Genomic DNA, 144179 nt, shown 5'->3' with positions numbered 1-144179 from the left:
CTATAGCACTGTGTGAAAAGAGGAAGATGTATTTGCAGTAAGCAAACACAGACCCTGTCTGATGCTGCCTGGGACATGGTCAGCATCCACCTTCCTCTTTGTTAACTGCTGAGACAAGGTAACAGGATCAGGCCAGACAAGAGCAAGAAATGTGTGAAATATTGCTTTTTCCATTTACACTCAATATACCTGCTAATTCAAACAGGGAATTACTTGAGAAATTTGATGAAGACCATGAGAAGTAAGATTGCTTGGAAACAAAGCCTGGAGGAAGGTTTATGCAAGGTAAAGTCAGGAGAGTGAGTGAGTGAGTCCCAGAGCAAAAGATGTTACAGCAAGTAAGTCAGGGGTCTTTTGTCTGAAGGAATACAAAATTTCAGGAAGAAAAGGAGAAAAATGGTAGTAGTATTCTTATGAAAAAAAGGTAATAAAGTTTAAGAGAAAACTGGTTCTTGCAACACAGCAAAAGAAATGATGAGTGACTACTGGAAATTTCAAAAAAGGTGATAAAACACAGGGAATGAGGAAAGCCAGTTATTAAAGAGTGATAATTGATGGCTCAGAGCTGAAAGGTAATATCTGACAGTGTTAATCAGTGATGCTTCAAATAAAAGATATGGAGAAAAAGGAGCTTAAAATTCAGGCTTATCCAGAAACAAAAAAAAGAAAAAAAGTGGATGGGCATAGTGGTGAAGGAGGGGTAGACAGCAGCAAGGCAAATAACAATAGACTCCAAACATAGTCATGCAAAATATCTACAAAGCTGTAAAAGAAATTACCAGGAAAAGTAAATGAAAAGTGTGAAGTTGCAAAGAAGCCAAAGGCTCACTGAAGGATAAAAGATAGCTTGGCCTAAATTCAAGGGAGAAGGGGAAAGAAGGTTTATGGTAAAACCAGATACAGTACAAAGGAAAAAAATGGAAAAATAAGGGGCTGAAAAATAAGATGTTAAAACTATGGACTCGAAAAAGCCATTTCTGTGAAAAATCAGCTCCTCATCTTCTGTACAAGGCTCTTGACGCTCTCAACAATCCATGTATCAAGAGCTGTTGAGGACTGGTGTCACTGCAAGTGCATAGTGGGTAGTTAGTGTGGTCTGGATATTGTTTCACCCTGGCTCCAAATTCTGGCTGAATTTCTCTATTATTTTCAGGTATGTGCATCGGAGCCACATTCTCTGAAGTTCTGAAAAACAGAATTTTCTATCCAATATTGGTAGTGGCACTAACAAATATTCTGAGAAAAAATAACCCTCTTGCATCTGTGCTATTACCTACCTACACTATGCTTTGCTGTTGCTATTAGCAGCAATACCAACAATATTTAAGGTGACAATGCAGTAAAGTAATTAATATAAACCAGAGAATTTGCTGTTTTTCCTACTAGTTTTCTTCTAAGTTTTAAGTTTTTCTTCTCGAGTTTCCCCTCTCTTAACTTGCGTCAAGCTCCGACCTCATATAAGCAGTTTCAGAAGTCATGACAAGTCTTTTATTCTTCTGTTCTTAAACAAGAAGGGACAGGAGTCCTCACCACTTTCAGTGGAATAGACATATAACAGATAGTTAAAAATAGAATAGTGGAAAACCTTTTAAAGGTTCTTTTTGGAAAAAAAACTGTAGATTTTGATAGGACAGTGTGGAGCCATTTTGCTTTGGACAAACATTTAGTATTTTATATTTTAATATAATTTCTAAGTATAAACTTTATTATTTTAGCAACATTCTATGTTAAAAATGCCAAAACAGATAAAGCAACATGTCATTATAAAATTTAATGTTATTCTATGGATCAAAATTTTGTATTTTTATTGCAATTAACATGTTTTCAAATTTTAGTGTTTCTACTAAATGGAAAAGCTACTTCTGTGACCATACAGAGTTGAGAACCTTTGTACTAGACAGAGTTGAGAACCTTTGTACTAGACAAATACCTTTTAGCAGCTGTATGTTAGATGGGAAGATGTCTTTCCTCAGAACATTATGCCTGAGTAATATGTCTGTTGCTTCTTCTTGACAGTTCTGCAGAATATCTGCTTTACCCTCTGAAACATACAGCAACTGATGTTTTGCATTTTTCATCTTGTTGAAAAAGATGGAGAACTTGTAAACTTGCTCAAGAGTATGGAGCTGTCCTGAACACACAAAGTGAGTATTTGTTTTGTAAAACAAAACTTAGAGCAAACAACTCAGATAGTTCTGCCCAATATTGCCAATTTCAAATACTTTTTTGTTCCTATGCATTAAGGGTGCAGACTACATCCAGTTGCAGACTCTGCATCATTCAGAGCTGTTTTGCTTGTTCATCTCTGCTTCACAGGTGGATGCTCTGGGATAAGAATTCCACAGGGGTTTTTTATTTCTTTGAGGTTTGGTTTGGTTTGGTTTGGTTTGGTTTGGTTTAGCTTAGTTTGGTTTGGGTTTTTTAGGGAGAAAGAAACATCTGCATAAAGCTTTAATTGTCAAGAAAGAATAAAAAATAAATGAACTTCTAAAGCTTCTAAACCAAAACCTCTAAACTGAAATATACCCCCAACCCCAACTGAAAAATACAGCTAAAGAAATCAAGTCAATACTTAACTTTCCTGAGAATATGCAGTCCTCTATGATTCCTAGAAAACTAATAAGTTGGAGAGTGTTTGTTAATAAAATTTTTACCACTGAGGTACAAACATAAACATTGCCCAAAACTTTCCCATATGGAAAAACTGAAGTGTGAACAATTGTCCTAGTAGGGGAGTATATAATTAAGTTACTACTGTTAGAAATATTGGGACGGGAAAATAAATTGAAGTTTAATACTTTATTTCTGTATGTGCGGTTTTGAAGTGGGTGTGTAAGCCAATTGCTTTTGCAAGAACAGAGTGAAGCCGAGGGCCCTTGTCATGAGCTGAACAGTCTAACTGGTCCCTGCCTAATTTTCTTCTCCTGTCCTTGTTTATTGCTAGCCAGTTCTATTCTGTAGTCACTCCCAATGGGCCCACAGGCCACTGGTGGTGCATAAGGCATAGTTTGGTAATTAATTATGTAAGCAAGTGGCCTGCATGCTGTTGTTTTATCTCTAATAGAGGGACAGCATGCAGTTTCAGAGGGCTTTCAGCATTCTGCAGGGAGGCAAGGAATAGCAACAAAACGAAGAGCTAACTTTTTACTCTCCCTTTCCCATCTCCCAACACTATCTTCCACAGGGACCAGCACATCATACACAAACATTCTTCTACCAAAAAAACACTTATTGTACACCTTAACATTTCTGCAGCACATGGGCAAATGATACCATTTAGGGAATGATTCAGTATCTAAAATACCTTGTGCACTTCTCACAGGACTGAATTTTATTAGGACAAAGATAACTTTTATAAAACACAAAAGACTGCATAGGCCAACAAAGGACTTTTACAGCATCCTAACTTTGTGTGTTACATTAAGTCACTGTTCACCGTACACTTCCATCCTCTTCTGCTGCATTGGCTTCATATGTTTCAACCTTTATGAAGACAATGTTGAGGACATGATTATTATAATTCAGCAGTGTACTGTGATATATCTGTCTGCAGTCACTTTTAAACAGCAGCTCTGGGAAGTATGAACTGCCCCATCCATTTCAGTAGCTATGACTGAATTTAGAATATCGCTATTTTAACTACCAGTGTTGTTAACTGTTCCACTGCTGACTACTTCAAATCCTTTCTCCAGTCTCCTCACCAAGTGAAAAAAATACAACCACCTTCATCAGGCTGTCAAATCTTTTGAGTTGTATTAATACAAAGGCAGGTGTGTGTTCAAAATGTGCTTTCTGCAAATGCTTACTGGAAAGAGGTTATCCTTTCAAAAAGGAATAAAAACTATACAAATAAATTCTGCATCAAAATAATTGGATAATTCAAGAAGGCACTGACCTACTTTCAACTTCAAATGAAGTAAAAGGGCAAATTTAATTAATTATAGTATAATAATTTATATTATTTTTATTGTCACCAAGGAACCTAAACGATATTGCAGTCTGGTTTTGTTACCTGCTCGCACATACAAAAACTAAAGCAACAGATCTCCAAAGAGCTTTGTTCTACTAGAAACACGAATAACATGACAAAGTGACATTTTCTATTCTGTCAGAGTCTGGTATTGAAAAAGGAAATTAGGTTATTGCTAAATGTGATTTTTGTGAATGGAAGATAAAAGGTGTGTGGGAGAGAATGAAATACCTTTTGCTGCTGTGGGATAAAGCACATTTGATTGGTTTGGTTCTGCTGCATGAACAAAACTGGTACAGTACCTGAAGCTTTTTATGAAGATGGGATAAATGTTCCTAGAAGAGTTAACGCCCCTGCCCCGTGGAAAAAAAAAAAAAAAAAAAAAAATTCTGTCTCTTCCATGTCAGCACACTATTGCTCCTTTTCATTGCACCACACAAAGTAGCCAGTGATCACTGAATCTCCCATATGAGATTCATTTGTAGTAACCATTCAGTGTAACAAATAGCTTTAGCTACAGATATGGGTTTTGTTTTCCTTTTTCTTTCTTTCAAAAACATTATCAATCTATTTCATATGACTTTCATTTATTGCCCAAAAATGAAATTTGAATCAGATGTTTACATAACAATATATTTTTCATAGCCAGTCAAATAATTTTCACATATTTTCTTAAAAAATTGAACATGTATGTAAGTATAAATACAAAAGTAATTTAAAGAAAAGTACAAAAACCCCTTTCTATAAGCCAGTGTTACTTTCCAAAGTATTGGTGAGTTTCAAAATTATGTACTTATGTGTGTATAAGTTTAAGTTTACTCACTGAAAGTATTAATAATAATGGAATCGGATGGAATTGTCAAAAGAAAGCTAGAAGTATCTACACTGAGAGATTTTCTTATCTGGACCACTTTTTCCAGAGTCTGAAGGTACTGTTTCAATATTCTCATTTTCTTTCTTTCTGAATGTCATGTGTGCCTACTCTTTTCTTTTTTTTTCTTTTTTTTTTTTTGGCGTGCTCAGTTCCGGTTCTCACAGTCCTTCCTGTAAAAAGCATGCAAGAATCAAGAACCAATTTCGACTAAATTTTACTGCCAGAAGAGTCACAATATTGCAATATTCAAGCCTGTCATGGCAATTAAATTACATTTCTTTAAGCCGTTCCTTTTTCCTGTTCTTTCCCTCTTTTACTGTTTTCACTCCTCCTCCATTATTCAATCTTATCACTCTTTTAACTTTGCGCTTTTTTTGTGCCTTTGTCCCTTCTCTAATAGTTATGCTTGAGTCTATTAAAATCTGTCATCCATACCTAAGTTTCATCTTTGTATTCTTCTTCCAACCTATCATGGTTTTTTAATCTTTTTACACCAATTAAAAAGTCATTAAAGTGTTTGAGATATGAGTCAAATCTGAAGTGACTCCCAAGGTTTTAATTACCCATGGTCAGATGCAAGACACATATACTAGATCAAAGAAAATAGCACCACAGTTGCACCATGCTGTTGGATCCCTTTTTGCAGATACTCTACTTGTCTACAATAGTTTCTGTTGCCATCATCATCGTATCCACAGTCTCTGACTTAATGCTTAAAGACTTATGTCTCGTCCCACTCGATGGGTTTCGAGATGGGTGAATCTTTTGATTCCCTGGGGATTTGTGTACTGACAAAGGCCGATCTCTGCTTGGCAGAGCCACAGGCTGTTAGAGTCAAGACAATGACTCAGAGGAACAGTCAGACTAGCAACTTTATTAACTAGTGAACTAGACAAACGGACAAACTTAACGAACTAGCAAGCTCAGCGAACGAACAGAGGCAATTTGGCAATGGAGCTATTTTCCAGGCAACCTGTCACAATTCATCCAAAACTCATATACCTATATATATATATATATATATATAGTGGAAGAGTAGAGGAAAAGAAGTGAGAAAAGGAAAAGAGAAGAGAGGAGGATAAAGAAAAAGAAAGGTATCACCACCCTTGGATCCCATGATGACGATGACAGACGTGGCAAACCTCCAGTGATGGGTGCACGCTGTTCCCTGGGGAAGGTGTCTCTTTATACTCTAATCCCTGCCTCAGGTCATGCCCCTGGAGGACTTATGTTGTTCTGGTCCTCAAAAGTTCGCAGGTGCTGGGGCGGGGGGGTGGTTGCGAGGAGTTTCATTCCAAGTTTCATTCCAAGTTTTGGGTGGTTGCAGGCCCATTCTTTAGATAAAACTCTGTGACCTCTGGCCATAGATGGTAACCGCATCCCCTGACGTGCTCTTCTCATCCCGTGCTAGCTGACTTGCTGCACCTTATCTCGCTACAATGTGTGAGACAGTACCTCTTTCAGTGTCTCACAAGACAATACCTCTTTTAGTCTCTCCTCTGAAGAGCTCTCCCCATCCCATGCTAGTCGACTTGCCGTCGCTGTGCAAATCGCGCCTCATCTCTCCACGTTTGAGACATTAGCTCTTTCAGTCTCTCACAACTTAGTGGTACAATGACCATTCTAAGAAAGAAAGCATATAACATTGGCCACTGCATAGGATAAAACACACTGTTCTTATAATCTATTCTGTCATTGCTTGAGAAATAAGAATGAAAAGTTCCTAAAAACTATTTGTTTATCATAGTTTGACATATATATGTCAAACAGATTGCCATTTTTTCTGACTCCTCTGCCCCTGTCTACAAAGGCAAAAACTGTTCACATATTCAATCTACTTCTCAGAGCACTGTCTCATGAACACAGGAATCTTCTCATTGCTCCTAGACTTCAAACTTGAATTTCTCTGTTAAGTCTGTGTATTGTTGTCTCACTCTTATTCATTTTATTATACCCTTTTTCAATTTGTACTTCCCTTTATGGTCTTCCAGAACAATTTTTGCTTTTGTGTAGCCCATGTTTATGATGACATAGTGCAAGTTACTTTAAATGGGCTTTCTTCAGATTTGCACCTGAATGCAGAAGTTAGCTGCAGAATGATGACCATTTCTTTCTTTACAGACAAAGTACCAATTTTTTTGTAGACCAATTTTTCAAGACCTTTGGTCTTGTCCACCTTATTTGTTAGATGCTGCCATATTACCCAGAATAGAGACCTTTAAGAGAGGGGACTGTTTTTCCAAGTTATTAAACACTAGAGACCTCTCTTGTTGGATGTCATGTGAAGTTGTAGTATTTAAAAAAACCCCACATGGTCAAATTCCTGATATATCTGTCTGAGGAAATGACAGTTTATGGTGAGTTCCTCCTTTTGCAATGTATATTTTGCATACAACTTTCTATCAGTTTATCTAAATAAAAAGCTGTTGTCAATGTAGTACCTGAGATTTGGCTAAAGATTTCACTGGTTTGCAGAAACATTAGATACCTGTAAAGCTTTCTCTGAAAACAAGAAAACTGCTATAAGAGACATATGTGCGGATGATACAACTCATTATAGAAACAGGGTTTCATACATGGAGACGTCAATTAAATGCAGAATGATCCATTATTATTATTAAAAAGAACAAGGGAGAAAGAAGGAGCTGCCTCTGTCTTTTGATTTTGTACTATAACTGTCTGAAGTGCTATTTTTACAGCCCTTCCACTAAGTAGTGCTTACAGAAGTGTTTATAGAAAACAATTAACTAGATGACCACACTTTAGCAGGTTTGAGGGTGGGACTGTTAAAGAGATACAATGTAAGTTACTAGAAATTGGACAGGTAACTTTCAGTGAAAACTGGTACTGGATTTCCTTAGGTGTTTTTGAAAGCCACATCTTAATTTACAACCATGCACCAATTATTTTATTTGCTTTACTGGGTTTCTCATCCAAAGGGTTTTTATCCTTTGTCTTGCTTCTTAGCTCTGTTTCTGTCATGTTTTCATTAGCAGTTATTATCACTACCTGTAATTCACATGGTATTATTTCCATCCTCTAACAGGATAAATGATGCCATGCAGGGAAGGAAGAGGATGTGATGAAGCATTATGAAGAAAGAATAGTTACATTAAGTATATGTTGCCCACTTCACAGATACGCTTCCTTCCTGACAAAATTTGGAAAAAAAAAAAAAACCACACAAAAATTCTGGACAATTTTAGCTAGAATTTACTGCTACAATAACCATTATTGAATGCATTATTGAATGCCATTATTGAATAACCAACCATTGAATGCTGCAGTCCACCATCAAAATTTAATTACATTTGTTTGATCTTCCAAATTACCTGTATTTGGTGCATAATAATCCCTATTCCATGATAAATAACACAGAAAAAAAAAATAGGACTGGTAATGAAAAATGCATACACCAGACCATGAAATATCTTCTTAAGCTTTCTTGTAAAAGAGATTGCATAAGATTTCCTTTAGCTGCATCAGCTCATAAAAAGAATCAATTAAACTGTAATATCTATAATTCCAATTCCCTCATTAACACTATGAAAAGATATTTATAATACTTCAAATTTAGTAAAGCTGTAGGATATATATATTGACTTAGCATTAAATAATAGCTTTTGCATCAGCATGGAGTTTTTTGTCCTACACCAGGGCAATGCTCATGAACACTCAGTTTATGAATGTAGAAATGGCAAAAAATAATTATTGGATTCAGATGGGGTTTTCTGTGTGTCTTATTATATACTTACAAAAATTATATACATACTTACAAAAATTCACTTACTTCTACTGACTGAGGGAGGCAGAGCTGGGAGAGTCCCTTGGATCCAGAAGGGTGTATTGGGCATGGTAGGACTAGGAGTAGCATTCTGGAAGTTGTAGGATTTCAGAGCATCTTTTTGGTCACTTCTCCTGATGGTGAGTTGTGCTTAACTACACATCACGACGACATACCAGCAGAAAGAAGAGAACTTAAGAGATATATTGATCTTACATTCATTTTTACTTTGTCTTTCAGTAAATCTAAATCACATTAGTTTACCAAAAAAAAAAATCATTACGGATACTGTAGCAATAAAATACAAATCGGGAAGCTCTTCAGCTTTTAAAAACAGATTGAGCATGTAGACTTTTCTGTGAGGCCTGCCACACAGACAATATTTTTCTTCAAAATGACACCATATGATTACCTTTGTTATGAGAAGAAAAAACTGAAGAACACAGAGCTCTTGAGGCAGACTGATTCTTACTTCTCAACTAGGGCTATTAAAAAGTGAAGATGCTAAAGTAAAGAACTGAAGAATGCAGGAAGTGATGTGTAAATGAAGCAAGCACTTAACTTAGGTCTGCTGCACAGAGGTGATTACATCAGCTGTGAGATTTTGGGGGTATAAAGAATGCAGAAAAACAAAACAAAACAAAACAAACCCCAAAAACTGTAATCCCTGGAAGAAATACTGGTGTCTTGCATCACCATTAACTTGCTTGCTTTGCAGCTCTGTGTTTTTCAATGTTATCATCTCAATCATCATCCACAAAGCAGATGAATGTCTTCTCTTTACAGTATTTTCTGTCTTTTCTTCTTCCTTTGGAAAGACTGACATTGCAACACCTTCAAAAATTAAGGACATATTAAACTTTCTGTGTTCTTTTGCTGTAATTCAGATGAACATCTATTCCTTTGAAGTAATTTCCTAAATTATAACTTCAAGACAACTGCTAGATCTCTCACACACATACATTTACACATTAAAGCTGCCCAAATAGAGTTTGATTTCTTTTCAAAGGATTATAACATATTACAAAGCGATCTGGAACACAAATTGTTAAGTCTGACTGATAACACTAGGGCTGCTGAAGAAGGAATTTCAGAATCATCTTGCCAGTAACAGTATTGTGTAAATATGTCTTGTATTTCTGGTCATGCCATCATTCAAGATGAGCATTCTGGCTCTCATGGATTGATCAGCTGTTCTAGGAACCAGGTACGAGTTTGTTACTTGTATTGATTTACTCACTTCACAGTAAAATCCTATGATGCTATGCAACTGTTTCAGGTAATCTGGGAAAATCACTGATGAATTCAGACCATGTAATTATTGACTTAGTCATCACATTTGCCATGGATTTCTGTGTTCAGGTGATTCATTTCTATTAAAATGATGACCTAATAAAGTTATGATCACAATAATCTCTATGAGTTTGCATTTGAATGCACATGTGCTATTGGAAACTGAACTTAGGATCATGGTGGAAAAATCAACTCTGTATTGCAATGACCATGAGGCCATCAACCCCAATATTTAGCTTCATAAGATGGAAAAAAATTCACAGTCTGCTTAATTCTAAAAAAAATACCCTGCAAAAAATTGCTATTACTTTATTCATCTATAATCCTATTAAATTCTGCAGGAGTATTACAAAAGTTGTAGGTCAAAAGACAAAAAGAAATGGGGCCACCAGTAAAAAAGGCAAAGACATATCCTTTCCTTTTCTGAAATAACTTAGAGGAAGAACTGAGGAGATTCTTTCAAGCCTGGCTATGTTATTTCTCAATAATGGCATGATCTGCCACACGCCATGGAGATCAAAGATCCCTACTTTTGTCCCAGATGAATGACAATGTCCATAGGACATGGAATGTACAGCCAACATCCACCACCAAGCAGCAGAGACCACAAAGCCACAGAGACTTTTAAACACATTAGTAAACACTTGACCAACAATGAATTCACATCTGCTTGTTTTTTGAAACATGGTTTTGGTCTGAAAGCAAAATGAAATTCCTTTCTGACAGTTCAGGCATTCAAGAGCTTCGCTGAAACACATTTGTAGGAATAATTTAATCAATGTGCACAGTATTTCCTTTTGTGTTATTCATCCAGAGCTAATAATGAAAGATATGACGTGAACCTTGCATTTTGCAGAAGCATATGTGCAGGATGACTTCTATTTCTGAGTGCCAACAGATATCCACCTGCACCAATCTTATATCTGAGCAGATATGAGGAGTGGAGAATGAAGAATATCAGTGAGGGATTGCTGTCCCAAAAATTTTCCCTCATGATAAGGTAGGTGAATTTTCATTAGAAACAGAAATATTAAATATGAGGAAATTAAAATTAGTTCATTCTTTCTATGTTAGCATAAGCATCATACTGATTATTTTCTTTATTAACGTAATTGGGTTTAATAAAAAAATCTTGCATCCTTGAAACATAGCCTGTAATCAGATTTGAATATACATTGAAATAATTACATGCTTGGTATACCGTAAATAATTATGAATCCTGACCTTAACAATGCTACAAGTTAAGGATTCTGCTTGATGTTGCTACTAGTAACCAGTTAAATGCATCTATGCTGTAGCAAATTAACGTTTGCTGCATACTGGGACCTTGATTAGATATAGTTTCTCTTAGTCTGTCTTGATGGAGTTGTTCTACCTTGTACAGATAATTAAAACATTCATTAGAGCAAGAACTGAACCTTGGACACCCAGACATTAGGTGATGTCTGCCTGCTAGCCCCCAAGACAGTCCCTATTTTTGCTCTTCGATCCAATGAGTAAACAGTTGTCTCTGAAGCCAAACAGATAGAGAAATTTACTGCCAAAGAAACTGTAATCTTGTGATTTTGAATATTCATTGTCTAAGTGAGATACATTGGGTGGAGGGAATTGAATATATGATTTCCATATCTAAGGTAACTTTTCTTCTGTTAAGAGAATCTGATCAGAGATATTTCACATTTTCCTGTACGTTGACCAGAATTCTATTACAATACCAGGAATCTTTTGCTGATGAAAGCTATGTCAAAATTGTCAGAACCAGTGAGGTGAACACTGGTCTGGACACATATGGATTTCTCAGCATTTTTTTTTTGTCTCTGCTTCTTCATTTACTGTTGAACAACAAAAAAAGTTAAAGAATACAACTGAAAAGGTCCAGAAGGACACAAGCCTTGCAGAAACAATAAGAGAGAAGAACCATCCTCATTTGTGAAAACATCTTTCTTCATTAGTATCACAAATTCAGATTCAACCAGACTAGATACTCACTAACCAAAGAGTGAACAGTTCTGGGTACCTTGCAAAACACCTTTTAGATAGACTGGAGCGTCTGCTGCTTATGAAGAATGTCAACATGAAAAGAAAGTAAAATGTCACCTTAGAAATCTGACCCCAACCTGCATAAATTCATATTCATGAAAAGTAGTCCATGTTTCAGATCACTGATTTAAGCTAACAGCAGGACTAAGGGCACATTACAGGAGCAAATGTTTGCAGACTAAAGCTCCATAATATCTGCATCACTGCAACCTATTTGGCAACATTCAAAAAAATCCTGAGCCTTACCACAAGCCCCAGATTTCTACTAGATAATGTAGAATGTTTGTGCCTCAGATGCTGGAATTATATGTTTTTGAAGCAAAAGATATATCCTTCTTAAATCAATGTGAAATTCCTAATGAGAGAATGTGCATAATATGGTAAACACTGTATGACTCTGATTTTCAAAGTTTTTTTTGGGAGGAAGGGCAGTTTGGTGGAGACATTGAGTATATACTTGTTAAAAGCACACAGAAAGAAACAAGGACTTTTGTGGAAAACAAGGCAGGATCTCTGACTAAGCAAAAACCTCAGTTTTGCAACAGATTGTTGTTTATTACATGATATATAGCATCTTGAAAGCTACACAGATATGTTGCATATTTTTTATTTTATATGACACTCATTTGTTCAGAACAATTAGTTCTGTATATTCTAAACACTAGATACTAACAGAGCAAGACATCTAATTCATTTTTAAAGACAAAAAAACTGTTTATGTACTTACAATGGACCCAGGAGCTCTAAATTGCACCCTTTATGAATACTAAGTCACACTATAAAAAGCAAAGGAAAAAGAAAACCTCTCAATTGAGCACAGTCTTTTGCTACCAGATTTCTACTGAAAAATCCAGTTATTCTTTACTGTCTAAATTTCTGAAATGCTTTCCCTTCCAAAGGAGATAGATACAACCATTTAGACATCATAACTCAAGTGTTTAATAGCATTTGAAGATGGAAGGATCAAACTGAAGATGACCTGCCTATCCACTTCCAGATAGATTCTGCTGAAGATACATGCCCTAAAGTAAATGAAAGAAACCATTTAGTACACCCTCAAAATAACCTAGAATTTCTCAAATGACATAGTTTTGAACAGCTAGTTTCCTTCTACACAAAGTGGGACGTATCTAAATAACCTTGATATTAAAGAGATCAATGCTTAGATGAAACCAATAAATTTCTTTTCCCAACTGTTAATTCATTTTCACAGCTAACCCTAGTTCAGCAGTCAAAACCCGAGCCATCTAAAACAATTAGTGAGTTGAAGAAATGCAAGTGTGTAGAATATTCAGTGGATAGCCTTCATTTCTGACAGCTTCATTTGGAAAAAGGCCCGCAGTAAAAGCACAGATCTGAGCATGTCAATACTCAAGAATTTAATGAAAAATCTGCTTGAAGCTATTTTTTGGGGGGTTTCACACATTTTGTTTCTTTATCTTGTATTTAAAGCACTGAGGTGCTTAAGGGAGACACTTCATTCCTCATCTCTTCCCTCTCTTTCTTTCATCATTTTTAAGAACATCCCAGAACAAAGAGTTCTCTTTCCTCCCTCCTCTTCTTGTTAAATTCTGATTATTGTTGTTGAAGTTACATCTGTAGGCAATCAACATGCAAGTATTTGGGTTGTTTGGTTTTTGTTTTGTTGGCGTTTTTTTAAGCAGTTCACATTAGTATTCTTTATCTCATTGCTTGGAGCCTCCTAAGGACAAACATACTATAAAATGTTCTCATAAATCAAATTTAAGTGCACTACAGAGGTATTAGTGATAGCAAAAATGTCATGCTTTGGCAGTGGGTTAGTGGAGAATGACCTATTTTCATATTAAAGTGATAAAATCTGTATGATAAAACACATAAAAATTGTAACATTTTTACTGCAAAGGGAGTTACAAATGTAACTCCCTTTACCCAGGGAGATTTAGATCAAACTTATATCACGAATTCATTCTGAATAATCTGGAAAAGCACTGTATTCCTGAAGAAACAGGTAAAAAGCAAACACATTTACTTCTTCTCCTTTAGGACCTGGATATTAAATTCAAATGAGATTGAAAGAATTCTGATATAATAAAAGTAATAGGTCATATACAAAAGAGATTCCTTTTTTTTTCCCTTCCCTTTTTTTTTTCATTTCTTGCTTTGTCATGGAAAAGTACACAGAGAAAAAGACTACCATTCAAAACAGGTAGTCTTAAAAGTTTACCAATAATTAAGCATGCTAATAATGGTCAGCCATCCTCAACTCCAATAGCAGTGATTTCCCTGTTAATTTAGATGGGACACTTAAAATTTTAAGTTGTCATAACACACAAGAGTGAAAATAAAATCACAACCTTAAAATAATCTCAAAGATTAACTTCTTTATAATGCACTGTGGTGTTCATCCCTATCCAATTATATGGATCTTTTGGCTACCAAAATGACAGCTGCTACACTGTTGACCCCATGAGGCTTTGGAAAGTAACAATACTCTGGAGAGGAGATAATTGAAGGGCACACTTACGCTCATTTTTCAAATCCATAGTAAATTACAGTATGCACACACAAAGACAAGAAAATATGTCTCAAATAGCTCTCAGACATCAAATTAATTACAAATGGTGGTTTATAGCTAATAGAGTGAAAACTGTAACTAAAAAAATGAAAACTCACAATTGCACTGTATCGTGGTCAGGATTCTTTCTCTAATACTGCTCGTTGCAGATACTTATTATATCATGAAAATTTTATTCCTTTCAAACAAACATATTTTTTACAGTTTCTGAGATAAATAGCTGGAGCATGATTCATTTCAATCCATGTCCACCTATGTAAATCAAAGATTAAGCCTAATTTATGCATCTTCTACAATTAATTTTGAATTTTTGATTAGTTTTTTACTTGATAAAGCATTAAATAGGTGTATTAGGCATTAAATATGTGTATATATGTATATATGATACAGATGTACACTTCTATGCATGTGGATGTGTATGCACATATATTTACAGACTGCATTTTATGTGTATGTCTGTGTACACAAAAGTGTAGACACTTTTGTATTCTTAAATTTTGCAGCTAGAGTGTTCATTTGAGGCTTCTAGAGGGAAACTGGTTGATAAATAAAGATATAAACATTTCTGAAAGAGGTATTGTGCAATATTTCTTCCTTACAGAATTAAGCTGATACAACATTACTGTTATGGACACTTGTTAGACAGTGACAGCTTTCAAAACTATCTTCAAATAAAATAATAAAACAGAAGGATTTTCTTCCTTCTCAGTAATCTGCAGGTCACTGATGAACATTTAGACTTAAAAAAGCATATGAAAAAAGGGGTTCTACAGTTTCTGTGTTTTACCTACTGCACTGTCTGGTTCTGCTTCACAGTGATTTCACACTTCTACTTACAAGGTAAATATGCATAGAATATTTTTTGATAGGCTTTTCGTAATGTCCTCTATACCAGATAAACAAGGCTAAACAAACAATACTTTATTCTGGTTTTTTTTGTCAATAAGAACCTTGAAAGTTGCTGTCAGAAATTGCATTACAGCAAAGAAGCATATGAACATGGATTTTGTTAATATCAAACAAATTTAAGCTCTCCATTCCTAGTTCTGTCTATGAAAAGCAATCTCAAGATCAATTCAAACATCAACTAGACTGTGTCACAGGAAAACCTAGTGCTGTGCTCTTATACAGTGGGTTTGATCAAAGCTTTTTCTCCTGTTGTTAATAGTAAACATTCCTTCTCTCATTTCTCAAAAGCAAGAGGCTCTGCAGTTTTTTGCACAGCTGAACCTGTCTCACACTGTTTGCTGTAAAGGTGTCAAAGGAATGTATGCATCAAAATATGGCTGAAAACACAGTGACCTTGATTCAAAACAACCTATTGGATCGAGTTATCTTGATTCTGCCAACCAACAGGCTGGACTTTAATTTTCAAAATACCACAAGGAAAGTTTATGATAAAGTTAGAATGGTTTTATATTTGTGGAGTGCAAACAATAAACCTTTAAGACGATCACCACTGAAATAAATAGCTATTCACTTTGGTGAGATGCGAATAACAAAGGTACAAAATCTTGTCAGATTGCACAGGGGAGTGCTTCATTGCTACTACAAAATTCTGTTTTTATTGTAAAGCATAGGCTAGCACTGGATTTGTCTGCCCCATCTTTCTCAGCTAAGACACTGAACATATCCTTTTCAAGCCATTTTTGAAACTTTCAATTCATCAAGACAATTTTTCAGAATTTTGTATGATGCCAGTGAAATGTTCAAAAAGTACTTATAAATAATAGGTGAATGTATGTATTAAAATGCATGGAGAAAAATTTAAATAAGGATTATCTGGATTAGTTTCTTAATAGTCATAAAAAACCATGGTTTTTTCACTTAAAATTACTTATTTCTAAAAAGAAGATTGTATCCTTAATTTCTATCATTTGATGGTGACATATGAACTTTCTGAATGAGGGTGGTAGTTTTTGGTGTATGGGAGAAACAAATTAGTGTAGATGAGGGTAGATACTTGCAGCCTAAAGGGGTAGAGGAGTTGTGCTTAACTGACCCCATGTGCACACACTGTCCCCAGGGGGCAAAAGGCAGAAAACTATCCTGAACAGAACTTACACAACAATAAACTTAATTCTCTCCCTGCTTGGCCATCTAGGGTGACATGTTGTTTATATAAAGCCAATGTATTCCAATGAGACAAGAAGTAGAGCTGGAGATAGCTAACCATAAGTACCTCAATGGAGATGGTAAAATAGTACAAGGAAGACTGTGTGACCGAAGCAAAAGCTAAAGTATTTCTTTAAAGCTAAAGAGTAAAGCTAAAAAGCATAAAAGCATTTAACAGCAATTTTACCAATATTTATTTGATATTTCCATCCACTGTTCCGTTGTGTCATTTTTAAAATCTCAAGATATTCTATCAAACACAGCTCCACCAAACAAACACCTTTTATATCTATCTTGTTGAGACCACCTGTCTCTCTGTCCCCTGCTAGCATTGGATCCAATAAACTCTGAGGTATCAGAGTTCGGTTGTTCCCCTGCTCTCCTCTCCCAGCCTCTCCATCAGAGACTGTGAGAAAACCTAAAGGTCCTGAGTCCAAATCAGGAGAGAATGATTTCATTAAGAAATGAAAAATAAAAGTTTCAGATCTGGATAGAAAATTCTCGATAGTTATTTTTCTACCAAGATGTATAATTACTGCTACAATGTAATATAATTGAGATGGCAAAGAGTACATTCTCAGTTTTATGGGTTAGCTCCTTATTCAGAGTTTCATGCACAAAACATCAGGTTCACTAGTGCTGTTTGGTTATCCTAATGAAGGTCACCAATTAAAGAAGCACTAAACTAAAATATCCATTTATTTACCACCAAAGTTAAATTATGCCGCAAGAAATCTGTGTTTTGCTATGCATACAGCAATATTCTTGAAAATCATTCATCTTAAAATGCCAGTGTAGCTCTTTGTATTAACAGCACAATAAATTATAATTCATTAGCCTGATTTGGGTTTTGTTATTAACCTGAATAAGGTTAACAGTGGGCCTTTGGAAGAAAAACACACACTTGCTCTGATAGTCTTTGAAGACTGCAATGTAAATTCTACCTGATCTTATATCTTTATATTATTTTCTAGAATAGTACTGTGTTCCTTTGCATTTGTTTTTCTTGTCACATATTATAAAAACTCAAGGAAGTTATACATCACACAAAACATTTTATTTCTTGATGAATGAAAATGTTAATTGCATTAACTCCATAGATAGTTGCTTAATTGATTTTTTATTTAAATACAGTAATATTGATATTGTTTTACTGACAACCTGTCCCTGCCACCTACACCTACAATACAGGCTGAATGCAATAAAGCACCTCAAAAAGCATGTGGTAGCTCAGTGTGGAGATGTGAAAAGCCTACATTTACAACAGAAAGGCTAGTTTCTTCTTCACTAACTGAAAACTTCATCATTCCAGAAAGCTCTACAAAATTATTGGGGCTTTCCATAGTCTTTACAAGAATGTACCAGTCTAATGAATACTTCAGGGTGTGGGGAGATGGACAAATAAAAGCATTACATAGTAATACAAAATCAGCTTTTGAGCAAGGACAGCCAAGAAGTAAAATACTGTAGTGAAAATATTAAAGTATTTTACATGAGAACATTAACAAGAGAAATATTCTTGCCCAAATTTTTTTGAGGAAGAGAGGAGAAAGAAGTATTCTGACCAGGTAACACAATCTGAACACAAGAAGATGAATACTTTTCATACCCATGCATTTATGCATTCATAAAATTTCCACAAGAGAATGCTGGATTTATTTTCAATATGTTAGCTTCCAGCCAAAAGAAAAACTTTTTTTTCCTCATTAACCCTTCCATTCTGTTATATAAAGTGTGATTAATTTAAGGATGTTTTTTTCCCCACAAGGAATGCTGCCTGTTAACATCACATTTTTCATAGCTAAGAGAAATCTTTCCTAAAATAATGTGGCTTCCACTAACTCCAAAAATCTGTGTTGATTTGGATTTGGATTAGTTTGGAGTAAAGATTTCATAGCTCAGCACCTGCTACCAATAATGTTCTGGTTCTAATTAAAAGGGCAGTGAAATGTCACATTTCGTTTTGTCTCAGAAAATGTGGCAGGCTCTGAGATAGCTCTTCATCTGGTTCCTGACAAGCTGAACCTCTAGACCCGTGACACTGAGGTGGCACAAGGCAGAACAAGGAGCCAGAAAAGTTATCACAGCATTCATATCTACCCTTCTCTCTTTGTAAGTTCAAGCTATATTTGTGCATTGATCCAAATAGTTTTTCTGCTAACAAGGCTGTAACCAACTGCCAAAGTCTGGCATGAAGGTGGCAAGAATCACAATCACAAAGGTCAAATACAAGAAGGAAAAAAAAAACTTTCTCCTCATTAGGCCAAGAATGTAAAAAAAAAAAAATCTGGATCACATTGGAACACGTCTGGATACTTCAGTAACCAGAAACGATGTGGGAAGACTGAAAAAAGCACAAGACCTTTACAGAGACTTTTATTTCCAATAGAAGAGATGAATGCTGCTGCTGGTGTCTCAAAGAACCATCAATGTTCCTACAGCTACCAATAATCTTACCCTCTCCATTCACAGGTATTTACTAAAAGAAATTTTGCAGAAGTCAATGGAGTCGTTAAAGTGTACAACCACTCAGAGAGACAGAGTGAGGGAAAACAATGCCTCATATTCTGAAAGAAATTCTATACTTCTACATTTCAGCATGCTGTTACACATGTTTAAACATAAAATAGCTACATAATGGCTTAGGAATAATATTGAGCAAAGAAAAGGGTTTACAGTAAACAGCATTAGATACATTCAAGATTCCAGCTGTGTTCTACAATCAGAATGTGATAACCAGTTTGGGCTTTTTTTAAGTGCCAAATCCAGACTAAGTACCACTATACCATATTTATACTTAGTGAAAAGAGATTATAAAAATATAAAACCAGATGTAGGTATGCAGGTATACCCTTGCAAAATCTAGGACCTTCTTCTAGACACTTTTCTTTGGGTTTTTACATCATTCCTCAAGTACTGCTTACATCAGGTGATGCAGCGTTAGTGCGAGAGCCCGCTTTTACAGAGCTTTGTTAAGCAAAGCAGGTTATTTGATTTTGATCACTTTTTGTCTTCCAAGTAAGTTTATTTTTTTCAGTGGAGATATTTTCTTCCTTTTTCAAGTAATGAAGCATTTTCATGTCCTATTCAGAAAAATATCTGAACACTAATGTTCACTGTACACTGGGTACACGATTTTTCATAAGAAATCAACTTCTCTCCTTCAAATTGCCTGTGGAAAATGAACATATTTCTATTCATGTATATATCAAAAGTCCCCAAATTATGAATTTTCATGTTTTTAAAAATGTTGTGTTATGTGTCATTTGTCTTGGTTTTGTGAAGTAATGTTATGTTTGTAATTTGATTTGAAAAAAACCCCCACCTTTTCTACAGTTTTAAAAAATATAAAAATCACATAACACCTGCAGAATCAACAAATAATTTAAGACACACTGTATAAAATGTAATGGCTTGCATAGGCAAGCATCCTCTATTAAAGTCTCTGACACAGTATTCTATACTACCAAAACTAGTGAATATTTTTCTTTAAAAAAAATCAAATGGAAAATTTGGGATACGGAGACAAAATAAAACTACTGATTAATAAAATAAAAGATATTAACATTCTTTTGGTTGTAGGTCTTAATGTCATCTTAATGAGGGTACTTATGCAGATGCTTTTTTTTTAATATGACAATGTCATTTGCAAAGAGTAGAATTACATAGAAAAGATACAACTCCAATCCTTACTAATCCTCAGTTTCACACATTTGCTTTCTTTTGTATATATTTAATAGCAGCTGAACAGTTGTACAGTGTAAAATGACTCAAATGTTTGAGGTTTCTATCTTACCCTTTTGTCGATTCTTCCTTTTAGCTAAACCTTCCCTTTCACTTCATTACATGATTTAACAAGGGACTCAGGAAGATAAAAATTCCTTTCCTTGCCTAATATTTACATGCTTCAGCTATATATAGACTTTGTTACTTTTAATCTTCTTGCCAAGGTATGCACCTTGAAATCCTGACTCTCTCCAGCCTGTCCCCAACCCATCTTTGTTCATCTTCTCTGAAGTCCCTCGAGTCAATCGTTTTCTGACAATAAGGAACCCAGAAATGAACTATAAAGCGATGAATCAAGTAATATAGTATTTCACCTGTTTCCAGATTTATATTATGCTTTTTGTGCTGTGTGCAGCCAACATTTGCATATTTGGGGAAGCTTCATCTCACTGCAAACTGATGATTAAACTGCTATTTGCCTTCATTTTGTGTCACTCAACAATGCTTAATTTCTGCTGCATAAATGTATATTTCAGATTATTTTCACTAATTTCATTCTTTGTCTTAAGACATATAAGTAATGTTTTCCCCAAGATTACCCCATTTTCCCCCCAGTATTTCTGTTCTAACAAGAAGACATGGTAAATCTATGGAATTCAGTAGAAGTGCTCCTTTTGACATTAATCTACCTTTCCATGTGTTACTTCTCTTTCTCCTTTGATGTTTTACAACTGAAAGGAGTTGAGAATGTTCCCCACTAGCACTGAATATTGCAATATTAAAGATATATGGGTTTTGCAAGATAGGGAACTATGGGAAAAAAAAGAGCCTGAAGGATTCAAAGACTTCTGCAACTAGAGGGTAGGTGTAAGCCACAGGCCATTTCTAGGCTTCATTCCCTTTTATCTCCACAGTTTCCTAAACTTTATCTCTTTTGAGAGATACAAACTGAAGAAATTCCACAATCTCCTTATCTTTCTGAGGGTTTTTTTTCCCTTTTCACATAGTGCTATGCCCCTTAATAAATTCATTTTTATCAATTTTATAGTCACGGGAACTATCTTATGCGGAATTGAAAGAAGGATGTGACATTGATGTGTTTATTTGTAAAACTGTGTCTCTTGTGGAAGCAGCTCAGCAGGGCAAAGAAAATGCTTCATTCTTGCCAGCAAAAAATGTCCCTTTTGCAACAAATATGATGCAGCTCTTTCCCAATACTTTTCCCATTTACGTCTTCTGCAATGAGCTTTCCTTTTTCAGACGATCCATACTGTCACTTTCTCAGTCAACAAATAGGAAAATACAGACCTACAGTAGGTCTGGTGACTGTAGAAGATGTTACTCCTTCTTTGGCCAAATAGTCCCACACACAGGGGACTGCACACAGATGATTATGCATAGTCCTGACATGCCAGCTATTTCAAGAAAATGAAATACATATACACAAGGGTTATATCAAAATCATAACCACCAGCTACCCCCTACCCTGATTCTGACTGGGGCATGAGTTGCTTTGCGTGATTGATCTTCACAGGTAGAGCAAAAGGAATTTCTCTATTTCAACCTGTTTTCTCTCTTGTGACATGTAAATTCCTAGCAGTTCTTCGGAATTCTTTTGAATTTTGGTGGGTAATGTCATCGAAACAGCTTTTGTCCTCAGGAGAGAATACAAGGTATTTTGACATACAGAAGAAGGAACTGATGTGATAAAACAAAAAATTGACCAGTTCATGGTGTTGGGGATATTTTTTTAGTATGTTGAGTTCACTGACATGTTTATGTCCAAAAGCATTGCATGTGGTCTCTACAGAAAGGTGCTATTGCAGAATTCATGAGCTTTACAAAATATAAGCAATTCATTATACTGTATAGTAACTGACATTGGCAAAATAGTAAGTCCTGCTGAGTTTACAAATTCTGAATAACCCAGGTTAAGTTGAGATATTCAGCCAGGAGCCAAACAATGGGTAGGAACTATGGTGTTTAAGGATGGAGCTTCAGAACTGGCAAAACATGATTTAAGACTAGAGCCATACACTTCTTATTCCTCTTTTGAACTATACCTAATGACCAAGAAAATACCATTCAGTCACATTACTATGGGAATTTCAGGGGAGTTTCTCCTAATCTGTTTTAAGAAAATGGAAGAACAGAGGGTAACATAGGAAGGAGAAGTCTTGCTGCAAATTCTGTAATTCTAGCCATAAACTTGGATGTGTCTTGGGAATTCTAGAGAACGGAGTACAAAGAGTGAGAAAAAGATAGACTACTGTTAAATTTAATTTAGGGGTCACATTTTGAAATTGTTTACTTGTAAAATTTTTGTTGCAATCTGTATCTAAAAGCTTGATCAGGCTGCTTTGCTTTACTGTTAAGCTTCAGTAGTGTTAGGAGCAAGGTGAGTCTGGATGATAGAGCTATCTGTCTTCACAAAGGCACCAAACTTGAATAGATATGCAAAAGTCCCTGTAGAGAATCTGACTCAGATAATTTTAGGCCACTCAGGCTGGAATGTATTATTCACTGAGCTACAATAAGTTAGTCATGGGTTTGGTATTTCAAAATGTTACGGGAAGAAAGTCCCTTTGACAGAGACAAATCAGTTTTTCCAACAAATAGCAGATACCTGAGATGCACCTAATTTCCCTTCCTACCAGACTCTGAGCTAACTTCACAATTTCCCTCATAAGCATTCTTAAATAGGACTACTGCTCTTTTAGGGCCCATCTAGTTAGACTACTGTCGTAATTAATTTTACTATGATTCTAAATATAGTGTGTATATATATGCATACATAAATCTCATACATACATTGACTTAAATATCACATTTGTGTGTGAACATTAACATCACATTAATAACTCTAGAGTAGAATGCAGTATAATGTAAAAGTATTTGCCCCTTGCATGTTGCATGGCATGAGTCTGTATTAAATGTCTGCAGAGCAGAATGAATGAGAAGAGTAAAATATTAGCTATTAGCTATAATGGACCTCCAAACAATTTAATATTTTATTAGCCATTTCAGGGTTCCTTTATGTTTCCTTATTCCAAATATGATGACTGTTGAACTCTTGAAAAGAGAAAGAGTAAAATACAAACCAGTTATCAGTGCTGCTTGATCAGTAAAATTCTTAGTCAGAAGGATACTATTAAAACACTATGTCCATGAAGATGCATATTTTAGTTCTTCACTGCTGTATCTTCAATAAATTGAGTGAAATTTCATGAAAGGAGACTTTGATCCCTGACATTTTTCTGTTTGCTGAGCCACATACCTCTATCTTACAGCTGCATTATTAAAATCAGGAGGTTTTTTGAAAAAAATACCCATGTTTTCAGCATAGGATGAGCTGACATTTGCATGTACAAGCACAACAAGGAACAGAGCAGGCAGAATGCTTTCATTCTTCAAAAATAAATAAATAAATGTGTTAGGGAAAAAAACAATTCATTTTTTTCAAAGGAGAAGAATATCTTCCATATCACATTCATCCCATTTAAAAAGCTAAAAGAGTGAAGAACTTTAGCTTTCACTTGAGTCATCTTCTTAAAAGTTCTTCTAGTTAATATAAATAGCTTCAGGATGATTCCAAACTGTTTTTTCCAGAATTTTCCACAAATCCAAACAGACTGCCTAGGCTTGTCATGGGTACAAACTACAGATATAGACATGGGCCAGGCACAGCTCAGGCAAAATTAAAATGTTTTCTGGGGATTGTTTTGCATCATCACCACGAAACAAATCACAGCAATTGAAGGTACGACTTTCACACCTACCCTGATGCTATGCCTCCAAAATGTAGCTGAATTGCTACATAATTTGGGGAACAAAGATCTTGTATCTCTTTCCCGCATTTATCTGAATCTCTGAATTTTTTATGTGTATTACATATCTTCAACTTTGGTATTTCACAATGCTCTACAATCTTGTGATGCCTCTGGCTCATTGTTAAATCCATCTTCAACAACTTTTTTTCCAAAATTCAATCAACTCTGAACTTACCTAACACCTGAATCGATCAGTGAAGTACAGCAAATGATGTGGGTCAGGCAGCACTTTTTTCCTTTACTACATTCACTACCACAGCTTTATTATATTGTTAAAAAACTACAGCTATTTTAAAATCAGTATTCATGTCATTTTAATACAAGATGAAGGAGCAGTTTAAACTTACCCAGTTATTATATTTTATGCCAGCAAGAAAATAAAGACTAATAATTTAAAGCAAATTTTAAAAATAAGTCATTATATTAAAAAAAAAAGAAGAAAATCAGCAAAATTAGATTAAATCCATTAACCAGAAGAACCAGAACTGATAGCTGTGAAATCTCTCTAGAAACATCTACTGATAGAAAATCCAAATCTTCTGCTGTGTTAGGTCAGTGGGACCTGTAGCACAGCATCGGTCTCTCAGGAGATGCTATCTAGGGAGAGCGCACTGATGCATCAGTTCCACTCACACTCACAAGAATAGGAAAGGTAAAGCAGCATATCCCTGCCTATTTCCCCTATTTGTGAGTTCACAGGGCAAGAGTTTGCCTAAGTCTTTTGTGAACATGCTGATACTTTCTGCCTCAACAGCCTCTTCTGACAAGTTTCAAGAAGTTATTTTTCATTGCATAAAAAAGCATTTTCTTTTATCTGTTTTAATCAGATATCCTACTAACTGTCCCCTAGGTCCAGTACTGTGAGGTTTGGTGGATAAACAGTTCTGTGTCTACCTTAATCTTCATGGTCTGTAAATTTTGATCAAATCTCAGCCCTGCTGACCACCTTCTCTCCAAACTGAAGAGTACCAGACATTTCAGTTGTTCCTCTTAGACAACAGTTCCATATCAGCTATTTTCAGATTTGTCAGCCATGTCTTAATCCAATTCACATCTGACTTAACTGGTGCTCCTTTCTAAAAACAGGACATCATCCAGCACTGATCTTAAAGCTTTATAAAAAAGCCAAATATGTTACATATATCCAATTATAAACCACATCCATATTTACATATGCAATAACTGGAAATTTTATTGGAATTTATCTCCTTTGACAAGAACTGCCTTCCAAAAAGTATTGGTTGGTAATACTTCTCTTTCCTTTATTTCTTCACTGGTCTAATTCCCTACCCACTTTTCCATTTTCCAGGATCTCAAGATGTGTAAAAGTTGTGAGTAGTTCCTGTCTGCTTGGTATTTAAGCTACTTGGGGTTTTTTTATATATATAATCTAAATCCCTTGGATACAATCAGAATGGCAGAAAGAGAAGAGAGTAATTCATACATCTTGATGGGCAGTAGGGGAGAGTGACTTTTTTTTTCTTTCTTAATTTATTGTTTATAAACTTATCGAAGCGCAGGGAACATGTTAACCTGGGAAGCCCAGTAGCAGTCCTGAGATGTGGCAGAAGTGAACCTTCGTCTGGGCCAGAGTACAGCCAGGATGCTTACCCACCCTCAGGCACCCCGGTTATCTCTGGGGGGAAGCCTCGAAGTACCCCTGAGGTAGGGAGCCCCAGCACACTCAGGCAAACCTCTGCATGCGATAAGTGGGCTGTGGGACACATGGGGGAGAGCACCCTGCCTTCAGGCACATAGTGGCTAATGAAACACCAATGCCAGCTGTATGCTCACGTTTCTCTGGCTACATTGATAATGAGTTGGTTAAAAGCATCCTGCCATGCACCTCAGGAATCAAGCTTCAAAACTTGTTTTCTAACACCACTCGCAAACTTGCTAGTAGCCTAAATGATCCCTGAGAGTGCCTACAGGGGAACTGAATCAGTCAGTCAAGTGAATCAGTGAGGAATGAGGTGAAGTTTTTGTCTATTTTGCTATTTCCTCTGTGTCTGCGCTTTGAACTACCAGCAACATTAAGTATAACTTCTCTTTGAATTTTGCGTGGCACAATCTGTATTGCTTCTCTTGCTCCATAGCACAACAGAAGCCTTTAATTATAGAAGTGCAATTATTACATAGGTGTTTTTTCCTCTTTAATAATTGTCTAAGGTTACAATTCAAAATGGAGTAAAGATATCGTTTTATTATAAAATTATAAAAAATAGACTCAAGATGCAAAAATTGGAAAGGTGGACTTGGAACACAATAAAAGCAAAGGCAGTGATTTTAATTTTATTGTGCTATTAAGATAGAAGTCACATAAACCTGAATTTTGAATAGCTATAAAAGTGGGTAGAAAAAGGGGAGGCTAATTAATTAATTAATTAATAATTATTATTAATAAATAATTATTAATTAATTATTGCTAATATATTTTTTAATTAAAATTATGTTTGATCAAATACATCTTAAGTACTAGAGAAGTGCCTGACTGATTGCATGTATTCAAAAATAAAGCTTAAAAATACTGTAATGACACAAATACACAGTACACTTCAGTATTAAGAAAGAGAGCTCTCATGAATCAAGAACAAGTTTATATCCACAGCACATCAAAAAGGATAGCTTGCACTCAGCTTTTGTTTTTATTTTCTCCACTAATAAATACTTTTTAAGAAGTAAATTACTTCATATTTAATTACTAATGAAAATTTTTTTCCATGGATGAACCTTCTGCCACACCAGTAGCTTCTATCACACACCTGTAATAGACCCTTTGAATGAACCTATTTAAATACAGACCTCACCTTTTGTGTTTATCTCAGTCACTTAAAGTGCCTTCTCCTACCAAATGCTAATGTTTGCTGTTTCGACAAAGAAATGCAGTACACAAGTGCTACTCAAAAGATGAATGGAGCATGCTGAGTTTTCTGGACCTTCCATATAAATGGAGCTAAAAGGATCAAAGACCTCAAGCAGAAGAGAATTTTCTGTGAGTAGGTACTTTTGGGAGAAGATCAGAGCAGAACAGAAAGCTCAGTCAGTGTTTTGCATCTATTCTGAGAAGGTTTTTAAACATAGAAGCATGTATCAGATCCCCTAAAAGACTGAAAAGCACAATATAGCAGCTATATGAAACACAAGGACAAATAGGAAACTAAAGAGTCAGCTATAACTACAATCTGTGAAATGCATAGATTATTGTACATAATTAGATTTACCTTTAGCAGAGAAAATAAAAAAACAATGGACAGAAGAAAAGCATGAAGTTAAAATGTAAATGTTATTTTATTCTTAAAGTGTGCCATCTGTCTTCATCTTCATTTCATAAATACACTCTTATGGGGTTGCAGCTAGTGCAAGATGACAGTGGAACAAGGACAAACTCCCTTTTCATAGGGACCCAAAATCAAATGTGCCATAGTCATGCTAGCTGCAGCTGCCGTGTGAGCAAGGGGAGCTCACTTAGGAGCGAAAGAGATTCTGAAAGCAACACAAATACCAAAATGTCACACTATGGCTCTGAATTTAACCATAAACAGACCTATCTTAGTCTGTAGCAAACAGTGCAACTAAAATTCATTCTCAGTAACTCAGTTTTCCACTTGTAGCACTTATTAATGCTTCATACAATGTGTAGAGAGGTTTAATTTGCTTAATCTGATTGAATTCCAGAAAAATACTCATGTGGACACACAGCTGAAGAATCAACTGGCTTGGAGGAAAAACATATGTTTCAGTATTTATAAGTGATATTTAATCTGTCCTGGTTTAGTCTTAAAGATACACTAAGGATTGGCCAACCCTTGCAAAATTTCCGTGCAACTAGTCAATATATATTTTTGAAAAGGTCATGTTGTGTTTATCTAAGTATCACATATGTGAATGTACTTATATGTGTATATATATATATTTATTTATTTATAGTATGTGCTTGAATACCAATTTAGTGGAACCCATTTTGTGATTTCAATAGAATTTTAATTCATATTTATATTATTTAGAACCAAATCTAATCCCACAGGTTTTGTGGTACAGATTTATTAACCTAGACTTCAGCGTCCAACACTACTTATCAGGGGGTCAAATGGAAAAGCATCTACTGAGGAAATAGTGTAATTCAGTGTGCAAGATCACATTTTTAACATAGTTTACTTGGGAAATAGGTGGGTACAGGTAGAAAAGATAGCTCTAGACATTTTTCCCCAGTACATGCAGGAAATTCCTATTGACATTGACAAAGAGGAGAATTTAATCTACTATGTACAGAACAATGCATTAAGAAGTCATCCCTGTAAATGAAATCACACATGGCTATTTAGCTGTGACAGTTTAGAGAAAGAATATGTTCTATTTCAGCATCTCTGGAGAGGGGAAGCACATGTCCTATCTCAGCAAGCTGATCTGAACACAGACAGTGTGACAACATTAGCAGCAGAAGTCTTTGTATTCCCTTCCAAACTATCATCTCCAGAATAAATTATTAAAAGGCTTAGCTGTTCTGTGAACACTGTGAAAAAAGAAGGCAAGGTTCTTTTTTCACTTCTGACTGACTCTGGAATTTTTAGTAACTTTAAACATGTTTAAAGACTGCAACATTTCTACAGCTATTCTTACTGTATCAGTACGGTTCTAGCAGAGCCCCATCTTGCTGCTCAGTAATGGCACTCAAGATAAAATTAGACTCTTCCACTTCATTTCTGTAAGCTTTGCTGAGTTCACAGAAAGTTGCTTTGTTAAATAAAATTTAAATTACTTAGCACTGATACTTTTTTTCCTACACTATTTGTTTAGTGAAGTAGAACCCACCTACAACACCAGATATAGGACAAACATAGCAATCGCTCAACTGTGCAGTGAGCTGGTAGATGTAATCAAAATTAGCACCCAGAGAAAGTCAGTGAGACAAAATACAGGCAAATAAAAATTTGGAATTTGCTTAGAATTAGGAGCATAAGCTCTTTGCAAAGAATGTAAAAGATTTTTACTATAATATGAATATTCAGATTTTATATTTAACTTGAATGACAGCACAGTCCAGAGCACGGTAATTCACAGCTCAATGCAGGAGTACTGATTTAGGATTGATTTAAAGGTAAGAATGTGAGCTAGCAAACAACAATGCTATTTTTTCAAGAGGAAGCTCTGTCTTGGAAGAGCTACTGCAAGAGGATAAGAGAGGATGAACATTATTACATGATCTGTTCTCCCTATTCCCCATTAGATGATGTTTTGAAAGTAGTTAAGAATCTAGCAAGGTTAATTTAATAAGATGCAGAAGATTTTGTCAACATATCTTCAAAAAGGTGATTCATAAAAAAACAGTGTAAAGCCAGTTATGTGCAAATAACCCAAAAAATTGAAGAAGGAGAAGTAGGACAGAAAATAATGTAATTTTGCTGCAGAACCACATGTTGACCAATGGCTGAACAAGAGTAGGGCTCTCTGGTTAGCTCAAAGGCTATCTGGATTTTTGTGTGGTTTTTATCCCTCCTCCAGGTGGGAAGATGGAAAGAGAATATGGGGAAGAGAAGGAAGAGTTAGCAATTAAATTACATCTAAGATGATAAAAGGGCTATAAGGCATGCCATCATAGGCACAGGACAGCATGGGTAAAGAGCTGGAAACAAGACTGTGTATGCAACAGGGTATTGTGGTGGCGAACAACAACCAGCAGAGCTCTCTGGCATACCATGAGGTGTGAGGAATCTGCCTGAAATCCAAGATTTGTATGAGTACATGCCTTGAGTGCCTGTGAACAGGGGCCTCATTTACAGTGAGCACAATGCATGTCTTGTACAACTTTGAAAAGAATAGATATCTGCCAATATGAGAAATAAGATTCATCATTTCACATGTTCACTAATGCAAAGTACTTCTGGTGGAAAATTATTTTTTTCATTTTGAGTAGTGTACAAATGATTAGCACATTTGAAAAATGTAAACAGTTTTTTAACTCCTTTACTAGTAACTAAAAATGTTCGGCCTGCAGGACTGGCTTCAATGGAAATTTCCTTAAAAAGAACAGAAGATCGTTTATACTCAGAACATTTATACTTGCACTAAGTTAGTACAAAGTATATAGAGCATACGGAGCATATGAGCATTTATACTTGCTTTTAATTGCTCTGTTCAGTAGCTGTACCAGTTCAAAACTTTTTTATGAATCCCACCTGTTAGAATTAAGAATAAAACAAAAAATCAGTAAAAAATGGATATAAATGCATCATCAACTTGACTGCTTGGCAAGGAGACCTGTCTCCCCTCAGTTCATCTCATTGTGTGCCTTTCCTATTGATTTAGGAAATCTTACTGAAAGCCTCTCTGGAATACCCACAAGACATCTACTCATTCCTGAGGTTTGACTTTCTGTGACAGCTGCCTCCTTCTGTTTTAAAGGAATGATGGTGAAACAGCTCACTGGTTGGGAAGCAAACAATATGGAGAAACTGGGTCTGATTTGTGAAAAAAAAAAATAATTAAAAAAAAATTTTAAAAATTAAGACTAAGTACAATCATTCCTGCTTTTCAGAATGAAATGGTTTTGACTTTCATTCAAGCTCGATGGAAAGACAGAGGGTAAGGATGTTCATAAGCCCAAATAAATACCTATAGCATTTCTCCTTCTGGCTGAGATTTCTTATTTTAGGTGTTTGGAAGGGCTCAAACAACAGCTGATCTGGCCAGACATATACAGTAATGGAAGCAAGAATAGATACAGAAATATTTTCTCTGCAAAACATTTATTTACATGTTTTACTATGAGCATCTTTACAAATCAGAACTTTAAAATTTATCAGAACAGACAAATACTTCAATGAAATAAAAATTCTTTATCCTAGCAGTTTTTATTAGTAAGAACTGATTTACTGAACAGATTATTATCTGTTGGATTATATGATAAAGGCCCATCTCAACACCCACAGAGGAGCTCAGAGGCACCACAGCAGATGGGGGCACCTCAGTCAAGGGAAGGAGCTCCTGCCCCAGCCCTCCTAGGGTAGGAGACGCACTGTGAGATGTGGTGTGTATATGTTCATTTGTGTATAAGTGTATATACATACTTGCGTATATGCATATGTGTACCGCATAGGTGTGCCTACACCGACACAGAACACCTGGGAACACATCTCATCCTCACTGCTGACTGGACCTGGGGGATGGAGCTGTGGCAGCCTCGCTTCTTTTGGGTTGCAGGATTCAGCAACTCCCTAACTATATCATTGTGTGGTTCAGCTTGTTTAAGTTACTTAGTTAGTGAATTACTGATATGTTATATAGTTCTAAATCTAAAACTTGAAAGACTTTGATAGTATTAATTCATGCAAAACTCTAGTGTGACTATTCTTGAACGAAGCAAAGATTATAAGCGTATAAGCAAATGATGACACATGGCATGAAGAGAATATGTAGTGCACATATGGTTCCTTTCAATAATTTCTTAGCAAATGTTGTTAAATCATACAAGATATTTACAGGTGAAAAGTAAAATATTTGTTATTTTAAGTGTTAGGTTTTCATCTTCTCTCATCAAAAGTTTCATCTTAAGATGTTACTTATTTAGATAGGGATAAAAAGTAGAAGAAATAACTAGTGCCACCAAAGCTTGATAAAGTATTTACAAGTGCTAAACAGCATAAAAGAGAAAAAAGAAGAAACTTTTTCACTTTGAAGCTGAGACATGACTTACAAACCCATTATACACAATAATAGAAATCCCTTTGAAAATTAAGTGGTCAGTGCCCATTAACATAGAAGTTCAAAGGGAATTAACATAGTTTGGAACATCCACAGCCTCTGCCTAGACATTTATGATGTTGCATGAAATATGGATATCTACACAGATGGTAAAGACATCCTAAAATACTTTTATTCGTAAAAAAAGGAGAACTGATACACAGGACACACTCTCTCTCCTGTCCTGTGGAGTTCTCTCACCTTTCTCTTCAGTTTAAGAAGGGATGCTGCAGTAGATGAAATGCTAACCGAATCTATCATGGAAATTTTTATTTCTCCCAGTCATTTGTAGACACACCTGGCTGTAGATGACATGCATCCAAAAATATGATTAAATTTTATTATGTAACTACTATATTTTTTATTAGAAAAACAGAAAGATTTTGTAAGGAAAAATTGTAGTTGGCATTGTGATTTTAGAGGATACAGAAAATGAAATTATACTTGCACCTGCCTGGAAGCAAAGCAGACGCCTTCACTATTACACTCCTCAAGTTTCTGTGTATGAAAGATAATGCAATGAGTTTTATGATACCTTAATGACAGTTGATGCTTTTCAGTTTGGTACAGAATTAGAATCTGATTATATCTCAGTTTCACTGAAACAAATCCTATTTTGGCAATGCAGAAACTTTGACAGAATAAGCTGTTGGGCAAAGTCATTTAAAATTGAAAAAAACCCACCACCTCACAGAGAGAGAAATTAATACACAGTGGAAAATATCATTATTGGAGTTCTGTCTTCATGCTTCACCTTGTCTAGGCAGAACATAAAGCTATATAGTCTACAGAAGGACATAAAAAATACAGTAATTTGAAAACAGATCAATCAGAGCTTTTGATACTAATTTTTAAAATTCTCTTTGAAGTAGATGGCCTGGGTAAATTTTTTTTTTTGATGAAAGCCTTACATAGTCAATAGGAAAATAAAAAAAAGCTGCACAAGGAAAAAAAGTTAACGAGAAACTAAGCAGAATAATTTAGTATTTGTTTTTTCTTCGAGTCCTGAACATCAAACTATCGTTGAAAGTAAATTACAGAATAAAAATTAAGCTTCTATTGAGGCTTTTAAGTAGTTAAAAAAGTGGTTTGTTCACCAAATGAGGGATAAAATTCTAACCTGGCCTACTTATGCAACACATTCTTTTAATACTGATGAGTAGGTAGGGTATATTCATCTACAAAACTATACATGATTCTGAAATATAGGAAAATTTATCTGAACAGATCTTATATTTGTTTGGACTCCTTGGGATTGCAAGTGATATTTTGCTGGTAGATGAAGGATACTGTAGTTCATGGTAAGTCAGTAACAATTCCAATAGTGCTGTTCTGTGTTGGTAATTCCAGGAGACAAAGAACAAATTAAAAAGAAAAAAAAAAAAAGCTATCTCCCTAACTACTATGCTTTTCAACAGAGAGATCAGGAGCCTAAGAGTATTCCTGATCATTACGAGGGTTATTGAAAAAAATAATACTATTATTTTTTAATATTATTAACTATTAACTATTATTAAAAAATAATACTATTTAATACTGAAAAAAAAATACTATATTCTGCCTATTGTTCTAGTGTCAGACGTCTATCCTAACACACTACAGTCAGATGAGTATTAACTCTTCCAATTTTGGGAGGAATTGGGCTGGAGGAAGGATGCACAGAACCTTACAAATCATAAGGCTTAAAAATGAAGAAGCTTCATTTTTACCAGAACTGTGAACTCTGTTTATAGCTCTCTGTTGCTTTTGAAATTTCCCTAGAAATTCTCCATTCTTTTCATGCATTCTGAATCAGATTACAATACCTTCTTGTTATATTCAACCATTTCTCTGAATATAACCAGTATGACATTAAAAAGGCTTTGAAGATCAGATGAAGTCTCAGTTCTGGCATATATTTGGTATGATAGTCCTAACTTAAGTTCGCTTAAGTTTCCTTTTTTTATTTTGCAAGCTTGGGTGAGGAGGTAATTTCTGTTCCTGAGGTTCCTAGCTCATTGTTATCATTAGAACATGAACTAGAATTGGATTAATATAAAACAGTGATTCAGAAATTTAAAGAACAATTGAAATAATAATAGATTTATAAAGGCTCAATAAAGCTTTATAGCACAGAAATAAAGAATAAGATTTCAACTGGAAGTACCTTAAAATTTCAAGAACAACCAAGGTTTTATTTAAATGAGATCACTCCTACTCCTCTTTCCTACATAGCAAGAAATTCAACAACTGCTATCAGAGGTATTTCTGAATTCTTCTTAATAATAGCGGAGCAAGGCTTTTGGGGTTGAATGGCAAAATATCCAAGGACCTGACAGAACAGAATGGTTCAGTTGTTCTTTCACTCTGCTTTCTGTCAACACAGAGTCTCATTCAAATAATTTATTTGAAAAGTCATGGAGTATGCTCATTTTCCTTGCTAAGTGGAACAGCTATATTTACTTCCATCAGCACACCAAAGCAGAGTACAAATGATCATTCCCTTACATGTGCCTTGCCTCCCAATGAGCTCTCAAAAGTATAATTGAATGGGTCCAGGCTATGCCATTTCTTAATTTGCCAGCGAGCATATATTGTCCCTTATAGTACAGATCACAGAATAATGCATCCTGACTATAGTTTGTTGTCATCCATGTGAAGTAAAGGAAAAAAAAAAATAAATCAGACAGAATCTCAAGAAAAATAATTCAGGTGTCAAGCATGAAGAATAGTGACCTCTTGCTGGTGGAGGGGAAGGAACACTTACTTATGGCCGTACAGTTTTGTGTCTTTCTTCATTCTGTTAAATGGCACAACTCCCTTTAGCAGTAAAGGATTACTCTGTGTGACAGAACACAGGGAGTTAGCAGAGACTATGTATTACTCTACATACTAGCATCCAATAAGCCCATTCCTAGCAAAGCACTTACCTGTTTCTTAAAAGATAAATAAGAACATAAAATAAATTTTAAAACGCCCTTCGTAATGACAACATGTTTTGCAAGAGAATGTGCAGAATCTAGAATCCACAGTGTTGCCTTCTGTGATGGTGTGCTTCCCTCCCTCCACCCCCCGCACCCCTGACCTTTATCTCCCATAGCCCTGCTCAGGCAACAACCACCAGTGATAGTTGTAATGGATGCATCTGGTCATGATGGCTGCATCCCACTCAAAGTGGATTCAGGAGACAGATAACAACACAATAGCCAAAGTCTATTGTGCAATGCGCCCACCTAACCATAGTGAAGGAACCAAAATCTGTGGTCGGTATGCAAATATGACTATGGGTCAACCATCTTACCCCCATAAATAGTGAGCAGCCCAAGAGCCCTTTGAGCTCTCCTGTATGGCAGTGGGCTGCACGCCAGGATCTCCTCTTGAGTAGGGACGCATCTCAAGTTTACTCCTTGAGGTTGAGAGATTCCTTGCCTCAACAAATCCTTGGTAAGCAACTAATAACATGCTAAACTTTGAAATCTTAGCTAAGTGATATAAATAATTGTTTGTGCATATATAATCCTTTAGACATAAACCACTGACCAAATCTGGGACTAGGACTGGATCTAGCCACACCTAGACTCCTCTCTGAGATGGAGTTTAGAAAGCAAGGGGGTCCTTTCTGAACCTCATGACTCAACAGGAGGGTCTCCCTGACCGTTTTGTCTTGTTCTCTATGCAGTAAATAATCAAGTATACCTCGCCATCGAATCTTGTTAAACCACTGTTACATTTGCTGTTGAACCTTGTTAACTCACTGTTTTATATCAATAAAGTATATTTTTGCTTCTCTCTTATGAGTGAAGTGCATCACTCCATCCGCAACACCCTCCCCTGCTTTCTATATCCAGTCCAACAGAAATACCCGAAAATGCATCTTGGTTTGAATTTTATGGTATGAAATGTTAAGAGATCCTGTTGTTTTTTATACTGAATACAGAATATTATTCTGCTATTGTAACAACTGGTTTTAGAATGGTTGTCTGGTCAGTAGGATAGAATGATCAAGTACTTATGATAAAGATTTATTATCCTAATTCTCGTTGCTTGTATTTTTCCCTTACTTCCCACAAGCTTTTTCTTCAACAGCTTCAAGTTAATCCTTTTTTTCTTCGGTGACCTTTTCCAGGAAATTGTACCTCCAAATAAAGAGGGATTTTTTTAATATTCGTAGTACTCAAGCATTAACATCATATGGTGATGACAAAAATTACCAGTTATGAAAAATGGGGTGCTTAGAAATACCCGTTGTCAAAATACCTAAATCTGGGCACCCCCATGTGAATACATAAGATTGCATGCATTTTTACATTTTGTGAGTAAAACACAACTCTTGCGTTGATCTCCTTGCATTGATCATTAGAGAGATACATTTCAGTGGACAGGACATTTAAGTGAGTAAAAAGAATTACAGACCTGCTTGGAGGACTAAAGAACTATCTCACAAGAGACTGAGCAGATTCTAGGATACACCTTCCTCCTGTAACTGTAAAATAAAATTTACATTTCACAAAGGGATTTAGGTTGTTCTGCATTTTTTATTCACCAATAAAATGAGGTTCTGCTAGAGCCTCTAAAATCTAATTGAACCTACTTTGACGTATACAATAAGAACAAATTAGGGTATCAGTGCTCCAGTAGAAACCACAAAAACTAAAGGCACAGTCAGCTTTTTTATGTCATTTCTCATCAAGTTATACTCCCTTGCACCATAAAACCATCTATTTAATGAACCTGTATTTTTCTGTTTTATTACAATTTTCTATTAGTAGGAAATTACTGCTTTGACCCTACTTCTTCCAATCCTTGTTGAACTTTTGACTCTTATCAAATTTTTATTGATTTTACTTGCAAGTTTCATCAGTCAAATAGTTTGTAAATACATAGTCAGTTGAAAAAATGCAGGATACATACACAAAGCCAACAGCACTCTTTGAAAATTAGCCCATAAGACATATAATTTCAATTTGCTCTCTAAAAATTTTAATTGGCATACATGATAAGAAAGCATTTATTTCTGATGCTCTAATGTTATATCATCAGAACGCTATGGGCTTTAGGGCTAAGAACTAAATGAACATTCACATTAGTATTGTGACTAAGACCTATTTTGTCATTTACAGTAAACTCAGGGATTATTTGTGAGCAAGCATGCACTCTATATTACTCAATATGTACATATACTATTTTATAAACTGACAAAACTACCAGTAATCTAACCAGGATTAGGATAGGGCTATGTAATTCCTCCTTGCTGTAGACAGGAGCCTGAGCTACCATGGGTGGCTTTTCAGTGATTTCATGTGGACTCAGTTCTGTGGGCACAAAAATGTCTGCAGGGACAAGTAAGCTGTAACAAACAAAAAGGGTAAAAATTACAGTTTCAGTTGAGAAAGGATAGATAGGAATGAATGGCTGTGGAGTAGTGGAAGAAATTAGCAAAACAGCACCTTACATGAAGAGGAAAACCTCTTTTTCCTTTGCTCTTTGTCTGCTTGCATACCACCTCCTAATGGTCTAGTAGGCAAGGCAGCCTTCCCATCTGTCAATCCCACAACACCTCCTGAACACCCCCCTTGCTTTGTCTGCTTTTTTGCACATTTTTTACTTCATATTTTCCTTTTCTTAAACTTCTCTCTCACAGTATGACAGTGGCTGCTTTTAAATCACCCTTGACATTTGTGCTTGTCCCTTCAGTTTCTGTCCGTTAACATCTTCTTTACTCTAATTCAGCATTTTGTCTGTGGGCACATTACAGTGGAGGATTTAGCAATATCTTCTTGAAATAAGTCCAGACTGCCTTCACGTCTTTCTGCAAAAACCTTTAAGCTCTTCAACACCACCTACTCAGCCTGCCATGGGGTTTAGAGCTGGGCAGGCTGAAACTATCAGCCTGTGGCTGGTGCCGTTGGTTTCAAGGAAACAAACAATATTAAAGAAAATTGGTTGTCCTATATGGGTAGAATGTATTTTTTCTGTCAGTCTGAAAAAAAGACTGTGTAGCAGGGACCACGCAGAGGCTCCTCTCCTGTTTGCCATTTCTTCTAGGGAAGGGGAAAGAAGCTTATGTCGTCATTTGTTATCCATTTTCCTAAAGAAACAGGATTGCATGGCCATCCCTCATGCCTAACTTTGGAAAGCTGCTGAATTTGGCAAAGGAGCAGGCTCCTGGGGGTCGCCACTTCAGGAAAGTCATGGTGGGACCCACAGCGGTGCTCCAGCAGGAAGGAAGGTGTGGTACAGGGGCAAGCAGCCACACACCTGTGGGGCAGGCAGCTCCTGCTCTAGTTTAAACTCTCCTACTAAGAAAAAGTTGCATATCAATTTTATTCCTCTTTTGCAGGGGTTGGTGAAGTATATTATTAGTAGAAGCAGATATGTTACTTACATAAGCAGACAGAAAGGTGAAAATACAATTAAATTGTCACATCTTCTTAACCATATAAGCACCTCCTTGGTTACTCTGGTCTATATTTTATCTTGTCTTAATGAGAAAGAGGTTGGAAAGCAGGAGATAACTCTGAATGTCTTCTATAACAGGAGAGGAAAATAATCAACAAAGCAGGATGCTAGTTGGAACAGTGACTGCAGACAACAGGACACCTCCACTTAGGGTTATAGTGCAAAAAGCAGTACAGCCTACAGTTTTAACCTTAACTTGATAATTACATGTACCCTTGTACACTTACAGGTTCATTTGGTAAATGAAGACTTCAAACTCATTTGAGGTGTTTCAGTCAGACTCATAACACAAAAAACCCCTCCTTTTCCCCCTCTCTCTCCTCTTTTTTTTTTTTTTTAAGTCCTCTGAACAAGAATTTTGGATGAAATTGTACCAAAACATTAAAATAGGTTTTATTTCACTCAAAAGGAGAAAGGTAATTCAAATGTCCAGAATAAGCGAAAAAAACACAAATACAGATCTTTAGTCCCTCTTAATCTGCAGTTAAACTGATGTAGCAGATATATTGCTTTACACAAGTAAAAGTATTTGGATAAAAATTTTCAGGGTAGCTGGTAACTGGGTAACTGTTCCTGACATCCCAATGTATGTTCTTGCTTCATGGTATGAGAAAAAAGATTATCAGAAAGATGGAAGTGCTTCTGTATGAAAAAATCGTCAGCGAATTAGGATTTTTCAGTTTAGAAAGTCATTTAACAGACAAAAACAAAGGTTGATAAAAATTAAAACTGAGTGGAAAGGACAAGGATGGTATGTTTATTCACTCTTTCTCACAGTGGAAGAAGAAAGAACCCCAAACCATTACAAGACAACAAACATCGACCAAACCCACAGAAATTTTCCTCTCCTTCCAACCCCATAATCTGCAGACACAATGGAAGATTTTGCTGCAGGTGTTATAGGGACAAGAAATGTAAACAAATTCAGAAAGTAATTAGACAAATTCTTGGAGAACAGATCTCCTGAGGGCTATTATAGATAACAATCCAGATACAGCCTCCGGGTCAGAAAGTCCCAAAACTCATTGTTGCTGGGAAAAGTATGATATACTTCCCTCCTCATTCACTAACTGCTATCAGTAGGGATGGGGTACAGACTAAATTGTATTTTCTTTGATCCAGTATGTTAACACTTGCGCACTTTTCAGAGATGCTAACCACCTCTTGGCTTCACTTGTTTCTACGAAAAAAAAAAAAGTGTACTGCCTTTTGGAAAAAGCACATGTCCAAACCCATAGAAATTCTCAGGTTTTGTTTGTTTCATTTATAAAGTGAGAAAGAATTATTTATTCTATCAGTACTGACAGAATGAAAGCAATCACCACATGTTATTCTGTTTGCTTTCTTGGATTTTTTTTTTTAATTATTAAAGGTTTCCAGCATGTATACTTGAGAACAGATATTTATAGACATGCAGTCAAAATAATCAGGCACACTGAGAATTTTGGAAATGTTGCTGGGGGAGGCTTAAAAACAAACAAACACTATTTCAGAAAACAGTTAATTACTGAAATAAAAGCTTGATGAACCAGAAAACTGTATTCGCCAACCACACTAATGAAGAAGAAATACTCATATTTGACTGATAGTGCAACATTAAAATTGCACAAAACTGAAGTGAGCTTAGGTTACTGAAATTCACCAGCTCCTTTGGTTATCAAACATAATATATAATTTTTCATTCGTTACATTCACTAGGGGAAAACAAACACTTGTGTGCAATAACAGCAGAACAGGTTTACCTGAAAAAAACCTTCCCTTTCTCCTCAGGAAGTTATCTTACTTTGATCTATTATACTCAAGCTGAGGTGGGTTCACCTTGGCTGCTGCCAGGTGCCCACCAAACTGCTCTATCGCTCCCACTCCTCAGCAAGACAAGGGTAGACAATAAGATGAAAAGTCTTGTGGGTTGAGACAAGGACAAGGAAGATCACTCACTAATTTCCGTCATGGGCAAAACAGACTCAACCTGGGGAAAATTGGCTTAATTTATTGCAAATTAAAAAAATAGACTAGGATAGTGACAAACAAAGACATAGATGGGGGATGACCTAGGTCACCATGGTCTTCTCCAGGGGCTGCAGGGGAATCTCTGCTCCAGCACCTGGAGCACATCCTTCCCTTCCTTCTTCTCTCACCTTGGTGTCCACAGGGCTGTTTCTCTCACATTTTCCCACTCCTCTCTCCCACAGCTGCTGTGCAGCATTTTTTACACTTTCTTAAACATGTTTTTGCAGAGGCACCACCAGCATGGCTGATGAGCTACCTTTGTCTGAGCAGTAGGTCTGTGTTGGAGCTGACTGAAAACGTCTGGAACTGGCTGTGCCTGGCGTGGGCAGCCCCTGGCCTCTCCTCACAGAGGCTATCCCTGCAGCCCCCCATTGCCAGCACCTGGGCACCCGGACCCAATACACAAACTGAGCTAGATGCTGTGTTTGCTTTCACGTACTTGAATATGAGAATGCAGCTCTATTATAAATACACATCATACCCATTGCTTAATTAACAACATATTTACAGTAATTGTGTTTCTTTAATTCCTTAATTGTATATCTCTTTGCCCTGAAGGACAACCACAATAAAATATTTCAGTGTCTCAAATGCATTATTGATCAGAAACATGGTTTGACAAATACAGCTGCATTCTGAAAGACTACAATTAATTCGAATACTGGAGAAGCTGTTCCATCCAGTTTGTATCCGGGATTAGTGAAAAAACGTGGAAGTTTACTGGAGGATGTTGTCAAGGAACAGCAAGAGGCTGCCCCAGTGCTGCTCCCAGAGGGCTGCTCAAGGAAGGAGGACAAGCCAGGAGCTGTGGGGGCCCACAGCACATGCAGGGGTGCAGCCCCACAGACCCCAACACATGGCTGGCATGGAAATGGTGACAGGTCCCATCAACAACACCATGGTCATCAGAAAAGGCAGTGTAATGAGTCAGGCCAGGGTCCACTCAGATGACTGTTCAGGAACATCAGGGGACAGGGCTGGGGGCTCAATGTACACAAGCAGAGAGCATGTGTCCCCATGGGGCTGCTCAGGACTATGCAGGGCTGTGGGTACATGCAGGACCCTAACAGATGAAAGCAATGCATTATATGGCTTTGTTCTTTATTTTTCTTATTGCTTTAGTGATTTCTTTTCTTGGGAGGTGTAGTTTAAGTATATGATTGTATTTTCTCAGCTTTGGTCTAGTGGAAATATAGCGCAGATGAATTTGAAGAGGTAAAGAGATGTAGTGGAGATACAGTCTCATCCTTCTTTTTTTCCCCTCTCCATTTGTACTCAGTTTTTATAGTTTGGCTGAAATGAACAAACATATAACTGTAGCAAGTCACACCGGGAACAGTTCAAGGACACTCCTATCTCATCTTGGCACCCGAAGAATGAAGATGTAGAAGTTATGAGAAGTGTGTACTCACATGCTGAGTGTATTGGACTCTGGATTTCAGTATCGGTTATGTTACTGGTCTTTGCATCATACTTGGCAAGCTATTTTGCTCCTATGTTTTATGCTAGTTTTAAGTGTTGACTCTTTATACAGTCTTGGGCATATTCTACACATAGATCTGCCAATCGGGGTATGAACAGTACTTCCACTCCTCATTTTAAGGGTAAAAACTACAACACATCTTTGTTAGACACACTTTTCATTATCTGAAACTGGCTAATTTGTTATGAAAGATGAACAGGAAAAGAAGGGAAGACATACAGATGGATTATTACCTCTCTTTTAACACGTTAAGAATAACAAGGCATGTAATGAGATTATATAGTTAGCATCATATTTTCATATTTTCTTGAGAGAGTACAAGCTTAAGGAATACAAGAACTTCAGTTTTGAGGTGCATGAAATGATCTCTGTGTGGGTGCTTATATGTGTGTGCTTCTATGAGCACGTGTGTATAGAGCAAGATGATTTTTTCCTTGTTTGTTGTGTATTTTCCTTCTGAAAACAGGTGATCCCTTATTTCTGGAGAAAGAACAGTAAAGTTTTCTGCACTTTTGGTAAAGCCTTCTTTTAGGTTTCCAGGCACCTAGCTTTTAAATAAGGTGATTTGTGGTATGCTAAATCATTTCTGGATGTCTGCTTGAGAATGTTGCATGTTTGCCACATGTCTTTCTTCTCAAATTAGAAGGTTATCCTCAATTCTGCTACAGTGTGACTGGGGATTACAGTTTAAAGGTTCAGCATTGATAACAGTCTCTCTGTTTTCCCAATTTATACACTGAAGAGTTAAAAATGTTTTTGGTCAAACAACTGAACCATTTAAACAACACAAAGCCCATCATGTTAATAACACATCATAAAAGTTACGAAAGAAATTTCCTATAGTCCACCTTGGGTAAAACCTACTTTTTCCCAAGTTCTTTTGCTCAAAATAAGTTCACAACCAAGGACATTTTGCCTCACAATAAAATGTTTTGCATATATATACATAGAATCATAGAATAGTATCATGGAATGGTTTGAGTTGGAAGGGACCTTCAAAGACCATTTAGTCCAACCCCCCTGCCATGGGCCGGGATGTCTTTCACTAGATCAGGTTGCTTAGAGCACCATCCAACCTGACCTTGAACACTTCCAAAGATGGAGATCCACAGCTTCTCTGGGCAACCTGTTCCAGTGTCTCACCCACATCGTAAAAATTTCTTCCTTATGTCAAATCTAAAGCTACACTCTTTCAGACTAAAACCATTGCCCCTTTTTCTGTCACTACAGGCCCTGGTAAAAAGTCTTCATCTTTCTCGTAAGACCTCTTATAAGAAAGTCCACAATAAGGTCTCCGTGGAGCCTTCTCTTCTCCAAGCTGAACAACCCCAACTCTCTCAGCCTTTCTTCATAGGACAGATGAATGTTAGCATTCAAAAACACAACAAAAAAAGGGAACTATGAGGAGATACAGAACACTAGCTCCTCTTTTTTTAGATTGAATTGACTAACATGGGTGTACATACCACTGACCCAGATAGGTATGTTTTTTTGATAAAGGCTGACAAAAAATAGACGATCATAGGACAAGCAAAACTAAAATACAAAGTTCCATGTGTTCTTTTGTAGTAAAGTTTCTCCACTAGAATGCATATGCACTAATGCTTATGTTCAACAGTTTTAATGAAACCCTGGTAAAATGGTTATCTAGCCATAATCTCAATTCAATAAAAAAAAAAGATTAACTTTTTCTTCTTGGGAAAAATGTCAAATAGAATGTGCTACTAGGATAAGTATGGGAAAGAGCAAAAAAGGCCAATTTTTGTTTTGTTTATTTTTGTTTTGTTTTGCTTTGTTTTGTTTTGTGTTGTTTTTTGTTTTGTTTTGTTTTGTTTTGTTTTTAAAAAGCTAACCCACCTTTGGGATGGGGTTTCTGTTTTTTCAAGTCTGTTTTCAGAATATCACATTCTGTTAGATGTCCCACAAATTAAACTGGCTTAGCATGGCCTTTGGATGTCAGTTAATATTTTCACATCATGGATAAAGAGGTTTAATTCATGGTTATTTGTGCTTAAGGAGCTTAAAAAAGAACTGATAGTAGAAATTTAATTCCTCTTCCACACCATTCACAGATAACATGCAGCCTAAGTCCTGTAAGAAAAACTGTCCTAGTGACCACAAGAACATCTTGCTAAACATGAGCGATAGCTCACCTGCATCCTGGACTGCATCCTGAGGGGAGACAACTTAAGTCCAGCCTTACTTTACAAAACTATGTAATGTCATGCAGCACCTGTGCTTCACACCAGGAGATGCTGGAGACGTGCAAGTCAACATCATTTTGGAATTTAGAACAAAGATTTAACCCCCCAAAATGCTGAAAGTGGCAGAAAGCTTTTTCAAATTACTGAAAGTTCTTGTGGAGGCAGACAAACAAATAATAAATGAGATCCCAGGTGTTTCCCATCCATCTAGAGGTTTTATATATTCCGGTAGTCCAAGGCTCAAATCCTTGCAAGTGCAGGTTCATCAGAAACTTGTGACTTAGGTTTGCAGACTGACCAATGTTAAGTTAGAATTGCAGTTGCCATCTAAACATCAGATACCTTGATTTCAGGCTTTGTAGCTGCCCCATGAAGTGTTTTATATCATTATCCATTAATTTATTTTAAAGAAGGTGCTTGACCTCAGCTTCTCACAGAAAGCCTGACAGTATGCTCAGCACAACAGATTTTAGTAGGCATCATTATTGGCTGCTTTTCTTGTCACACAGCCTCGTAAGAGGTTTCAAGTGGGAAGTTTGCCACAAATGTGGTGGGGGTGTTACTGCTCATCTCTTTTATAAGAGGTAAATAAAATAAGTTTTTAAAGTATAATGACGACATAAAGACAGAGATATGGAAAAGAAAATAGAAGGAAAAGTTGGGAAGAAAGCAAGAACTAGGCTGCAAATTCACAAGACCAGCAGGTGAACAGGTGTTCCCTGCAGCACCCAAGGGACTGCAGTGTCACACAGCCATATACACCTCTTAACTGCCCCAGGCAGACTCCAGGACTGCAGCTGACTACCTGAGAGCTAACTCATGTGCTTTGTTCAACCTTGCAATCTGCGTAGCAGATGAAACAGCTATAAGAGGTTTAATCTCCACTTCCAGCTCAGAAGAAAAAGTTAGTGCGTTTGCTGATAATACAGCCATCTGACCATGCCTGGCATTCATCAGACTCACAGAAGATGGTTTTCTACATCGTTGCAGCAGAAGAGACTTGGGAAATCAACTGCAACACACTGATGGTGTATCACACTGATGGACAAAGCAGAAATACATTAGCAGTTGACAGACCATTTGGAAAAAATGCAAGAAGTATTACTGGTATTGCTCTATTTTAGGCAATTCAATGTATAGATAGTAAATTGTCATTGGGCTACTTGAAGGAAAGCAATGAAAATGAACATTTAATTTGCTTATTGACAAAACTTATTTATCATATACCTGGGAGAGTGGAAAAGAAAATTACCTAGGATCCGGATAAATTTGCAATGAAGTAAAGTGGAAAGGCTGTGTGTGCGCCTAAATTCCACAGGAATTTCTGTCAGTATTAGTGGTATCTTTACTCTGGTATACTTGTGAAGCTGTTATGCTAAGAACACTAGTACAATTAGTATTTATTGCTATATATCATCCTGAAACCATAATACAAAATAAAAGCTTAAGCAGAACTATCCATTAAAACTCTTAAGAAATTCTCATTAAACAGCAGTGAGAGAAGATGATTCTTTAAAGTCATTGTTAATGTGTCAGAAAGATGTTTGTGTTTTTCTTAATGGTTTAGTAATCTCTAATAGGGATTGGGAATACCCTTCATTCTTTCCTTTTACATGATCCACCACACAGACATTAACTTTCAACCACACTATTTTTCCTCTTACTGGATGAAGGTTTAATAGGTAAATAAAGTTTTTTCTCTTATATAAGCTTTGGTGACAGTCTCCAAACCAACTGTAAATGTTGATATGATCCTTTTTAAAAAATCAAATCAAATTACTGGTAAGAATATTAAAGAATTGTATCTCTGCAGATATTAAAAGGAGTCCTGTAGCCACTTTCTTAAATGGGTAAGATGGGGGGGGGGAAAGGTGAAATAAATGCTTTGAAGAAAAAGGTTTAAAAATTTAATGGATAACAACAAGCAGTAAAACTGTAGATCAAAGCAAGGTCAGCTATGTGCATTGTTGAAAAGGCTCAGATTTATGATGCTCTACTGAGGTAAATTGACTGAATAGTGTGATGAATAAAGTCTGCTATACCTAGATTCACACAAATTTGAAGGTCTTAGAAACTACACTTTTAATTTAAATCAGTTTTGTGATCTCTGAGGTCTCGCACTATGGAATTACTATTTTGTAAATTTCTTTGAGAGAGTATTCCACTAGTCTGTTCTGATTTAAGCTCATGAAATCAAGGAGTTGTAGCGTAAGGTAGAGCTTAAGTTAGGAGCTTTTAAATGAAGGCTTAACCAACCTTTTAAGGATTTGGTTTGAGCTATGAAACTCAAACAAACTCCAAAAGCAAAATTAAGTCTGGGTATGTTACCTTCAGGAATGTCTTAATGTACATACTACATGTCAACTGGTGGCTACCAGAAAGGTGTTTAAACGCCAGAAACCAAGACTGGGTGCCCAGGAATAATTTTGAGCAGAAAGGATTTTAAAAGATTCATTTTGCAATCAGTAGCTACCACTTATTTCTGCTATTCATTGCAAACTGAATTTGCGGATTCGGCTTTGTGAGTAGGTTGCGGTTGCATTTGCATTTGGGAAGGTTACTAAGTGGACAGGAGGAAGGAACTGAACTTTCAGTCATGAAACCCCCAATGCTACACAACCTGAAATTTGAATAGGCGCATTTGTTTTTCTTCCTGTGCTTTTACTATTTTTCTAACAAGGACTAATCTGACAGAGGTCAGTGTGTTCTGTGACCTTTGTTTAGCTTTTGTCTAGTGAACTGGACTGGAAATACACTAAAGAGGGTAAGTGACAGATGCGGATAGGGTGGTTATGAAGAAAAGAGGTTGAGGAAAAAACAATTTGGTTATCATAGTTTCTTTTTATGTAAGTAAATGAAAAAATAATATGCCTAGGTAGTGTGAGTAACTTAAAACCTTGACTAGAAATACTTGTCACTTGAGTTCTCCTGCTTACTCCAGATTGGAAAAGTGATTATGTTATGTATGTTCTCACTGAAAGAATTCCATGGATTTTCACAGACTTTTTTCCATCTGTGCTTCTGTTAGCTTTTATCTGCTTTAATCTCCTTCAGAAGTCTGTTCTGACTGCCTCATTTCCAGCACTGTGCTGTATTTTGTGCCTAGCAATTTTGTCTGCCTACTTTTGCTAAGTTTTTTTTTTAAAGGAGTTGATTTTTATGGTTTTAATTAATTTGACAGGCTACATTTTCTTTTTGGTTTTGGTTTTGGTTTTGTTTAAGGTATCTTTAGATATCTGCATGTTAGGTCACTTTGTATTAATAGACATGATTTTGAAAGACCAAAACGATAGTAGCTTCTGCTTCTTTATGTGTACAATATTGCTTTAGGAATTAATCGAAAAATCACTGAACTCCATTAAGTCAAATGACTAAATACAGTGCAAGTACAAGATGAAAAATAATCTAAAGTTAGCACAAGTGAACATGACTTTCAATAAAGCCTGAGAAAATTCTCCATTGGCAGGAATAACTTGATTGTATAATACATGCATGGCAGGGTAACATCATTTACTTCAAGGTTCCACTTTCAACAGAGATTGAAGTTAGAGCACAGCAGGAAATCTGTGCTCTTCCAAAAAGCAGGAATAAATAGAGCTTTCTGCATTTTTCCCTCCAGACACAGTTTTGATTCCTGTGATCAAATAGCAAATTCAGTTTAAATTTGTGGAGCTGTCAGCTGGTTAAATATGGCCTGTAACATGTTGGTACTTAAAGAAATATCTTCTCATTTTGCTTTTTTTTTCTCCCTACATATTATAGAATCGTAGAATAGAATTATTTACATTGGAAAAGATCCTTAAGATCATCAAGTCCAATTTTTAACCTAGCACCGCCAAGACCACCACTACACCATGTCCCTAAGTGCCTCATCCAAACATCTTGCAAACGTCACCATTTCCATGATGTCCATTTGTGGTGGCTCTGAAAGTGCTGTCCTAAGAACTAGCCATGACAAGTTTTGTAGTAATTATCTGTAGACTACTTATTCAGCTTCTTAAGATGGATCATTCTTGATAAAAGAAGGAACTATCTCCATAGAATTATGTGGCTATGTAAATAAAATGAAGCTTAAGAGGAAGTCCTAGTACAGTCACAGAATCACAGAATCAGAAAATCACAGAATCACAGAATCGTCTAGGTTGGAAAAGACCTTTAAGATCATCGAGTCCAACCGTTAACCTAACTCTACCAAGACCAACACTACACCATGTCCCTAAGCACCTCATCCAAACATCTTTTAAATGCTTCCAGGCATGGCAACTCAACCACTTCCCTGGGCAGCCTGGTCCAATGCTTGATAACCCTTTCAGTGAAGTAAAATTTCCTAATATCCAGTCTAAACCTCCCCTGGTGCAACTTGAGGCCATTTCCACTCATCCTATTGCTTGTTCCATGGGAGAAGAGACTGACCCCCACCTCTCTACAACCTCCTTTCAGGTACTTGTAGAGAGCAAGGTCTCCCCTCAGCCTCCTTTTCTCCAGACTAAACAACCCCAGTTCCCTCAGCCGCTCCTCATCAGACTTGTTCGCCGGACCCTTCACCAGCTTTGTTGCCCTTCTCTGGACACGCTCCAGCACCTCAATGTCTCTCTTGTAGTGAGGCACCCAAAACTGAACACAGTATTCAAGGTGTGGCCTCACCAGTGCCAAGTACAGGGGGACGATCACTGCCCTATTCCTGCTGGCCACACTACTTTTGATACAAGCCAGGATGCCATTGGCTTTCTTGGCCACCTGGGCACACTGCTGGCTCATATTCAGCCGGCTGTCAACCAACACTCCCAGGTCCTTTTCCACCAGGCAGCTTTCCAGCCACTCTTCCCCAAGGCTGCAGTGTTGCAAGGGGTTGTGACCCAAGTGCAGGACCTTGCACTTAAGCTTGTTGAATCTCATACAGTTGGCCTTGGCCCATCGATCCAACCTGTCCAGATCTCTCTGTTGAGCCTTCCTTCCCTCAAGCAGATCAACACTTCCACCCAACTTGGTGTCATCTGCAAACTTACTGAGGATGCACTCAGTCCCCTCATCCAGATCAATCATAAAGATGTTAAACAGAACTGGCCCCATATGATTAAGCTCTAATATGGTAGCAGCAAAAAATTGAATAATCCTTAACTAACTAGTAGTTGAAGAATCCAAAGTCATATGCTGGACCACAGTGAAGAACTTGAGCTCATCGCCAATGGGATGTTTGACAGGACACTAAATTAGAATTGTTGTATATTTTCCCATAATAACATTAACTATTGTTGGTTTAGAAATACAGATTCTGAAGAATAATGTTCATATATTTGACAATGATCTGGTGTTCAAAATGTTAAATCTAAAATATTTGCTCATCAATTTACATGGCAGAGCTAGATTTCCTCACTGGGATTCAAGTTCATACTCTAACTGGAGTATTTGATGGAGACAATAATATTTGAGCTAGCAAGTTAGGTTTTTTTTAATTTTTGTTTTGTTTTTTTTTTTTCCCCGTGAGAAATACTGCTGAAATAGGACTATTTTCATGAGTAAAAACTCAGGAACATGAAGGATGGACAATCTAACCACTAATGCTGAATAATTTAAAATCAGAGTATGATGAGGAAATCCCCATAAGTGTCTAATTAAAAAATTATTTCAGTGTCTTATCCTCTTATTACATCTTCAGATTGCTTGGGGATAAAATAACATCTATCTCATTATGGACATATTGCTTGTAGTATATGGACATATGGGTACTCTCATTACTAAACACAACCATATTATCACTAATTTGAGCATGTTAAGGTGCTTAAAGGTCCGTTAACCAGCAGCTAATTTTCCCCAAACTCTTCAAGTGACTGGTAATTACCATATTATCTAGTAAAAAAGAAGGAGAGAAGGGAGGTGAATGGAGAGAAGAAATGTGTTAGTATTCTACTAAGAAACCATTTAGCATTTACATTCAGCTCTGAAGATATTAAATTTCCCGTTATTGAAGGTTCATTAATTCACATCAGAGTGAGATACCAAGGCAGTTTCTGTGTCCGGACACTTCTTTAATTCTGTGTCCCAAAAATAATCTTGAAAGGGAGTCATAGTCTGCAAATAATGACAACTTCTAGTTAATGTAGAGAGTAGGTAATTAAACAAATTTCTTGAAAGGTTATAGTCACAACTGTGTAGGAGCACTGTCATTGTTAAGTGCTGAAAAATAAGAGAGACCTAGAGTTAAATTCATCTACATTATATATAGCTCTCATCATTTTTTTTGTTTGCTTTCAGTTACACATGCGGTTATTAATAAAAAGGAAGGCCATAATTATAGGTTCTCCCCCAAAATGTAATTCAGCAGTCAGAATTTTGGCATGCTACATTGCACTTGTGTATTTAAAATGAACAGAACCAATGTATATAAGGTATAAACATTTACTGTAGAAACCTTTCTTTCACTAAATTAATTGCTATGAAAAGCTTCTGATTTTTCCACAGCTTTTAAAATCTGTAAAAAATAAATAAACAATTTTAAAAAATATATGCTATTCTGTACTTGTGCCGTAAAACTAAAATTCTTAGGGACATTGGTGTTGCCATTCTCTTCTGTGAAGGGAATATCTCAGAGTGATGTGTCTTTCGTTACAGAATTGCTATTCCTTAATTAAGCTGGAAACCAAGTTTCTAAATGGGTATTATGATATGACAAGGGTCACCTACAGAGGAAGGTGGAAACTTTGCAGATAAAAAATACAGTTTCTAAGACGTACCTCAAAACTGTCAGTTTGTAAAATTTCAGGCTTCTGTACTGTTGCCAAACTGCATATCTCAGCTAAAAGCCTGCATTTAACACAGAGGATTAATCAAACCTCCTTTCCATTCAGATATATTTTCATCTAGCATGAATTTTTTGTAACATATGTTGGGTTGATTGCCCTATGTGAATTTTTTTCCTTTCTTTTGCATTTTAGGATTACACAAAATAGTTTTTTCCTATTATTATTCACTAATGCTGTGTGTTTTTACAAACTGAAAACCCAAGATGTGATTAACCTAGAAAACAATTCTGATGCAACTCCATCCAAAAAGGATGTCATGAAAGAGATGAAGCTGTATATTAATTTATATATTTTTTGACAGATGGAAGAAATACAGAAAAAATCAAGAATTGTCTTAGCAGAACACATGTTGAAACAATTCTGCATTGATTTCAGGATTTCTGCTATATTTCCCAGACTTTCAGACAAATACTTTTACAGAAATCAGTTTTAATTTTATATTTGAGCATGGGCATGATAAGAAGTAGGAATTTAGGATAAGAAGTAGGATTTTATAGTGTGACAAGGTATCTTGTGCTTCTCCTCTTACAGCTGATACCCATCACTTGTTCCCTCTCAATCATTGTTGGATCGTGTACCTGAGATGAAAGAGGAGCTATTGTACCTTGTTTCCAAATGGCAGTCATGAATCATGTCTCTCTCCTCTCTCCCTCTCCTCTCCTCTCCTGAGTGATGGCCCAAAGAGGCACAAGAAGGATCACCACATGGAAGCATATCTTCCTTGGTTTTACTAAAGCTGATAAAAGTCTTGCATAGCTCATTTAACTACCCTTGATAGGAAATGCCAGGGATCAAAATCTTTGCCCTGCCACATGGAATTAAATGTAACATCTTGGTTTTTTAAATCCCCTTGTCTCAGTTAATTTGTTACATAATGTTATCTTTAATTTACAATATATTTTGCCTGTAGTTTCCATTCCCTACAGTCAAGAGAATAAACGCCCCCATAAAAAAAGACCCATGTGGGAAAGTAAATGCCAGGTAGGTTATTGCAGGAGATACAGCATCTCCTCTGCATTATTGATAGAAATCTGCTCAGAGAGAATACTTGTTTGACAATTCTGCATAATAAATTATTGCTTTAATATTTATACCTCTCCATCTTTCTCCTTGTGTGCAATTTAATGACCCATTTAACATGTTCCTAATTCCTTAGATAATATTAGAAATCTGTTTCATAAGCATGCCTTTGTTTGTAGTTATCATTTAAACTTTAGAACACAAGATGGCTTTACTTATCTGAGGTTACTCTGTGCAGATTGACTATATATAAACCAGAGAAGTTACTTTTGAGAGGAATAATAAATCTTTGGGCTAAAACCAGCTGATGAATAAGCACTAAGACCATATGTCCTGGTTTCAGCTGGGATAGAGTTAATTTTCTTTCTAGTAGCTGGTATAATGCTGTGTTTTGGATTTAGGATGAGAATAATGTTGATAACACACTGATGTTTTAGTTATTGCTGAGCAGTGCTTATGCAGAGTCAAGGCTTTTTCCTGCTTCTCACACTGCCCCACCAGTGAGTAGGCTGGGGGTGCACAAGAAGTTGGGAGGTGACACAGCCAGACCAGCTGATCCAAACTGGCCAAAGGGATATTCCATACCATATGACATCATGCTCAGTATATAAGCTAGAGGAAAAGCTGGCAGGGCGTCCACTGCTTGGGAACTGGCTGGGCATCAGTCAGTGGGTGGTGAGCAATTGCATTGTGCCTCACTTGTTTTGTATATTCTTTTATCATTATTATTATTTCCCCTATCTTTTCTGTCCTATTAAACCTTTTATCTCAAGCCACAAGTTTTACTTTTTATTTTTTCGACTGTCTCCCCCACCCCACTGCAGGGAGAGCAATCAAACAGCTGTGTGGTGTTTAGCTGCCTGCCGGCTTAAACCAGAACACCATAGATTATTTAATAGCAATTGTTTAGACTCACAGTGGCATTAGTAATGGCTATGGCCCCTGACCAATTATCCTTTTTTCAGTTTTGCTTGTGTAACACACACAGCCTTATGATTTGTGAATGTGTTTACTCCTCAGCAACATTTACAGGAGAAAGACAGTCTAAGTTGGGACTGTCTATGAGACTGTTTGAGAGAATTTGTCATTGTAAATATCAGCCAGTAAATTACAGGATAAGCTGTTTAACAACCTTTTCTAGTGTGGAGCATGAACAAAATGATGTCAAAAAACTGAATGTGCCATAAACTCTGAACAGAGATGGAATCAGGCAGAATGAAATAATACTTTAGCTTGGAAGAGGCTTCTGGATGTCCATGGCCCAATCCCTTGCTCAAAGCTGTGTCAGCTGAAGTCTGGCTGCCCAGGACCTTTTCCAATCAACCTTTTATTCCTAGTATATTATCAGAATCTCCCTTGCTGTACCTTTGCTCTGTTGCATCTTGTTGTGCCACTGCATAACTCCAAGGAGGTGTATAAATGCCTGGTGAGATATATTCCAGCAGGGACTATTTGTGGATACATTGCATTGCAATGCAGAAGTCAGGCCAGGATGTACATATTAATATCATTCTAACCTAATGATATTGCACCTTTCTGAATATTATATCTACTACAGGTGGAATAATGCTCCTTGGACTTAGTGCCAGAATACAACAGAGGCTCATTCTGTTTTGTGCTAGATGTACACCTGTGCTTTATTTATAGTCAAGAAGGCAGAGTTCCAGAATAGCACAGATATTTGACAGATTAAAAAATTTCCTGCTTGTGCCAAGCTAAGGAGTGGAGTGGCCGTATGTGAAGCTGTGCCTGGAAGGTACTGTTTGCATTTATTGTTTTGGTTGGAAATCTAGCTGCCAGTTACCCTAGTTGCAATCTCATATGTGGGATTTCCTCTCGAGTCAGGCTGAAAAGCAACCTGATATACAATGTACTCTCTGATTTTCCATTTTGACTCAGTCCACTTCCGTATTTTGATGTTTTAAAGTTAAGAGGTTGGCTGCAGATTATTTTATTTTCTTTTTTCATTTGAGTATGGCAAGAGTAGACAGACTTGAAGAGGAGCTGCTGATACTTTGTGTTGTTAAGAGTTCTGTCATCTCAGAGGATTTAAGCTGTTGAAGTATGGGCTAGATGAGCAGACAGTGAGGTGGTCTGAAAACTAACTGAATGGCCAGGCCCAAAGGGTGGTGATAAGAGGAAAAAAGTCTAGTAGGAGGCCAGCAACTAGCAGTGTGTCCTAAGGGTCAGTACTGGGTCCAATGCTGTTTAACATCTTCAGTAATGATTTGGATGATGGTGCAGAGTGTACCCTCAGCAAGTTTGCAGATGATACAAAACTGGAAGGAGTGGCTGATACACCAGAGGGTTGTGCTGCCAACCAGAGGGACCTGGACAGGCTGGAAAAATAGGCTGACAGGAACGTCGTGGGGTTCAACAAATGCAAGTGCAAAATCCTGCACCTGGGCAGGAACAACCACAGGCACCAGTATATGCTGGGGGTTGTTCAGCTGGAAAGCAGCTTGGCAGAAAAGGACTTGGGGGTCCTACTGGACACCAAATTGAACATGAGCCAGCAATGTGTCCTTGCCACAAAGAAAGCTAATGGTATCCTGGGCTGCATTAGGAACGGTGTTGCCAGCAGGTGGAGGGAGGTGATTCTTCCCCTCTACTCAGCATTGATGAGGCCACCCCTGGAGTACTGTGTTCAACTCTGGGCTCCCCAGTACAAGAGAGGCATGGATATGCTGGAGAGAGTCTAATAAAGGGTCAAGAAGATGATTAAGGGACTGGAGCACCTCACCTATGAGGAAAGGCTGAGCCAGCTCAGACTGTTCAGCCTGTAGAAGAGCAAGCTCAGGGGAATCCTATCAATGTATAGAAATATCTGAAGGGAGGGTGAAAAGAAGACAGATCCAGGCTCTTTTCAGTGGTGCCCAGCAGCAGGACAAGAGGCAATGGTGACACACTGAAACACAGGAGGTTCCTCCTGAACATCAGAAAACTTTTTTACTGTGAGGGTGACAAGAGCACTGGCACATGTTGCCCAGAGAGGTTTTGGAGTCTCTATCCTTGAAGGTATTCAAAAGATGTCTGCAACCAGCTTTATGTGGACCTGCTTAAGCAGGAGGGTTGGACAAGGTGACCTCCAGTGGTCGCTTCCAACGTCAACCATTCTGTGATTCTTTGAAAGAAGTACAAAAATCAACAAGGACGAACAAGATCACCAAAGAATTTTAATGCTCCTGGGTTGTAAAAAGGTGAATAGACACAAACTAAGTCTATGAGCATTTTCTTTTCAGCCCAAGAGAAGCAGCCCTCCAAAATCTGACCATGATGGACAAAACTTATTAGACGTGCTGTTGATGGTATCTCCTTATCTTATCTACTAAGGTTCAAAGAATTAATAATCTGAATTAAGTGAGCAATGAGATATGACAGATTATGCATTAAGAGATCATTAGTATATAGAATCATAGAATCATTTAGGTTGGAAAAGACCCTTAAGATCATTGAATCCAGCCATTAACCTATCCCTACCAAGTCATGTTTCATTCCTCATAGAAGTAGAAAGTTAAAGGCCATTGCAGTCACATGTCTAGGGCATTCATAAATGGCACCATAAAATAAATCTGGGAGGCTGTTTCTCTTTACTGTTAATTGTAATTTTGTAAGTTTTGCATAATGTTCTATTTTCATTTTTGTTCTTCTGTGATCACTTTTAGTGTTTCTATGTCTTTGGTTGTCTGAAGGGTTTCCTTTTTTTTTTTTTTCCTTTTAATTCTTAATGGAAAAATAAGAGAAAATCTGGGTGGTGAAGTTGGAGAATAAATTTTCAGCCAGTTCTCCTTTATCTATTGGGGCAAAAAGGAGAGAAGGAGGTGGAAAGTTAAAGGCTAATTCAGGACGTCATTATTTACCATCCTTTCTGCACAGAATCTCCAGCTTCTTCTGAAGAACAGTGAAAATCTTGTTCTACCTGATAAGCTTTTAAGTTCCAAACTTTTCCAATTTCATGGACCTTTAACTCTGCTTTTTGTAAGAATATGCATAAGTTTTTGTACACATACAGAAGGATGTATTTAATAAAACAAAGAAGCTACTTGAGAATACAGCCTGTAGACACAGCTAATGTGAAGAACTGTATAGTAGCTGAAAACTGCATCTGGTTTGTTACTGGCGAAAAATAAAAACATAAGAGCCATAGTTGCAAACAATAGGAGACTGACACAGTAACAAAAGTATGTTTTGTGTGTTGGTGTAGGAAAGGAAGCACACTGGACTGCAATTTCTAGTGCATGCAGAAGTACTTCACTTTTGCATTTTCCAAAAGATGTTGGGAAATTTAATCCAAAATTATGTGCAAACAGCTTTCCTGCACAAAAGTAAAATGAAAAGTTGTATTCCTGTCCTTTCACTCTGTTCCCCAGAACGTATAATGAGAAGGGAACTAAGAAGGAGAGATTCACAGATATCTGTGTTTCTTTTGAAACTCTTGTCAAGGAGCTTGGTAGAAACATTCTCTCTTCTGTTTCTGACCAAAATGCTGGGATTTTCTGAGTATTCCCATCACTTGGTAACTGGCTGTTTAGAAGCAATGATCTTGTTGTAGGATGATCCTTTATGTGCTTGGCCCCACTACAGGGGGAAAAAAAAACCAAACCACCTTTACCCCTTTTAAAAGTACCAGTTTTGTACTTTGGAGACCATTTTGAACCTGGTCCAGCACTTTCATATAATAAACTTGATCCTGGCCTGACATCTTCATCCACTAATGCAGAGAAAGCATCTAAATGACATTAGCTGACTTTTCAGTTGCTGCAAGCCTGTAAAGCCTATGATAAAAAGCCCACATGAATCAGAATGGATACAGGTGGTGTCACTTAGTGCATGGGGTCAGAATACCTTTGCAGAGGGTAAGGATGATAGCTACAGAAGTAATTTCACAGTTTGGGTTAGGAGTGGAAGGGTATTACTGTAGGAGTTTTCTTGTGGTGCTCTTTGTAAGTAGTATATGTAAGGATTTGTGGAACGAGATTGTCTGTTCCTTTAAAGATATCTGGTCAAGGACCTTTTTCAATGCAACAAGGGATAATAAGGAAAGGAGGAAGCCAGAAACAAGAACGTACACGGACACAAACCTGACAGAAAAATGATGAAGGAGGCAATGACGAGAACCAAGCCTGGTCAGTCACACTCATTGATGAGGGTGTGAGAAAGTCTGAGGATGTTTATTTCAACGAGGCTATCAAATAGGGAACCCTGGCAATTTGGAAAATAAGGGCAAAAATAGGAAACCAGAAACAAAATATATGGAGACACAGACCTGACAAAACAAACATGGAGACAATGACAAGAAAAAAACCTCACCACTCACACCAGGTGATGGGCTATCAAGAGGCTACAGGAGGAGGAGGGGATGTGGCCATCTGTGCTTGTGTTTTATGTGAGTACTCCATCTGGGTGCTGCGTAAGTAGTGACTTGTCTGTGTCAGTCTGTGTGACCGGCTATGTCAGTGTCCCCTGTGTGTGTGTCTCTGGGCTATGTGTGCAGCTTTGAGACTGGCTGAACCTGCATCAGGGAAAGCGGCAGCCATGTCCCACAGCCTGGGCATGGGGAGCCCTGGGCCAGAAAGGCTGGAGCAGGCAGCCGCCCTCCTAACATCCCTTAACACTATAGATATTAAACTACGGAAAATTGTTTTTAAACTGGTTCCTTCTTTTAACCTGATCCTTCTGGAATAAGTATGAAAAGCTGAAGAAAACTTAAGTCTGTTACATGCTTTTTAAAAATATACAAAAACATACAATTTTTTCTTGCTTCTTTTGGTTTTGTCAATATTAATGCTCAGTGAGCATGCTTATTTAACCATTTAAGTCAATGTAAATATTTAATTGATACATTGCTGATGATGGTAGTAAGCTGTTTACATTTTGTCAAGTGAAAATGTCTCATTTTCTTTTAGAAAGGACACTGCTTTTCTCAATATTTAGCAGGGACTTATGCGGTAAATCATGTGGTGAATGTGTCTTTGATGATGATATATCTGCTTGTCTTGCCTTAGTGAATAAACATAAACATCAAAAATATTCAGTTGCTGTTGTCCCACCTCTGTTTTGAATAATATAACTACTAGATGTTTTGCTCTTGTGTTCTACTTGTGTTTATTTTTTAACGTTTCTGCTACTCCTCACGATCTGATGTCTACCAAGTTATTTCTCCACGTTTGCAACTATTTTTGTCTTGTTTTTATTACCATTATGACTACCAGTTTTAGGCTTAGACCTGTATGTATTGACATACAAAGCATTGTTTTTAATTTTTAAAAGGACTTCATGGCCTATCAGACCTGATCTGAACAAATTCTCCTGTCAAATAGAGCATCTGTTTCTTGGGAAAAATAGCTTTAAAAAGTAGATTTCTGTGTAAAAATAGATTCCTCTTTATCAAAAATTTTGCATTGTTCAATTTGCCTGAATACGAGAAGTTTCAAGTTTGTGCTTTGGATGGGAGAGGTTTTGATCTGGATGTGTGGAGCCCAGTAACGACTGAAAAACTGTATTGTTAAACAACCTCTTGCAAACCTGATGTGAAACATAATGGTGTAGCATTTTTTGTTGTCTAATGGTTTTTGGGACATGGGATTTGTAAGATTGCAAATGTCTTTATATGTGCTTGTGTGTACATATACATATATGTTTCATTGTGTTTTATTGTATGTTTGTAACTATGTGTGTGCTATGCATTCCCTTCCCTTTTTCCCTCCCCCTTTCCCCTTCCCTTTCCTCTTCCTTTGACTTTGATTGCTGGAGTCTCTGAAACTTGGGACCTGGCTTTTTTTTTTTTTTTTTCCTTTAGTATGTTAAGTTCATGATGCTAATAATCAGAAACATGTCTATTTAATTATGAGAATATTTATTTTCAAAAGAGTAGCATTTGTCCTAAAATTTCTCCTTAAGTATAACAAGTACTTTTTAGCAGAGAAAAATCTCAAGTGACGGAAAAAAGTTATCACTGAAGTAGTTTTGTTGTTATTGTTTTTGAAAGGAAGATTACTAAAGGAAGACAGCTCTTCAGAGAATATTCATTTATTGCAATGGGACTGTTTAAGAAAAAGATATCCATATTTCCCTCAATATCTCTTTGGTTTGTGGGTGAGAAAAAGAAAGCAAATAGCAGTGCAACCTGAAAACATTTTTTTATATTGCTGACAAAAACATCAGTGAAAATTGAACAAAAAGAATTGTTCAACATTTTTCACAGAAAAATGTTTATATTTTTGAGTGACTCTACATAAAAGTTGTCGATGCCATCGATGACTGTAGAGCAATTAAATGTTTTACCTAAAGTAGAGATGTTTTAAGTAAGCTGCTATAAATTTTCCCTTCCCAAGAAAGTTATACATAGGGAATGCTGCAGAAAGGATTCTGAAAACATTAATAGAATATATATACACACACACACATAAAAAAATAAATACATAAAACATATATTGGAAATCTGTCTGGTTTTAAGTGCTTCATAAACTTCAGCCAAGGAATATGGCTTTGTATTGAAACAAAGGTCTAAAGTAAAAAAAAACCCAAAACACCTTGGGAGAGGAATCTGCTTTCTGCAGGTGTACTTGGAGGATCTTATCATATCTAAGAAATGGTTATGACAGATAGCCACAGCGTAGACACTACAATAGAATTTCAAGTTTTAAATCACACATGTGGGAAAGCAAATCCCCTGTCTGGAAGTGATGTGTCAGTTGACTTCAAATCTACTCAGGTACATCATGGCTCTGACTGTTGGCAGACCCTGATGTACCCATGATGGGGCTAAACCAGGTCTCCAGAGCTGTTCCCCGACCAGGCACCCACCATGGAAGCATTGGAGTAGCACCAGGCAGGCTTGGGAGGCCAAGGCAGCACAGGCCTGCTTATCAGGCTCCTGTATGACAAATTGTCACCAGATCAAGTCCACGGCAAGACAAGGACAAAATTCAATCTGACTATACTATTTCATAATAAAGTATGCAGCAAGACAAAGAGACTCCCAATAAAGACAGCAGTAGGCAAAAATCAGAACTATATGAAGTGAGGTTGACCCAGAAATGCCAAGAACTTGTCAATCTTCACAATTCCATAGAAAATAAAGATTTTGGGGGAGGATAGGGGAGACTGATTTCACTCCACATGGTAGATGCTATGCATTTTTGTGCTCATTAAAAACAGTATATCGAAAAAAGTGGAACTGGATTTGAATATTGCTTTTTTTCAAATTGGTTATTAGATGGTGCATGTTGTTTGGGAGAGGCTTTTAAGCATATTTAGCATGAAAATATGATATGAAAAGAAACTATGTCATTAGTGTATCTGTTGTGTTAAAAAAGCAAAAAAATCTCAGGTTTTAAGCATTGTTAGTATTGCTCTCACCATGAATTTCTAGTACTAACCTTCTAATTAAAATCACTTGCTGTCTATATACATGTGATTTCAGGCTGCTGAATTTGGATACATATTTTCCTGAGCTCTGTAAAATTACTTTTTTGGGACTGCAGTAGATCCTACCGGCTTTCACTGCAGTACTAGTTCTCCTGGGATAATTTTGTGACCATGTGTTGTTATTAATTCAACTAACTCTAAGGACAATTACTGAGCCAGGGGATGTTCTTTTTTGGAGATTTTATGCCTTATGTACACATTATAGCTGTGTATAAATATCTGGACTATCCTGGTTAGCGTTGTGCAGGCTTTTGCCTTAAGTGCTGATGAGTATAGGTGGAGACAGAAGTAAACCAGAGTTAATGGAATAGAATTAAAAGGATAATAAACTTTGTTATACCTAATTAATTGCCTAACATCTGCAGTTTTCTCTGTCACTTCCTCCTTTAGGAATATTACAGGGAACTCTAGGGAATTTAGAGTCTGGATGTATTCATAAAGCAAAATTAAATGTGAATTTGAGATCTATAAAACAAAAATATAAGTTTAAGTTTTTATGACCTCATTTAAAAGTAAATGACTGGAAATTTAGTACCCCTCCAATTATGCAGTGATTTGTAAAATAGAGGCTATCGTAGAAGAAGAGCACGGGGCAAGCAGTGAGGGTGTTCAGGAATTACAATGTTGGCTCCAGCATTGAGTTCTATATGACTTTGGGTTAATTAATTGCCTGGTCTTTCCTGTGTAAAAGCATTATAATAACATCACAGGAGGGATGGTAGGGCTAATTAATACTTCTAACATGCTTTGAATACTAAGTTACAAAATATGATTTAGTATTATCACTGAAATGAATATACTTACTTTTGGATGTTTAACCCTGTCACAAATAAGCTCTCCCTTGCTGTGATCAGAATTTTTCCTGATGGGTAAAATTTGACGAAGAATGTCAAAAGTTGACTTTGAAAATTAAACTTTAGTTATTTTTAAAATTGTTATTGGCTGAAGATGCAGAATTAAAATAAAACTATAACAAACAGAATAGTTACAGAAAACAATTAGATGAGAAGGAACATCACAAAAGTCTGTTTGGCTGCATAGTGGTTTGTTTTTAATATCTTTGTCAAACCTTCTGGGAAAAAAAAAAATAATGGGAGAATTTATACTTGTTTTGTGCTGAAGTGGACATTATTTCTAGTAAACACACAAAAAACATTTTGCCTAATTTGGGGAGGGTAAGAATAGTGATTTTGTATGATTAGACCAAAATTATTTCTTTTTTGTTTTCCTTTTTTCCTTTTTATTTCTTGAATTTTTTTAAGGTGTTGTGGTTTAACCCCAGCCAGCAACTAAGCACCGCTCACTCACCTTCCCCCCACCTATCCATGGTGGGATGGGGGAGAGAATCTGAAGAGCAAGAGCAAGAAAACTCATGCGTTCAGATAAGTACAGTATAATAATTGAAATAAAATCTAATAATAATAAATTGTAATGAAAAGGAAAACAACGAGAGAGAGAGAGAGAAAGAGAGAAACCCGGGGGGGGGGGGGTGGAAGTGATGCAACCGCTCACCACCTGCCAACTAACGCCCAGCCAGTCCCCGAGCAGTGATTGCTGCCCACTGGCCAACTCCCCCCAATTTAAATACTGAGCATGGCATCATATGGTAAGGAATAGCCATTTTGGCCATTTTGGGTCAGCTGACCTGGCCATGCTCCCTCCCAGCTTCTTGTGCACCTCCTCACTGGCAGAGTATGGGAAGCTGAAAAGTCCTTGACTAGAGTAAACATTACTTAGCAGCAACTAAAACATCAGGGTATTATCAACATTATTCACGTGCTCAATCCAAAACACAGCACTATACCAGCTACTAGAAAGAAAATTTACTGTATCCCAGCCAAAACCAGGACAGTATCCACCCCTCATTCTATACCATCTACGTCATGCCCACTTCCCATACTTTCCAATATATTTCAGTTAATCACCACCGCTTTCCCTGTGTTTTGATATATACACACAGATATCATTCCCTCAGTGTATGGGCCATCCCTCTAAAATGTCCGATGAGTTCATTTAGTCCATGACTTTGGGCTCCATCTGTTGTAACAGTCTTTCAGAGCAGGAGAGATGGTGTGTGGTGTTGGACTGTGGCATGCAGAAGCCAGTTCCGGTTCCATCACTGCTGCACTTTTCTTGGTTTCATCAAAGTTCATTCTTCATTAACATGGCTGATTCTTACTGTAATACTGTTGATATGGCATGTAACAACTATAGCAGTAATGATATAGAGTATTACATAGCAATTAATGTCATACAGTTTGAATCATTGGTTATTCTTACACAAAATCAAATCTCCTTGAAGTACCCATCGGACTTCCTCATCCTTTCACATTACCCACCAAGTACACCCAGGTTCTTGAGCAAAAGCAATCTCATGAATGGGCTTGCCTTTGCCTGAGGCAGGAGTAACCCAGACTGCCTTCCCCAGCATCTTTTTTATGTGCACTACAGGGACTTTATCTCCTTCTACAGTATGTAAAAGTTTTGATTGGGCAGGGCCAGCTCGATTTGCAGGTCCCCTAGCATTGATTAACCCAGTGGCCTTTGCTAAATGTGTATCCCAATGTTTGAATATCCCACCACCCATTGCTCTCAGTGTAGTCTTTAACAGTCCATTGTATAGTTCAATTTTCCCAGAGGCTGGTGCATGATAGGGAATGTGATATACCCACTCAATGCCATGCTCTTTGGCCCAGGTGTCTATGAGGTTGTTTCAGAAATTAGTCCCATTGTCTGGCTCAGTTCTCTCTGGGGTGCCATGTCGCCATAGGACTTGCTTTTCAAGGCCCAGGATAATGTTCTGGGTGGTGGCACAGGGCACAGGATATGTTTCCAGCCATCTGGTGGTTACTTCCACCATTGTAAGTACATGTGACTTCCCTTGGCAGGTTTGTGGGAGTGTGATATAATCAATCTGCCAGGTCTCCCCATATTTATATTCCAGCCATCGTCCTCCATACCACAAAGGCTTTAACCGCTTGGCTTGTTTGATTGCAGCACATGTTTCACATTCATAAGTGTCCATGGTCAAGTCCACCCCTCGATCATGAGCCCATCTATATATGTTGCATCTCTTCCTTGATGGCCTGAGGTGTCATGGGCCCATGGAGCTATAAATAATTCACCCTTATTTTGCCAGTCCAGATCCACCTGAGCCACTGCAATCTTAGCAGCCTGATCCACCTGCTGGTTGTTTTGATGTTCTTCAGTGGCCCAACTCTTGAGTATGCGAGCACCTACGTGACATACTTTTACAACCAGGTTCTCTACCTGGGCAGCAATATCTTGCCACAATGCTGCAGCCCAGATGGGTTTTGTGTCTTTGCTGCCAATTGCTCTGCTTCCATTGCTGTAACCACCCCCACAGGGCATTTGCCACCATCCCTGAATCAGTATAAAGATAGAGCACTGGCCACTTTTCTCATTCAGCCATATCTAAAGCCAACTAGATGGCTTTCACCTCTGCAAACTGACTCAATTCACCATCTCCTTCAGCAGTTTCTGTGGCTTGTTGAACAGGACTCCACAGAGAAGCCTTCCACCTCCAGTGCTTTCCCACAATACAACAGGATCCATCAGTGAACAGGGCATACTGCTTCTCATTTTCTTGTAGTTTATTGTACAGTGGGGCCTCCTCAGCATACATCACCTCCTCTTCTCATGATATTCTGAAATCTTTGCCTTCTGGCCAGTCCATAATCTCTTCCAAGATCCCTGGGCGATTGGGGTTTCCTATCCAAGCCCATTGTGTAGTCAGTGCGACACACTTACTCCACATAGCATCAGTTGCATGATGTGTAGAGGGGACCCTCCCTTTGAACATCCAACCCAGCACTGATAGTCGGGGTGCCAGGAGGAGCTGTGCTTCAGTACCAACCACTTCCGAAGCAGCTCAAACCCCTTCATATGCTGCCAATATCTCTTTCTCAGTTGGAGTACAGCAGGCCTCGGATCCTCTGTATCCCTGACTCCAAAACCCTAGGGGTCGACCTCGAGTCTCCCCTGGTGCTTTCTGCCAGAGGCTCCAGGTAGGGCCATTCTCCCCGTCTGCGGTGTACAGCACATTCTTTACATCTTGCCCTGCCCAGACTGGCCCAAGGGCTACTGCATAAACTATCTCCCATTTAATTTGTTCAAAGGCTTGTCGTTGCTCAGGGCCCCATTTGAAATTGTTCTTCTTCCAGGTCACTTGGTAGAGAGGGCTTACGATCAGACTGTAGTTTGGAATATGCATTCTCCAAAAACCCACAACGCCTGAGAAAGCTTGTGTTTCCTTTTTGCTAGTTGGTGGAGACATGGCTGTTATTTTGTTGATCACATCCATTGGGATCTGACAACATCCATCTTGCCATTTTATTCCTAAAAAATGGATCTCCTGTGCAGGTCCCTTGACCTTTGTTTTATGGCAAACCGGCCTTCAGCAGGATTTGGACTATTTTCTTCCCTTTCTCAAAAAATTCTTCTGCTGTGTTGCCCCATACAATGATGTCATCAATGTATGGCAGGTCTTCTGGAGCCTCACCCTATTCCAGTGCAGTCTGGATCAGTCCATGGCAAATGGTGGGGCTGTGTTTCCACCCCTGGGGCAGTCAATTCCACGTTTGCTGAACGCCCCTCCAAGTGAAAGCCAACTGTGGCCTGCATTCTGCTGCCAAAGGGATTGAGAAAAACACATTAGTAATATCAATTGTGGCATACCATTTGGCTGCCTTTGATTCCAAGTTGTACTGAAGTTCTGGCATTAGTGGCAGCACTTAGTGGCAGCGTGACTTCATTCAGGCCACAATAGTCTACTGTTAGTCTCCCCCTCTCCATTAGACTTTCTCACTGGCCATATAAGACTGTTAAAGGGTGAATGAGTCTTGCTGATCACTCCTTGGCTCTCCAGTCAACGAATCAGCTTATGGATGGGAATCAGGGAGTCTCGGTTGGTGCGACATTGCTGCTGGTGCACAGCTGTGGCAGCAATTGACACCTGCTGTTCACCGACCCTCAGCAACCCCACAACAGAAGGGTCCTCCTTCGAGAGACCGGGCAGCATGAACTGCTGCTTAATTTCCTCCATCTCCAAGGCAGCTATACCAAAAGCCCACCTTGAAATACCCTCTCCTGAGGCAGTCTATGCCAAGGATGCACGGAGCCTCTGGGCCAGTCACAATGGGGTGCTTTTGCCACTCATTCCCAGTTAGGCTCACTTCGGCCTCCAATACAGTCAGCTGTTGGGATCCCCCTGCCACTCCAGAAATACAGATGGGTTCTGCCCCTGTATAGCTCGATGGCATTAGGGTGCACTGTGCACTGGTGTCTACTAGAGCCTTATACTCCTGAGGGTCTGATGTGCCAGGCCATCGAATCCACACAGTCCAGTAAACCCGGTTGTCCCTTTCCTCCACGTGGCTGGAGGCAGGGCCCCGCTAGTCCTGGTGACAGTATTCGTTACCCACTTCTTGTACATATGAGTCAGGAGTTCTTTCGTTAAAATCAGGAGTAAGATCAGTCCTTCTACTGTGTCTGGGGAACTGTCCACTGGAAACTGGAGCAGCAATTTTCCTGGAAGAACCCCCTTGTGTGATTGTTTTTCCTTGCAACTCACGTACCCGTGCCTCTAGGGCCAAGGTAGATTTTCCATCCCACTTCCTCATGTCTTCTCTGTGGTCACGCAGGTAAAACCACAGGGTGCCCCTGGTGTGTATCCACTATATGCTCTGTCTTGAGCAGAGGAACGCTGACTGCTAATGGCTGAGATACTGGTTCACAGAGGTGAGGAGCAGGACATGTCCTCTGAATTGCTGGAACTCCTCTTGGCTAGTATGTCTGGCAGTTCCTCCACAGCTGAGAAGCAGGCCTGTAGGGAGGAAGAGAGACTTTCTTCATATTGTTGGAGTTGGCCAGCCAATTCATCCACCATTGGTTCCTCTCCATCTTTCCAGGTCATTACTGCCAATGACTTTGCACGCGATGATGGTGTGCTTCGTACAAAATTCCGCCACATGAGTCATGTGCACCTGACTTCATCTGGATCTTTGGATAACTGCTTGTTGTCCAGGTCATCGTAAATCACCTCCAGTACAGCTAATTCCCTCAGGTACTGGATACCTCTCTCCATGGGTGACATACAACATCTATATGTTAACATATATATGTCTGGGTGACATATAACATCTTCCTGGAAGGGATACATTTCCTCCATAGCTGACAGGAGTTGCCTCCAGAGGCTGAGGGCTTGTGCCCCTTTTCCAATCACTTTGTCAGTGCCTCCTTCCCTAGAAAGATATCCCAGCTGCTTGGCTTCCCTACCCACTATTTCCAAGCTACTGGCCCCATTATCCCAGCATCAGAGCAGCCAGGTGACAATGTGCTCGCCTGGATAACAACTGAAATATTTTTGCATGTCTTGCAGCTCACTCACGGATAGTGATTGGATAGTTACTACCTCATTTATGGGTTCTGCCTTTTCCTCCTTCTGTTTTGTGATGGCCCTGGTTCATCTTCATCCCTTACTAAACGAGCTGATTTTCTTGTGTATAAGGGCGACTGATACTGGCCGTGGGTTGGTTCTCTGGTTCAGATACAGTACCTGTTGGAGGGGTTGAAGTAGCTGCAGTGCCTGTCACGGGCGTTGGAGTAGCCGTGGTGCCTGTCACTTTGTTGTCAGATCCAGAGACCTTCTCTTCCCCTTGGGGGTTCTGAATAGTGTTGAACAGGGCTTGGTAGGCATGGGCCAGGCCCCAGCACATTGCAGTGATTTGTTTCTCTCTGGAGTTGCCAGAGTGACAACATACTTTTCCCAAACACTTTATTAGTTTTTCAGGATTCTGCACTTGTTCAGGGGTGAAGTTCCAAAACACTGGAGGTGCTCATTGTCCTAGGTACTTGCCCATATTATCCCACACACTCTGCCATTCATAAGTATCCAGCCTTGAGGCAGATCTCTGGATTATATTCTTAAATTTCTTATTAACCTTAGACAAAGTCGAAAAAATATTCCCAAGCACTACCAATAGAAGTATCTTAACTACCCAAGGATGCTCACGATACTGAAAATTTATGGTAATGAAGGAGGAAACATCACAGAAGAAGGTAGTGAAGGTGCCATTTTGTATTTCCTCCATAAAAAACCTCTCACAGGAAGAGGTAAAATTGCTAATTTTCTCCATGAGGTGGTACCCGAAGTATAGTAATGGCTTTGGTATGAAACTCTGACACCAGGTTAAGCTCAAGGCCAGTGTTTTAATAAGAAATCTCCCAGGCAAAACATCACTAATCACTGCAGAGCACAGCAAACTGCAAAAACCAACACTAATCTTTAACAACAAAAAAAAAGAGTGTGATACAGGTCAGAAAAACTAATATTGAGAACAGATGAATCAATATTGTGACAGACAACTGTTAACAGATGTTAATTTCTTAATATGCTCTGGTTAACCTGCTATTATCTCAAACCCTCCATGCCCCACATTGGGCACCAAAAAGGGCTGTTGTGGTTTAGCCCCAGCCAGCAACTGAGCACCACACTGCCACTCACTCACCCTCCCCCCGCTGGTGGGATGGAAGAGAGAATCTGAAGAGCAAGAGTAAGAAAACTAATGCATTCAGATAAGAACAGTTTAATAATTAAAATAAAATCTAATAATAATAAATTGTAATGAAAAGGAAAACAACGAGAGAGAGAGAGAGAGAAACCCGGGGGGGGAAAAGTGATGCAACCGCTCACCTCCTGCTGACCGACGCCTAGCCAGTCCCTGAGCAGTGATCGCTGCCCCCTGGCCAACTTCCCCCAGTTTCTATACCGAGCATGACATCATATGGTATGAAATAGCCCTTTGGCCAGTTTGGGTCAACTGTCCTGGCTGTGCTCCCTCCCAGCTTCTTGTGCACCTCCTTGCTGGCAGAGTATGGGAAGCTGAAAAGCCCTTGACTAGTGTAAACATTACTTAGCAGCAACTAAAAAATCAGGGTGTTATCACATTACTCTCATGCTAAATCCAAAACACAGCACTATATTAGCTACTAGGAAGAAAATTTACTCTATCCCCACTAAAACCAGGACAAGGCCAAATCTTTCAATTTTAAGAAAGCTTATGTTTGGCATGACTTAGCCTCTCATGGAGGAACACATGGAGCTTTGCAGACTGTCATCTATTGTAAAATGCTTTATATGCTGAAAAATGAATTTGATTTTCAGGTGTAATAAATTAGTAAAAGAAGGAGTATACCTGTGGACTATAGATTCTGAACTGCCACAACAAGGCTAGGAGTATATTTTGGCTGCAGGTATGTGGGATGGGATAAGATGGTGCAACTATAATTCAATTGTCTTAAAGATGTTGTGTTGACATTTATTTAAATCTTATTATAATTATTCTTACTTGAAAGTACAAGGCTTGATTTTGCTACAAGATTTCTTGAAGATAATTGTGCTGCAGTGAACTACAGCAATTTCATTAAGGGAAGAGAGCCTTCTGGAAAGGACAAGTATTGTGCTCCTTATGCAGATCTTGTGCACATCCACAAAAACATGTTCAGCTAGTTCAGCTCTCATATTTCCATAATCGTACCACAGATAGTGTTTGAAAAACAAACCAAGGGAATGTGCAAATGCTAGTTTAATTCTGAATTTGATAGAGGAAAGGATCTCCTAGAGGGCAAGAGGGAAGTCAAGGAAGAGAAGTAGAAGATCATGAACGAGAGGTGAGGAGTGAGGGAAAAAATGATGGAAGAGGAGGGTAGGTGTCAAATACTAAGCAGCACAGTAAAGGTAACTGCTTACTTAATTTCTTTATTCCTAATCATCTCTGTTGGAAATCTGATACAGGAGCAAGGCTTTGCTGAAAGGAAGAGAGTGGGTATCAGCTATGTAAACGGTAATTTATATTTATTAGAAGTCAGAAGTAAAAGGATTAAAAGGGTTGGGTAGCTGCTGTAGTTGAGTAGGAATTTGTTTACGTTCGCTAAAATTCTTTGTGTTACAACAGGCAACTGACACTAAAAAGTATTCAGTGCTATTGAAAATCCACAGATGATTCTGTGAAATGACAATTCGCCATCCCCTGTTTAATTCAAAGATTTCACCCAAAAGTACTTTACAAATGAGCTACAATATGTAAGGAATAAGGACATTAATGTGAGGTGTTACATATGTTTCTATTATTTTAGTAGCAAGGTGACATGTCTGTTAACTGAGTGTGCATCTGTCTGATAATTACAGCTTAAGGGACTGCTGTTGTTTACAGGCATCCGATAGCCATTTACAGGAATGTTATTAAAGCAGCATTAAAAGGAAGCAATAGATATCAAAGCTACTTCTTTCTTAAAAATCTGAATCATTGTTACTTTATTGCTTAGTAAGTCCCTTGATTAACAGATTCATTCAGCTTTGCTTAAAGTATTTAATAGGTTTTGCAAATGTAATTTCATATTTGATCTGGTTTTACCAGTGATATGTTCTTGTTGATAACACAAAAATAGTATTTTACTCTGTTGCTGGATGAAATGACAGCTTTGCCATTTAACAACCACATAATCAGTATCTGAACAGAGCTCTAGACCTTGCGCTTAGCAGCCTGTGATAGTGTTGTTTAGCAGTGTTGTGTAGCACACTGATTAGCAAACAGCACGGACCAAGGCTTCTTAATCTGGAAACCTCCTCGGTTTTATGTGGTGAAGCTGTATTGTAAATCTTAAAGGATTTGTGAGAGGGAAAACCAGCGTTTTTCACTGAGAGTTGGGTGAATGCTTAGCATAGGAAAAATATTCTGAGGAGAAGAATATGGGGTGTTTGAAAGATAATTTCTTTTATACACTGTGGGCAGAAAGCTGAAATACATGTTATGTTTTTAAGAAAGCATTTACAAGATCTGAGTGAGGATAAGAGGAGAAATATAATATTGACTACTTGATGATTTTGACTGTCCAACCTGAAAATAGGATTGTTTTGTTTGTTTCTCTCCAGTAAGTGAAAATTGATGCTACAGCTGGGTGCAAATACATTGACTTTAGTGGTGAATTCTGTTTTTAATCTTCATGGGATGTGCGTTCCAGATCCTTAACCGATCATCTAAATTGCTTTATAATTTTGTCTTCACATTGAAGCATATCTCAGTTTGATGGATAGCATCTAACCTAATAACTTACTTCCAAATTAAGGTTAAAAAATAAACTTTAGTTTATTACCTGCATAATAATATTATTGATGATTCACTGTAGCTGTTTTTGTTACAGGGTTTTTGTAACTATGCCTACCACTGGGTGATACTCCCAATTCTCCCTTAACAAGAGCTAGGGATGGTGGCACATCTGTAGTTACCCATTCAGTTCAACTTGAAGTCCTAGTCCTACTAATGAGGAGCAGCTCTCATTTGTGTCACCATTCCACTTGGTACTAATAAGTTTCCCCAGCCTCCCTTTTACACCAAAATGGGAAAAAGGACTTGCAGAAATTTCTACTCGTATGAATTTTCTACCATTTCTACTAGCAGAAAATATCCTGTGCCTGCAGGAAATTCTTTACTGGCTATTTCTAGACTACTTAAACTACAGCTGCAGCCCTTAACATCCACATCAGTTATATACTAAATATGTTGTTAATTTCCAAAAAAAGGAACTTCAAATTGCAAGTTTTCAAGCTATCAAAAATTTCTGGAGTTTATTTGGACCATTTTAGATTTCTCAGTGAATTTTTGTGAAATGGAGACACCAGAGAGGGACCCTGACTGCCAGAGATTCCATATATATGAAGGAGGGGTAGGGAGATTACATTTGTCAATATCCCATTTTAAACGAAGACTCTGTGAAACAGTTTTTGCACGTAGCAACATTAGAGTAGTTCTCCTCAGCTGGTTATCTATGGTGACTTCAAGTCCTTTTTACAGTTGCTGTTTTTTCCACATGAGCTATCAGTTTGATTTGGGGCTCAGATGTAATCCCCATCCCTTCCCGTGTTCTGTGAGGTAGGGACCTCTGCCAGAATGCCAGTGGTACCAAGCCCATCATGTCAGAGTTCCTGCCTGTCTACCTGAGACAGCCATTGAATTTTTCTTAACAAATTATTTGGCACAAAGAAGTGTAAACTGTGACTCTTAAGATATAAGAGGGTACATTCCTCTATACTGTTGAGAACATTGTTTTCCAAAGGGTGGGACAATGATCACCACATCTGAAAATGAGAATTCCTGTTGCTGCAGTTCTTCTCTTTGGTCCTGAGCACTACAACTGCTGATAAACTGAGTCAGATTTCTTGGTTGTTAGGCTGTTTGGACAATCTCTTCTTTTTAATATAACAGTGTTTTTCCTACTTCCAAACACACCAGTGTTCTCTGGAAACATTTTTTTCAATAAATGTTAAAAGTATATTGTGAATTATTGTTATTTGTGTAAGTGTTCATGAAAGTAGCCAATTCTGCAATACCAAGTACCTGTATATGAAGGCCCGTAATCTCAATGAAGACTAGGGATTACATCAAACTTTTTTTTGATGTCAAAGTGTAAGACAATTCAGTACCTTCACAAGTGTACAAAACTGAAGGTCGAATACAGTGAAGAGACTATCTCATAGCAACTGCGCTTCAAAACGCCCATGAACATGTAACGAAAAGTCCATGTAAGTCATTGTTTTAGAGGAGAAAATGTGTTATGTTTTTGTTGTGTAATTCTTATGCAATATGTTTTGATAGACTAGATTCAACACTTCATTAGTCCAATTTTGTCCCATTCTAGCTCTACTGACATTAACAGAATTAAACTGGTGTCCGCCTGGAATAATGTAAAAGTAAATCAGATGTTCTATTTTAATTTTTCCTCTTTGGTTTTACATTTATTTAAATTCCTTTTAAGTTAATGTCAAAAGCCTGCTGGGAGCAGAAGCATATTAGAGACTTGACTTCTTTCACTGAAACTGTCAGCTTCAGCACAAAGATAATCTGCAGAGAGAAAGCAATGCTTAAGAACTATTCCTCAGTCTTTTCCTCTTCTCCTGTAATGTTGGGGGTTTTTTTTCCACTGTATAGCACATCCATTTGAATTTGAGTATAAAAATACACAAAAAGTGATACTAAAATGTAAGTTTTTTAAAGAAGAGACTTGGGTATAATATCTAGCATTATGGGTAGACTTTTCATTTCTTGAAAACACTTTGTCTCCAATATGTTCTTTATATATTCCCACAGCTATTTGTTGTCTGCTTTTCATCAGCAATTTACTCTTTGCTAGGTGTTATACTCTAGTTTCTATGGAAAGTTTGGACCTGTTCAGAGGAAATTGCAATATGTGATGGCCAATTCTCAAGCAGATTGCTTTAGTGTAGGAGGTGGGGAAGCTTGGCTATAAATGTGAAGAGAAGGTAGTTGGAATTCTCTGGTATGTGAGAGAATATTATAAAAACAAAACCAATTATTTTGAAACTCTTTAAAGATAAAAGGCTCTTTTTGCTATGTATTGAGGAGGTATACCTTGCAGAACTGCAACTGAAATTGTTGGGTTATTGGTCTTCCAGCTTTTTAAGTAGATAAGTATACCTTTAGTATAAACATGCACATTGGAAGTGATTTAACTCAAAGATTTAGAACACAATTTTAATATTCTAGGTAAATCCATGATTTATGCACTACCTTGGTCTGTAAAAAGAAAACTGTTTGAAAGAATAGGTAGTGTGCTGAGAATTCAGTGGATAAAAATCAAGACATGCTTAAAAGAATGTTGAACTCAAAAGTGGCATTAATATCTAGTTCAGAAGCTTTCTGTCTGAAAGCTTCTGAGTGGAAAGACTTAACCTGGGAAAGGTTAAGAATGTAGCTAAAAAGGGACTGTAGCAGTAGGACCAAGATCTAGTTTTTCCATTAAGAAGGTTTGGCCTTTTGTAAAGTTAGAAGGCAGATGCAGCAATTGAATGAGACTTCACAGCCTGCTGAAGTTCAAGAGCACTGAAGTACCAGCTGTGTGGTTTTTATTCCCTAGGGCAGCCATTATTACAAGGTAAGACATGGCGGTTGCATCTTTCTTTTTTATGCACACATTTTCAGGAAGTGGAACCTCTGCTTGAAGAACAGAAGCCAGATGAGGACTTCATAAAACAATGTGTCGGTCATTAGGTGCTCCATTTGTTCAGTGGACCTGTGATTGGGAATGGACAGGTAAGACAAAGAATTGAGGCTTATTATTCCTAGTCAGCATCTGCAAATTGGAAAGTGATTCAGGCCCATCTCTCCCTCTTGTCTCTCTTCCATGGCACATGTTCCATGCCATGCCACAGGATGAATGTTGTCTAAATGGACAGTGTCCTGCAGAAGTCTGTGGTGCTCACACCTGCTCTCAACTACAGGACATGATCAGTATAACCCACCTGAGAACAGGTGACAGGAAGAGGGTAGGTGGGACTGAGGAAGAATATTAATGACAGTATGAAGGAATGAATTTTTTCACAGCTTGACTGCATTGTACATATATGCTACTTGATGTCACACTTGCACTTAAGGGTGGAGATAAAAATCTAAAGCAATACTGAAGAAAGCAAGGTGGGGTCTTAGGGGACATGTAAGAGTTGGCAGGATGGTGCTATAGCTATCTGAGCCTGCATTAGCCCAGGGTACAGAGACAGGGGCCCTAAGACCAAGGTCAGCAAATAGAGAAGACAACAACTTCTGATGGAGTCAGTGAAAGCCATCCCTCTGCTGTGAGAGTGGGGATGTTGCTCTTCGATGAACAGCAAGTCAGGCTGTTAGCTGAAAGTGCAAGACAAGGATTTCACCAAGCAGCTCTGAAACAGAGCTGCTCTCACTGAACGTGCATTCTGGAGACTTTAAAATGAACCTGCTAAAAGTATCCTGGGAATAAAGGAAGGAGATAGTGGATTGATCCAGGACGAGGAGAAAGCAAAAACCCTCCTAAGTGAACCATAATGGTGGCAGCACTTACAAATTTCTCATATAGAAAACATTCTGTCAGACCCCTTCCTGAAATAGGGATTAGCCACAGAATGTAGGACTCTTGTAATGTAAAAAAAGGCCATAATTCTGACAGTGTCTCTGCCTGTGCTTTTGAGATGAACAGTCTGTTTTCAGAGTAACTGTGAAAGATTCATGTGAACATTAGAACATTTGCTGATTGCATCACAGGCAAGAGAAAAGCAGCAGTGAAGCAGAAAAATCAGAACTGAATAATGGAGTTCATTAAGTGGGAAATGGAGGAGAAATGAAGGGGACTATGGTGATAAAGTAGAATAAAAGGCCAAATAATACTAAAAATAATTATAAACTTGCATTCATAATGTAAGGCATAGGATTAAATGATAAAGGCTTAGCAATGAGTTTAGAGTAAAAAAAATATTATACACTAATGACTTTATTTATTTAAAGTTGAGGCCCTGAATATATGTTTATAGATGCATTGCCCTATTTATCTGAAGTCTGTTTCAGCTGCTTTGGGTTGCACTAATACGTTGATTCAGGGAGAAGCCTGCTTGATTTTTTTTTTCTTCTGCAGCCTTATTGTAGGGGAGGTGAATATTATTCCTTGTTTCCATGACTCAGTTTACAGCCTTTCCTTTCTGTGTTTGCTGTTCCTACGTTTCCTGGGACTCACACAGTAGGGTTGCTATTTTTTCACCAGGGAAACCATGACGTTTCTAGCCTTGTTGCTCACAGAATAAATAAAAACAACTTGATGGAGTTGCTTGCCTGGGTAGGACACCTGCATTATAAGAAGCAGTAAAAGAAACTATCACTCAGAAAAATTTTGCACTTTCCTGGGGTAGAAATTTCAAGAGTTCAGTTGTGATTTTATTCTTAAAGAAAGAAGTAGCAACAGAAGTTGTTACTCAGAAAATTTCAGTTTAGTTTCAGATTGCTTGCTCTGGCCAATTCATTAAAAAGCTGGAGGCAAAATTTTGTTCATTTTGCCTTCCTGAATACCTGTTGCTCAAACAAGTATTTGGCTGATATGTAATACGCTAGCAAGCTCTGGCAAACTTGGACGCCTGGGCTACATGGACTGGTCAGGTATCAGATGAGGCTTTTGGAAGACAGTAGCTCTTCAGTGATCCTCCAAGTTTACATACCATTTTTATCATGATGGTGTCCTTATTAGCTACTGGGTTATGTATTACCTCAGCTTATTAAGCATGATTTAACCTTTTATTCTTGAAACAGACGTATGTTCAGCATAATTACAGTATAAAAGTGCTTCCAGATATTCATTCCAAATAGGGTATTTCTTCATTAATGTTTGTTGTACAGAGTGAATTAAGAAGCCTGAAAAATACTGCCATCACTTGGACTATGCACAGAACATACAGCAAAGGTTTCACTCCAGTTCTAGTTAAAAGATACATAAGTTTTCAGATAGATTTTCTGCTCAGGTTGATATGTTGTGGAAAGATACCAGATTGACTGAACATTAAGAACAGCCTCACGGCTTTATAATGGGGACAGAGGTTTTACAGGTGGTCATATCTCAATGTCCTGAAAATGAACTGTATCTGAAAGAAAGGGAAAAAAAAGAAAAGAAAAAAAAAAAAGGTGTGGCCTGGCAAAAATTCAGAAGATAAACAGTCAAAATGGAGACTTAAGACCCAAAAGGGCACTGAAAAAAACTTGGCAGAAATGTCTTGTTGGCAGAGAATCTGATTTGCTCATAATCACATACATACACATGTGAACTTTGGGAAGGTTGAAAAGCCAAATGTATTTACTCTCTGGAAAGTCCATATAGGAGCTTCCAGCTTACTTAAGTTACACAGGGGGACTTCAGGTTTAAGCACTGCCCTGGTATGCTGAAGGCAGAAGCAGCAGATTTGCAAGGCCCTCAAGAGGAAAGAAGAAGTATTAGAGCTGAACTAAGATGCAGGTGCTCCAAACCGATCATTTGCTCAGACTAAATAGCAACAAATAGGGGGTTTTTAGTATATTTGTTTTGGTTTTGTTTGGTTTTTTCTATGAGGAAAACATTGATGACACCAAGCTGAGTGGTGCAGTTGATTCACTGGAGGGAAGGGATGCCATCTAGAGGGACCTTGGCAAGCTTGAAGAGAGGGCCTTTGAGAACCTCATGAAGTTCAACAAGGCCAAGTGCAAGGTCCTGCACCTGGATTGGGTCAATGCTCAATATCAATACAGACTGGGGGATGAATGGATTGAGAGCAGCTCTGTGGAGAAGGACTTAGGGATATTGGTGTATGAAGAAGTGGACATGAGCCGGCAATGTGTGCTCACAGCCCAGAAAGCCAATTGTATCCTGGGCTGCATAAAAACAAGGGTGGCCCGCAGGGCGAGGGAGGTGATTCTCCCCCTCTCTATTCCACTCTGGTGAGACCCCACCTGGAGTCCTGTGCCCAGCTCTGTGGTCCCCAGCACAAGAAAGACAGGGACCTGTTAGAGCAGGTCCAGAGGAAGGCTATGAAAATAATGGTCAGAGGTCTAGAGCACATCTCCTGTGAGGAAAGGCTGGGAGAGTTGGGGTTGTGTAGCCTGGGGAAAAGAAGGATACAGGGTAACCTTATTGCAGCCTTTCAATATGTAAAGGGGGCATGTAAGAAAGATGGAGAGATACTTTACCAACACCTGTAGAGACAGGAAAAGGGGCAACAGTTTTAAACTGAAAAAGGTACATTTAGACTGGACATGAGGAAAAAATTTTTTACAATGAGGGTGGTGAGACACTGGAACAGGTTGTGTATCATTGGAATTGTTCAAGGGCAGGTTGGACTGGGCTTTAAGTAACCTGACCTAGCGAAAGACGTCCTGGACCACGGCAGGGGGTTTGGACTAGATAATCTCTGAAAGTCCCTTCCAACTTAACCTATTCTATGATTTTATGAAAAAGCAGACATTCTCATAATGTTTTACCATTTTCTAACCCTAATTGGAGAGAGGAAGGCATCTTCCTGTAATACATCTTTTTGATATTACATTTGTTATGTTTTCTATTAAAATTTTAATTCTACTCCTTTGTCAGGTTGAGGTTTTTGCACATTGTTATAGCATTTTGTTGGAGTTAGTCCATTCTTAGGGTCTCTGACATTTTGTATTACAAAATTCAAAGAAAATTCTAAGAGCTGAATAGGTGTTTTGAAGCCTGAAAATTGCCTGGATAAAGTTGTCAAAGAGTAACCAGGTAACTCTACTGACTCAAATAATTTGTTGTTTTATCGCTCTTCAAATAACGTATCTGGCTGTAATCAGGACAGTATTGATGCAGCTTAGCATTTAATCCTACACAACTAGAACTTCATCAATTTTAATTAACTTAAGAGGTCTCAGACTGTCCACAGATATAAGCTTCTCACTTTGGAGACCAAAAAGAAAATTGTGGATCTGAATTTTCTGCTGACATTCAAGACCATTTTTAATAGAATCCTGTGTACCAGTGCTCTTGAATTTTGAACTCACAATCATTATTCTGTAAAATATTTAGTTTTAAGAGCTTATGAAGGAGCTAAGTGTTGTAAATAAGTCCTTTTTTTCTGTGGCCATTAAGATATATTAAGCTTTTTTCAGAACCTATATGAAAAAAAATCCAATTTTTATTTGTTAATACTATTTATTTAGTTGGTAAATAAAGGAGAGCTAGTGTTCTTTTATTTTACAGTCTTTTGGTTTTATTTTTTGCTGAAATACATTCAGATCTTTAAATAAACAACCATTCATTTTTTAAGCCTGCATATAGACCTTTTAAGCTCCTAATTCAATAAATAAATCAATACTTAAAGTTCTGAAATTTTATGGTTTTAATCATCACAGGTGTCAGAACTGTGGATTTTTTATTTATTTCTTTTACTCAAACCTTTTATCGCAACACTGATAATAAGGACCTGTTTGCTCTTAAAGAGGTGATGTGAGCCTCAGTGTACAGAATCACAGAATCACAGAATCACAGAATCACAGAATCACAGAATTGTCTAGATTGGAAAAGACCTTTAAGATCGAGTCCAACTGTAAACCTAACACTACCAAGACCACCACTATACCATGTCCATAAGCACCTCATCCAAACATCTTTTAAATACTTCCAGGGATGACAACTCAACCACTTCACTGGCCAGCCTGTTCCAATGCTTGATAACCCTTTTGGTGAAGTAAAATTTCCTAATATCCAGTCTAAACCTCCCCTGGCGCAACTTGAGGCCATTTCCTCTTGTCTTATCACTTGTTACCTGGGAGGAGAGACCGACCCCCACCTCTCTACAACCTCCTTTCAGGTAGCTGTAGAGAGCGATAAGGTCTCCCCTCAGCCTCCTTTTCTCCAGGCTAAACAACCCCAGTTTCCTCAGCCGCTCCTCATAAGATTTATGCTCTAGATGTACAAAGCCCTTTTAAACATGGAGATAATTGTAAGCCACTTTTCTGATAAATGTCTAGTCCAGGTGCTCATTTGTTGGTACTGCTTTTCCTTTTCTCTTAATCTTTTGCCCCTCACTTTTTCTTTCTATCCTTGTCTTCCTTTTCTGTTTCTCTTTCTTAGACATGAACTTTCTTAATGTATTAGTCAGTGAAAATTCTTCTAGTCATATCAGGCTTTCACATGCTTTCCCTTGTAATAATGATAAATACCCATGCATATGGGGAAAAACTGATTATTTTCCACCAAACTGGTGTCATAAAAGAGGGTAAAACTTCTTCAAACAACTATCTTGACTGACAGGCAATGATGACAAATCTCACAGAATATAATTAAACTGAGTATCCCCACTTATAAAATTTCTCTCTCTCATGTATTGCTTTCAAAAAAGGTTAGTTGGACTCTGACTCATTCCATTCATTTTGTATATCAAGAGGCTGTTTCATAAACTATGATTTTATCCAGACAGGGACAACTGTTCATCCAGCTTCAGCTTTTGGCCTTACCTGCATCAGCACACCACTGTTCCAGGAAGAACAAAAGAACACAAATTACTTCAGGTTACACTATTCCCTTAGGAGCTCTGGTTAGTCTCAGGTACGAGCATTGATTCAGTCTGTAGAAAGAACTGAAGCAGTTTCAAGAAAATACAGACAAAGGGGTTTGAAAGCACTTCCAGAAATGTTTAAACCCCTGTCTATACCTTCAGGAGTTCTGAATTAGTCATAATCTATCAGGAAAATTATTTATATCTTTAAGTGACTGAGCTGTGCCTAGATTTATTCATATTCATCTTTCTCAAGTAATAGACATCTCCTCTTAAGGTTCAAATGTTGGTTCAGGTAGTCCATCAGCATCTTACAGAGTTCCAGATTTTGGTTTTGAGCATTCATCCAGTATTTCTGAAAAGCCCAAAACCAGATTTAAGGCCAAATTTTCAGAAAGCTATTGAACTCTGATACCAGTTGTTTGAGGTATTTTGAGCAGTTTGAGAGTGGACAAAACTTCATGTGTAGATATAGCAGGACCTGCAATGAAAAAATGAAAAAACAGCAAGCATACAGTATTAAAATTATAGTAGAAAATAATATATCAATACTGTACTAATTATCATGATTAATATTAAACTTTTAAATGTTACCATTTCTAATAACTTTCATTTCTGGACTTTTTTTCCAGGAAATACTTAGCTGTTGCATGTATTAGACATCCAGCATGTATGTTCTCTTACGTTGCATATAAGTTAGCTATGGAAAAGTCACCTTACTTTGATATGTCAGACTTTAACAGGTAAGCCAACACTTCCTTGCTTTGTTACCCAGTTTTATTGGTTCATGGATTTCTGTCTCTGAAATATCGAATACAGCATTTAAACAACTATGACCTATTAGGTTCCCTTCAGCCTTTTATTTTCTCTGATAATTATTATAAAAAATTGCTTCCAGAATAATTTCACTCACATGGTTCCATAAAAGCAGCTATAAAATTTTGTAATATATAGTTAATGCTACTTAAAATGAACTTTCTTTTCTTTTTTTTCAGAAGCAGGATAAGGAATCAGAAAGTATTCAAAACACAAAAGGCCCATCCCTGCATCGGTGAAGACAACAAAAACCATTTTAACATTGGAACCAAGAAACATTATTTATCTACCACTCAGTAGATACGTAATTTGGAATTGATTCCATCTGTGAATGGGGATTTTCCTACAGCAAAGGTCTTTGATTGATCCTTCAGTGTCCAGCAACTAAAACTAATTCAGCCACGAAGTTTAAAGGTCTCCCTTCCCCATGAAGATTCCTAATTTCATTTATGTTACAGGATCTCAACTGGGACATGTCTGTCCTTCTGTCACATTTTGTTTCAGTGAATCAACAGGATCAAAACTTACCAGCTTAGAGGGAGAGGAAGAAACACAGCATGTTGGGTTTCTCTCACTTAATCACAAGTTGTCTATATGTAGTTACCCTTGGTACCTGTTCAGTCAACACAGACAGCTACTTTCCAGAAGGCAGTTCAATTTTTACAAACTTCGACAAAAAATTTTTTTAGAAATTTTGACATTATTCTAGATTTGACTTAGTTTAAACCAAACATACAAATGAACAGAAAGAAATGAAGCCGTATCTTATTTGTTAGGATACAAAGATCACAGTTATTCCAGTTTGTTCTACACCGTCAGGCCCAATGATTGTGTGAAGTGACATAAGAGATATGAAAGTGCAGGACACTATAAGCCAGATTTAATGTTACATTTGTTTTACTCAGAGATGTTGAGTCTGAAACTCGTTGCTAATTCTATTGTCCCTGTTCAGTCCACCAGTGTCATCCAGTGTTCCTCCCTCCCCCTGTCCATGTGCACATGTACAGTGGTCACCCATTTTTTAAGCCTCTGCCTCAGTTACTGTAGCATCCCAGCTGCTGTTGAATATAAAAGGCTACGGGAATGATAAAACTGGAATTTGAAGTACCTGTTGGTTTGTTTTGGGGGGGGTTCTCTCTTAAATACAACACAATTTTTAGGGTGTTAGTATAATTGAATTGAAAATTTCTACATTTCTGTTCTTCACAAAATATAAACTATTGAAAGTCAGTCCAGTCATCAGCAAAATCAGTGAATAAGTAGAAGCAAAGAAGAGAAATATGATTTTTTAACCTTATTAGCCTTTAAATGGAAACTAGAATCTAGTGACTAGAATGTAGTCACTCAACAGTGATAATTACAAACTGTTGTTTTAGTATAAAAAGTTTCCAGATGAAAGAAGAACAACTAATATATGAGAGAATTTGACTTGGTTTACCCATCTTTGAGGAACACTGTCAAAGAAAAGTGTGAACAGCAAAAATGGAGGAAGAAATTAGTTTCATTTGTGCAAAGTTAGAGCAGAAAACCAATTAAACTGGCTTCATGCTTGAGTAATCTATGGTAAAGAGCTAAATGTCAAGACTGTTCATTTCAGACATCTTTATGAAAAGCAAAGGTCTGGTTAATATCAGAGGTACATGTTCCATACTATAAACGACATTCATTACTCATAGTATTTTATGTAATGATAATTCAATTCTGCTATTTTCTTTTATGTTCATGAGTAGTCATTACACTGTCTTTACTGTTACAAGTTTCTGAAGTTAATAAATTGTTCTGTATATTTTCTTCAATTTAAATATGAATATTGTACAGCCAAACCTTCAAACTTGCAAGATATACCAAAAATAGCTGATTGAAATCCACCAGCCACTCAAGACTATTGATGCTATGGCATTTTTAAAAACATTATTGTTAGATATATAAATATGTTTACCTAATTTGTATGATTAATGTATCTCTAATACTACTTTGATTGGACCACTTTTTAAAAAAAACTAATTCATAAAATGCGCATTTCAAATTAACAAGTCTGAGATAACCATAATACATATTTTTACTCAAATCACAAACATTGCAAAAGAATTAAGTTGCAGATACCACACAAAAATAAATACTTAATTAAGGCTATCAGTGCTTGTACATCATTATAGAGACTTTGATTTTAATATCATATATTATTAAGAGATGATTTGCTGACAGTATCTATGGATTGTCATGGGGGGAGAAAATAACAGCTATTAAATGACTCTCTCATCCCACAGAGAAAGACATAATAAAATCTAATCATAGGAAGAAAACCAGGAACTGAGATGAGAAAAATCTATTCTGATTTTATCTATGAGGGTAATTGGAACAAACTGCCCAAGCTGGGGGTAGTTGTCTCTTTCTTTCTGTTGCCACTTCAAAAGCAGAAGTCTTTCAGGAGATATCTTTTGATGCCCTTGAGTTTTGTTTGTTTACATTCTGTAAAATTTGTATTACATTTTTGATAAATTGAGGACAGTTTTCCTTGGGAACCTTGATTCATTCAGTGCATGGATGGACTGTGGTATCTGAGTCTATACCTTCTTAGTACTTTTGCCCTCACTGTTCAGTGAGTGGCTGTATTTTCTTCATGCCATTCAAGTCTTGAAAAAAGAACTATTCACTTTTTACAAGTTTTTTGGGAAAAGACTGACCTCAATATACTATTTTATATAAGTAAATTGTTTTCTAGGATAAATAGATGTCTGTTTTGTAAAAAGGCAGGATTTTACCTCTAGTCACTTGTATTTTACATGTATGGTAATAATGCACAGAGATCAAGGCCAAAATTGTCAAAACTCTAAATTATTTTTTTGTGCCCATTCCAAGAAATCTAGGGCACAATGTTAGGATCATTAAAGCCTTTTATTTGTTCAGTACAAAGTTATCAATAAATTTATTGACTGTTGCCAGTGAATACTTTTGCAAGTTCTGTTACAAATCTTCAAACATACTACACTATACCTGAACCTGAAATGCTACGGAAAATAAGTCCAAATGGGGCAAAAAACTGGTCACAGTTTCTGCATGTTGTTCCAAGTCACAGTTTCACATTTTAAGATTTTGGCTGAGATACTTTTTGCTAATATAGTCAATGTGTTCCTTGTAGTTGATAACTCTGTATAAAGTATAAAATAGACATTGTTCAAAGGCTGCACAAGAGAAGTTGCTGTTCACTTTAAATTCTCCTTAAAAGTCTGTCTAACACATTCTAAATACTTAGTTCCTATATTTTATTCACAGTCCAAATGAGTAGCCTCATGTAGGGGGCACAAAAGGTGGCTAGCTGCTGCTTGTTTGATTTTGCCTAGGAAGACATACATCACATTCTGCAACAAGAGAGCCCAGCAAAACCCTTAGAGCTTTGCAGACATTTTTCATGTTTGGTTTTTATTACAGACATCTTGGATTTTGGCAGTACATCATAGTGTCTTTTACTACTTCATCCATATAATATCTGAGAAATGATATGTTTTACTTTGGATTCTTGTCTCCAATCCATTTTTTAAAAGTCTGTTCATTTTTGCTTTCTCTAAGCACCAACTTCATCCTTAAGGAAATAAAATGTTCCGTGTAATACAAATGCCAAGCTGCTTTGTCTATTTTCTATTTTATTCATTATTAGTCATGCCTTTTGCAGTTGTCTTTTCAGACTTATCTGCTTTACTGCTACATTTCCTTTTCCAGCTCTGTGGGCCTTTGTTACATTGGCTTTTAATTAATTTCAACTGTTTCCATGAAATTTTGAGGCTTTGCACGTTGCTGCTTACGTCATAGAAAAATGGCACACCTTTCTTAGTGTCTCTTGCTGTCCAGATAGGTTTCTACATGGTCAGTTTCACATGCACATATATATTTATAGGACAACATTCACTATGTGAACCTAAGAAAGAAAAGTTGTCATTACCCTCTATTTTGTCACTGAAGCAGTTTTTCCTGTGTCCTGTGAATCAATGCTTATGGACTATGAAACTGTAGTACTATAAGGTACATTCTTCTTTATATTCCTACCTTGTTCCTCAGATAGATTCTTTTCAAGGAAACAGGAGGCATTTAGGAAGTAAACCACAGTAGTTGCAAAGGTGCAGGGTTAATGATTTCTAATCTTAATCATTTTTGAAGATGACTCCTAGTTTTCCTTCTCCACTGACATCCAGTAATGTTATTAATCTGTAAGGTACAACACTAGGCTAGAGTACAAGGAAAAATGTGCTGTCATAACCAATAGAAGTGTTAGCTGCAGGCAAAGCTAGATTCAATTCTCTGCTGTCTTTCTGAAAGTGTGATCATATTTTTTATTCTTCAAACCTGCTTTTCCTGTTTTGAGTTGCTCTAGTACTATTACTAAAATAGGCTTTCTGTATTAAACCAAACATGAGAACAGTGATATTTTTATTATTCCCTTCACCTTGAGGCAAAGAGGTTATCTGTACCTGAAGTACACAACCTAAAGGGGCATTTTAAAACACCTTTCTAAACAGATCAACAAACAGCTACTAGATTAAAATTTGGTGAGGTTACCTCCCTGTACAAGAAATCTCAGAGGAGGATATCAAGGAACCAAGGAATCAAGCAAGTAGCAGTTAAACTACTGGGATAATGTAAGTTCTTATGACTACTTATGTTCTGTTCTTAATGATAAATAATGATCAATAATGTTGTCTTGGTTTTTAAAGAATGCTAAACAATTGTTGAGCTGCATGATGAACAACAGCTTTGTTGTCTAGGCCAAACTTATTCTTACTAAAAAACATCCATTATTATAAATTTGCTGAGAAAGGAAGACTTGTGTCATTACAATTACGGCAGAGGAAATGTTCCTGCTATTTTATCTAAGAGCTTCTGCTTCTCAGATCTAAGTATTTCCACAAGGTTGAAAAGAAATAAATGTTGAAGAATTTTAAAAGAAATTCTATCTACTGGAACTTGTGCATTTCTTTGTAACTGCAGTGCAGATGTACTGCATCTCCACAACACTATTCTCAGGATTATGGAAAATTATGATTGAAACAAACAAACAAATAGAAGTGGTGGTATACTGAACTGAAGTTATTCAGAAGAAAGATCGAGAGGTAAGAATGAATACAGCTGCAGTAAGATGAATGTACCTCTGTGAACAGTATTTAAGCTCCTAATCTCACTGTCTGATAACAATGTCAACACCATAGTAACTCTCTTCAGCAAAATACGTGCTTCATTTTCAAAACATGATGTCTCAACATGCAGTATTTGAAATTTGTATGTGTAATGTTTTAGCTTATCCAATATATCTTGGGAGATTTTCTACAAAGATAATGTTCGTAAAAGCCAGTTGTCACTAGATTGTGTTATGAAATCTAACCTACTTTAAATAATTTGCATTGCTATTACTTAGAGTTTAATTTGTGAGGTTTTAAAAATGTATTTTCCCTTCTGCTTACTCTTTTGTTTATTTTGAACATTCACATGATATTGTCTTTACAAAAAAAAAAGGTGTTTTACTAACACGTTGTTTTCTATGTAAGTTTCCATACGTAATTGGATTTTTTTGTTGTTGTTGAAATAGGTTTTTTCCTAGTGAAATTTACAGATTTTTTTTTTCTTGGGGGAGGAAAGGTTAAAAGGTTCTTATTAATAATTTAATGTTTTGTTTGTTTTTTAATGCTCTATTTTCATCATGTGTATGATGGAGAAGGATAAGAAACCATGGTTTTCCTTCTTCCCAGATATATGAAAATGTGCTTTGAATGGAAATTATTTATTTTGAATTTGAACTGAAGAATTTTTTTTTTTCCATTTTCAAACAAGAAAAAGTGTGGTTTGTGACTCATGAAAAATAAGCTACATTCTAGAAGAAATATTTCCAATGTGCACATAAAATGCCATACAAAATGTTTCAGATGGCAATGCACTGTAAGAACCCTGTCAGTAGGGCTATTTACTTCTGACTGACGTACCGAATCATAAATAGGTTTTATGAAAATAGCGTTCTTCAGGCATAGATTCTATCATGAAAACAAAAAACCCAAAACCCTAAGGCAAAAGCTTTCAACCTCAAACTTGATTCTGAAGGAAAACTCCCATCACCTCACACCCTGCCAATAAATTGACTTACCAAAGGACAAGTAGTTCTCATTCTTGACCATGAATGCAATTTTTTTATATAGCTAAATTAAAAAATGAGCTGGCTAGCTCATTAGATAGAATATCACCGGGATTTTCTCTCTTCCATTCATAAGTATCTAGAGATGCTCCACTGGTGTAGAGAACTCACTGAGAAAACTTGAAAAAAATTGTCCATGAAAGGATTCTGTGCAGAAATTATAAACTAGAAGTCAGACTTAAGATAGAGAAAGCATGACAGATCATCCATTCCACTATCTTGCTGACACTGAAGTCATCCTACTACATTATTTTCAGAGTGTTTTCCTAACTTGACTGTTTTTATTATTATTACTATTTCTAAGGGACAAAGGAGAAAGCTTTTAATTATGTAAGACCATAAAGATGCTTCTATTTGCTGGTGTTGAAATTTCATCTCTTGAAATGATATTGCTAGGATGCTCCTACTGCAATTAAGCATTATGTGATCTGTACCATGTCATAAAATAATGAAATAATAGATCTTATGTACAGAATATGCATTTCAGAGAACTTCACCATTGCCCTCATGCTGTTTGCAACAGTGACACTGACTGTTATTAGCTTTGTACAGCACAGTCTCAAGTGAAATAAAAGATGCATTTACAGACCAATTTCACTAATGCAATCCTTTCCAGGACAAAAATGATACACTGAAAAAACAACTAAGAGAACATTATTTTTTTAATTTGTTATGATGAATGAATACAGAAGAAATCAAAGTAAGATCATTTCTATGTTGAGTTGATAAGGGAGAGAGGAAGAGTGTTTGTAGATTTATAACATCAGTTACATCACAAAAAGACAATCTGGGATTTTCTTGTAGTATTAAATCAGTATCATGGTGCCAAAATTAAGTGCACATTTTTGTAGGTTGGAAGGGCATGTTAGAATTGAATTATTGGCTGACTGATACAATACCTCTAGTAGGGTCAATAATACAATAGGCACAATAGAGAGGAAAATTTCATAGGATAAAACTGTAACTCAGAAGCTTATAAATAATGAAAAAAAAAATTTCTGACTTATGTAATAGTTAAGATGTATCATCTGTGTTCACTCGTATGCCAAAATATTTCTTTTGTTAGTGACAAAACTACTTCCCCCCCTACAAATTTTCATAATCCTGTTACAATTTCCTGAAACTCATCTGAAAATTTTCCTTCAGACTCATGTCATATTTAAATACACAGCTGTATGGGATCCTATTTCTATGTGATACTGGAATCCAAACACGCAATGTAAAATCATTCTTAATTTGCAGGGTACAAAGAAAGAAAACATTCCTGGTAGAACAGACCACAATGAGTTGGTTTTATCTTTTTAGTTTTTTTCCTGATAATAAAAGTAGAAAAGAAACAGAAAGGATAAAGGAGAATGATTGTACCAAGTTTTTACTGAAACTTTGAAGACTCTAGAACTTGCTTTTCCAAAACTAGCTACTTTGTCGTTGGCCAAACAATATGTTACATTTTCTAACCCCTGAGCAAATCTCAGCTATCCTAAAAGGAAACTTTATTATTATTTTCTGCAACTTGTGATGTCCCTTATCTCTGAGAAAAGACCATGATCTGTTATTAACTCAAGCCTACAAGCTTACTCTATTCATCTTTTTCATTGAACTTCTGAGATAAAAAAGAAAAGAAAAAAAAAGACTTTATCAGTTATTGAAAGATATTGAACATTTTGTAGCTTCGAGTCATGCTGTGAGAATGCATCAACCTATTGTTACCCCAACCACTACAGCTTACTGGCATTCAAACTCTTGCTTTCGCCACTTATTTAGCCTTCATGTACATCTCAGTAGACAATATAGAAGAGACAATTATTACACCCAATTCACAGAATCACAGAATTGTATAGGTTGGAAAAGACCTTTAAGATCATCAAGTCCAACTGTAAACCTAACACTACCAAGACCACCACTACACCATGTCCCTAAGCACCTCATCCAAACGTCTTTTAAATGCTTCCAGGCATGGCAACTCAACCACTTCCCTGGGCAGCCTGGTCCAATGCTTGATAACCCTTTTGGTGAAGAAATTTTTCCTGATATCCAGTCTAAACCTCCCCTGGTGCAACTTGAGGCCATTTCCTCTTGTCCTATCACTTGTTACCTGGGAGGAGAGACCGACCCCACCTCTCTACAACCTCCTTTCAGGTAGCTGTAGAGAGCAAGAAGGTCTCCCCTCAGCCTCCGCTTCTCCAGGCTAAACAACCCCAGTTCCCTCAGCCGCTCCTCATCAGACTTGTGCTCCAGACCCTTCACCAGCTTCGTTGCCCTTCTCTGGACACGCTCCAGCACCTCAGTGTCTCTCTTGTAGGGAGGCGCCCAAAACTGAACACAGTATTCGAGGTGTGGCCTCACCAGTGCCGAGTACAGGGACACGATCACTTCCCTAGTCCTGCTGGCCATGCTATTTTTGGTACAAGCCAGGATGCCATTGGCCTTCTTGGGCACTTGGGCACACTGCTGGCTCATGTTCAGGCAGCTGTCAACCAACACTCCCAGGTCCTTCTCTGCCAGGCAGCTTTCCAGCCACTCTTCCCCAAGCCTGTAGCATTGCATGGGGTTGTTGTGACCCAAGTGCAGGACCTTCCACTTAGCCTTGTTGAATCTCATACAATTGGCCTTGGCCCATCGATCCAGCCTGTCCAGATCCCTCTGTAGAGCCTTCCTCTCCTCCAGCAGATCAACACTCCCGCACAACTTGGTGTCATCTGCAAACTTACTGAGGGTGCACTCGATCCTTTCATCCAGATCATTGATAAAGATATTAAACAGGACTGGCCCCAACACAGAGCCCTGGGGGACACCACTTGTGACCGGCCGCCAACTGGAGTAAATTCCATTCACCACCACTCTTTAGGCCCAGCCATCCGGCCAGTTCTTTACCCAGCAAAGAGTACACCCGTCCAAGTCATGAGCAGCCAGTTTCTCCAGGAGAATGCTGTGGGAAACCGTGTCAAAGCCTTTACTGAAGTCTAGATAGACAACATTCACAGCCTTTCCCTCATCCGCTAGGCAGGTCACCTTGTCCTAGAAGGAGATCAGGTTGGTCAAGCAGGACCTGCCTTTCCTAAACCGATGCTGGCTGAGTTTGATCCCTTGGTTATCCTCTACGTGCCATGTGATGGCACTCAGGATGATGTGCTTCATCAGCTTTCCGGGTACTGAGGTCAGGCTGACAGGCCTGTAGTTCCCCGGGTCCTCCTTCCGGCCCTTCTTGTAAATGGGTGTCACATTTGCTAATCTCCAGTCAACTGGGACCGCCCCAGTTAGCCAAGACTGCTGGTAAATGATGGACAGGGGCTTGGTGAGCATATGTGCCAGTTGATCATGCCATTTCATCCTGCAGTTTCACAGATTATTTATTTTGTACACATATTTCAAACAAAAATCTAAATTAAATGAAAGCCAATGAAATTTTCATCCTCTGGGTTAGATTTTCGCTCTTTATAGAATCATAGAATCACTTAGGTTGGAAAAGACCTTTAAGATCATGGAGTCCCACTGTTAACTTAACTCTGCCAAGCCCATCACTAAACTATGTCCCTAAGCACCACGTCTACATGTCTTTTAAATACCTCCAGGGAAGGTGACTCAACCACTTCCCTGAGCAGCCTGGTCCAGTGCTTGACAACCCTTTTGGAGTTAAGAAATTCATATTTCTCTAATAGCATAAAAGTGAACAGAAATAAATTCAGATTTTTTTTTTTATTGTGTGACCTTGTAATGACTTTTCCCAGACCAATTTAACACACTGAAATTTTCCTATCTGACAACATTAAGGGCAGAATGACTGTCAAGAAAGCACTTTAAGATTTTGAGGCAAAGATATAATTTTCACGACAGTATACTTTCTTGCAAAAATAATTCTTCAGACTACTTAAGTTTTCTGCTATGTTACAGTTTAGATGAACCACCAATTTGGGTTTCAGACTCTTGCTGGATAGAAAAGGTCAAAAGAAGACACAAGAATGATGTAGACACAGGATTTTTTCCTTTTGTTCTTATAGACTTGTGCTGCATTATGGGTAAGGCTTAGAGGGAAAATAGTGAATTGTTTATAAATCAGAAGTTCTGCATAACCAAAACAACCGAGGAGGAACAAAGTCTATAGAATTAGGAAAATGGTGTATTAACAAAAAAGGGTGAAAGGAGCTGGAACAATAGGCCATGGCTAGCCATCCTCTACGTTACATTAAATAACCAACACCTTCCGTTAATCCTTTCCTCATGCACAGAAAATAAAGAAAAAGTTAGATTCTTCAAGGTAAGGACTGCAGAAGTCATACATCTCTTCAAGTAAAAGCTTCAATACCAGCTGAAAAACCTGACCCTTAAAATGACAGCCACTAAATAAGAGCAAAAAATTGTCCTGATCTTTTTTAAACTTGAGGAACATTAACATCCATAAATGGGCAAAGCAACTTTTGCTGGTTCCATCTTTATATCAGGTTAAGTAAAAAAAGAAACAAAATTTCAACATCACATTGTTAAGGCCTAGGAGAATCTTATTTTAAGTGTCCTCTTAAAGTGAGCTTTAATGGGTGGATGATTACAACTCATCTGAAGGAGTTTATAGGAGGTTATTGACAGACCCTTACCTACACATAAAGTCACATACGGAAGCAATGCTATTTCAATCAGGTATATTGCTGTCCATTAAGAAAAGGTTGCTAGGAAATTGCTTCTTTTACACAATGTTTGAAGCAATTCTCACCAAGAAAAATGAGAAGGGTTTTATTTTTTTATTTTCACTGTTTACTTAATCATTTTTCATCATCTACTTATTTCTATTGTTCTGCTTTCTCAGTTTTCAGCAAGTACTTGAAGGTCAGTAGGAAAGAAACCTTCCCTGAACAACTCCGTGTAGTTCAGGTGGTATTGACTCTGATAGTGGGGCCAACTTGTATTTCTTCAAACTTACATTTCTAATTACATTTATGTTTAATATGAGTTCAACTTTTGAATATGAGTTCAAGTTTCATATTTCATGCTAAAGAAATGTCAATAATAACATTTCATTCAAAGGAAAAACATATGCATTAGTGTTGCAGTAAATTTAAATGGGACCTTGGGAGAAGGAGGGTGGAGGGAAATCTTAAGATGAGGAATCAAAGTACTACATCAACTTTCAGTAAGAATTGAAGCTCTGTTAACCTCCACAGATCTCCATAAACTGCATCAGCTAAAAAGCTATTTCAAAAATCAGAATATCAGGATTGTACCAGCCATTTTATACCGCCTGTTAGTTTTCAATAGTTGAATCTGCAATGCTATAACTAGGAGAACTATTTAGTAATCAAACAAACAACACCAGCTCCTGTCATTTGTTTTTGTTTTTAAATTATTTATTTTCTAGCCCTGGTTCCTAAATGATAGCTTTGTCCTGGAAATTTCTTTACCCTCATTTCCCACAAACTACTCTAGTTTTTTCCTATAACCTGAGCACTACACTTATATTCCACAGGTATCCTTAGTCACAGCAAAAAAATAAATCTTGTTAGAAAATGAACCTGTTATTTTTCCTACATGCTTTACACTCACTAGTGTGGTTCTCTCCCTTCACATTACACCAGAATAGTTGCCATTCTTTGTTTCTAGAGACATGGAGGATTTCACCTTCTATTTAAGAGAAGTCATATGTACATATCAAGGAGCATAAGTAAAGCTAAGCTTTTACTCAGCCTTTATTTTGTCTTCCCTGACTCAGATCCCTAAAAATTTCAGTAATTTCCTTGTTGCTGGAATGCATAGATTATGCTCTTAAATATTTAGAGCAACTATTTTGCTCTTTAAACAGTCTTTTAAGCTAAAGACAATAAAGGGCTTAAAGAAACCCTTAACCTTCAGAATTTATAGGACCTTAGCAGTTGCTTTTTGCAAGGTTAACCACTGTAAGACAGAGCTTACACACTATCATTTTACCTATAAAAGGTCTGTTGAAGGTTTCATCCCTTATTGGAACCTTTCTGGTATGTCTGTAACAGGAAGATATAATGACAACACCTTTTCAGCAAAAGCTATATAAATTTCAGCTAAATATAGTGATATATAGGCTGCTCAGATTAGAATGAAAAAACAAAACAAAACAAGCTAGTTTATTTTCTACTCCAAGCTTATTCATTCAGTATTTTGCAATCAGACAAAGCCCTCCTACTTCCTTTGCAAAGAAAACAGCTTCCAAGCTTTCAGCTCCAAACTTTTCTGGCTCAGTAACTGTTCTCCACCCTTTCTCCCCTCCACTGGTTTCCATAAGATTCGTACAGGCTCTTCACACATCAGCTCCTAATTTTCAAGTGTAGTCAAGCTATTTTCATATATTCCATTTTATATAAAAGAGTACTTAAAAGTTAGGACTGACTGCTGATTTTCCTTTCTTTTAGCAGGGACTGAACGTATATAGGTAATATAAACACTCATATTGCCATGGGATGACTACATGACCAACATACACACAACTGCCCGAAGAATGTTATTAATTTTCCTTACTGAGGATTAGAAGATGAATAGACAAGACAGAATTCACACTTATTTTTAATTAAACTGATTTCAAATTATTGATATATTTTGGGATAATTTTTTTTACTGTGAGCAAATTTTGTATTTAAGGAAACACAGAATTGCTGAGGTTGGAATCACCTCTGGAGATTACACAGTCCAATGCCCTGCTCTGAACAGGGTTGTCTGGGGCAGATTGACCAGCACCATTTTTAGTCAGGTTTTGAATATCTCGGGGAAACCTGCTCTAGTATTTGAGCAGGCAGTGTAAGAAAAGGCTTTTCTTATGTTTAAATGGAAATTCCTGTGTTTCTACTTGTGCCCATTGCCTTTTGTGCTGTCACTGGACACCACTGAGAAGAATTTGGCTCCATCATCCTTATACACCCTCTCATCAGATATTTATACATGTGCATAAAATCCAGGGGGGATTTCTCTTCTCCAACCTGAACAGTCCCAGCTCTCCAGTCCTTTCATCATCTTCTTGGCCCTCCTTTGGACTCCCTCCAGTGTGTCCACATCTTTAATGTACCAGGGAGCCCAGGACTGGACACACCACTCTAGTTGTGTCTCACCAATGCTGAGTAGAGTGGAAGGATCACCTCCCTTGACCTGCTGTCAACATCCCTCCTAATGCAGCCCAGGATAAAGTTAGCTGTCTTAGCGGCAAGGACACATTGCTGGCTTTTGTTCATCTTGGTGTCCACTAGGACCCCCAGGTCCTTTTCTGCCAAGCTGCTTTCGAGCTAGACATCCCCCAGTACATACTGGTGCTTGTGGTTGTTCGTCCCCAGCAGTGAGACTTTACATTTCCCCTTGTTGCACTTCTTGATGTTCCAGTTATCCCATTTCTCTGGCCTGCCATGATTCCTCTGAATGCTGGCACACCCACCTGGTGCATCAGCCACTCCTCCCAGTTTTGTATCATCTGCCAGTTGCCAAGAGTGAACTCTGACCCATCATCTAGGTAAGTAGTGAAGAGGTTAAAGAGTATTGGCCTCAATATCCATCCTGTGGATACACCACTAGTGGCTGGTCTTTCACTGGTTACAATCCTTTACACCTCTCAGTTCAGCCAGTTTTCAGTTCATCTCACTGTCTACTTAGCTATCCCATATTTCATCAGATTGTCTATGAAGATTTTATGAAACTGTCATAAGCCTTACTGAAGTCAAGATAAACATCCACTGCTCTTCCCTCATCCACCAAGCCAGTCATCTCTTTGTAGAAGACTATCAGGTTGATTCAGCACAATTTAGCCTCCGTGGTCACTGCTCCCAGTCATCTTATTAAGCTGGGGAACAACACTTCCACAAAAACCAATTGATTTTGGGAAGGACAATGTTCACACTTACCACAAACCAATCTGCAAAAGGCAGGAGTTTCAGAGACCAATACATTTTTAAGGAAGAAGTACATCAGGAGGTCAGCTTGTCCTTTCAGTATTGTCTTTTATATTTATTTAAAATCAAAACAACTCTTCCTTCTCTCTTCCTACTCCAAATTACTTTTTCAACTCAAACTTTCCAAGAATTCTAAGAAATGCAGTTTTTGACATACAAGAAAAATATCTCAACCCCAAAGGTAATTGTTTCAGAAAAGTATAGCTGACTGAAAATAGAGATGGGGAATGGAATATTATTGCATATTAAAGTTACTATTGAGATAATATAAAAACTAATTAATAAATGCATTCCAGCAGGAACACATGGAAATTGGTATCTGTGACTGTACAATATGGACTACACATCACATTGTGGGATTATATTTATTTTGAGGAATTTATTCCAGCAAAGACTCTGCAATTATAGCTGTAAGTTTGCCCAGAGAATAAAGTGTGTGAAATTATGTGTGTGTAATTATGATTTCATTTCTAGGCTATAAGCAACAGCGTAGGCTTCCAAAGTCCAGGTATTGTTCCTGGCATCTATCATTTTGTTGCAGATCTTAAAAGAAAACAGGTATAATCAGGCAATTACAGCTCTTTCCTTCATTCTATTGTTTCCTGCATCTCTTGCATCACATTCTTGACTGAGCAAATGTAATCTGTATTCAAAAGATACTTAATCTGCAACCAACATGACTGAAAGTTCAAGGCTTTTACTTTTACCATAATGGAGATGGAAACTCAGATAGTCTGACCTAAAATTTGTCTCCCTTAGACTCTAAGCAACTTTATTTCCAGTCCTCCAATTCTAGTTTATTTTTCCTGTGCTTGATTTCATTTTCCACATTATCAAGTTACTGTAAATATATTGGAAAAAGTGAAAAGAGACTTTACATGGAAATGTACTTACCTCATTACAAACCCTAAGACATGACTTTGACTCAGAGGATACAATGGACATTTTGAAGTGAAAATACAAATAACTTTTCTAAGCACTACACAATGTACTTATCCAATAAACAATCAAATAATGCACTGGCAGCTGGCTGCTATTCTGAACTGTTGACGTTGGCTGGGTAGATGACCTGAACAAATCACATCTACCTGACTTCCTTATCTTTACGATAAAAAGAAAAATGAAAATAATAGCTTTTGTACAGTGTTTTGACATCAATGGTACTTAATAAAAATGAAATATTTGGCAGAAAATATTTGTCAAGTTCCAAAAAGAAAAATTCTTACATCCCAGAGGTAGAACCAAAAAAACAAAAGCAATAATAAAAATGTAAGCATTGAAAACTTCTACTTCTAATAGCATTAGAGACATACATACACATATACATAGATTTCAGTGAATTCTTCACAAGATCAAATGCACAAGTCCAGATATGACAGCTGGAAAATGTAATTTTGTGACAATGACCTGGACAAGCTAAAATTCAATTTGTGTGTACTGCAAAAATAAGAAACTCTAAGATCTATTCACAGAGGAAAATAAATAACAATTCCTGCAGTTTTCTTGTAGTTGCAGTCACTATGTTCTATTCCCTGACTGGTACTTGGGAAAATTTAAAGAGAGCAGAATAGTACCAAACAGATTTTCAGAATAAGCCACAGTGTTTTCTCAAAATCTAAGTGCCAGAGAAACAGTACAGTTTTCTAAAGAAAACAGCAGATCCAAATTTCTGGTTTGTTTAAGATGTTGACTTTCTTACTTGCTGGCTGGCTTTACATGAAGATTTTCAAACCCATTTCTCACTTTGTAAGATGAAAATGAAACACTTCACAAAAAAATGAATTCTTTTAGTATAGTTTGCCAAGTAGTACAGCAAGCATACACCTAAGTGAGCAATCCTATTACTTGGTATCATCCAGCTTCAGCAAGCCTCACACACTTTTAACTGAGGACACCAATTTCTTGCCATGCAGAACTTTAGTGATCAGTTTTCCAATAACAACTCATGTTCCACTCACTGCACAGCTACAAATGGCCTACAGATCCTAAATGGGTTATCTCTTGGCTCTGTTGTATCAGAGTCACAGCAATTTCAGGAGGCTCATATGGTCACACATGACATCATTGGAAAAACAATCCTTTCTCATCTAGTACTGCAGAGGATAGTCTAGAAGGAAGCTCCCCAGAATACCTCGTTTTCCCTCTATCTCAAGTCATCAGAACAATTTAAGTCAATTCTGTCTTCTCAGTACATCCTCAGGAAGACTAGCATTAGAAATATCTCACAGCAAACCATGTAACGCACTGTATTTCAAAAGCAAGAAGACCAGGAAGACTAAGTTACAATAGCTCTCCTATGCTGTTATAAGCACATTCCAATGACCCACTATTATGGTCTCCAAGCATGTGGTTTTGTCCAATCTAGCCCTCGAAGTACAACACCTTTGGCTCTGCTGTCACCCTAAACTGAAATGCCACAGGAATTTTAATAATTCATCATAAGCTGAACCAAACAAGACCTTCAAATAACAGCAGAGTGAAAAAAGTATGCAGAAAATCATTATGGCTTCTGCAATGCAATAGTAGATATTTAAAAATTAGAGATTGCAATCAAATTAATGTTCCTATAAACAAGAGTTTAAAGTGGTGTTTAATATAGTTAAGATAAATGGATGGGTGGGTGGGTGGAAATAACAGCCATTTTTGATAAAAACTATTTACTAAGATCCTGCAGGAAAGTATGTGCTCCCTGTAACTCACTCTCACATCATATTATCTTCTCTTACGTACCCCAACTATCACCTGCCTGATCACACACTGTCAGCTACTGTACTGTTTTTCTATTCTATTCAGGACAGAGGCATACAAATGTAGCTCTCCTTCATTCCAGTGTTCATTTTCACCAAGTCAGAAAATGCTATATAATGCTATTTAATACCAAGAGGTGATTGTAGGTACTTTAACTATCCCTGTGACATTGTAGTACTTTAGCTGTCTTTGTTACCCCCAAGAGCCAAAACGCTAATTATTCATAGATTCATAGAATCATAGAATAATTTAGGTTGGAAAAGACCTTTAAGATCATCAGGTCTAACCATAAACCTAACACCGCCAAGTCCACCACTAAACTATGTCCCTAAGTGCCACATCTACATGTCTTTCAAATACCTCCAGGGATGGTGACTCAACCACTTCCCTGGGCAGCCTGGTCCAGTACTTGATAACCCTTTCGGTGAAGACATTTTTCCCAATATCCAGTCTAAACGTCTCCTGCTGCAACTTGACACCATTTCCTCTCATCCTATCACTAGTTACCTGGGAGAAGAGACCGACCCCCACCTCACTACAACCTCCTTTCACGTAGTTGTAGAGAGCGATAAGGTCTCCTCTCAGCCTCCGCTTCTCCAGGCTAGACAACACCCAGTTCCCTCAGCTGTTCCTCATAAGACTTGTGCTCTAGACCCTTCACCAGCTTCATTGCTCTTCTTTGCATTACCTTCTTTGCATTCTTCTTGCATTCTCCAAACAAGACTGCTACATAAAAGGAAAATGCCTTCCAACTGGCAGTATAGGTTTATGCCACTACTGTCAGATGCCAACATTTTGTTGTTGTTGTTCTTTTCCTTTCTTTCTTTCTTAGCCCCAAAAAGCTCATTTGTATTACTGCCTTTGGTCACAAACTGTTAACATGGAGTTATTTTTTTCCTTGATAAAATACATTTTTGTAATTGAATTTAAACATTTCTCATGCATAACCAAACATTTTTTCTCTTGCTTCTACTTCATTAATATCTGTTACCTTTCTCCTCTCAAAAGAAATACAACCTACAGATTTTTAAAAGTGTTATAGAAAAAGGATTAGTATTCTGAATGAGAACATCCAATTTCACACAGCCCGTAAATAGGGATGTGTTCTTAAACCTGTCTATGACATCTTCTTTGAACGTTTTTGTTATAGAAATCTCAGTCACTAGGATTTCTAACCATCGTGAACAGTTACCCAAAGTTATTCTGAACATCAGAAGGTGTTCATGGTTGATTGATTTGACCTTGCTTTAATTTTGCATAAAATCAGACCAGTAAAGTAGTTTCTTCATACTTTGCGTGAGTTCACCTTCGCCCTGTATTCTTTCATATTGGAGAATTATATCACAGAAACTTCAGATCAATGCAAAGTCTACAGCACACATCTTCAGGATGTGAGTCATGACACGAACAAAGAAATGTCTGATTTACAAGGGAGTGACTGTTAGTGATCACTTAGTTTTATCCACTACCAAAACCATGGCACATTCATACATCAAGATGTTTTATGAATGTTGCATAATTTTGTGGTAAATGGGTATTTCCTTGCTTTGAAAATAGATTGTACTAGAACTACTTTTCTTATATCTGATACTGTCATTAACATTTTCTTTTAGATTAGTTTAATCCTATAATGACTCAAATTCTGTCTTTGCATAACCTAGAAGTCTTTTTCAGTTGTTAGATTGCATTGAACTTAGGCCACTGACACTTTTCCTTTTTGTTCCATTTGGTCCAGTTGGTTAACACCAATACCCTTTAAAAAAAAAACCTTGCTGACAATTTGTTATGGTCTTTGTGTTCAACTCTGGAAGAGTAAAAAGTATCTTGCAGCACAGGCCCAAATGTTTCCTTAAACAAATCTTCTTATAACCCAAAACAACATAACTATACCTATATATGGATGCGTATGTACATATGCATATGTAAATACATATGTATAGATACATATATTTATATCAAGCTTAAAATATGTTACATTTCTGGCTATAAATGAAGTTTTTTCCATTCACATCACTTCTATACTTCCCCAAAACATTTTTGGTCACTAGAGTCTTTCAAACAACTTCTCATATTTTTTTTAATTAAAATCAAGTTTAGATATTACATACATACAACTTAGCAAAAAGCTTTACTAAACTTTACTCAGTTACTTAACAAATGCATTTTTCCTCAGCCAAAGAAAAGCTATTCCTATTTCTTCTCTTATACTGCCCAATAAAGTTCAAATTCATTTAGGCTTTCTGTAGGGCTGATTCTTTCCTAATTACTTTATTACAGTGGCCAAAATCATCAGGTGATAAATAACTGAAATCAGACAGGATAGAAAAAGGGAATTCACCTGTCTCATTAACTTTAGAGCAGATTTTATAAAATGTAACAGAGACAACACTGGCCATACTGACAGAAAACGTTATTGCTGAAGGTTAACTAGATTCATGGAACAAAATCTGTGTTTTGAGTTATAGAGTGCTTTGCTGCATTTGGAGGAAGTTAATCTCTAGAAGAATAGTGTATTCCAAGAATAAAGGTTACTCCAAAGTTCAACTTCTGAATGCAGATTTTTAAATGTAAACTCAGATCTGCCTGACTTACTCAGAGCTATTATGCTGTGGGTCACTCCAAAAATTACAGATTCACATTCCCTTTCATTTATTTCATTCCAATTTTTCCCATAGAAGCAAAGCATTTTTTTCAGTCTTTTCAATTTCAACAACTTTACCATAGCCTCAGTTCCCCTAACTTATTCAGCAATCAACAAGATTTTAATTCTCCATTCTCTGAACTATGGCGTGTTTAACTTAAAATTGACTTGAGTTTTTTACTGGTTTAACAAATAAAATAAAAATAAATAACATAAAATGAAAGCTTTACACTTTTTCTGCAAAGCTGAAGACTTAGAAAGCTTTCTCAGGTCCTTTCAAATTTATTTGCCTACTTATCTCTGACATGTTACCAGATGCCATGATGTAACTAGTGAAATTTTAAGTGTGACTTCCTTCTAGAAGGATTTTTTTCTGGAATTGTACCAAAAAAATGGAGCAGGGTGTACTGATCTCTGGTGCCAGCTGGCAACTGAGCATTCCTGAAAGACAAATTTATGTTCCCTCTTGCACATCTCAGAGGTGCTCTTCACCCAGTACAGTACATCCTTTGCAAATCCACATTCACCAGCTGGCTGTGCACAGACATGCTTGAACTGAAAAGTCAGAAGATTTGTTATCTACATTATTTTAAATTTATAGCCACAGCATTACAGATTGCATCACTAAAGAGATTAAAATATGCAGGTTTTCTTTCACATTTCACATGACTTTGACTTCAGTATTCATACCACAGCTGAAGCTCCTAGAATTTAATTTATTCGTAACCTACCTGTAGCTCACCAATATCCAATTCTATTTCAACACTCACCTTCTACCTTTTTAAAACAAATAAAAAATAGTAGTGTATACAGGTTCAACACACATGTATCTTATCCAAACTTTACAGTTCTCAGTCATATTCTGAGAATATCTAGCACAGTCTCTCCTGTCAGATGTTTGGTCAGGAATATTGTATGCCAGGCCAGTGTCCTTTCCATACTCTTTTATAGAAATGAGTTTACAACTGCATACTGCTGCTTAAACAGCTCCACCAGTGCTGAAACTTTCATGGAAAGATCTCATCTGTCTCATCTGCTGACTAGCAAATCCCAGACTTTTGCAATTAAATTTCTTGTGGCAAAGATAAACTTACAGGTCAATATCATGCAAAAGCATCCCCAAATTCCACCATAAAGTTCTACAGATAAACAATAGGAAGGAAAAGGATCAAAACACCATGAAGCTAATCTGTTGCAATGTATTTCAAAGTGTTCCAGCTTTTTACATCTTTTCATATTAAGCACAAAGACAATTTTCATACCAAAGACACAAAAGGAGAGAGAGAGGGAGGTTAAAGAATCATCATTTTGTTGTCCTAAAAGAATTATATATGAAGACTTACACCATATTTGTTCCTTCCTTCCAGAGAGTTTCTTTGTGAACTGACAGTGAAAGAAGGGGGGGGGAGCTACATCACATTTAAGAAACAACTACTGTCAATGGCAGCAGACAGCTGACAGCAAGGCCAAAAGGGGGCATCAAAGGATACAACAGCCAGATCCCTGACCTGTAAGTGCCTTAATGGAAAGCAGACATGAAGTTTCATGAAGCAATTGGATGTTAGTAACGCACTTGTGCGTGTTCAGTGTCTACCAGTTACGTTACAATGATAATTACTTCTGACCTTATGCTGTCTGAACACAGGCTCTCCTTTAAAGCCCTTGCTTTGCCTATAAACATCCAATTTTATATATATGTATATATATATAAAACCATCCAATCTACTAATGCTTGCACTATGGCATAATTGTGTGGTTAGTCAGGCAAGACAGGGACTTGCTTTTCCTTCCGCATACTAGGCTTTTTGTCTAGCTTTACATCTGAATTTGAAAGCTGTAATGCAGAAGCTTAGCTACTCACCAAAGTAATCATACCAAAAGTGATAGTTAGATACTGATATCGCAGACAACACCTGTGTGGGCAAACAGAAGTCCTAGCTATCTATCAAATATCTTATCACTTACATGTCACTTTTTTGGACCATTGGTTTTGTATTATGAGAAAACTCAACAGCTGCAGAAAAAAAAAAAAAAAACAAACAGAAGAAAATATGCTTGTAACAATGGGTGCTCACATAGCTCACTTTCCAGCTTCCACTTTGAATCATTTAGAAAAGAGAGTACTAATATAGACTTCTTTGTGTGTTTATATAGTTCTAAGGGGTGAACAAATTCCCGAGATCATACTCTAGAATTATACCAGTTCAGAGTTAATAAAGTACACAGCCTGGAAGCTCTTTTTGAGAGGAAATATTTGGAGCAGTCTCAGGTGATACATCCAGTTTGAAAGTCACTTGATTAGTCATGATTAGGCTGTAGAGTACTTAGATTTTTAATTTCATATATTGTAACAATCTCCCAAGAAGCCACTGTTTTACATTAAACATTAAGATTTCACATTAAAAATTAACAGAATTAAACATTATGATTTATGGAATATATTAAGCATCTAAATAAAACAATTCTGCCATAGTGACCTGCTGAGTAAAGTACTCCAGTGGCTTCAAGTTCTTTTGAAATTTGAATTGTTTGTGAATTGTATCGCAGAATGCTTTGAGAAACAGTTTCTATTTATAGAGAGTAATTATGTCTGCAAGTTCAAGGAAAACTGATTTGAACAGTGACTTAATGATGTCTATTGAAGGACTAATCTGAAGCATTATGCAAGGAAAACACCTTTGGAAGTATGTGATCTTAACCTTGAGGGCAAATAAGGGAAACCATGGTGGGCTACTATGTTTCATTGTGTCCATAAAGCAGAATGAAACTAGTATAGTTCAGATCATTCATTATTTTGTTTGATTTCCTTTTCATCCTCTCAGTACATGGGAAGCCTGCAGTCACTTACCAAATCATAATTACGACATGCATCAGAATTTCTAAATAACTGTGTATCTTATCTGGTGACTTGTTATTTGTTTCATGTATAGCATGCCATATTTTCATTACACTTGGCATGGCCAGAGCTCTCCTTTTTAAAGGGAAGCTGTTTTAGCTCTAATTAACTCTGCATGATGGTTTACTTTTTTTTCTCAGAGGTGTACAAACCATCTGTGCCTCTAATATGTTACTCTTAAATAGTCCCTTCGCAAATTGTGTGATTTCTGAATGTTTCTACTTTAACCTTCAGCCTTCTAGTAAAATTTTTAGGTCATTTAACTCAAACCAGAGACATTTAGGTTTCCAAATCCAATTATCAAGATTCAAGTGCAAAACTACATCTCTAAATAAATTTCTACTAGTTGTTACATGAACCTTTGAGGTAGGTAATATCGCAGAGCTTTCTGAACAGACCTAATGCCTACCAAAGTGCTAGATGCATACAGATTAACATGGTCACCAGAGTTTAAATACTCAAATTTCAAAGTAAGACCCAGTAGTAACTTTTTTTGTTGTTTGGGGTTTTTTTATTTTTTTTTTTTTTAGAGGAAAAAAACTTTGTAGAAAGACTTGTTTCTCCTTCTTTTCTAAAAGTTAAAGTAGTATATCTCACTGGGAGAAAAGGGAAAAAACCAATCACTCCAGTGACCCTCAGCATACTCTGTACACAAGGAGAGAATACAAAGAGACAGTAAAGCTTTTTGCTCATTCCCCACCTCATTGCCTTGCAGAAGAGCATACCTGCACTATGCTGAAAGACCGAATGTGCTTGAACATACTTCCTGGTAAGTATATACTTTCAGAGAAAGTATACTGAGGCTGCCTCAATGTCCTTGTTCATTGTTCTTATGAAAGGCAAATGTGTAGTGGATAGATCCACGTTGAAGCTCACATAGTTAAGCCGACTTTTTAACATAATAGAAAAGCAGAAGAAGGTATACTTGAGACAGAGCATGATAACACCATGTCTTGTCCTTGTCAGCCTACCAGCCATGCTTCTAGATGTGTTGTTTTTCATAACAGGCCTTTGATGCTAGATACCAACATCAGAGGAAACTTCCAAATGTAGAAATACAGAGAGCATGCTTTCCAGCCTTTCTAGGAGACTTCTTTAAGAATGAATTTTCTTGTAATCATAACTGAAATCTTATCCTTAAATATTTGACTTTAAGCTTTACTAATAGGTACTGCCCCTCTCTAATAAATAAATTTTATATTTAATTTTATTGGATTCTATATAGTTTCCTTTGCCTGAAAAAACACAGGTTATTTGTATGGCTATAAAAGCATGAAGTGGGTTAATTAGACATCTATGAAAACTATTAGTATTCTTCACAGATATGATGGGAAGAGGCATTTCATAATAGGAGTTGTGCAAGACACTAGGGGACCACTAAGAAAAACACCAGTGAAATATTAGAAATATTGCAGAACTAAATAGAAAATTATACTGTTACTTATTTAGCTGATGTTGTGCAGCCTCTTTTCATGGTTCACTTTCAGTTACGGTCCAATTTAAAGATACTAGGTTTTTGTAGCGTTGGCCGAAAGAAAGATCTTTCTACTGTAAAACACTGAAACATCTAACTTTCTTCTGGGGGAAGTATTATTTCGCTGTTTGTTATTGAAGTAGCCAACATAATGGTTGAGAGTGATAATCTCAGGGTAGGGAATAAAATTATTTATACTTCCCTGGTAAAGATAAATGGATAATCAATATATAATGGTTTTATTCTATTGTGGCATAATACTAAATATTTATGATTTTTCTGGTTAGATAGTGGCACTTTTCAGTTACTCGCTTTATGGCTGTAAAACCCTCCACTCCACCAAAGGAGCCTGACATGGACAGAGGGAACGAAATTCACAGATATGAATTTGTCGCAGCACACACGAGAAGTCGACAGTTACTGGGGATGGACACAGCTCTTCAGAACTAGGAAGAAGAAATATTAACAATTTCCCCCGAGTCGTGTGCAGTGTCCATGACAGAATGACAATGACAGTCTATGCTGATGGGCAGATATGCTCAATGCTGTGCCCCAAAATCATGGTCCTGGGTCCACCCAATGGCTTCACCCTGGCTCTGTATTGGGAAGATTTGTGCATCTTCTCATTTTCTCCCACATTTGGATTTCTTCTGTTCCCAGGATCCAACTGGGGATCAACTATAAAACTGGTAAACCCCACAATTTGATAGGTAAAATAAAACTTCCAGAAAATTTTAATTTAATAGCAATAGCCAAATGTGGAATGTCTTACTGAATCATAAGGTAGTATGCTTGTTCATCAGTAACATACTTTCTTCTGCTTGGACAACAGCAACAATATGACTCACTGTACTACAACAAGTGGAATGAAAAGTAACACTACACTTGGATAATATTTCTGAAGGCAGAATATGTCTTTTTCCATAGGAATATATATCTACACACACACTCTTATAAGTATATATAGTATATACTATATAAATTATTATATAATATATACATCTATATATATACTTCTATAGATACTGTTGATTTTATTTATATATATATAAATATATAAATATATATATATTTCACAGACACATTGTTACAATGAATTAATAAGTGCTTGTTAGTTAAATACAGGCCCTAAAATCAATACCTGGTTTTGGGGGTTTGGATTTTGGTTGTGGCGGTTTTTTGTTTGTGTTGGGGTTATTTTGGTTTTTGTGTTTGGGATTTTTGGCAATTGTTTTTTTTTTCATCTGTCTCTCCAACTTTTTAAACTACTTTTAAAGAAAGATTATAAGTTAGAAGAAAGTGTTTGTAACCCTACACTTTTTGAAAGACAAACTATGGATGGTTTACTCAAGTTATATTTCATCAGGTAAATAAGCATCACCAAAAATGATGTTTCCCTTACTGTGGAAGCAACAACTGTCAACCTCTTGAAAAACCTAGCAGAAACCAGCTATGCTTAATGTCTTTCCTTTCATCCCTAGGCATGTATTTTATGCACAAATTGTGCACACTTCCAGTTTTTGCTTCATGAGAAGGGAAGAGGTATTCTTCCAGCCACTCCTTTCTTTCTTTTAATCATTAATTAGCCCATTCAATATAGCTTGACTGACAAATTCTGATTCTTCTGTGGCAAGGAGTCCCATTATAGCAAGAGCAATACACTGAACTTAATGACAATCCTTCCAAAAGATCTTGTTTTTACTTAGAAAGCTTCCAGAATGTATAGCATTGAACTCTGTCCTTACGTGAATGACCTCCTTTTGCAGTTCAGTCAAGTATGAAGTCAAAAAGACTGATCTCATGGCTACTGAACATGTAGTCTATTTAAACAATAACCTCCTTGAAATCAGTCATTAATTGGTTTGTTAGATAATTCTCTTCACTTGCTGCACAAGGGCTGTCAGCCATTTCTGATGAGCTGATCTCTGTCTGAGGCTATTACAAATGACTACTCCAGCTTCAAAGAGACTAGGATTACAAAAAGATTAAAAAATCCCTAAAACTCTGGAAAAAAGTATTGTCCTGTATGTTTATGTAGTGCCCCAAAGCAACATTTTATTGGGAGTTTTTTATATCTTTAAATACTTAGAATGGAACCATGTCATAAGCCAATCATTTATTGTTAAATGGTAAAGATATACCACTGTCGTATTCTTGTAATCTTTAGAATACAAATCAGGATAAATATAGTGTCATCTTTTAGTGATTAGTTTGTTTCAGCCTGTATGATTAAGTAAGAACGGAGATCTACGACATTCTGTGCTCTTCAGTTACAACCTCTGTGTATGTTTTTACCCAATCAGAAATTGTTCATACAGTCTTAATATCAGCATAAGTCCCTAGAAGCATAGTTTGTCTTTTCTTGTGGTGAAAATGATGTTATGCAAGACTTTGGATCAGAAACAACTGATAGCTCTGGTTCCTTTTTAGCAGTATTTCTCTCTGAAATTCTTGGATTCTTACATATAAAAATATTATAATTTGATTTTTGAATTAGTTACCATTTTAGATCATAAATGATTCCAGTAAAGAAGGGTAATCTTCACAGAGAATGAGTCCTACTCATTTTGAGCCTCTGTGGTGACTTGAAGAATCCTTTAACTGCAGAAAGATAGAGGACTGATTAGGGCAGGCAGACAACAATCATGAAAGATGTCGGTCACTGTAAACAGTTAAGTTATATTAATCCCATCTTTCAACTTCTTCAGATAAAACTTCTTGCATAAACTCTTCTCCATAGGCACACAATCACATTTTTTTAAAAAATTCCTTTAAAACACTTATGACTATGCTATATTAAGTAATTTCATAAATTGTATACTTAACAAGTTAAAATTTTCAAATCTCCACTCCTGCTCCCTCTCTTTGGAATAATGTTAACACCTCTGTAAATACAAAGTAAAAACATTTGTCTCCAGTGACAGTGCAAGCACTGTAACTGTATCTGCCCCAAAACAACAAGCTTCTCCTAACCAGCAACAATACCCAAACACCTTCCTGTAAGGTAGGATTTGTATTTGTCCACAAGGACCAGACTATGTTTGCATGCAGGTGAAGACAATCTCAAAGATAACAGAATTAGGCAGGAAAGCTTATTTCACCTGAGCGTTTGACAAGAGCAAATTGGAACATAGGAGGTTTCTAAATTTCTGTTGAACTTTTTTCAAAAATATCAGAATGACTCTTGAGGAAACATTAGTTAACCTATATTTATTTCTACCTTATCTGGTAAAAGAAAAGGAGAAGGATGCATAGATGGTAAATCATATGCTATAAGATTTGTTGCCTGTTTTTCACTGGCAAATTTCAAACCAACAGAAAGGGCAAAAAGGAAAAATCTAGGACATCATTATATTTTGTGAACTGAGATCAACAAGAGAAAGAAAAGAACAACAAAAAAAAGTAAATAAAGTATTAAGTGTATGGAGTAAAGGAAAGCAAAGTGTGTTTTGACTGCTTCCTGGTATTGTTGCAGAGAAAACTGTCTATAAGACTCCATTTGCTTTCCTGGCATAGCCAAATGAGAACTGTGGTCTTCTCTGAGGTCTCATTCATCACTTAACATCCCTGAGATACTTTCTCTTTCTCTTTAATGATAAAGAATAAGCATGAACAAAGATAACATCCTACAGCTTTGAAGCATGCAAAATTTGACATTTATATTAACATGCTGCTGAGTGGCTTTTGTATAATGTGATTTTATCTAGGGGCTTTCCAAGACTTGATGGGTCCTGGGAAAAAATGGGGACGGTGGAAGAGCAGAGGAACCACATCAGACACAAAATGTGTTCCTGTTGACTTTGGGAGCATTCCACAGAGCAAATTCTCAAGCCATCATTACACCCTGACAGCTTAATCTGGAGTAGTTAGCTCCTCTACTCAGGATAGCTGCAGTAGAGTCTGACTGATGAGAGCAGAGGCAGGAGGACAAAACAACTGTCTCATTTAACTGACAGTGCAGATATACCCTTCCAGATCTGTAAATAAAAACAGTGCTGGAAAACCCACCTCATGTTTGTTAGAGTTACTGCTTAGATTATCAGAAAAGCCACTGGATGCTTTAAAATATTACATTCTTATGGGAAACAAACATTATAGCTAGACACAAAACAAAAATGGCATATTACAACTTTCTTGTAATTTACAGATTTTTTTATTTTGTTCATAATTCAGAGTCAAAGGAGCAATTATGTCTGTGAAATTAATCAATGTCAGACATAGGTATATGTTTTCTATATGTAATTTACTTGGTCTCAAATGAGTTATTTCTAATATTCACCTCTATGTATTAATTGATTATGATCAGAGAAAATAGCCTAGGAATTCCTTTAGTTCCGTTTCCACACAGATTGACTTTTGGACAGATCACTAGAGTTAATTAAACTCCCTCCATCTAATATTGCTGTGTAGAGCAAGGTTCTCCAGTTCAGAGCATATTAAAGGAAAATATCAGATTCAGCTGTGTACATCTTTCACAAGCCTCTGGATGATAATCATACAAGATTGTTTTCATGGCAACATGTTAGATATTTAATTAACATTATAAATCTGATTACTTGCTGACCTCCAAACCAGTCGTCCATTTGCTAACTAATAATACAATTTAAAGATGGACTAATATGCATGGAAAGTGCAGTTTTCACTGAATCTCTTATTCCAGCAGGAAGTTCTAATAAGGTTTTCTACTATTAAAGAAAGATCTGAGAAGAATGTTTAAGTCCCCAGATTTAAAAACACATATTGAGATTCCTTAATATCAGATGATTACATGCTCTGAAATCACATGTGTTTATCTTTATCTGAAACAATTTTGCACCTTAAGCTCTTCTTTACCTCACCCTCTTAAGTCAGTGTATAGATGTAGACACCTTTTAAGGTGTGGTTTGTCATCTTTTAAAAGGAAAGGGATGAAATAGGAGTAATTATCTGAAAATGCGACTGACTACCAACTGATTGATTTGCCTATAATCAGATATGTTTTGTGTAGACACTCAAGCAACAGTAAAGGTCTGAGTAAAGAATAAAATAATAAAGGGAGGAGTTTCTTACGACATGCTTTATAGGTACTCCAGCCAAAGCCACCACAATTACTACTACATGCCATTTGATCAATAATGGATGTATAGATGGAAGAATTCACATCTGTGAGGAAAAGATTTGTAGATCACTCAACTCATAACCAGAGAAAATATATTCAGACAAAATACTTTTCTTGTAGTACTCATGCAATACTACAGTTCTTGCATGAAAATCTTTCTCCCTGTAGAAAAATTTAAAACAATATTATGGCTTAACAAATGTGATTTCTTTTATAGCAAGGTGTTATCAGAAAAAAGTTTCTTGATAACAAAAAGGCCTTGTCTTGGTTTAAATCACAGTACTTAAGATGAACTGGAACTGCTATAGTGTTACTATAACCATTCAAACAAAAAGAATTCCTGTGGTTTTAGGATCCCAGGCTTCCATTAGTAGTAATCACACTATTGGCTTGATTCAATAGGTAAAATCCATATGAATTGTACTTTTTGTACCCATGTTGTCATCATCCTGATTCTCTCATGAAAGAGCTAATCTGGAATCTCTCTCATGTCATGATCAATGACCCCTTTTCAATTCTAAACTGTAGCTATTCAAAACCTTTTAGATGCATTTTTTCTGTGGCAGCACTGTGTATTAGGTTTTTATTTTCTTTCCTTCAGAGAGCTTTTTTCCTATAGCAAAATATCTTCAAGGGACAATCATGGAATCACTGAGTTTGGAAGGTACCTCTGGAGACTACCAAGTTTTGGCTGCCAGTTGTGTATCATCTGCCAATTGCTCAGGGTGCTCTCTAGCCTATCCATCCGGGTCATTAATGAAGAGGTTAAACAGTATCAGTCGTGGTATCCACCCCTGAGGCATAGCACTACTGACTGGCCTCCAGCTGGACTTCGTGCTCCTGGTCACAGACCTTTGAGCCTGGCAACTCAGATTTTTTGATCTACCTCACTGTTCATTTATGTAACCTATACTGTATCAGTTTGTTTATGAGGATCTTGTGGGAGACAGTGTCAAAAGCCTTGCTAAAGTCAAGATAAAGAGCATCCACTGCTCTCCCTTCATCCACCAGGCTGGTTTATATCATTGTAAAAGGTTATAAGGTTGGTCAAGCATGATTCCTCCATTATAAATCCATGCTGACTCTTCCCGATCACCATCTTATCCTTAATATGTTTGGAAATGGTTTCTAGGGTGAGTTGCTCCATCAGCTTCCCACAACCAAGGTGAGGCTTACTGACATGTAGTTCTTCGGCTCCTTCCTGCCTTTCTTGAAGACAGCAGTGACATTTGCTCTCTTCCAGTCCTTAGAGACCTCCCTCAACCACCATGACTTTTCAAAGATAACTGAGAGTGGCCTCACAATAACATGGCCCAGCTCCCTGAGCACTTGTGAGTGCATCCCATCAGGGCCCACAGACTTGTGTATCTCCAGTTTGTTTAAATGTCTCCTAACTTCATCTTCCTCCACCAAGAGTAAGTCTTCCTTGCTCCACACTTCCCACCTGCTCTTAGGGGCCTTAGGATTGCTGAAGTCCAGTCTTAGTAGTGAAGACTGAGAAGAAAGCACTGAGCACCTCAGCATTTTATGTGTCCTTTCTCACCAGGGCCCCTGCAGCAAGCCCACATTTTTGCTGCTGAAGTACTTGAATAAGCCCTTCTTGTTGCCATTCATATTCCTTTTCAGCCTTTCTTGCTTTAGTTATGAAAACTACAAGTTGTCCTTCCTTGCATATATTTAATTACCTTGCTGGATTAGGCAAAATCCTGTTATTATGAGTATCAGACACATCTTTTTCCCTTGAAACCCAGTCTCATCCATGTACTGAAAATCAGTTATGTCAATTAGAAAAGTGTTTTCCAAACTTTTCTCTATGTTTCTTTCTTCAGAGCTTTTTCAACAGTGTTGGCATTCATATGAGAAAGCTTAATGAAAAATATGCTTAGTCAGTACATCTCCCATTAATTTGTCTTAGTGACTGGGCATACCTAAACTTTCCCCAAAACACAATTTGAACAATGTTATGAATATCACACTTATTATTACTATTCCTCCTCCTTTTTTAGAGACCAGAAAATTTTACTAAGTATGACTGAAGAATCTGTACTTTTAACTTTTTCCCTTACTTGTCATAGCCCCTCACTGAAGCTTAAAAAATAGGACCGACCTCATTAATTGTCTCAGGACAGAAACAAAAATGAGATTTTTCTTTGTTTTCAGCCGTATCTTTATTTTGCATCTTGAATACTTTGTCCAAATACACAACATAACTTTTTGTCCTTGGATTTACTCTGCCAACAGGCACACCAGTTCTTCATCATAAGGACATCCCCTTGAAATTGCTTTGCATTAGGCGTATGCCCATTAATTGCATGAACAAGATTATTATGCACTCAGTAGGCAAACTGGGTTATTCATAACCCAGTCACCTATTAATCACCTTTGAGTTTGCAAAGATTTAGAGGAATAACAGGTTAGGCCTTATCTGTACTAAAATATTTCCAGCATGATTGCATTGGTAAAGATTTTATAAGCTTCAGATACGTTACAGAAGCACTGTGGTGACCCTATCCAGCTTTAGTTTGGTTTGAATATGGAAGATGGAAAACGTAAATTAATTCTGCTAGCATCATTTAAATGGCAATATTTCTGTAATCAAGTCCTTATGGCTCATTTAGATATGTGGCTAGCAAGTTCCTGAGTGAAAACATACTACTGTGTCTCCATCTAAAGTAAAGCTAGGCTGATTTATAGGGACTGAGCATCTGGCTTCTATAAATTCCAAGTTGTTTAACGGGAATGCACTGCACAATTTATGATGAAGAGGACAATTCCCTTTACTGCAGCTTTTCTATTATATCAAGGATATTGTTTGGTAAAAGGCTGAACTCTATAGACTGATAACTAGACAGCAAATCCTAGAGAGTAGGACAGTTCTGTGTGAATTAATACTAATTCTACCATTTCTAAAAAATTTTAAACATAGTGCATAACATAATCAGCAATCAATGAGCTAAATTTGTAGCATCATATTATACTGCTCCCTACTTCTTAATGTGTCCATTGGCACAAGCAGAACATTTGGCCAAGATATCTGTAGTAAGGAAAATCCGAACATCTCAAAACAGCATTTTGTGCTTTTTATGGATCATGTATAGATCATCATTAATTTTTTATTATCCACACAGAAACTAGCCCAGAAAAAAAAAATATTACCATAAATATAATATTAAAACATTAATAAGATTAAACAGACTGTGAACCCTGGGATGCATTATTTTTATGACATAGGGTAATGTTTTACTGAGCAATGAGTGGATCCTTAATGAACAATAATATTCATGCTTTTCTCTGAAAGAGTACTCTCATTTTAAGTGTCTTAGCCTGTGTACAGAAAAATTGCATCCTAGCATAATGACTGAAAATGTGCAGACATCTTTCAGGAACTATATATTTTATTTTAAAATCCTGTATATTGAAGTAGAGTTACAGAGATTTTTGCTGCTACATGCTTTCTTTTACTCTCCTTATCATGAGTAATGAAATAAGAAAATCACATTTCATATTCAAGAATACCACAATATTGGTATTACTCTTGTGAATCTAATTCTCATTCGAACCTTGGAATGAGTTTTTTCCACCCAAAAAGGTACATTATACTTCAGGAGCATGGTCTGGGAAGATAAGGTTCTCAGGTCCAAACAGAAAGGCTATAATAGTACTGCCTGATAAGCTTTCCAATAAGAATGCAATGTGATTTATTTATGGTAATTAGTTCATTTAGTTAGAACAATGTGCTGTCTGCTCCAGCAAAAATGAGACCACTGGCTGCCCTTCACTTCTGCTCAGGCACTGGGTTGGAGTGTATGGTGCGATGTCACATGTGAGGGCAGCTGCCACCCACCACCCAACGTCATGGGGCTGCCACCATCTCAGGATGAAGGTGGCAAGCAAGGAAAGACTCATGCTGATGGCAAATGGATGCTCAGGTTTAATGTGAAACAGTGACACATCACATCACCCGTCTCCCTTTAAAATTGCGTGTGCCTTTATTATTGAATACTACAAGATATGCTAAATATACTTAGCAAATACTACACATTAAGAACATTGCAGTTAAGAAAGAGTGATCAGATCTTAAGTGCAGGGAAGTTTGAGCTCCTCTGCTTCTTTTTCAGGGCCTTGCAGTGCTTCTTGGAGTACTTAGTTCTGGGTCATCTTTCTTCTGGTTTTGGTTTTCTTCTCCACTCTTTTATCCTTAACTTTTGCCAGAAAGGAATCAGGTAGTACAGAGCCAGAACACCACAATCACAACAAGCATGACACATATGACCTTTTTTTTTACCCCCTGAGCGGGAATGACCATGTGGATAAAAATTTCTATCCTGCAAGGCACCCACAGGATGCACCCACACAAACCAGAACCCCAGGGGAAAAGGATGCTCTCTCCCACCACTCGAGGTGCCCAACCTCTGACTTGTGGCCCTTGGCAGCTCCGTCTTGGGCTCAGCCCTCTGCGTGCTGTTGGAGGTCCATTCCTGTGTCTCCTCCCAAGGGAGTACAGTTTTCCCTTCTCACAGCTTTTAAAATTAGATCATAGGCAGAGACTACCAATGCCCCCACTAGTTGTGTAGTCCTATCCAACCTCCTTGGCTTTTCCCAAGCCAAAGGGCCATTAGTGGCTGTCACCAGGGTCTCTGTTCCCCTCCGCCATCCTGTCCCAGATGTGTTATGGCAAGTGTGACATTAGCAGCAGTTACATTACATGCTGTTAACACTGCTGTTAACACTGCTGTATTAATAACACTGCTGTATTAATCTAATAATCTCATCAGTTCAAACTGGGCAGAAGCGCTCCAGGTCTCATTTATCTGAGCTGTGCTTTGAAGTAGGCTTCATCCTGTGACATCTTTAATGACAAGTTGCTAGCAATCTCCTAGTTGTTAGGCAGAAACAACTTCCTTTTTTTTTTTAATCAGGATTCACTAAATCATTGACCTTTGTTTCCATTTTCATGTGGGTTTGGCTCTCATTTAACCTGCACTGTGTTCTTCCCTTCTTTTTCCCCACATGTTCAAACTGCCTCACTCTGTTGTATGTTAATGCTGGGTTGAATTAAACACAAATCATCCATTATCACTGAGCAGGTTTTTTCTTCCTGATCCCTTGTATGGCATCTGTCTGGAAGAGTTATTCTGACACCTAAAGAACAGCTGAAAAACATGTAGTAACAGGCAAGGAGACCCATCATTCTGAGCAAAGCGGCTGATGTCTTACTTTATTGACACCAGCAGAAGAGTATTTAAGGAGTTTTAAAATGAACAAGCAAAGAGCTAGACAAAGACAAAATACTTCTGGAACATTACAACCTAACAAGCCTATTTTGCATGTTTCTTAAGTATGTGTGTTGGAGGTTTTGAAAATACAGACGCTTATCCTAGCCTAAAAGACTCCATACACTATATTCAGTGAATGCAACATAGAGTCTGAAAATAATAAAAATCTAAAACATGCTTGGTAACTGCATTATCCTTCTTTCTTCTATGGATGAATTCATGCCATAATTCCCATACTGCATTTCATTCACCCTTAGAACTCACGGCATTTTGAAAAGAGATACAGCAAGGGACATAAGAAATTTGGGTTTTTTTGCCTAACGTGTCACATCCCAAATTTGTAATCTAACATTACTTATAGAATATAAACAATTTCTCCTGGAATTTTCAGAAGAACATATCTGTGCAAAGGGGGGAAGTAGTCTCATCAACAACCAAAGAAAATAATAGCTTTAATGCTATTTTTCTGTTTCTCTTAAGAGCAGGAAAGAATTAATAATTTCATTGATGATAATTGCAACTACCAGTCATTAGCTATCATGGCATTTCATGTAGACCAGACTAGAAGATCAGTTCAGAAATATAGTTAAAATTTTTTTTAGCTAAAGAAATATTCCTTATGCTGTTCTCAGAGCTTCTCTGTCTTTTCTAATATTCTTAGATGGCCAAAGGGGAAAAAAAAATTACTTTTACTAACATGGCTTGATGCCTTTCAAAAATACCTTTAAAATTACTTTTCTTTTAAAAAATTCCTTAAAACATCTCATAGAAGGAGAAAAATCTCAGTCTTTTTTTTAGATTAATTTTGCTGATATATTCATGAGAATATAAATAGAAATTATACACTTTGCCATAACTTCTCTGTGCTCGACAGAGCCAGGCAATATTCAGTATCAGCAGGTTAGCCCTTCAGAAGTTTGAACTTGCACTAAAAATGCAAAACTGGATTGAGTTTTACCATGTCTTGTTTTACAGTCTTCATTATAAAACCCTTCCTCTTTCCTTAGAATCTCTTTGTTTACATATTATTCTCTCTGTTTTTAGAATGTTATAGTAATCATTGCCTTTGTCAAAGATTTATCACAAAAAGCTTATGTCATGAATTATGGTTTATCATCAGTATTGTATTGTAGCAGTACTATTTTCTAATAAAATAGGATACGGTTTGAGGCGTCCTTTTAAAAATATATTTAAATTTCAATTGTTCCTATTTACTTGAATCAATTCCCACCTGTATAAAAGATTTTGTGGATAAATTCCTGTGTGGTTATATACAAGATGGCTAAACTGAATATCCTCCTCCATGTACATGTAGTCAGAAGTTTACAGTGGAGATAACTCCAGCAGCTTTACAGTGTCCTGTGTGTGATGTGTCTGACCATCACAGAAATTTTCCACATTAATTAAATAGAATACCCACTTGGCTGCTTCCTAATAGAATAGCGAACGATTTTATTTCATCCAGGCAATTATGAAAATTCTGCCTTTAAATACACCTCAAACTGACTGTTCCTGGTTTGTGAGTGTGTGTATATGTGTGTGTGTGCACATGCATGAGTGTATGTGTATAACCTTTTCTATCTGAGTATCACCTTCCTGGGATGTATTTTCAGTAGATTAAAGGTAAAATACAAGTGGAATCCAATCCTCATGTCACCCACCAGTAGCAGGTTCTTCACTGTGCATGAATTTCTGATTTCCGCAGTTCAGTGGAACTGTATGTCCCCACTCAGCCTCATACTGTTTAACTGCCCAGGAGTCTTTGTAGGACTAGATTACTCCTTAGTCTCAAATCTCAGAACAGATTTTATTTTGCAAAACAGGAAGTCAGATTGTTACAAAGGTTTCTGAAGAAAAGATAAATACCCTACATGAGGCTTTTTGAACAAATCTATCTACTCTAACCCAAGTGTGTGCATATGCTTCGAAATATGCAGCTATAATCCAGTAATGCATTGTAAGCTCTTCTTTTTAAAAAAAAAATTAAAAATAAAAAAAAAAGGAAGGTATCTGCTTGTTCCAGATGGCTGATTTCTATCACCCGAGTTGCCATTTCCAACAGCAGTAAGTAGGTGGAGTGACTTATCAAACTTGGAGAACCTGCTTAGGAAGGCTGGGCTGGAGCTGAACAGATGGGAGTACTGTTGAAGCAGATGTCACAGTCCCAGTTGCTCTCCTCAGTAATACCATTGCCTGGAAAAGACCTCACTGCTAACACAGGCACCCAAAGCCCGAGTTTGTCCATCCAGGTGGCCTGCATTTGACTGCAGTGCAGCAGTTGTTTGCAGAAATATCCACAAAGTCTTCTTGCTTATACATTCATGACAGGAAGACCTGCAGAGACTTATTTCTGTACAGCACCAGTTGGATAGTTTTGTTATCACAGAGCACAAACCACAGTACAATTTAGTTTGCTTTTTTGATTTACGACTTAGTGAGAACTTGTAGACAGTACTAATTCAATTTAACTGTCCTCTCATTTACTGCTTTTATTGTTATTTTTATTGTAAGATATCAAATCTTAGCTTCTTACTGTAAATAGTGCTAGTGTGCATCAATGGTTTTAGATAAGGTTGTAGCATAATTGCCATACGCATAAAATTAATGAGGATTTATTTATTCACAGTGGTGGTGTTTTAATTAGGGCCATTTGCATAATTGTAGCTCTAGATTCCTTTTCAAATGCCTTGGTAACCGCAAACAATTATGACCCATTTCTATTTGCTGATTAACTAAATCTTCTAATTTAGAGAAATAGAGTTTACTTTTTGTTGTGACTTACTTTTTCAGAGTGACTTATGACTTTGCTACCTTCATTACCACATACTTCAAGTGCTTCAGATTGTCCCAAGCCTGACAAATAACATCACTAATGAAAGATACAGCTATACATCAAAAGGAATATATGACCCTATTATATTAATAATATTGTTTTATTATTATATAATTGTATTATATAAAATATATTTGTATATATTTGTATTTATTTACACTATATTTACATTGTTTATATTATGTTATGTTATATTTATTATATTATTTTGTTATTTTCCAAACACTCATGTGTAACTTCCCTACACAGGAATGCCTCTATGAACAGAACTGTTGTGTAACAGGAAGTCTCTGGTGTAAAGTAACTTTTAAAATATTCAGAGAAAATATTTTTCAATTATTTCCAAGTTACAAGTGAGTAGGAGTTATTTGGGAAAAAAATGCAGGGAACATGTAGCCCAGAATGGGAATCAGAAAACAATGGAGGAAAAAAAAGATAACAAACACAAAGCAGAGAAAAATGCTATAAATTTCTGGTCAATCGCATTGGAGAAAGAGGGAAAAATAAACACTCAGTCCTGCCACGTGAATGTATTACAATAAAATCTTGGTCTACCTTGAAGCAATGATAGACTGTAATACAGCAATGTTTCACTTCCGTAGTATAATTTTGTGTTTTCTTCTGATATAAAATCTCTTGGCAGAGGGTTGTAGAAAGAGATAGAGAGGCTCTAGAGACAGTAGAACAAATTAAAAAGATTTGATGACTCGGTGAGAGCTGTTGCTTTCATGTTAATTTCTATGACAATGTGAAGGTTCTTGGCAAGGACTGAAACAGCTTTAAAACAAGGCAAATTTTAGTGTATAACCAGACGATTCTTTGACAAAAGGCAAACATGTCCCTCCTTTCTTCTTTCATTACTGCTGTAGGAAGGAAAGAAATGGACCTGGCAGATAATAATGAGGTCAGGCACTCCTCACCTCATGAGTCGTGTGTTTGCTGACTTGCAAATAAGATGTGAACCTACACTCCTTATCTACCGTCTTCAGCGACACAGACAGGTTTAATAGTTCAGAATTTTCAATTTAATCTCTACGCACTTAGAACCAGAATTCATTTATGAGTAGTCTAATGGTCTGGAAATCATCTCACGTGAACATTCACTGGCCTGTTATCAGACTTTTTACACCTGTGATTAAAATAAAAGAAAAATTTAGCTGTTTACAGAGCACATATTTTCCCTTTAATTTCCTGTATTACAAACATGTGACAACTTTTATTTTAAAACCATCTGGATAACTCAGAGATTGTTAGTTATGGAATCATACTCATGCTATTAGCAAATAAAATACATAGATCCATTGGTCAGAAGATAAAAAAGCAGCAACTGGACAACTTTAACAACTAGATGGTATGAACAAGTTCTATTCTCATAAAGCTGAGGGGTGGATGATCTATTTAAGGAGCGTAACATATGTTGTCTCCAGGACAAGCCAAGTCCCACATCCTGGCAAAAAATAGTGCGACCCTACAAGTTCAATGGGATCTGAAAGGTGAACAGAGTTTCTGCAACAGCAAAAATGGAAAAGAAACTGGATCGAGGGCGATACGGGTGAAAAGAGTGTTCCCACTTTCAGCAGAAGGGGATACCTGTGTCCCTGCTACATATTTTATCCACCACACCAGTCCCAAGCTACTCCTTCTCTAGCCACCCAGTTGTGAAATGGTAATTTTGCAGTAGGTTGCCATGTCAACTGCACAATTACATCTGTTTATGTCACCTTATTGCTGCATGCAGAAATGCAATTCACCTTATGCAACTTGAAGAGAGGAGGCTTTCTATGTAGGTGCTGCTAATTGCACACAAATCGTTTATGCTGTTACTCTAAATTAGCCTGTATTCAGTGTAAAGTTTTGTGATGAAAATCAAAGTATTCTGTCATTGCTTATTAGATTTTAATCATTTACATGTATATTCAGACTGCAACTTGTGCAAATACATTATTCAGGAAAAAGCAGCTTATTTCTATCTCCTCATTTCAGAGACTTGATTATTTTTCCTTTCTCTTCAGTTCACATTAGTTTATTATTATATTCATTAACATGTTGCCAGAACTTAGGAGTTGAAACATCCATTAATCAAGAGTTCTAATAGAACATTAAACTATGCATGCGCTGAAGAGAAGAGTTTGCAGCTAACTTGTTTATTACAATCTAAATTAAGTGAGATGCTACCTAGAGCTATGCTCAGTTCCTTGCGAGAAGAGAGGAAGGAAAAGAAGTAGAAAATAAAAAAGAAGCCTTTGGTCCTTTGAGACTAGCAAGTCAGAACTGTTACATCCCTGGAAGCCACTGATGTTCTGACTCTAACTACAGGAAAACTAAGCTTTCTTCCTAAGAACAGACCATTCATAGATAATAACGCTTCTATTTGTATTACCTCATTTTGATTGCTATTTTGTAAGACTTAGCTTCAGAGCAGTTTTAGACCAGTTTGAGGCTTTCTGTATGGTAGATAAAGCAAAAGAGTAAATTCTTACACTGACATGCAGATAATAGCTCTCACCCATAGTATGTGAGATTTCAATCTTCTGACAGAAGGGCTTTTAAAGGACAATATTTATCAAATAAATTCCTGCCAGCAACGATACACTTACTTTTCCCTCTGTTTCTGTATTCTTCCTCTCTTTATTTGTAGCGTGCCTGATTCAGCACATGTTGAGGTCAACAGCACTCTGAAATAGCAAGGTAACAGAGCTATTTAACTATAAAGTATAGCCTATTCTATGATGCAATGGCTTTTTTAACCTGCTGGTAGCAGACTCCTTCCAAAGGGGATCCAAAGGGGAGTCTTTGGTGATTTGAGTAGGAGAGCATTTTTATTGGCCAACAACTTGGACCCATTTGGTGAATGCTAGCTACCATTGCCACATGCCCCTTTCCCCTTCCTTCCTTTTTCCTCCAAAACGCTTTGTGACGTAGTCCAGGTGGGTTTTAGGAAAGAGTCTACAATTTAACACTTAGAACTACTTAAGCAACTTACAGTAAGCATCCCTCATGATTTAGCCCTGCCAGCTATAATTACAACTGAAGCTGTGAGCAGTGGCTTGCTTGCCGAACACTCCAACTCAGTGTTAACTCCAGTTTATAACTCTTAGTTAGAGTCTGCAGAAAGGACAATGTGAATGGGATAGGAGGAGAAGAATCCAGCACATTGGATTCACATGTGGTTAACCCCAAAGTGAAAATCCGTTGTAGGGAATCACCATCTCATTTCCCAATAGTATAGCGAGCAGTACGTGAATCAAGAAAGGGGAAAAGGATGTTTTTTCCTGCATCGCTTCACTTTTATTTCTTTTGTCAAGTCTATAAATCCAAATGGGTGTAGACCAGACTCCCTGTAAAAGTCTACAGAACTACTATTTTGCTGTGCCAAACTCAGCTTGGGGGGGGGAAGGGAGGCAGAACTTATAGCAAAAATTTTAATGATCACACTTCTGGATGTCTATGACCAGTGACTGCATAAACACAAATCCTTCACAATCCCTTTTTCCTGCCTTACGGAAACATTTTGTCTTTTTCTAAAGCACATCTTCCTTACTTGCACTTGTGCACTGAAATGCTGTTTTTCTGGAGACTGAAATGTTACTCTTTAAGATTTCTTGTAATGCTCCATTTTTAATGCTGTTTCAAAATGAATAGTTTAAAATAAAAGATCAAGAGCTTTCAAAAATATTTTATTGCAGAGTCTGCTCTGTCTTGATTTGAAAGAAGAATGTAAATTAGAGACTAAAAAGTGCAGACAGACATATCAATCCTTATTTTAGTCTGATCATGGCATAATATTTACTATTTACTGGGAACTATGATCAATGCCATCAGATTTCGTTTGATTTTTTTGTTCTTGGATGATGGAGGTAGATTGAACTGAAGAGCACAAATGATCTTTCACAACCATCCTTTATATTTTTGTCACAACTAGAGTTGATCGAAGCAACAGATTTTTACAGAAGCTTTTTCTCATGCTCCACATCCTCCTGTAACTGGAGTGGCTACTTCTGTGCTGCTTTGACCTGCCACTTACTTCTGTGCTGGATATAACCATGGTGTTCTGATGTGATAGCATGCTATGTTGTGCCCAGGTACATAACCTACCAAACAACAGGAGAAAGGGGTCAAGGTTCAAAACAGTCCTATTAGGCTTGACAGTTTATTGCAATCTTCTTCCCTATAAAAATGCAGATAATTTCTGACATTCTGCCACAAGTATGTAGCTAAACTGACAGCATGATCACACATTTGCTGATGCAAGGAGATGGATGCATATATACCTAAGCATTTGAATAGCCAGAACAATGATGGTTAATTCAGATGATAAGTACCTAATCACATGGGTTAATAGGAGGGCTGGGAATAAAACTTGACTCTTTTGACAAAAGGCCACTTTAAATCATGAGAAAACACTATTTCATTTGAAAAGACAGGAGAAAAAGACACTTTCAAGAGGAGGAACGTGCTCAGCTGTTTCCTTTTCTGAAAATTGTCACAGAGAATGTTTTCAGAAAATATTATCATAATGATTTTGCAATACTCCATACCCGTGAAGAATATTCTCATAAATAAACAACACTGGGTTTTGAGAAACAAAAATAGAACTTACCTGCTGAACTAGTTATATGTATGAAGATGGATGGGGGAAAAGAGTGAAAGATCCAACATACAGTAATGGTAGAGAAGGATATTTATATTCTGTACAAAACAATGTATTCAGTCGTTATCAGGAAACCGATAGTATAGCTGTATGCACCCTCACCTGTATTTGTGGTCTAGCCCTACAAATATTTCCTTCACTTAAATTATAAGTCATAGAATCATGTCTTGAAAACCTCCATCTTGAAAACCTCCAGAGATGGGTACGCTACCATTTCACTTGAGGAGGAAGTTCCAGTGAATGATGGTTCTTATTGTAAAAAATTTCTTTCTTATGTTGAGATGAAACCTCTCCCAGTGCAACTTGTACCCGTTGCCCCTTATCTTCTCCATATGGCTCCTTGTCAAGAGAGAGCCTCCATCCTCTCTGTAACCACCCTTTAAGCACTGGAATACTGTGATGTACTAGAATACTGTGAACTCAAACCACTCTGTTGAAAAACTAAACCAAAGATTGATCTACTTTCAATGTTTTATGTACATGTACTATAACTATTTCTGTTAAGAAATGCATTACTCACTATTTATTGATGTTTTTACTTATGATTTTTGTTAAGATACCCTTTAAAGGTATCTTAGAGCTCAAATAATAATAAAAACCCAATAGTTTTTTAAAAGTAAAGTATGAGAACTAAATCAATAAAACATTTTTTCTTTTGAAAGCTCACTATTTAAAAGAGTGTATTAAAAGTATTTAGTCATTGAGGTATTTTTTGCCTCCATCAAAATAAACATTTATATAGGTTTTATTTACCCATCAAACCAAATGGCACACTACAAACAATACTGATTGCATCTATCTGGACATGCAAATGCTGGTGATCTGGTGTATATAGATAAGGATGATTTAGAGAGGTTGACATGGGAGAAGAACATAGAATAAAATCATAGAAAACCAGTGTTCTTAGACCTAATACAGGAAAAGTATTTTTACTTTTTATCATCAAAACTCTAAATATCAGGTAATTAATCTTTAACATCATTTGCATGATATCTAAGTTCTAGCAATCTCTAATCTTTTCTAAAGGTCACCTTGATGATTTCTGAGATTTACTACTTTTTCTGGGATGAAAATATAGGAATTATTGCCACAAGTAATAGAGCTCAAAAGTCGCTATAATTCTGGTGCCTCCTTTAATGGTGGACCATCAGGTGGAAGTTGCTTTTACTTTCTAAATTTAGCTAGTCAAGAAAAATGTGAGAATTTATGGTCATTTCAGAGCTATTTTAATCACACTCAGTATCTGCAAGAACCCTGAACTTCAGATATTTTTGTGGGGTAATTAAAAAAACCCAGTGCTTCAGAGCTGCTTTCTTGTTTCTTATTTATGTCTTTATTTATGATGTATAGGCAAAAAAACTTCACCATCTAGTTTGATCACCTTTACCTCTGAAAAATAAATTAAAATTAATAGTTGTTCTTTGCACAAACTCTCAAGTCTTGAACTTTGAAATCTCAAGGTCCTTTAGCCTATCAAAATACTATGGCATACACAAATATTGGTTATTACCATATGGTTATAACCATATAGTTATTACCATATATCATTTAAAATGAAAGATACCACTAAAATAGTTTCCTAGTATCCTGTGACAGATATAATCCAAAGAAAACAATATAAAATGGTTCATAAACAGTTTTACTGTCACACTGTCAATTCTTAAGAGGCGTGGTATGATACTGTAATACATTAATATGGCAGGATGACTGTATATTGGACTGAAACACAATAATCTCAAATGCTGCTTTTCATGGTTAGGCAGACCTGTGAACCCTGATTGCATGTGACAATCCAGTTTGTATCGTTGTTATTCAGTAGATGTCCTTGTGCCTTGTATACTGATATTATACTAATATAGCAGTCATTAGGTCAAGACAGTAAAGCACATGTAAAATCCAGTTATTTTGTAAACAACCCAGCATACTAACTTTGAGGATTGCTATAGTTTTGGTTTTGTGAACACAAAGCTGTTGCACAGTACAAGTAGGAATGGAGTTTCTCTAGTATCAGTTGAAAGCTTAGGAGGATTAAAAACTCTGAACCATGTACAAAACCAGTAGGAAAACAACAAAGCAACAAAAAGAACTAAAGAAAATGTTATTTCAGGGAGTGGTACTGTTGTTGTTGTTGTTATTATTATTATTCAAGAAGAGCCTGCATAAAAAGTGGTTTTTAACATTTTTTTTCTGTTTATCCATATCCAGCTTAATCCACTGACTGTTTATTAGGCTCAGACTAAACCCTTCACTGAATCTCAGCCTACACACCAGTAAAGTTATTCCTCCTTGAAAAAGGCATCACAACAGGAAAAGATTGGTATATATGATCCATGGGGAGAGAAAAGGTGGAGAAATAAGAAGGAAAAGGTAAGAAACCTCTCAAGCAAAAAACGGAAAAGGGCTGAATACATTCACATTGTCCCAACTGTTTTGTTTCCTTGAAAGCATGGTATTAACTACAGTACAAGAGGGCTGTCTGTGATAAGGGCATTACACAAAAGTTGATGCTATTCGGATTCAGCTTCAGTTCTGCTACGTCTCCCAAATGGCTTGGGGAAGGTCTGGTACACAAATTATTCAAATATGGAGCTGGCAGCTGCAGCTTTTCTGTTTCAACTAAAGTACCTTAACTGTGCACCTGAGTCCTGCCTTTACTCACATAAAATCCTACAACAAATGGCAGGGCCCAATAAACTATGATGAAAGAAGGAAATAAGAAATGAAGACAGTCAAGGACAGAACACGGTAAATTATGTTGTTGAGAAAAGGGTAGGTCCAAGCAGCATGCTGAAATGGTAGTAGAGATCAGTAAAAAAGAGTTGAACCCTGAGATTGAAGGAAGGTATCAATGGACTCTGAATTAGGCCCTTTACATCTTCCCAGGAAAAAGAACCTTAAAGTAGAAGTCTCTAATTTCTTATTCTTCCATCTGGACCTTCTTGGTGGGGAAGCACAGGGTGAAGTTCTTGGCTGAGCAGGTACCAAAGCAGTGTCATTCTTTCCATCCTGGAAAAGATGGGAAAGTGGGAGACTCGCACTCTCCAAGGTCAAAGATGGTTCGACAATTCTTATTATTTTCATGGTCAAGTTTTAAGATGTCATCAAGCATTTACAGAAGACAGTATATATCTTGTTTGGAGAAAGGGTAGCATTTTATTTGAGTTGAGATTGAAATGTTATAAACTTGGCAGTGGGAAACAGTTTTTCTCTCACACAAGTATATGAATAAACAAGCACCTAATCACTGTATCAGAAGCTCTTGTTCTTACTGTTTGGTAGTATTATGCCTAAGGTGCAGGGGAAGCTTGTACCTCAAAGTAAAAAGCTTATCTGCACAGGAAACAAAAGCTATTCTACTGTACTCTGTAGCATATACATTGAGGAGAGGAATGAGTGGCCAGATATTCCAGGCAACGATAATGAATAAAAGTTATGAAAACAACAATATTGAACACACAAATTCTACAAACAAACACACAAACAAAGACAATGATAAAAGGCAAGCCTTTAACCTGCTGCTAACTTTACCAATGGAAGGTGCTTGAAAAAAACAAAAGTGTAGCATAGTAATTTGCATTCAAGCAAATATGGCCTAGATCAGAAGAGAGCAATCTGTGTAGCATGAATAAAACAGTGTGAGATTACAGGTCAGTTACACAAATGCAACAAAATGTCCTGACGTGGTACAGGAAGATAAAAGTGAATCTAGGTGTTTCAGCTGCACACTGATTTCTGTGTGTATGTGTCTATCTAAACGACATTTTTTTCAGAAGAATGCAGTACCCAGAACTGGATCCAAGCAGCAAAGGCTTTTATATAACTGCTTCAACTGCAACGGTTGCTGAAGAAACAACATGCAGACTTTGGTGTACATAACAGAAAGGGGTATATAAATTTGTTCAGTGTTTTGTGCTTTTCAGAAGCATGAGAAAATAATCTAAGCACCTCTTTTAATGCAGGAAAAAAGTATACAAAAGAACCATGATGACTCAGACAGAGGACTTGTTTAAATAGTTTCTATAGGCTAGAGTACGCCTTGAGAATACTTGGCAGGGAAGGAGATGGAAAAATCTCCTTATAGCCTATGTCTATGAGGCTCTACACTAAGAATAAAAAAGATCATAAGATCAGTTCTTCAGGGCCATAATATAAACCATAAATGGCAAGTACCTCTGTGTGGAGTTTTATGAAAATATTTGTTTTGTTTTAGTACAAATTCAGATGAAATGAGCATATTTGTTAGAGATTGCAATGTTTAGATTTTAAGTATGGCCTGTGTGTTTGCCTTTTTGTCACCATTGTAGTATGTTTGTTTTGTTCCTTTATGCCTTACCCTCCATTCAATGCATTATTTTGAACTTCACTGAATAACAGATTTCATGAGTATTGAACTTTATTCCTAAATGCATCTAGTAATAAACAAGATGATAGGTTTTAGTGGGAGAGAAGGATTGGAACACGGGTTGTGCTTTCCTTGGAAAGGAAGAACAGAAACATCTAAACACTGAGACATAACATAATATCCAAAACCCCTTCTGTTTTAAGTTCTATATGTCAATTGCTTGGTCTACTTGACAAACGTTAATTTTCAGTTTCTCTAGCATGTGTCTGTGCAAGCTACATTATAACCATGTGTAGAAACAATTTGTTCACACTCATATATTAATTTTGTGTAAACCAAATAAACAAGCTACACCTGGACTGCTTTTAGGATTTCACTTCAATGTTTTCAATGTGTCCTCCGCACCTAGAATTAAGAATTTCACCGATGAGAACTGCCAGGCATTTACTGATGATTGCATGGTATCTGGTGTAGAATATATTGAATATAGCTTGCAAACCTTTCTAGCTGTGTGTTGATTATGCTGCTTATAACTACCTTCATCCTCAATTAAACTTTTGTTCTGTGACTATAGATTGATTTTAATCACCCTAATCAAACACTATCACACCCTAATTGTTCATTATGATTGCAGAGTATCTTTACAACATCAGATTTTCAACTTATATGATTTTCAACTTTGTCTTAATTGCCAAAGTTAATTAAATTAATTGTGGATTAAGTTACCTTAGCTAAGCTGATGACATACAGATTTACTATTCTTTCATAAGAAAGTCATTAGCATTCATTAGATAAGCCTCATGATTGCTTTGCAGTACGACATTGATAGATGAGTGCATATCATGGGTTGTCTGAGTGTAAACAAAATAAAGCATCTAGTGGATACCTAACTACTTTTAAGGTGTAGTACATGATCAGAACACATTCTTTTCAAGACTTAGACATGGATGAGATAGTACCATGGTGAGAATGTTTTTTAATTCCCCTCCATTTTTATTTTATTTGAGATCTGATTTTCTATACTCAGTATTTATCTTATTGTTACATTTGTGATCTTAGATTTGTCATTTCTGAAGGGAACACACTTGAGCACTTAATTTTGTTATTTCTTAAGGGAACATTTTTATTTACTGCAATGTACAGCTTTGATCAGTTTATCAGTAACATGTTTCATTGCAGTGGGACGAACCCCATGGAGTTGAAGCAACATTGAATATAAACTCTGCTGTCTAGAACCTGAGGAACAACGCTGAAATGACCTTCCCATTTCCCTGGCTGCTGCTGTGCATAAAATGTCAGAAAGGATCAAGAATGATTTCTGAATTACAGATGACTATCTAAAGCAGTTAGATGAGGGCTTGTCATTCATGAGTTATGGCACAGTTGAACCCTTTGATTTCAACTGGAGCCGAATGCAAAGAGAGGTTAAAATTGGATTGGTCTTACAGAAATGAGAGAAGAGATCAATGTTTCTCCCACACAGAACAATGAGAAAAATGAGCTCTGTGAAAACAGATGGGGTTGGGGTGGGGAGGGGTTTGAACTCAGAGATATTGTGAGGTTTTACAGTGTCTGTCCTCTCAAGGGGACATAGTATGTTTTAATTCTACTCCAGCATTATGTTGAGGTGTCCTCACAAAACCAGTTTTTTCTGGCTTTCAACGTTATAAGTAAATACACAACTTACTACACAGGTGTAGTAACTTGGCTGTTCTGAGATGTTAGAGGTGTGTACTACTGTCTTTGCAACAGTAAAAGACTCTCCACCCAAATTAGAATTAAATCGCTAGTAGACTTTAGATAACATGAAGCTGCTGTTGAGACGCTGCCCAGGCATGAGATCTTGCACAGTGCTTCCAGCTGTAAATCTGATGATCGGGAATCCATATTTAATCCTGATGATGTTAGTGCTTACTTACAGTCACTTATGCTTTGAGGAAACACAGATAGGAGTATGGGACTCTTCACAACTATGACTGATACCAGTAAGAATTCTGTGGATATTTTCGGCTTCCATCAGTTTAACTCTACAAATGAAGGCTTCAAAAATTATTCTGCTTTGATTCTCCTACTGCTCTAACAGCCTTGTAACAATGAAATAGTCTCCTGATAGCTGTTGAGCATCTACATTTAGTTTCTAGTTTTTAGGGGGAAAAAAATTCATTTGCCTTCCAAAATAAAAAAGCATGGAATGCTGACAGACATGTATCCAAACTGCAGACATGTGTATGTCAAATGTTGGTAGTGGTCTCTCCTCAAAAGCACAAAGCTCAGTACTGTTTAATATACCTTTTATCTTTTGAAGATCTGTGCTCTGATTTTTCAAGTTATGTGTATTTTTAGCCACCTTGTGGCTTTCCCTAGTAAACACTTCTACAAATCATCTCCTGGACCAGAACAAACTACTTGTGATATGTGCTGCAAAGCCCAGTTTTAAGACATTTGTAAAGTCTCCCATAGAAGCCCTGTGGCAGAACTGCCACAAGACATTGCTCAGCTGCTTCAGCTGAAGCATCATTCTTTCTCCTTGCTTCCCCCACCAGACTGAAGAGGTGTTTGCCACATTCATTCATAATTTCTGGGTTATTCAACAGGTTAACCCAAAGCATGTAGGTAATATCCTCCTAGAGTCAGCAATTCTGATGTATTCTTAAAGCAGAGAAGCCTGGTTAAATTAAATGAGAAAAGGGCCCAGTGGTAACTGGACTGTGTGAAGACTGCATGATAGTCTTCACAAGCAAGATAGATGGTACTGCTTTTCAGCTTTGAAATCGTTCATTTTCAAATTTCTGAGTGCTTTGATTTATACCCTTAATTATTAAGTTTGAACGTAAAAAAAATAATTGAACTTAAAAAGAAATGGATGGGGAGTATCTTATGCTTCTGTTTTGATATAGAAATTTCTTGTATCTTACCGGGGACCATGGTCAAAAATCCAGTAAACTACTGGGAAAGTACTAAATATAAGAGTTCTTCTAGCACTGAAAGTGCTGCAATATGTATTTGGTTTTTATATATATAAAAATGCATTTTTCCATAAGCAATTAAACCTTTCCATCATCTTTCTTTCTTTAAATATTTATAAAAGTGAATATGCATCATTTCCAATTAACTTCCCTGGGTTACAACGCTTACAGGAAAATGTTAATTGCAGCAATATCCACAGCAGTTTCATATACATATCACATTTTAATTTCAGAGTGCAATTTTCTGCCACTATTTATTTGTTGAATCTTTTTTTTTTTTTACCAGCTGATTTCGAAAACGTTTCAGTGTATGGGGAATTGTTAGGTTCATATATATATTCAGAAATCTATAGGTGGATCTTGAACAAGAGTATCTTAAATAGAAATAAAAATATTAGAGTCATTAGTAGATAGTGAGGAATGTATGCTTCTGGACATAAAGTCCATTACCAACTATCTGCCTAAAGAGGCATTTGTGCTGCTTCCTAGACAGGAATAGGTGTGTTTAGATTAGCTAAGTATTGAGATATAGGTGCAAAATATAAGTATGGATTACACAGCACCTCCATTCCCCAGTAAGGAAGAATTTTTGTTTGTAGGATGGGGGACGCAGTACTGGATACACTGGGATAAGTGTGATTATTTCTGTTCTTAACTATTTCACCTGATGTAGGAACCCATGTAAAAATAAGTGTTAAATTCTGTTATATTAAAATCCTGCAGAAGGAGTTTAATCACTGAGACAAACACACAAGTTTCTACCTCTTAAAGACCTCACCAATCCAATGAGGAGGGGCTCCACTACCACTGATTCTTGTATTGATTCTTCCATATTGATTCTATTAAAGTTCTATTTAACTGACTCCCAGACTTAGGCAATCTTATTAGAGGACTAAAGAAACAAATTATGCTTGTTTTCAGTGATCATTTTCACTTTCTCAGATGCTCAGATTCCCCGAAAGTATCCAAATCAGACTTAAATAAAATACAAAAGTAAATCTAGTCTGGCAGATCTGAATTACCAACTAATTCTAAACAGTAAAGTGATATGTCATTTAAAGATATAAAAAATAGGGATCTGTATGCTGGAACCATTCTTTTTATACATTTCTAAACATATCCTGGAAAACAGCAGATGTTCTGTACCACATTTTCCTCCCTTGAAAACAGAGGAATGGAATGTAGATAGATAGAAACATAGAACAGCCCTGGTTGGAAGGGAACTCAAAAGATCATCTGGTCCAACATTCCACAGGAAAGGGAGCTTGGATGAGATTATCTAGCACTCTGTCCAATTGCATCTTGGAAACCTCCAGCAATGGGGACTCTACCATGTCCCTTGAGGAGGATATTCCAGTGAATGATGGTTCTTACTGTAAAAAGTTTCTTTCTTCTGTTGAGATGAAACCTCTCCCAGTGCAACTTGTAGCCATTGCCCCTTGTCTTCTCCATGTTGGTCCTTGTGAAGAGACAGCCTCTGACCTCTTTGTAGCCACGCTTTGTGCTTTCAGGAGGCTGTTCATGAATAACTCTCTGCACACACAAGTTTCTTTGCCCTCCATGGTTGCTTCCCATGGACTCCCTCGCAGCTGGGCTTTGAGCGTATTGAAGTTGGCTATTCTGAAATCCAGGGACTTTGTCCTACTACTAGTCTTCAGTGTGCTCAGCAGGATCTTAAAATCCAAAATGTTGAGGTTGCTGTGTCTGGGACTACCATTTGTAGTTATGTTGTCAAGCATGTCAGCATGTCCAGCATCTGTAGCAGAAAGCAGTCCTCAATGCATTCCAGGAACGTGATGGACAACTTGTGCACTGCTGTGTTGTTTTACCTACAAATGTCCAAGTAATTGAAGTCAGTCATGAGGACTAGGTTCTGCTGGCCCAAGACTTTCTTGAGCAGCTGAAGTAAGGTTTTGTTGGCCTCATCATCCTGATTGGGAAGTCGGTAACAGATACCTAACATAAGATCCCCCTTGGTGACGACTGCTCTGATCTTGATCCAAAGGCATTCAATAGAACTTTAATGGTCTCCATAGCTTACATACAATCAAATCTCTCTTTTACGTGAAGTGCAATTCCAACTCCTCTTCTTCCCTTCCTATCTTTCCAAAAGAGTTTGTAGCCATCCATCGTGGTCTTCCAGTCATGTGAATTTCCCCCCATGTTTCTGTGATTCCTATGACATCATAACTTTCAGACTGGGCAAAGGGCTCTATTTCCGCCTGTCTTGCCCAGACTCCATGTGTTGGTATACATGCACTTAAAGTGGAAAGAGACAGGTAGCATTCTTCAATACTCTGGTAGATGTGCTCATCCACCCCTTTGTTTACAGATATATAGGTGTCACATCTGTGAACCCTACCCCTAAGTTTGTTGGTTTAAAGCACAATTCACTAAGCCAATCTGTTACTGAATATTCTCCTGACTCTTCTAGATAAGTGGATTCCATCTCTCCTGAATAGGCTGTATTCATCAAAGAATGTCCCTTGATCATAAAACCCAAAGCCCTGGCAACAATACCAGCCACAGAGTCAGGTGTTCATCTGCATGATACATCAACTTCTGCCTGCACCCTTATCCCTGACTGGCAAGGCAAAACAGAAGATCACTCAGACACCTGCCTTTTTCATGTGGGCCCTCAGGTCTCCAAAGTTCTGCTTGAGAGGAACCTGGCCCAGGTTTTGTTTGCATTGATGCCCATATGGAAAAGAAGCAGAGGATAGTAGTCTGTGCTTTTAATCAGTTATGGCAGTCTTTCTGTGGTATCCTGGATCTCAGCTCCTGGCAAGCCACAAACTTCCCTTGACTGTATATCAGGCCTGCAGATGGGTGCCTCAGTGTCTCTCAGCAGAGTCACCCACCACTAGCACTCACCACTTTCTTTTGCAGCTTTTTTTATGTGCTGTTGGTGTGGTTTCTCCCAGTGAACCTTGCTCATTGGTTTTGACAACTGCAAAGGTTTCATATCTTTTGCTAGGTGGTATATACAAGGAAGGAAAGTGAAGAGACATTGTGTTCCCACAAGTCACCAGAGATCATGGCTCCTCCTCCTCCAGGTGTTATTTGCTCATTGTTGACACCCTTTTTCTGCTAGTCTTTGGAATGAAGTGCCATGGGGCCCTACTATTGCTTCTTGCAGTCTCAAATAATTACCTATTTCTGTTTCCCTCTCTCTAATACAGTGTAACCTGATTGCTTCCTTCTGCAGCTCCTCCACCCACTGCTTGCATGACTCCACCAGAACACACCTTGTGCAGGTGGATCTTCCACCCTCCTTTACCCAGGAGGCAGGGGTGCAGTTTCTGCAGCCCTCCACCTGGACAGTAGCTTTCCTGATAGGAAGCTCTGTCTGGGTGGCCACTTCCACTCATCCCAGGCTAGCCTGGCTAGGTAGCTGGTTCCTGTCAGCTGCAGAGACCGTTACCTGGTCTCTACCACCATGCTTCCAACAACATCAAAACATTGCCTAACAAGCCCTTTATCCTCTGGAACCCTCATGCTGCTGGGTAGACTTGCACAGTCGCCATTTAGATGAGTTGACCATTGGAGCTGCAGCCTAAGCCTGGCAGAGCAGAGCAGGCAGCAGCGCGATAACTGGCAAAGTGCACAGCCTTTCCTGCACACCCTTCCACACAAACTGCCGTGAAGACTGCCATGCTTCTCCCTCCTTGTTTGCAAGCCCTGTTTGCTCGTGCTCCCTATGGGTCGGTTATATGCGGCTTCCTGCAGTTTCAACTGGCCCTGGGGACCGCTGGCACTGCCTAACTCTCACCCGCCTCTCTTGTAAGACCTCTCAGCTGCCAGCTTGTGCCTATACACACACAACCCAAGGGAGCTGGGGACAAAGAAACTCCCTCAGACAGTCCCTGGGGGCCTCACAATCCTCACAGTCCTCCCAGCACATGGCAACTGCTGCTGCTATCGCTGCTGCTAGCATTGGCTTCTTGCAACAATTATATTTCAGTAATAGAATGATGCAAGTGCTCAAAAAATTTCTGCAATTTCATTTTTAAAAAGGGATGAGAAACCATCTACGCTTACAGTATAGTAGGGACATTCAGTAAAGTATGAAATGACAGGTTGTAGAAAGCCTCTTAATGTTCATATCAACAGAAACAAATTTGATTCACATCCTTGCAAATATCTGAGTAATGTGAAATCCCCAGGTAATTCTAAGAGTCTGTGTGAGTGGGGACAACAAAGACTCTCATGGGACATTTTAAAGACTAATCTAGAGAACTCCTATTCAAATACACCATTGCTTACCCATGGCTTTCCTGCTTATACACAGGTTTTGCACACTGAGACATTAACTTGCTGATCAATTATCTGCACAGAAAAAAAATCATTGAATGGCTTTATAATGTGTGATTATTAGGGTTATTGGAGCACCTAAAGTCTACAGAATTGTCTGAACAACAAAATTATCTAGAATTTTCTTTATAATTCATTGAAAAATCTCAAAAGTTATCTTCTGATAAAGGCTTTTTTTCTTGCTTTTTGGAAATGTGTCATAATTTCAGTTAATAATATGATAAACTCCCCCAAAAATCTCTTACTCAATGGAAAACACAGCAAAACAAACCAAACCAAGCAAACAAAACCCAAAAATGAATATTTAAAATTTATTCAGTCAGCAATGTGACACAGCTTATAGAAGAAACAAACTTTTTTTGCTTGGAATTTGGCAATTTCTGTTTAGACAGAAAGTATGATGAAACCATCTTCCAGACCACAGATCTCTTGTATTTCTCCTAAACTCTCTGTGCAGTGATCATGAACTACCAAATCAGCTGCAGGGCTCTGAGTTGCCTACTTCTTCCCAAGGGCTCATTTACATGGGGTAAACAACATCAAAAATGTGGCTTTCAGGACTGAATGCAAATGCACTGTCTTCAGGGTAGGGGAACCTCACAAGATCCTTAACCACAGCCAGAATAACTTTTCTTGCTGTATTTCCAAAATCCTAGGAAGGTCTTTCACTGCTGATGTCATCCCTACCCTTGTCTCAAGCCCTTCCTTCTTCTTCGTAATTTATGTTTTTTGTTTCTGTAGGGGTTTTAGTCAAGACTTACATTGACACAGGGTTTCATGTAGGAAGGAGAAATCTTTCTGGTTTATGCACTATCAGCATCACCCTTAACTTACAGCATTCCCTTGGCAGCAACTTACTGTTGCTCTGAACACAGCAACAAGGAGGCAGATGGAGCTTCCTCACGCCTATCACAGACTCAAGTGTTCTCAGATTCTCCAAATATATACACAGGAGAATAAACCAAAAACAGCACAGGGAGCAGCAGGGGGATAGGTAACAAAAGAATATGACCACAGAGAGCAGCTGTATGACAGACAATCTCTCGTACATCTGTGCAAGAGGAAACCCTCACAAGACCAGTGTGTAAGCACTTCCCAAAAGGGAACCAAACTATTTCAGCCACTGAAATATCTCCTATTATTGTTGGCAAGTGGAACAGTCTTACACTTTTGCAAAGAAGCTGAACTCAAAATTGGTCTTCTGGATAGTCAGGAAGGAAAGAAATGTTCAGTTACTCTGCAGAATGAAGTAGCAGAGGACTACTTCCATGCTGGTCCCATTTTCAGGAGGTGTTTGACCTCAGAAAGGAACATACATACTAATATGTCTTCTCAAAAGGTGACTTTTAATAATATGGAATATTTTAATCTGATGACATTTTATGATCCTATGATAACTGGCACCAATCAAAGCCAGAGAAGATTTTTATGATTTATCGTGTTCTGTTTTGTTGGAAACAAAAGTAATGGAGTAGTAAAATGGAAACGTACTGAATTATTTACACAACATTATCTATTCAGGGCATACACAAATGGTACAATTTTTCAGATTCCAAACAGTTCAGGCAAAACTACACAATCAACTAGGGATGGAAAGCCCAGAAGTTCCTATCTTTGGTGAATTTACTGAGCAAGAAAAAAGTAGAAACCTTGATATTTCTTTTTGACAAAATTGCATTTAGGTTTCTATTTTAAATTTAGGTTACTTCAGCAGCTCAGTATGGGAAGAGGTTTTACTAATGAAATGGTAGGGCTTTTTTTTTTTTTTTTTTTTTTTTTTGTACTGGAGTATAATTAGTTTTTATTTGCCCTCTCGAGCCGTGTGTTTTTTTAACTGCTTAAAAAATTCATTTTGTTCCAAATACAGTATGCTCAAAAAATTGCAGGTTTGTTACTTTTAACATCCTTCTAGAAAACAGACTTTTCTGCATAGGCAATAAAGCCTCTCTAACACAGATGATACAGATGTTGAGGAAGAACATAAAAATTCACAGGATATACATGGAGGCAACAGCTGTTGTCCCCAGAGTGCCAAGGCTGGGACTAGTAAAATTGCAGTGGCAGCAGATTACTGACTGTTACAGGGGAAAAAAAGAAGGAAAAAAAAAGAAAAAAAACCCCAAACATTTCCTTCACAAGCTTCATTCCTTTCACTGAGCTGACAGAGAGTTCATGAAGGTAAAAAGCTGTCTTACCTAGAATAGGCTATGGTACCAGCATAAAGCACAGCAATGATTACTGTGACTTAAGGTGCATGGCCCATGAGTCAGTGGTTTCTGCTATGATATGCTGCTGAAATTTTAACAAGTTTCTTCAAGCTCTTTCCACCCTGTGCCTGTAATACACACGACATTTTCTAGCTGAAATCCACTGCTGGCCACCCATAAAATCTCATATGCTTTCCCTCTTTTTCTTGGCTTCATTTCCCTTTCCAAACCCTCAGTACTACCATGCTGATCACTTAACTGATCTTCAGCCCTCTTAGCTCACCACCCAGCCCCACCATCATGCTGGGTAATGCTATAGGAAGGTAGTATCACATGGAAAAGGAAGGGAGTATCTGGTTGCATTGATGAAATGTAACTAATGATTTTCCTAAATGTCATGTGACTTATTTTCAAGACTGAAAATAAAGTTATGTATTCATTTTGGTAATGTTAATTTCTGAAATAAGTTGTTAGTATATTGTGTAAGTTTTTCCATTTCTGGAAAAAAACCTTTGACAGATACATTTTGAAATTAATTGATGCTGGTTGGCATGCTTACCAGGTAGAGGGTTTTTTTCCAATTTTTACGATTACACATTATTATAATATTCAAAATAGGCTAGCATGTCAACCTAAATTTTCACAAAAAGATTTGAACAACAAATTTTCTTTTTAAAAACTTTATACTGATTTCTTGAGACATAGGAACGGTAATCTTTCCTTCTCCCTCCTCCTCTCCCATATGAAAAGAAAATAAATCCAGGATCTGCTATTCATGGATGTCGTAGTTTAACCCTAGCTGGCAATTAAGCACCACACAGCCGCTCACTCACACCCCCCCTGGTGGGATGGAAGAGAGAATTGGAAAGGTAAAAGTGATAAAACTTGTGGGTTGAGATAAAGACAGTTTAATAGGTAAAGCAAAAGCCACACATGCAAGCAAAGCAAAACAAGGAATTCATTCACTCCTTCCCATCGGCAGGCAGGTGTTCAGCTATTTCCAGGAAAGCAGGGCTCCCTCACATGTAACGGTTCCTTGGGAAGACAACGCCATCACTCCAAACGTCCCTCCCTTCCTTCTTCTTTCCCCAGCTTTATATACTGAGCATGACACTATATGGTATGGAATAGCCCTTTGGTCAGGTGGGGTCAGCTGTCCCAGCTGTGTCCCCTCCCAACTTCTTGTGCACCCCCAGCCTCCTCGCTGGTGGGGTGGTGCGAGAAGAAGAAAAAGCCTGGACTCTGGTGTGAGCACTGCTTAGCAGTAACTAAAGCATCCCTGTATTATCAACGCTGTTTTTCAGCACAAATCCAAAACATAGCCCTATAATAGCTGCTATGAAGAAAATTAACTCTATCCCAGCCAAAACCAGCACAATTAATTAGAAACCTGGTTCTGGTAATGCACTTTCTGATAAATACACCAAAATTTGTACCCATACCCTCTGCAAGTACCTATTCCCACTATAAATCCATGAGATTTTTCAAGTCCAGAAAAGTCAATGGAAAGTATGGCAAACACAAACACCTCACTGGTGCTTCATGTACCTAGATTATTTTAAAGGAGAAATTCGACATATTGTACACTGGTTTCAAATAATTATATTCAGAAGAATGAGATTTGTAGTAATAATATTAACAATGTTATTGAGGTTTGCTGCACAATCTAAGTAACCATTTTGTAGGTTAATTTACTCAGAGGCATAAAAACTTTTTTTGTATAGATAATGCCTTGTCCAGATTTTCAGATTGCATAGGTCTCCAGAGCTCCAAAGAAGGCAAGGATTTTATATACTTTTGGCACCTAATGCCTTTCATGTTTAAAAACCAACTATCAGTGAAGAATTAATGAAAATCCATTTTTTCCTCTGTTATTTAAAAAGGTGAAAAAATGCACTGTTTTGTGGAAAAGGTTCAAAAATCCATGAAGTTAATAAAATTTGACTTCAAACTCTGGCTTAGTTTTACTGGTACTAGCATATCAATATTATTATGCTAGCACACAGGCGAGCCTGACACGGAAAGAAACTAACTGAATGAAAATAATTGAAAGGATTAGTATTCACGCATTCCGTTTACTGCCACATCATTTAAAACTTATTGAATTTGTACAGAACAAAAGAATAAATCCAGGCATTGTAGTGATCCATGGGAACTGTAGCAGTGTTCAGGACAACTGCTCAGCCCATGCTATCTGTCTGCTTGACAGAATGACAGGAGAGATAGTGGTGTGCTCACTGACTGTGTGGACTTTGCCCACTAAGGAATCCAGGGCAGTTTTGCAGCAATTTGTGCTCTCACTGGTGGCAAGCACTTTCAGTGTAGTCTGCTATTATGTCAAAGCAACAACATAATTTTAGACTTCTGACCCAGTTGTGCATTTTGATTGACACTTAAGTCAAAAGACACAGTCATCCACACAGGAAGATTTTGCAGAAAGCAGTTACACAGACAGTAACTTATGTACTGATGACCTTTTCTTACTGGATGTTCCTCCAGAATCTTACCTAATAGCAAGGATGCTTCATGTCCAGTTTACATTATAAAAAGCTAAGTTGAACGTCTGCAGGTATAAAATTGCTTTTATGATTACAACACTCTGTAGACATGTTCTATCAAATCTTGTTTCCTGAGTATTTCCTTTTTGTCTCAGGTGGGTTTTGTAGTTTATGCCAAACTTTGTATTGCCATAGGAAAACTGATTCTGAATTAAATCCTAACGTGACACATCTACTTTATACTATATTTTTGAAAGAGCATTAGTTAACAATGTGATTACTGTACCTCAGAAGGTACTCCATGGAATATGTGATTTCAGTATCTGTTTTGGCCTGTAAAGTATTTAGCTAAAAGACATAAATATAAGAAATGTTAGTAGTGTGCTGGTTTGGGCTGGGATAGAGTTAATTTTCTTCGTAGTAGCTAGTATGGAGCTATGTTTTGGATTTGTGCTGGAAACAGTGTTGATAATGCAGAGATGTTTTCATTATTGTTGAGCAGCGCATATAAGCACTGCTCAACACAGATGTGTTGACATATCTGTTACACAGAGTCAAGGCCTTTTCTGCTTCTTGCACCACCCACCAGCGAGGAGGCTGGGGGTGCACAAGAAGCTGGGAGGGGACACAGCTGGGACAGATGACCCCAACTGACCAAAGGGATATTGCATACCATATGACATTGTGCTCAATATATAAAGCTGGGGGAAGAAGAAGGAAGGAGAGGACGTTTGGAGTGATGGTGTTTGTCTTCCCAAGGAACTGTTATGTGTGATGGAGCCCTGCTTTCCTGGAAATGGCTGAACACCTGCCTGCCCATGGGAAGGAGTGAATGAATTCCTTGTTTTGCATTGCTTGCATGTGTGGCTTTTGCTTTACCTATTACACTGTCTTTATCTCAGCCTACAAGTTTTCTCACTTTTAACTTTCCAGTTCTCTCCTCCATCCCACAGGGAGGGATTCAGCAAGAGGCTGTGTGGTGCTTAGTTGCTGACTGGGGTTAAACCACGACAAGCAGAATTCCAGTAGTTCTGGTATCAAAAAAAAGTGAGCATACTGGTCTGAGTGGATGTCCAGTATTCACAAATATTTTCTTTTAGATCAGTCGTCTACAAGAAAAAGCTACTTCCAAAAGCAAACCACCACCTTCGTTTCCCTACTCAAAATCCCCATGTCTGTCCACCCTGTGCAAGCTATTTTGCCTGATTGCTTCTTCATAACAGCTTCTCCAGATTTTCCACTTCTAATCAAGCTGCAAGTGAGTGAGTATCCTTTGGAATTCTTAAAAAAATCCTCCACAGCACACAGTTTAGAAGTAACTTTTCAAATAGTCTTGTTGATAAACAGAGACTGATTTTCTTAATTAAAGAGTCTGATATCTCCTTTGCTGGCCTTCCATTGGATTCAGGAGTGGTTAGTATCTGCAAGTATTTTTTTTTTTCTTGGTTGAACAGCCCAAGTTGCTACAGATACAGAACTCATTTTGCTTTCAAACTAAGCCTTTCTACTGTCTGGATATTTAATGAAGGCTGGTATTTTGAGCCAGGGTTAGCTTACATGGTGGTGAGCAACCAAAATCCAGATTAATTTATAATCTTCCTTTCATGAAGATTGCCAGAAAAGCTATTAAAGTGTTGGTAAGAATATTCGAAAGACAGTGGATGATTTTGATACACAAGGTTATGCAGGAGTTTTCAGGCTTTCTGAAATTCAACATTCAGAAATATGGGAAGTTTTTTGCACTTGTAATACTCGTTCACACACACTGCTAAACTATACATTACTTGAGCTTTTTCAATGCAGGAAAAGTACTTTATGTAACAACAGGCAACACAGGGCTCACTTTACTGTAATCATTTCATTGGCAAAAAAATATGCAAACATTTGGACAAGCTTTGAGAGATGGAGCTAGGGAAGTTATTAATGCTTTTGTTAACTGGTCAGTGCAGTGAGCAGGTTAATAATTAAACCTCTTGTATCCAGGCTAAGCAAAAACCTTCAGCAATTTGTGCTAAGAATGTGAGAAATCCCATAAATTTTTTAGACTCTTATGATTAAAAACATCTCTGCAATTTGACGGAGCAGGTCCTTACACACAACTCTGAAAATACAATGTGTCCTCCTATAAAAAATATTATTAAAAGAAGTGCAGATGAATGTTTGTCAACAGTTATTATTGCAGAGATTCTAGTAAAAGTGTGTGTACAAAGTGTATTGTATTCTATAATGAAAAATATCTGACACAGACTATTATAAAACCCCTTTCTGAGCTTTGGTTACTGTGAACTAAAAATATGTAAGGGGACTCATTGCTGCTTTTCAAAAATCCATAATCAAGTCTGCGTGCATCCAGCCTAACTAAACATCAAAGAACGCTCTGATGTTGTTCTAAGCTACTAAGCAGCCACCCTTGCTAAACTCACATGGACACATTGCCAAGGAAGATGTATTTTTCTAAGCTTCCAAACAAAACAATAGGAATTTGAAGATATTTTGTTGTTTTCATTAATTCCTTATATAGACCAGAGGTACACCTCCTATCCTGTGCTGCAGGATACTCAGAGTGCGTTTCTGATCTTTATTACATTTAAGTTCAGAATAACCTGGGTTGCTGAGGCACAGAAAAATATTTTCATGCAATGGTGATCCAAACATGGCCTTTCTTACACAGAACAAGCCTACAGCTTGGATACTCAACCTGAAGCACAAGGGCAATGCATTGAAATGCTCCAACAGTTTTAGTAACCCTACACAATTAGAGATAAAAATGAAGCCCACAAGGAGAACACTGCACAAGCACACCTGCAAAATGTTACATGTTCAGTATTTTTGGCTACATACCAAGAACTAACAAATATCAATCTGAAATGTAAAAAGAAAGACAGTAAAAGGCAGTTACCATCTGTACAAAAGCACCTTAGTTAGAAAAACTGTTTTACTATGGCACATGATTTTGACCACTCTTTGTTGCAAGGATTTTTTTTGTTTATATTTTATAGACATGTTCTTGAATTTCTACTCATGTTCATGTTCTCGTTTGTACCGCCAACACGAGTTTCAGTTGTGGAACTTTGAAAAAAAATTAAAAGTTCAGGTAAGAAATTACTATAAATATTCAAATAACAGAGTCCTCAGGATGAGTTAGAAAACACAAAGAAAGTAGTTATAAACAGCAACATTGTCTTTTTTGTGTTTGAGATTCTGCTTTGACTCTTGAAATTATACAAAACTCATGTATGTGGTCTAACACTATCATAATTAATTCCTATTAAAATCAACACAATTCTGAGCCCTCAAGAAATTTGTGAGTTGTCCAGAATTTTGAAAGATCAAATTTTGCCAGAAAAACTGGCTTCCCAGAGAACTGTAATTTACCTAGCTAAATATAACCTTACACATCTATGTACCTAATACATCTATGTAACTTAAATACATATAAAATTATAGAAAGGCATTTGATGTTAATGAAATGCTAGAGTTGCTTGGCAAAAAGACAGTTTTTTCAGCAAGATACTTTGCACACAAACCTGAAATATTTAACAAAGACTTGTCTGGAAAAGAGGAAAAATTAAGACTTCTGTTTTGTCTGCCTTGGCACTATTTGAGATGAAAGATCATTTTTATATAAAATGAAAAGGATTTTGAAGCTGTGGCTATTCCTATTCTGGCTGGCACCACAGCCAGCAGGATGTGGAATGACTAAAAAATAGCTTTTGTTCCCATGTGAGATCGAAGAGTCCTTGACAGAACAAGAAAATATGGAATCGTCATTCTCAGTATAGACATGTAAGATTTCCCATTCTTTACTGATAGAGTAATTGAGTAATATCTCTGCTTCGTTCATCAGGGGTAATGAATGTTTGTTTACAGCTAACCAGAATGTGGTATTTTCTGTTTCAATTATATATTCCAAATTCTTCTACAGTGCATCCCCACTTCATTAGCAGAAGTAGAACCATAGCATTTGTGAATTCAACTCTCATTTCAAATGCTGTACTTAAAACAGTTATTTATTTCCTCCCCTTAATGTTTTCTTTAAACAGGGAATTACATTTGTCAGATTTACAATATTTGACTTTGTGTTTAGTCTGCGAGGCAAGGAGTCAAAGGTCTTCTTGGAGGATGGAGATGATGCATTTTGATTTGTAACCCTAGTAGTAACAAACTACACAGGTACAGATATCAACATTTGAGCCACATGTTAAGGAAGATGTCCCTTCTGTTTTGTGACATGTAACTCACTGATTTTCACAATTTAAAATTGTTGGTGGTACAGCATTTAAATCTTCCCTTCATAATGTGTTTTCATAGGAGAAACAATACTATAGATTTGAAAAACAAAGGAAGGTTTCATATACTATTATATAAAGTTATCAGAAACAGGGGACACATTCAACTTCCCACAACCATGAAATCTTCCTTAAAATATACTCATTAAAGATTATATGAGCTATTATTTATCAACACCCTTAATATTTGTAGGAGCTCAAAACACATTTGGTGATAATGATATTTTGCCTAGAAGATACTTTATCTTATCCAAGACTGGGAGCATTTAAGAGAAGAAAAAAAAAGTATAGTATACAGTCCTTTAAGGACTTAGAGACTCACTTTAACCTTTACATTTTTTTTATTATTTATGCATTAGTGCATCTTTCTAAAGGTTATAAATGTGATAGACTCATACACATTACCAAGGGACTGTCCCACTATGACGCTCTTTATCTTCTTTCTATCGATCATGCAATTTGTATGAATTTAATTCTATATTTCAAATAGCCTATTTTTTTTTCATTACAATAAGAAGTTCAGAAGTCAATTTCTGGTTTTCCAGTTTGTGCTTTTTGCATTGATAATAAGGCAGAGAAATTACTGAATATGGAAAAAACATAGGATCATTAATGAAAAACCTCTGCACCTTCTTTTTCAACCTTAGTATAATTAGTGCTTTCCACATGTTGAAATTTCTCTGTGTTCTTACATCACAGGAAGTCTTCTTGAGAGTTACACCAGGATTAAAGTAGCTGATAGACTAAAAGATAAAATAACCACTGCAGCGTATATAAATTTTATGATGCAGTTTGCTGTTGCATTGTGTATGACTCCACTGCGCCTTTACTTTGCAACTGGTTTATTGTGACATAAAATGTAATAGTTTGATCACTGATTAGTATAGATAGGTAAAGGCATCTCAGAATACACTGAACCTTGGAACTCCAGGTTGCTTTCGAGGTATGGGCAAATTTCCAGATAGCTTTTTTCACTCGTGGGCTTTCATGAAGTACCATGAAACTGATTTTTTCTACCTTCGATTTCAAGATATAGAAAAGATTCTGGGAGACAAATGTTAGGAGGATACTTTCTTGTTGTGTGAAAGCAGCTTGGGTCAATAACAGCAGGGAGAGTGAGACACATCAATCTGTTCTACAGACACCCAGTACAAAATTCCTGGTTTTGTTTAGCCCACCAGATTTCCCCATTTTATCTTAGACTTTCTATGGGATTGTTCATTTGTTTGTTAAAGAACCACAACCTTCACATTGCTACTGTCCTAAAGGTCATACAGATGATAGGTTTCTGTGAGGAAAATACTAATTCAGATTCACATGTTAATGCAGTTGCCGACTACCCTGTTGTAATCCCCTGATACTGTGTTTAACACTCTCATAATCCCTGCAAGAGGCACTCTCAGGTCAGATAAAGGAGCAGAGCTGGCCTGAGCAGTGCATTTCTTAACCTTGCCATATTCCTTGGAAAAAGTGCAAAGTCAAATTATTCACAGTTTCTAAAAGCCATGGACTTCCATGGGGAACACAAGCAAAAAGTCACTGTTAAAAATTTAAATATGTAAATATTTGAAGGGCTATGCAATTAATAAAACTAGTATTATTTTTTAGAGTTTCTAGAATAGTATAGGGACCAATGCTGAGTAGCTATGATTGAACACCTCTGCTGTTAAACTCAGAAGAAGATTAAACTGCTGAGTACCTTATAGAACCTGGAAAGGAGAATGAACAAGAACTGAATATCTCCATTTTTCCTGGGGGTTTCGGGCAAAAGCATTCCTTTGAGAATGTCCTCTGCTATCCTGCTGTAAATTCAAATATTTCACCAAAGTAATAGACTTTGAGTCTATATTGGCACTTTACCATGTCTAAGTAATTCCTCCCAAC

Source organism: Ciconia boyciana, chromosome 4 (assembly GCF_034638445.1).
Source record: "Ciconia boyciana chromosome 4, ASM3463844v1, whole genome shotgun sequence".
Taxonomy (NCBI): domain Eukaryota; kingdom Metazoa; phylum Chordata; class Aves; order Ciconiiformes; family Ciconiidae; genus Ciconia; species Ciconia boyciana.
This window is presented reverse-complemented; position numbering follows the sequence as displayed.